This window comes from Coptis chinensis, chromosome 7 (genome assembly GCF_015680905.1).
Source record: "Coptis chinensis isolate HL-2020 chromosome 7, ASM1568090v1, whole genome shotgun sequence".
NCBI lineage: Eukaryota > Viridiplantae > Streptophyta > Magnoliopsida > Ranunculales > Ranunculaceae > Coptis > Coptis chinensis.
Genome location: NC_141462.1, coordinates 2739809 through 2882593, shown reverse-complemented (window position 1 = coordinate 2882593; position 142785 = coordinate 2739809). Strand labels below are relative to the sequence as shown.

The window sequence follows — 142785 nt, the reverse complement described above, 5'->3', positions numbered from 1 at the left end:
CAGCAGTTTTAGATGCATGTGAACAAATAAAAGCGAGGATGGAGCCAATTGCTTCAACAGGGAAGCACAACTCTTTTGCTGAGGTAAAAGCCTGGGATATGTTTGGTCTGTGAATTGCTTAGATGTGTTATCTGTTCAAAATAGTACCACTTATTATCATTATTATTATTATTATTATTATTATTATTATTATCGTTATCGGTATCGGTATCGTTGTCGTCATCGTTATTATTATTATTATTATTTTTCTGAGGTAAGCATGGAGTATAGTTAGGCCTGTGAATTGCTTACATGTGAGTTTTCTTTTTTTTATTTTTGGAAGATAAATATTTTTGCATCAACGGTTTTGTAATCTATTTTTGATGGCAATAAGAGCACTGTTTAAAATTCACAGACCCTGATGAGAGCTAATTTACAATTGACTCTAACTGCCCTTGATCTATTGTCATCAACTATTTTTCTTTAAACAGTTTCTACTTTAAACAATTTCTAAAATCCTGAAGATTAAGACTGAAACCAGTTCTGCTGGAAATTTTATCCATTGGAAAGTTGGAATCAGTATTATGCTTTCGCTGCTTTCTTCAGAGCATTTTTTTTTTTTGCTAACTGGGTGTCTGGGCCAGCTTACGCGCACCTCGACTAATCCCGGGGCCCTGGTTGGAAATTCGACCGGGTACTGCCTCGCCAGTGGCCTTGAGGGGAATCGAACTAGTGACCATTGGGGAGCAAACCCAGGGCCGGACCAGTTGTGCTACCCCTTCAGAGCATTTGAATTGTGCATGGTTATGATATGTTAAGAGGCTAACCCTAAGTCGGAGAGGGCATAATTATTCAACCCTTATATTGAGTCATCGGATATTGAAAGAAACATGCATTGTACCATTACCAACAACACATCTCCTATATATAAAGTATAAATATATCTCAAATTTCAAGAACTAATATTCTTCCTGGTTTTTCTTTAAGAAGCATTTCTGTAATGTAACTATCTCTGTTATTAAGCAAACTTTACTCAATTTGTATCAGTTGTGCCTTATATGCTACATGGAGCGAGTGGATCTTTCTGCTCATGGATTCTACATCACACCTGACATCGACTTTGATTGGAAAACTGGTAAAGGGAATCCTTTCAGTTACTTCACCTATGGTGCTGCATTTGCTGAAGTTGAAATTGACACATTGACTGGAGATTTCCACACAAGGATGGCAGACATTATATTGGATCTTGGTCATTCACTTAATCCAGCTATTGACATTGGACAGGTATTCTTTTACATATAATCATAAACAAGTCGGTGTTACAATAGGTAAAAAGTATAGAAAATCATCCAGAGCAAAAATATGGTCCAGGCCATAGGTGCTGTCTTTTGTACTTTCTAGTTCATGGAGTGGTCTCTATTATTCTTTTCACAAGTTCTTTCTTCTCAGATTGAAGGAGCCTTCATTCAAGGTCTGGGTTGGGTTGCTTTGGAAGAGCTAAAATGGGGTGATGCAGACCACAAATGGGTCCGTCCTGGTTTTCTCTACACCTGCGGACCTGGAAGTTACAAAATCCCTTCTGCAAATGATATCCCTCTAAATTTTAATGTCTCTCTTCTGAAGGTGAGAATGGTTTTAATTTTCGTCTTCACAAGAATCTTCTTCCTCAATAGTTAGTGCAAAAGCCACTAACTCCTCAAAACTTTTACTTTGTTTCCTTTGCTTCTTGCACGGATATAGTCAATATAGTGGTGTTGGATAATTTCTTTCTGCATTATGTTTTATTCATATTACTGGACTGCGGGGCATTAAAGAGGCGAAACTTAATTAGGACATGTATATGTTTTCAATTTTGGTGTAGTTTGAATATAATGCATTATGTTAACAGGAGAAAATATCTTAGCATAATAGCATATTTCTTCATTCTAATCAACTACATTGCAGGGCCATCCAAACGTGAAGGCAATACACTCATCTAAAGCTGTAGGAGAGCCTCCATTTTTTCTTGCTTCCTCCGTCTTTTTTGCTATTAAAGATGCAATTGGAGCTGCAAGAGCCGAGGCAGGGTACAATGAATGGTTTCCACTTGATAACCCAGCAACTCCCGAAAGGATTCGTATGGCTTGTATTGATGATTTCACCAAAGCTTTTGCTGGCTTGGATTATCGCGCCAAGCTAAGTGTCTAATGAACTGCGTGGAGATTGCTAGATTTTGTAAAGGAAGAAAAATGTATTGTGCCTAATTATATACCACAATGTTCAGTTTGTACAGTTAAACAAGAACTGCATTTCCAATTGTAAGTAAGCTCAATCAATAAAATAATGTCCGCCAAAATCCGTTGAGGAAGCACAACAATTTGCAGGTGAGTGGGTCTATATAGTATATACCCGTGGCACTTACTCTATTAGTTTTATTCTATCAAAATAAATTTCTAACGAAATACGTGAATACTCCGAATTTGTAATCAAGTGAGCGGAGCGAAAGGGAGTGTTATGCCGACAAAAACTAAGTTGGTTGGTTTATGTCTGTCTTCACCTATCTCTCTCTCCTTTTTTGTCTCTCCCTCTCAACCAAACCCTAACCCTATCTCTCTCTCCCCACCTATAAACTCATCTGTTCCTCTCTTTTCTCCACCATCCCGCTCACGCCCTCCACTGCTTAGCAGTTATCTAGTGTAAGTATATAACTATTGGCTGAGAGATGGCCAGACGGGTTGTACTTTCCAATGGTCTAAGATGCATGGACCAGATACATTGATGGGCCAAATAAGGGGTTTAAAATTAAATATTAATCCGGCCCATTTAACAGTTGGTGGGCCTCGATGCATGGACCGATTATAATTTGGTGGGCTGAATAAGGGCCTGAAAAATTAAATATGAGCCCGGCCCATTTAAAAGCGTGGGAAGAAGTTTGCTTCTTCTTCTTGTTTCACTGGTCTTGTTCTTCTAGGCAGCATCTCATATTTCATCTGGGCAGATAGAAAAATGGATAGCAAGAAGAAATCATCAGCTCCTCCAATATCTCTTGACCAATTTATCACTACCATGTCTCCTTTAATCGACATGGAAAAGGTCACTCTTACACTCTTACGTACACATTTATTTTTTTCTTTAAGAATTTAAGTTTGACGTAAAGTTTGTTTTTTTATTTTTTTTAAAAAAAAAATTAGGAGGCAGAAATATCAGCTTCAATTACTTCGAGCTCATCTCGAAACCTGGACACTGCTCAGAAAAGAGGTTCCACTATTCTCAATCTCAAATGCGTCGATGCTCAGGTTCTTCTTGTTCTTCATCTCTATCATTTTATGCTCAGTTTTTTGTTTAGTAATTGTTGTTGTATTCTTGGAAAATTAGACTGGGCTAATGGGAAAAACACTTTTGGAGTTTCAATCAACTAAAGGAGATGTTCTTCCTGCTCACAAGGTTCGTAACTCCTCATTGCTTCTTTTACATGACTGCTAAACTCACATATAGGTGGTAATAGCTATATTATTGATATGTAACTTTCTTTAGTTTATTCGAAACTTTTTGCCAACTTCAATTCAAAGTTTATATCCTGCATGCTCATCTTTGTTAAACGTTAATTTTGGAATGTTTTTTTTTATATTTATTTATTTATTGTACTTGATTTTAAAGTATCGGGGAATGGTTTGGAATTGCAGTTTGGGACTCATGATGTGGTTGTTCTGAAACCTAACAAGGCTGATGTGGGGTCCCCTTCCCTTGGACAAGGTGTAGTTTATCGCCTAAAGGTAGGCATTCACCCTTCTGAATCAAATGATTTGAGGTTAAAGAAACTCCGTCTTGGTTTGTAATTTACTTATCTGATCAAGCAGGATTCTTCAATTACCGTTGCTTTTGGAGATATCCCAGAAGACGGTTTGAACAGTACTCTACGTCTTGAAAAGGTCGCAAATGAGGTATATCTATTATCAGGCTATCAGCAGATTTAATTGTTTCTGCTAGTTCCTTGCATTCTTTGGTTTAATCTTTTCTACTAACTTACTTGAAGCATGCTTATAATAGACTATCACATGAAAGGACAATGCATGTAAACGGTATTAGGGATCAACTCTCACATTTCTGTTGGTTATGCAGATAACATTTCGTAGGATGAAGGACACATTGATACAACTGAGCAAAGGTGTGCATAAGGGGCCTGCAGCTGACTTAGTTCCCGTATTATTTGGAGAAAGACCACCCACAGTAGCAAAGAAGGAATCGTCCTTTACCCTCTTCAACTCTAACCTGGATCACTCTCAGGTTTTGAGGCCTTGACTTTCCATACTTGTACTATTCATGTTTGGTAGGCTTTATATATGTACAAGTTACCCCTTGAAGGAGAATATGAATATCTGAATATCAATACTACTCAGTTGTATGAATAGTGGTAATCTGGTAGCGTCCAACTGACATACAGAGTGTTGAATTTTGCAAAACTCAAATATCATAGACTTGGCATTATCTTCTCACCTATGGTTGTCTTTGTGGATTTTTATTTCATATTATTAGATGTGGCACTACTTATGTGTCGTTAAATGCATGCATGCTCCTGCTACGAGCTTTGTACGGTTGTCTTTCTTTTTTATATCTAATTTATTATATAAGGATTCAATCTCACTCATTTTAGTGGATTTCTTCATTTATACTTTATATTTGACACAATTCTTTCTGTCTCTCCTTCGTCTTCTTCTTATCAGAAAGATGCCATTTCAAAGGCCCTGTCTTCAAAGAATTTATTTTTGCTGCATGGGCCTCCAGGAACTGGAAAAACAACAACTGTGGTCGAAATTATCTTACAAGAAGTGAAACGTGGATCAAAGATCCTTGCCTGTGCTGCTTCTAATATTGCTGTTGACAATATTGTTGAGCGACTTGTTCCTCACAGGTACCATGTGTCGCATACTAGAACACCAATTGTAAGCAGTGTGCTTTAAAGTAATACTTTGTTCCTCCACTATTTTAAATGTTTTTATCATGCAAATAAAGGAACACAAAAAGAGATTCTGCTTGAGATAATTAATTTGGTTTTAACATTGGAGGTTCCAAACCCAGTTAAAAGCATTCTAGGTGTAGCAAAGTCTGTTGTAATGACATCTAATAGTCCTACAGAAAAAATAAAAATCATTTTAGCATTTAGGAATGCTAATGTCCTATGGTTATACAATACTCACCATAAGAAAAAGGAGAATGAACAATTTCAGTTCCAAGAAAAGTATCACTTGCATCCTAACATTTGCAACATTTCAGTTCATAGATTCTGTAGAAGCTGGAGCTTCTTAAAAAAATCAAATTTAACTTTGGTTGTACCTCACTAATTTACCAAACAATTAATTTCTAGTGAGTAATGACTCTACCGGATCAGTTACTATTTCTAGTAATGACTCTTAAGTGATTGTAAAATGTTAGAAACTAGAATTTCTTCATTAGTATTTTTCCCCTATATTTTTGTTTGATCAAGTCTTAAGCCTGAAATTAACTATTAACCTCCTCTGGTACTGTTCTTCTAGAGTAAAGCTGGTCCGGTTGGGGCATCCTGCACGTTTGCTGCCTCAAGTATTGGAAAGTGCTCTGGATGCTCAGGTATTAGTTGCCTTGTTATTGTCTCCTCCATGATAACAGTGGAAAACGTAGCGATATATATTTGTTGTGGCTTAAAATATGATGTACATGTACTTACTGTTTTTTGTTTGCTTAGTGCTTTTGTATTCTGTCCATGTTGTATTCGATATGAAGATGCACATGATCCATAAGGATACATTTTAAGATTTTGTATCCTCACCTATAATTTTTGGTAGTTTATTATTCTCGTGTGTAATGGAGGATTTTTCGTGGCTTACTAAGTTACTATATACATGTCAGTGTGGAGACTCCATTTATATGCTTTCCAAATAAGAATCTGTTTAACAAGTTTGATATGAATATATTTATGTTTTATATTACAATTTTTTGTACCTCTATATTTCTTTCTCTGTGTACCATTTGCTTTATGATTATTTAAATGCAGATGCTTTCGGAGATTCATAACTAAGCTTTTGCTTTGGAATATGTTTTCCAAGTTTCATTATTGATCCAGATAGTACTTTTATGCCTCATGTTCACATTAATTTCATAATCTGTTACTAATTATGTTATTTAAATGTTAGGTTCTGCGAGGGGATAACAGTGCTCTTGCAAATGATATTCGAAAGGAAATGAAGGTAATCACAGTGAAGAGTTGTGTATATATGTATATTCAAATTGATATGTAGAGGCAAATATTTTACTGAAGTGAACGATGGAATATTTTAAGCTGTCTTCTTCTGTTCAACAACTGGTGTAGATCTTAAGCTGGATTCCAACATGTTGACACGAAAGGGTTAGGGAAGACCAAATGATGATTCTTTGTTCTTTGACACAATCATCTTTCTATTTTGTCTTCTTACCACTCAAAAACATAGATTATAGAGGTATACTGTTAAATTATATATAGTCAACTGAATATCTCCTCCACACTCCCCGTTACATCAGGAATTATTATGCTTCATGGCTAATTCTCCAAATTATTTTCAACACCCTTTAGAACATTGAGCAACTCTCTCCCTTTTCTGTGTCACCAAACTGTCCCAACAAATGTATGGTGGCCTACTTAGATGATTTAGATATCTGATTAACTGAGATGATCAAATCAACTCGACAGTAGAGAAAGCTTCCATCTTGAGACTTCCGTGGCTGGACTAAGGTAGTGGAAGATTGAGGCAGCTTAGAACTAAAGCACCTCAATCTTTAAATGAGCCCAGGACGTTATTTTTTTCTCAGCATAATATGTTAAATATAGTTTGTTTTGCATACTCAGTTTAAATTTCTGGTAATATCATCTTAATGCTGTTCACTGCTTCAAATTCCGTTTCAACTCTTAATGGCTTTGCAATCAGGCCCTGAACGGGAAGCTATTGAAAACCAAAGACAGAAATACAACGAGGGACATCAGAAAGGAACTTAGAACTCTATCCAAGGAAGAAAGGAAGAGGCAGCAACTCGCAGTCACTGATGTAATAAAAAGTGCAGATGTGGTGTTGACAACTTTGACTGGAGCATCCTCTCACAAGCTTGAGAGTACTTCATTTGATTTGGTTATAATTGATGAAGCTGCCCAGGCACTTGAGATAGCATGTTGGATAGCTTTGCTAAAGGTAAGGTATGACCATTTCTGTTGATAAAAATAAGTAAAATGTTGTCATTTTGATTTGCCAACCAAAATCCTACTGAGGTGGAGACAATAGTTGTAGAGAATACACATCCTATGAGCTAGGAGTACTAGATCAGATCCTCATATTGAGGATATTTTATAATATATGAGATCTCATAGTATATAAAATATTTCATACAAATATCTCATAGTATATGGGATCTCTTAGTATAAGGAATATTTCATAGGAACGGTATAATAGATCTTATAGTATAAGGAATATTTCATTTATGGTAACACTGTAACAAGGTAACAATGTACCTATTAATATATGAAATCTAAAAGGTTGGGGATTCATCTCAACCATTCTTCTCTTTATCATTCTCTCTCAATATACTAAGAGATCCCATATACTATAAGATCTCATATATTATGAAATATCCTCAATATGAGGATCTGATCTAGTACTCCTAGCTCGTAGGATGTTTATTCTCTACAAAAGTCATACCCTACCTAGCTCCACCTAATTGTCCATTTGCTGTCAAGGATCAAGACTTCACATTTGTTTGACTACCTATGCTTGAATATACTTAAACAAATGGAATTTCACTACGTGCTATACTGCTGTCAACCTATGCTCTGAGCCATAGGATGAAACTGCAATCAGCCTATGCCCTAATCCATAGGGTGAAACTGTAACTCCAACATTCTTGATGCTTATTGGTTTAAAAGTAAAAGAAATATACAGTGATTTATGGTGGAGAGTTGCCTCTGTACAAGGAAGGTTTCTGCTGATCAGGATATTAATTTGGATGTAGATGAACGCATGGTATTGGTAGCAATTTCAAATTTCTTGTGCTTATGTGTGTGCACTTTGCACTCTTTCAGGGTTCAAGATGTATACTTGCAGGGGACCATCTCCAGCTTCCTCCAACCATTCAGAGTGATGAAGCTGCAAGGAAAGGCTTGGGTAGGACTCTCTTTGAACGTCTAGCGGGACTTTATGGAGATGAGGTCATGGCTATGCTCACTGTTCAATACCGCATGCATGAACTTATCATGGAATACTCATCTAAAGAGCTTTATGACAGTAAGGTGCTCACAGCATTTCAATGTTGTCAGTGAATTTCTTACTTGTAATGATGATAACTGAATTATTCATTAGGAAGAAATTGTCATAGTTTCCTTCACTTGTTTTTGTGGTGTGATATGGTGAAGCTCTATTCTCCTTACAGCTCAAAGCCCATTCCAGTGTTGCTGCACATATGCTTTACGATCTTGAAAATGTAAAGCAATCATCTTCAACAGAGCCAACCCTTCTTCTCATAGATATAGCTGGGTATGTATTTATATATGCGTGTCTGAAGAAGGTTTACTACCACACCTCTCCTTATGGATATGAGCTGAGAGCAGGTTTTTACTAAAGTAACGCACTCTTCATTGGGATTCATCCTCACAAAGTCACTCCATAGCGCATATTCATTTGGTCCCCATGAAGGAATGTTGTCTAAGAGGGTGTTGCTTGATCTTATCTAATTCATTTCAGGTGTGATATGGAAGAAAAGAAGGACGAAGAAGACAGTACAATGAATGAGGGTGAGGCTGATGTTGCTATAGCTCATGCAAGAAGACTCATTCAGAGTGGAGTCCAGTCATCTGATATTGGAATTATTACCCCTTACGCTGCTCAGGTTTGAAATATGCTCTTAACATGAATTGTATTCCAAATGCTTTTGATGTAGCTTAGGTGGGGATGGGTGGTCAGGTGGGTCTGGGGCAAGTGATGCCTCTCACATTTTCATCTTAGCAGAGGCATTAGAGGTGGTCTTGAGAAAGAAGTGTTATTTTCCCTATTAAAACCCGCTGGTTTAAATTTCACGAGACTGGAGGCTAAAGCCTCAAGTGTTTCATCTTTATTTTTCCTCTCTAAACTCAAAACTGCCCCTTTTCTTGGAGAAGCAATTCTTTATACTGTTCAGGTCATCCAAAAGTTACAACTACAACATGTTGATGTAGGTCGTCTTACTGAGGATTATTAGGAGCAAAGACGATAAACTGAAAGACATAGAGATATCAACAGTTGATGGTTTCCAAGGTCGGGAAAAAGAAGCAATTATAATTTCAATGGTCCGGTCAAACTCAAAGAAAGAGGTATTTTTGCAGTCCCTTTGTGCTAATACTTTTACTCTAGCTGTGTAGTTACTGTTTGGTATCAGAATTAACAAAAAGAACAAGGTTTCATATTTTTTTCTCTTTTTTTCACATGATTTTTCAGGTCGGCTTTCTACGTGATCAGAGGCGAATGAACGTGGCTGTGACAAGAGCAAGGAGGCAGTGTTGTCTTGTATGTGACACAGAGACTGTGAGTAGTGATGGTTTCTTGAAGCGATTGATTGAGCATTTTGAGGAAAATGGTGAGTATTTAAGTGCGTCAGAGTATGGGAATGAATGAATCAGAATGTAGCGATTCAACATATAGATCTTTGCAATTTAATCACTGGTGAAGAAAGTTCTATGCTGCTTCACCAACCAGTTGTTTGTCAGGATGGCTCTCTTTGCTCAATGTAGAAAAACTTTAGTTTTAGATGCTTCGCAATTGATGAGCACCTAGTATTACTGATTCTTTGAATCTCTGACTGAACTTTTAGAAAAATGATGGAGATATTTCCTATGATCTCATTTGATTATTTCCTGGAGAATTTTAGGTTGATGGATGGCTCTTATCTCACTTGTTTGTGCTAGTGTGTATTAATTAACCTAAAGATTAGAATGAATGTAGTTGGAATTGCAACATTTACGATCCCAACCTTTAGTTTGTTACTTCTCACTTTCATTGCTTTAATCTGTTGCAAATCTTACTAATTGTTTTGATGGTGTTTTATTGATGTAATGTTATTGATGGTCTTCAATTGATGTAATACTTAGGTTACCACTTCCTGTTTCTGGCACTTTGGTTTGCCATTGGCACAAAAGGATATTCAGGAAACAAGTTTACGCTGACACCTCATATAGAACAAAGAAACTGAAATGTAGAAGCTAAAACCTCTTGCAAGTGCTACAATTAGACTCTTCCTGCTAGCTCAGAAAAAGAAGAATGTCCTTCATGAGTCCAGCCACTGATACTGACTACTTCTGCGGACGTAGATGTCTATAAATAAGTACTCGCTAACTTACCCCGACTAAAGATAGTTTCTACGTAGTATTACTTTCTACTTGTCTACTCCATGTAGCTCCTACTCTTCAAAACAGGCGGATGCCATCAGAAGTTCCATATAGAAGCCGAGTACCCTATCTCATGTAGGTCAGCTACTGGCATTCCTATGGCCTCTATACTCTGATGGTGATCTATTAGTCCATGAGTTTCCATCAGTGCCTCCCAGTTAAAATTGTGGTCGTTCAAAGCCATTAGTCCATCGTTCTGTAATGGAAATTCGGGAAATGGAGAAGTTGCAGATGTGTCGTCACCTTCTGGCCCACTTTCTTCTTTTAGTATACCCAACTTCTGCAGAAATTCTGTAAGATCAAGCTGAGGTTTCACTTCGCAATCCCATGTTTGCTTTTGGGCTGAAGGCTTAGTCACTTCCTCATTTGCCAAACTTCTCGAGTTTGCCATGCTGTCCACCATTGTTAATTCAGATTTGGGATCATGAGTTGATGAAGAAGCCGAAGAAGACTGGTTGAGGGTGTCATTTTTCTTAAGCTCTTGGAGCCTTTGATGAATGACATGGACATTATGTTGGGCGTTCAAATTTAGGGACGAACACGAAGGAAACATGGAAATGAAGTGCCTAGAAGGAAACCATTTCAACTTGTGAGATTTGTTAAGAGGGTTGAAGTTAGAATGGAGATGAGGTAGGTTGAGATAAGCTTCAGGCCCATACAATCTCCTCGCAGCTTCGTCATAAGCCATTGCAGCTTCTTCAGCAGTGGAAAAAGAACCTAGCCAGAGTCTAGTTCTCTTCTTCGGCTCTCTAATCTCCGCAACCCATTTCCCCCAAGTTCTTTGTCTAACCCCTCGGTACTCGCACGATGCATTCTGCGGGCCGCCTTTGCCTCTTGTAGGACCTTTCTTCCAAGGCTTGTATGGAGGTTTTCTGCAGTTATCCATGTAGGGAGCTCAGAGAAGTGGTTGTTGGTAGGAGGCAAGTATACAAGCTACTGAAGTGTAAGTGAAAGGCGCGGAATTTGTAGTGAGAGGGAGTGCTGTTTGATTTAAATGTTGTCACGTTTGGAGATTGCTTCAAGCCCATGTGACCGTTGGTGGTAATTAAATAAGTAATATGCATATTTTGGGAGAGTTTTTAACACCAGAATCCTATGCCTTGTAAAACAGGTTTGCATATCTCACTTACATAAATAAAAAATAATTAAAAAAAAAAAAAAAAATCAACAAAAGAGAAAAGAAAATGTCTCCCACTCTTTATACTCTTTGCAAATAATTGATGCAGGCAGGTAGCGTTCCTTTGTATGAATGTTGTTCCCTACTTCCCTAAATCTAAATAATGTAAATATTTATGTTGATATATCGACCAGACTTTCTCTTAAACGGACCGTTGTCCATTGGAAGTTTATATAGTGTCTTTTAAGTTTATACTGTGTCGTCCGTTAAACAAGTTAATAAGCAGTAAACTAAAAGGTTTTGGGACGACACTGTATAAACTTATGAAAACACTATATAAATTTTTGATGAACATGTCCGTTTAAGAGAAAGCCTGATATATCGACCTATCAAAGAACATGCGTAGCTATGAGGTGAGGAGTCGTTCTATCTTCTATGTCCCCTGTTGGATTCTAAAACCCCTACTTCAGTACTGTTGAGTAAAGAAATTCGAGATCTCAAACATGCTTATGTAATTGATTTAGAAATTTTTGTGGTCATCTTTAAAAATTTACTAACCACGTCCCCTCCCAACAAAGCATGTTTCAGCACTTGGATTCAATGTGCTCACAAATCTCGTGTACATCTATCTTTTGGTGCAAAATGATCGTATATAAGCGAAACATCTAGTGGATTGGCTGGTGATGTTGGAATTATGAAAACATTTACCATTTTCTTGGGGTTCAATAATTCACTGCTCCTCAATTATTCAATTGTTTCAGTTAAAGAGTTTCTACAATTGCATATTAAAAACAATAATTTTCGGAGTTCAGAGATAAAGCCAGAGATATACCGCCATGAAATGTTTTGACTCGTGGTCTTTAAGATCCAAAATATCAATGATGAATTGCTTAGACTGCAACCCATCGCCGATATACATTAGTATTATTTCATCTGCTAATTTAAATTTAGTCTTGTTAGCCAGGCATAGTGGTGCTGCATGTCCTTCAGGCTTCAGATCAACCATTATCTAAGAACAGAAATATGAAGATGCAGACATTCTCCGAGAGATACAATGTAGCAATGTCACATGGCCCAAGACCACACAATCTACCATATTATAGAGTCTAAAATAAGTAAATAACCAACATGTTGGTATGTATCATCGACAATACGCGCGATAGGACGAATACGTTGTACTTGCTTTGACCATCCGAAGGAATTTAATTGTTGAACTTTGAGTTAAGTTCTCTATTTTCCTTGGATTCTCCCTGCGCATCACAAGATAGAGTAGGAATATGTGCGAGAGAATGGGATAAAGGTGATGTGCTCAAGAATCAGGTTGTGAATGGCAGAAGAACATGTGAATTATGTAAAAGTAAAAATGACTCGTGAAAATGCAAAATGTAGTGAGGTGCTCTTTAAAGCTATGAACAAGTCAGTGCATGTATAAGTCAATGGAGGAAGTTCACACTCTCACTCTCTCTTGTTCCCTGTTTGTTTATAGTGATAATGAAAATGATGTAGAAGGGTCTGATGATAATGGCATAATTTGTTCTTATCCAATTTTTTATTTTATTTTCCGATAATTTTATCCTATAAAATTTTTGTCTCATAAAAGAAAACTAAAATGACACGAATGTGTTTACGAAAGAAGAAGTTTATAAACTTACAGTGAAAAATCAAGGGAGGAAGGGAAAGCAACTAATATATAGAGCATTAGAGCAGGACCACGAATCTGGTAATGGGGTTCGTGTATGTTGTTTTCAGAATATCACAAACTCGGTTGTCCAAAATCTTGGACAAATTGATGTCTAACAAGATAAGATCAGTTATTGCCTAGAAATTCACTAGCAAACTAAAAAAATTCTGTTGGCATGGTTTACAATCCATTTGTAACTCTCTATGGATAGGTGAATTCATCTGTTTTTTTAAGTCATTACTGGCCTGTTCATACCCAAGCCTGGTAAAACAATCAACAACAAAGTTACTTTCCCTGTACGTCCAATGAAATTTAATAAACGTTGATGAGGCATTGATTGAGAATGTAAATAAACGTTTACTGTTTTTTATTTTCAACATTTTATCTGTAAATTATATGTCTTAATAAATAGTTGGTATACTTTTTTCGTTCTTCATGCTTTCTCCTTGGCAAAGTGACAATGAAACCAAACACATTGAGAATGATTGAGGAAATGTTGTCGACCCGCCAACAAAAATAATAAAACAAAATTCAATAATAAACAAATAATAGAAAACAAAAAAAACAAAATTAAGGCAACCATCAATAATGCCAACCCCCAAAGGGGACTTTCTCCATCGACTTATGGAGATCTATTGAAATGTTTAAGTCCACATAAAAAATGATTAAGGAAAAAGTAAGGATTAAATTCATATTTGTAATTTATGCGAAAAATAAAATTTAGAGCATGAAGGATTGGCTTTAATGAGGTAACTAGGGTTTTGGTAGATTTTATGTTTTGAGGAAGTGTTGGAGTATTTCTGAGAAGAATATCAAAATAATTGGGATGAATTATCTGGAGTGATAAAAAATGCTCTGGAACGTAAAAATCCAAAGAATGTTATGGATATTAATTGTATTTGTATGATATGATATAAAATTAGAAAAGAATTAAAATAGTTTAAGCTGAAGGTACTACTACAGCAATAAAAAAATGTAAAAAGGAAAGAGTACCATTTAAAACGGAGTTTACCATTTTTTTTACCAAAAATGGATATCCCTATAGGGACGCAAAATTTAAAATGAGACCGTTGGATCCAAATTTGATCTTTAAATTTTGGTCCTAAAATAAAAAAACAAATCCATATTTCATAAAATTCAAATAAAATCTTACAAAATTCCAATTTAAAAGTGATTTTAATTTTTGTTTTGATTTTTGAACCGTTGGATTTGAGATCCAACAAAGGGTGTTTTGGTTTTAATTTAAAACACGTATTTTGTTTTAATGTTTCATCCTTTATAGGGATATCTTATTTGATGATGGAATAAACATCTTGGATTTTTTAATACTACAGATCTTTAAAACGGCTAAGTGACGTGAAAAGACATGTTTTTACCTCCAAAGATATATGAGCCTAAATATTCTGATATAGTATTATTACTTCCGAAAAACTAATGTGTGCAGAGTGTACCCATGGGTAGGTATCTGGGCCACTCATATAGGCAGAGAATTTATGTGTATTGTAACAAAAAAGTACTATCAATGGCTCTCATTTCTTCGCACACATACATCGTGATGCACCTAGATACCTTCTTATTAGTTTAGGCGTTTTCAGGAAATTGTATACTAATTCGTTGACTAAACGTCAGTGAAACAGTTTGTCACGCCATTAGATGAACTTCGCTCTATGTGTCTTCTTCATGTTCGCAAAGGTGCTCGGTCCACACCTTAAAAGGTCATCCTAGCAAAAATTTACATTTACTAGACCCAAAGGTTCTTAAATGCAATAGCAGGGCCACATATAGCTCAGGATCAGCTTGATACAAGTTGAGGTCTAACCCCAAAAAAGAATAACTAGGGGAAAAAAAAAAAAATAAAACGCTCGATCAATTCATTCACGACGCATCAAGAATGGCTCCGAACAAAAGAATGTTTCGCCTGGCATATTCGATGATGTCTGCAATCTGCATCAAGTCTTAATTAAGCAATTATATGGACCTCAAGCATAACTTATATGCTTTTCAGTCAAGCGAATGAATAACATGGGGCTAAAAGATTCCATATCTCATATGCTAAAACCTTACAAAGGTCTGTTAACAAATTCGCATTTTAAAGAATATATATGGTTTTACACGTACAAAGTCTAATTCGCATGCATACAAAAATAACCCTGCAACTTATTAAATAGGTAGATGCATTATTTGGTTACTTAAGAGTTAAGACCACATAGTGTACAAATGTACAATGAAAACGAAACCATAACTTTTTCAATCAGTTGGAATACCGATATATTCTGATTGAAATTCTGAATTTACATTTTTGCAACCGTTATCTATCATTTTCTTTAAAAACCGAAATATTAGACGGAATTCCAAAATTCTGTTCAAAATCACATGGTTATTTAGTGTGTGGCCTCAACTTGTTCAATTATTAGATTTTTGTCCCAATTTTGTTGACTAAGTCAACTATAACCTCATGTTCTTATTCATTCTTGTTTCAGCAATTTTGGAGCAATAGAGGGAGCAATTCAATGGATATTTATAGATGGAGCAATAGATTTGTTGGGGGCAAGAACCAATGGTTAGTTCACAGTAGTCGCCAAAATGTTGACACGTGTTAATCCTTCATTTTATCATGCACCTTGACTTGTTTGTAAAGCGACCGGAAAATAGAAAATAGTTGTTTGGTCTACTGGTCTAAATATCCAAAAATAAAAAAACAATTATGGTTTACCAAATCATGTATCCCCCAATACAGAATACCAACCCATGACTCTTAGAGCTTCAATACGTATCCAGTTTAGTGGTGATGAATCAGAACGTTGGTGTTGTAACTTCTGACGTCATATTTGTTGTAAACATTGTGAACATACCATTTCTGTATGAATTCTGTTATAAACAAGTTGTTCAAAACTTGAAATGTTCTGTTGTGTATGGAAACACACTATAAAACACCCTAAAGCAGAAGATTAGGTTAGGAAAACAGATATAAAAAACGTAAGAACACAGTATCTTGTTATGACTTGAGACACTCTGAAACTTCGGATAGACGATTACTGTGTGCTGTAGACTAGTAGAAGTTAGAACACCCGCCTGTGAGACCATGGAGCAGTATAGCATGCCGCAAAAATCATTTTGCCAGAGATATATAAGTAACATTATTTTAGCTTAGTTAATGATCAAAACCAGCTTTTATGATGTTCCCACCAACCTACCAACTAATACTATATTGACATTGATACCGTCTCTGGATCAAGAATTACAGAGTTTGTTTTGTGAGTTCGTCTACCGTGAGGACATCCTCATAGGGACGAGATCCAAGACCATTGGATGTGTGATCCAACAGTCTGAAAATCAAAAATAAAAAGATCACACATCCAACGATCTCGGAACCCTCATCCCTATGAGGATATTCTCGTGGTAGCCCAGGCCTTTGTTAAATTCATCGACTAACTAAACAAGTAAATAGCATACAACAAGAAAGTGTAAATGGAACATTTGCTATACACTATAACTTTCTTACAAAGAGGAAACCTATGTTTGTCAATTGGGTTTGGATTTGACAAATCCTTCTCCATACCTACATCAGTAAACCCTTTTTACTTGCTTCTAGTTCGAAGAGAAACCAGCTTTGTCCTCACTTTCTCTTCTTTTCTACATATCCTGCATTATTCTTCTGTACAGATACATATCAACCTCTAGGAATTCAGTATGGGTTCTGCTTACTGGAACACGTACAGTTCGCTCGATTATCATTGAGTTTCTGCAAAATGGATAAAGGTCGTCAAATGGACGATTTAAATGGTCAAAACATTGACAGAATTTTGATTGAAATTGCTGAAAGTTGTCCTAAATCTTTGGCTTAGAAGCACGTAAACAGCTTCCAACACAAAATAAAGTAGATAAATGTGGTCTATGAGTGATGTTTCACTAATACCTTGACCTCTTTCTGGAGCTCTTTAATGTACTCCACGGCCAAATCTAGCATGTCTGCAGTGTTCGTTTGCTGCCAATGAGGATATATAGTCAACAAATATACTAGGGCAACGGAAAGAGAAAACTGTGATGAAAGAGTCCTACCTTGTCCATATTTGGAACAAGCTCTTGCAACTTTCTCATTCTTTCACTAATCCTGGTTCTTCTCACCTAAAAATATACCCAAGATAAATATGTTTAGCATTTTATAAACAGGAAAAAGTTGCGTACAAACCAAAACAAACCTTTCAATAATATTGTAAATTCTAAAAAATGTGCACCATATATGCTCATGAAAGGCTGCTGACACTGAATAGATGAACATGTCAGGATATAGATAAACTTACCCTCTCAGCAATGCTTCTTGGGTGAGTAGCACAACCCCGCTTAGCTCGAATCTTACAAGGAACAGAGTCTTGAAATTGAAGGATGGCTGCCATCTCCGCCGAAGTCTTGGGCAAACTAAAATGGTGGGTTAAATTACGAGTTTGGTTCCCAGCCTCCGGAAGCTGCTTAGAAACAACAACACTTATCAAATTAGAACACAAATACAACAGAGGGAACCTTTTTCTCTGTATGCAAATGCTATTTGAGTCTGTTATCTACCTGATCTTCTGATGACTTTAAACCAGAAAGCATGTTTGGGTTGACATCTCTAACTCTTTTGACATTAGGGAAATTCTCTAGCGTGGAGTCATCCCAAGAACCGACAGAGTAGTTGGGGGTGTAATGACTACTGACATTACCACTGGCCAAGCTTCCACATTCAGCGCTACTTGTTCCGATGCTTTCACTTCCAATTTCAGAGATATGAGACATTAACCCTGAAGAAGAAGGTGGACCAGATGAGAAGTTTATTTGATTCTTCAACCTGCTGGTTGATGGAGATGCTTCTCCATTACCATTATTTCCAACTCTGAAATTTCCTATCCCCCTCATCACGGCATAACCTGCTAGTTGAAAACATAAATGTTTTTTTAGTAAGGAGTTTTCTCCACTACTTACACAGTTATACTAGACATATTTTCATATACTTTTGTCCTTTTTCCTGTGTGAGTAGTTAACACGAGACTGAACCTAAAACCTCAATTTACTCACTGAGGCATAGGTTGAGTCAATAGAGTAGAGATATTATGAATATATTTGTCCTATTGCTAACAATTCAGCATTGAAATATAACTTGGTGTGGATGATATGTGAACCTGAATTTATCTCCAAAACACTGGTCCTAAGTTTGATCAATGGACGACACCATGTTGATTTGCGTATGTCAAACGTAGTCTGTGAAAGACTGATGACTGAAGAACTTTTGAGTTATACTAAATAACATTCAAAAGTTTTTTTCCCGAACAATATGTAAATAGTTTAAAAAAAACAACAAATACAAATAATTCCATTCATCAAAAAGGTAAATTTGCAGGTGCTGACTAGCAAAGTCGGTAAAACCTTTGGGTGATGATACCAGAGGTCTGGGGCTCGAACCCCGCCAGCATCAAAGAGTTACTGATCTCATTTAAAACAGGCTTACCAATAAAAAAAAGGTAAATTTATTGTCTAATTAGACAATTCCTTAGTTTCCGAAGTGTACAGTGATAATTGTACTGAAATATAACCATAAATCTAATCCACAATGCAGCTTAACAGACAACAATTTTTAACTACTAGCTTGCCTAGCTTAACTTATAACTCATCTAAGTGACCATTATATATTCAAATTGCTATCTACTATACAATATATAACAAATTTCAAACAGAGAAAAATAAAGGAGTTCAAACTCAGTACAGAAAAAGTTTTACCATTTTCGACGTTTATATTAGCAAAGAGCCCAGCTGGAGAACTACTATGCCTAACAAGATTAGAACTATTTCCACTCCCCATTTTCACTGGTGAAGCTTGCTGATCCAAACCCACAGAACTCGCAACCCTATAAACACTCTCCGCGACATTTGAACCATGATTTGACATTGGTTGTGGTGGGGTGTGATACATAATCTGTTCCGTTTCCTCCTCATCAATAACTCCCATATAATGATTACTACTTCTATTCGAAACTTCAGCTTTAATAATAGTAGACTTCTCTGTAGGGCTGGAATCGCAATTCATAAACCTTGCAAACATACTCTCCGCTTCGGGACTCGAAGATCGATGATGCGAAACTAAGAACTCGTCATCTTCCATAAAATTAGCTAGCATAGAACTCGGAGCAGATCTGTACCTTAATAAACCAGAGTTCAGCTGCTGCTGCTGCTGTCGAAGAAGATTACCATCCATCCTTTGGTAATAAAAAGCTTTATTTTCTTCTAAACAGATCGAATCAAATCTCAGCTAAAATAAAGTATGAGATTCTTCTACATCAAAACCCCTAAGTAATATAATTTAGAAACTATACAAATAACGGATGGAATAAAAAAAAAAAAAAAAATTGAAGTTGAAAAGAAGATTCAAGAAGGTTGGACTACAAATGAAAGAAAGAAAGAAAAAAGAAAGAGAAAAAGAGTACGTGTTGGTTTTTGATTCTCTTTTTTTGTGTGTGTGGTAATTGAAACTTTTTAGTTCACTAAAATCAAGAAAGAGTTTTCGAGAGAGAAGCTGAGAAGGAAAGCTGGTGTCCACTGTTGGTGTGGTGTTGATAGCAGTGAAAGAAAAGATAAAAAGTTGAGAAAGAGGAGTGTCCTGAGCGTAAAAGTTAGTCTTTTTGTGAGTCCAGCCAATGAGCAGTAGCAGAAAGCCAGTAATCTAATCTTCAAAATATTTATTGCCCCATTTCTACAAAATTCCCTATTTATCCTTTTATGTCAGAATAATTACTGAATGGTGTGATGTGGGGATGTCATTGGTGAAAGGACAAAATTGCCCAAAGTGTGAGGGTTGACATCATTGTGTATTGTACTTTGTTTCATTGCCTTTTACCTGTTTTAAGTAATAAGCAAAGGTTTTGTTTATTAATTTTTCTTTTTAATTTGAGATTCCAAGTTAAGCATGCTTGAATTGCGGAGTAAGCACAGACAACCCTTACCAAGAACATAAGAGGAATAGTGAGATCTGCACCAAAAATGTACAATTGTGCTGGTTTACCTCACTGGATAATAAACCAAAAAGATAAAAGTGACAAGTTTTCAATGCTTTGATGATACATCCCACATGATTTTTGCTTTTGTCACGAGGAGTATATTGGATTCTGATGTTGTTTTCCAACTATAATTTGTTCAAATGGTTATAAATTTCAACAAAATTCAGTGTTTTTTTTAAATGACATATTTCATTTTAGTTTGGAAATGAATTTCGTTCATGTCTTTTGCTTTAAACGTTTTTTTCATTCAAAAGATGGCATGTATTATCGATGAAAACTAGTTATTCAAACCAATAATACGAGCTAGAGAATTTCTGTGCCATTTTGTACAATGTTGTTGCACGGTTGTACCAATACAAGTGCATTGCTCTTCTATAACATCTATCCTATTTTACCAAATTTTTAAGACATTTTGTAGATTACATTGCACCAAACCAAGAAAACTTTCCAATGCATTTTCTGACCATCTATATTTCATATTACAGTTTCAAACTATGTATCATTACTTCAACACCAAAGTAGGCTTCTTTGTCCTTTGTACATTGGTGCGATGATACTTTTTCGCCATTCATTAAAGCACACAGAAGACGATACACGCTTTCAGATCCCACGCATGTTCATACATCTATCAACGTGCAGTCTAAGACTTAGACTCTAAGCTCGATCTAAAGCCCTCCATAACTTCGTTAGAACTGATTGTACATCGTTGATTGAATGGATTCTATTTAGAAGAATAGAAATATCTCTTTTTTCTTCTATATATGCATTTTTTTCTTATATTCCAACTCCCAAGTGTTCTGTTGCTGTAAATTTTTGGTCCCAATTTGCATAGAAGAAGAGATCATCGGTCTCAATTGAACAAGAAAGATATGGCAATCAGCAATTTGTGAAAACTTGATTATTCCCAGTTCCCACAATAAATAAATTGGAGAAGGAGAATGTGCCTATTCAAGAGTTTCGAGCAGCTGAACTCTACATCGTAAAAGTTACAGAGCCAGGAAGAGGATTTTTTCTGTTGTTTCTTTTGGTAATCCCAAATGTATAAGGTCTGGGCGTCTGGGCAAACTTTTCGTAATTTAGATGAGGGCGGACCTTTGTGAAGGACGTAAACTTGCCTTACTGTGAATTTGTAACTATGTAGGTGTACATCTGAGTATCTGACGAGATCTTGCGCACTAGCTAGTGCCTAGCCTCTATAACTAATTAAATCAATTACAAAATCCCTATATAGTAGACGAGCATGCGAACTCCCCCAAAAACCTTGCAATACAGGGAACACTTGCAAACTTGCAAATCTTTAGCTAGCAACACTAGGATGGGATATGAATTCCGCCTGCTGGAACTGGCCAATAATTTAGAGGTTAGGCTCATCCACGCCTGTCTCTCCAAGCGACCGTCTACTTCAGTTTGATACCTCATAGTCGTAGGCCTTCACCAATCTAACATCCATAAGCTAACCAGTAACCAAGCCACTAGACCATGAAAGTATGAAAGTATACAGAATGGACTTTCATTTCAACCAATTTTCGGAAGGTGTAAATGGGCCGAACTGCTGCAGCTGACACAACAGATCCTATTTTGATGATGGACACGGACAGACTGGACTTCAATTCTAAAGCCCATTGTTCCCAGCATCCACGTAAGGGAACAGCGGTAATCAAATGTTCAACTTGCACCACGAACATCTTAGAGCAAGTCCAATGGAGAGCTGCTAAATTGGGCTGTTAAAAGGTGCTACATAGGTTTTTTAGCTTGCCCAACTAAATTTGGCACCCCAAAATCAAAAAACCAATCCAATCGTGTTTTCTGTTTTGAAGTGTTAAATGATACGGACGGCATAATTTATGTCGTCCGTCTATTATTTTATAACTTAAGTTGAATCTTTTTTTTGGACGGACGACACAGTTTCTACCGTATGTCGAAATTTAATATACGGACAATAGAAACTATGTCGTTTGTCTCTCGAACTTATTATAGCAGCTGCTAGCGAAGGTCTTAACTTTAGTTGGATTTTTTACTCCTTCCAAATTTAATGCCCTTTTAACAGTTCCATTGGAATGGCATTTTTGTGGTCGGGGTGCTATATTTTCCTTTAACAACCCATATAGCCTCCTATTGAACTTGCTCTTATGAGCACCCTCGAATTAGCGAATTTGGCTCAACACTTTTACTTTCCTTAATGACATGGTAAATGTCTAGAGGTAGTACCAAAAAACTAAACGGCAATCACATTTATGAATGAAATGCAGTCGGAAAATCAAACAAAATTTAGTAGGGTTAATGTTAGAGATATACAGCTAAATTCCAAATCACAAAACCAACACACAATACAATAGGCTGAGGCGCGGATAATGTCGCTTTCTTTAAAGTTGTTTGGCCTCGAATCTTCTCTCAAAAAAAACTGCAGCAGAGAGTGCGCAACCTCCAGGATACAACATCCAATCAACTAATCTCCATTGAACCCCTGCACTAGATAACAATAGAGGAAGAGCACTACACACTCACAATAAACTGAACTGATTGCCCATGTGAAAAAATATGAAAACAATGAACTGCAATAGTGAAAAAATGCACTGCTAGTTTTTTTCCAGTGTGTGAGAAGAGAGAAATTCGTTTTTCTTTTGTAACAGTTGATCCTACAATAGTGGGTGCATTATAGGCTAATAACCCGTGGATATTGGACTCAACGTTACTTGATAAGAAAGACCAAGTCAAGAAATAACCAACAGGAAATAAAAGTCGTACCATAAGGAACCCAGCCCATATGATCAACTCACATATTAAAATACACCAACAATCCCCCACTTATTTTAATAAATACATAAAATCAAATTGGGCAAAACAGATCAGTTTATAAGCATTATGCATAAATAAAGGTGTCTTTCGACTTAAACCTTTGCGTAGTGTAAAGTAATCAAGGTATAAGAATACTAAGTGATTAAGCTTGAACTTAGATTCTTGCATATACAACAAACACAATACACACATGATACCATATAGGTGTAGTCTCGCAAACCAGCACATTACGGCCATGTGCTTTATCCTGTTTCATGAGTGCTCTAGAGAATTAGCCCACATTCTCATAGGAAGTGGACACACTTCCACGCTCACTAGGTGAGTCTATCAAGAGTGCTCCTGTAGCTCTACACTCCGCCCAACAAGGACCATAGATCTCATTAAGAGTTTTCCCAGAAAACTCAACCTTCAATATTGCTATAGGATGTCATACATCATATACTCATATGGGACTATAATAAACAGTGTGCATGACCAACAATCATCATGTGACTTGTTTTTCCCTTTAAACCTAGTTCTTGGGATCTCCAGTCCCTAGGTTGGGTTTCCATCACATATGACTCATCACTAAACATGCTTAAGTCCCATACTTTTCGAGGTATCCCATACCTTTTCTCTAGCCAAAGCTTTGGTTAAAGGATCTGCGAGGTTATCTCCAGACCTTACAAAATCTATGGTTACCGAACCATTAGAAATATAATCTCTCATAGTATTGTGCTTACGACGTATTTGTCGTGATTTCCCGTTATAGTACTTACTACGCACTCTACCGATGGTAGCAGTACTATCACAATGAATCAAAGTAGCCGGAACAGGTCTATGCCAAACAGGAACATCACATAGAAGGTTTCTCAACCAACTAGCTTCCTCACTAGCAGCTGCTAATGCAATGAGTTCAGACTCCATAGTGGATTGTGCTATGATGGTCTGTTTTTTGGATTTCCATGAAACAGCACCGCCACCAATACTAAATACATATCCACTAGTAGCTTTAGAGTCTTCCGATAAGGTATTCCAATCAGCATCACTATATCCTTCAAGTACAGCGGAAAACTTTTGATAATGTATACCTAAGTTGATAGTCCTTTTAAGATATCTCATAAGTCTACCAACTGCATACCAATGTTCATTGCTAGGACAGCTAGTGTATCTGCACAAAACCCCTACTGCATAGGCTATGTCCGGTCTAGTGCAGTCCGTGGCATATCTAAGGCTACCAATAATACTACCATATCCTTTTTGATTAACTGGGTCACCCGTGTTAACAAGTAATTTAATACTTGGATCAAAAGGTGTACATACAGGCTTACAATCAAAATAATCATACCTTTTCAGAACTTTTTCAATATAATGTGCTTGATCCAAATATATGCCAGAAGAAGATCTAGTGACTTTGATGCCTAATATGACATTAGCTTCACCTAGATTTTTCATATCAAAATTATGTGACAAAAAGGTTTTGGTCTCATTAACTACTTCTAAGTTAGAACCAAAAATCAGCAAATCATCCACATATAAGCATATCATGACACAAACTCCATCAAGGTATTTAAAATAAATATATTTGTCACTCTCGTTAATTCTAAACCCATTAGAAATAACAACTTGGTCAAACTTTTCATGCCACTGTTTTGGAGCTTATTTTAAGCCATACAGTGACTTGACAAGTTTGCACACTTTGTTGGAATTTCTTGGTTCTACAAAACCAGTGGGCTGGTCCATATAGATTTCTTCTTCTAAGGTACCATTTAAGAAGGTTGTTTTAACGTCCATTTGATGCACAACTAAATTATGGACAACAGCTACAGCAAAGAGCAATCTAATAGAAGTAATGCAAGTAACAGGAGAATATGTGTCAAAAAAGTCTATGTTCTCTTTTTGTCCAAAGCCATTAGCTACAAGTCTGGCTTTATACTTTTCCACAAATCCGTTGGGTTTCAGTTTCCTTTTTAAAACTCACTTATTGTGTATGGTTTTAAACCCTGGAGGTAGGTCAACTAACTCCCAAGTTCTATTACTTATAAGTGAGTCCATTTCATCTTGAATGGCCTCTCTCCAAAAATCAGATTCTGAGGAGTTAAGAGCTTCCTCTAAAGATGAAGGATCTCTTTCTAAAGTGAAGGTATAAAAATCGGGTCCTAAATCTTTAGCAACCCTTGCTCTTTTACTTCTTCTAGGTTCCAAGTCAGTTTCATTATCTCTAGAGTGTAAACGTGTCACTCCATTTTCAGGGGTCTTCAAGGTTTCACCGGTAGATAATAAACCCCCACTATTTGTAATGACAAAAGGAAAAACATGCTCATAAAAATCAACATCCATAGATTCAATGATAACATTATTTTTTATGTCAAGGAATCTATATGCCTTACTATTAATTGCATAACGAACCCAAAAAGGCACATTTTAGTGTCCTAGGACCAAGCTTATGTCTCTTTGGGTCAGGCAATCTAACAAAAGCCAAGCAACCCCAAACTCGAAAATAATTAAGGTTAGGTTGCCGATTTTTCCAAAGTTCAAACAGTGTAACTTTGGTTTTAACCGATGGAACTCGATTAAGAAGATAGCAAACAGTAAAAAGAGCTTCTCCCCATAAATTGTTTGGAGCTCCAAAACTTATCAATATTGCATTAATAAGCTCGGTATAAGTCCTATTTTTACGCTCCGCAACTCCATTCATTTCAGGGGAGTAAGGAGCTGTTCTTTCATGTATAATACCAATGGACTCTAGATAATTTTGAAATTTAGAATTACCATATTCAGTCCCCCTATCACTCCTTAGTCTCTTAATATTTCTGTTATGCTGATTTTGAACCTCATTCATGTAAACTTTAAAAGCATCGAAAACATCATTCTTATTCTTTAACAAGTAAACATATGTATACTTAGAACAATCATCTATGAAAGTGATAAAATATATTTTACCACCTCTAGTCAAAATGCCTCCATATTCACATAAGTCGGTATGAATAAGGTCTAAAAGTTTTGTGTTTCTTTCAACACTTTTATGAGGAGTCTTTGTAGTCTTGGCTTGGCTACAAGAGATGCACTGTCTAAACTCCTCATTGCTAAGACTAGGCAAAAGACCTAAGCTACTCATATTGTTAACATACTTGCGATTAACATGACAAAGTCTAGCATGCCAAATATTAATAGAAGTAGAAAGCATGTAAACGGAACTAGAAGTTTTATTAAAATCAGAAATATTGAGTTTAAACATTCCATCACATGCATACCCCTTCCCTACAAACACTCCAGACTTGGTAATCACATATTGATCACCACCTATAGTTTATTGAAAACCAGCCTTATTAAGCAAAAACCCATAAATTAAATTCTTTCTTATACTAGGAGTATGTAAAACATCTTTCAAAACCAGTTTCTTCCCAGAAGTGAACTCCAACTCTACATTACCAGTACTCAAAACCCCGATGGTGTGAAAATCCCCAAGAAGAACTTTCTAATTACTAGTTGGAATATAACTTGTAAAAAAGTTCTTCTCATTACAAACGTGCCTAGAAGCACCCGTATCTATCCACCACCCATCAGAAACCTTTATGGAATTAACCTCTGTAATCATAGCCACATATGGCTCTTCGGTTACATTCGCCTGGTTTTCAGGATGATTTTTCCGGCAGTTTCTAGCATAATGCCCATAGTCCTTGCAGGTATAACACTGCACTTCAGAGAGGTCTGTCTTCACATAAGATTTTTGGTATCTATGAGCATGGTTCTGGTTATGTGAGTCACTCCTATTCATATTTTGGCCCTTATAATTGTTATAAGGTACCTTCATGGTTTTCTTAGCCGGTTTGAGGGAGGGGTTACTCTTAGTTGCTACTACTGCAACCTTGGCAGAAGGTCCAGCAACCTCATCTTTTTGGTCTTCAATACGAGACTCCTCTTCAATACAAAGTCTCGTAATTAAATTCTCCATAGAGAATTCCTTGCACTTATGCTTTAGAGTGTTTCTGAAATCCTTCTAGGAGGGAGGCAACTTATCAATCATGACAGCAACTTGAAATTGCTCGTCGATTTTCATCCCTTCTGAAAGAACTTCATGAACTATCTTTTGTAGTTCATGGCACTGTGCAATAATGGGCTTAATATCTTCCATGTGAAATTTAAGATACCTACTTACAGCGTATTTTTTTGATCCAGCCTCTTCCGTATCATATTTCTTTTTTTGCGGTCGTCGTTCGGACCTCCAAAGCAAAAAGAGGTAACTTCGGAATAAAAGTCGTAGAGATCGTCGGTTAAGCCATTCAAAATATAATTCTAGCACAAATCATCAGCCTGCTCCCATTTCCCAATAGCATGAGACCTTGCAGGTTCATGTAACTCAGTATCAGTAGGCTTTGGGTTATCCAGAACATCTGCAACTTTCATAAGTTTGAGATAAAAGTGCATCTTTGCCTTCCATCGCTTGAAGTTTTGTCCTTCAAACTTAAACGGCCTATTGTGATTATTGTCATTTGGAATTTGAATCATCACATCCATGGTTTCAGCAAGACACGATAACAACCTTAAAATTTTTAGAGATATACAGCTAAATTCCAAATCACAAAACCAACACACAATACAATAGGCTGAGGCGCGGACAATGTCGCTTTCTTTAAGGTTGTTTCGTGCCTCCGAATCTTCTCTCAAAACAAACTGCAGCAGAGAGTGCACAACCTCCAGGATACAACAGCCAATCAACTAATCTCCATTGAACCTCTGCACTAGATAACAATAGAAGAAGAGCACTACACACTCACAATAAACTGAATTGATTGCCCAAGTGAAAAAATATGAAAACAATGAACCGCAGTAGTGAAAAAATACACTGCCAGTTTTTTTCCAGTGTGTGAGAAGAGAGAAATTCGTTTTTTTTTTGTAACAGTTGATCCTACAATAGTGGGTGCATTATAGGCTAATAACCCGTGGATATTGTACTCAACGTTACTTGATAAGAAAGACCAAGTCAAAAAATAACCAACAGGAAATAAAAGCCGTACCATAAGTAACCCAACCCATATGATCAACTCACATATTAAAATACACCAACAGTTAACATCACAAACTCCAAACCCCCGTTTAATAAAATTTTCCTTACATTTAGCGTACAGCCATAGAGCCTTGGATCGTTTATGGAACTCAAAATATGCCAACAGATGGCTGAGAATAATTACTAGAAGAAAATCATTTTCGGCATTTGAATTTAAGTACTTGAGCATTGTTCAACTTGAATTCAGACGTGAATTTAAAGGGAGAAACATCTGATTTCAGCATTGCCAAATGAGACAGAAATAATCTATCACATCTGATATAAATAGGGAAAATAGGTGTGTCGTGTGTGTTTTTTTGTGTGTAAATTACTTGTCAATAAAGGAGATCGACACCCAGCTATTGATGATGAAGACTACCATAAGTAAAAGACAATGACTGGTAATATATGACCATGGCGCCGAGCTCACATGGTTCATTCAAGCAGCAATAGCACGAGGACTAAGGCCTGACGTAGCTCTTTACAGTTATTTCGTTCACATTCATCGTCATCAAATCCACATTCCATTGTGTTAGTATATATTAGATAAATAAAATGCAGTTTACCAAAAAAAATGATTCACATTCCCCTTACTATCACAAAACTAAAAAGCAGTATATTAAAGGATAATTAACCTGGTAGTTAGTATATTAAACTCACGACAGTTTCGATGTTCTCGAACGTACGACGTGGACCATCAAAACGCATGAAGATATATGGTAGTTAAGGTTGCATTTATTGGTTCAATTGAAGTTTCAAACCATGGCGATCTGTACATTGCTAGCAGGGCCGGCTCTGAGATTGTAGGGCCAAAGCGAATTCTTAAAAAGGGACTAAATAACCTATTGTTTATGCTACAAAACTATTTTAAATGCCTAATAACCATCCAAAATTATTTAGTGTAGTTGATTGCTATTCTAATTTCTCTACAAGTACCCTAACACTGAATGAGGGACTTATTATTGGGCTTTGACTCGGGGCCCTAGGCGGCCGCCTAGTTGGCCTTGCCCCAGAGCCGGCCCTGATTGCTAGACCATGGACTGGGCTGGAGCCGGGTACAGTACTACCTTATACAGGGAAGTTGAGCACTTGAGCACAAGCAAGAACCATTAAGCAGCAAAACATCACAGGCAATTGCCTGAGCTAACAATGTTGCTCGACCCGAACTAATGCACGAGTACTGAGTTGAAGACTCTTGAACGAGTTTTCAAAAGATTAAAGACAGGCTCTGTAGATCGGGCCAAGAGGACCACAGTTTAAGCCGACAACGTACAAGTGCACAACCCAATATCAAATAGGCCGTTGGGCACTTGGGCTACATCAAATGAGGCAATTAGAGTTGACTGCAGAACTGCAGAGTGCAGGCCCTACCAAACCAAATCAATAGACAGTCGCCTTAAGTGGTCCACTTAACCTAAAATTATCAATAACCAAATGTGACTAGATTCCTAACAAGAGCAAAATTAACCTGCTGCTTCAGACCGTATCATTTAGTACTATAAACTTATAAAGAACTGATTCCATTGCAAGTAATGTCTGATAAACTGATACGCTTATCTCTATTCAAAGCTAGATTCCAATCTCGACTTAGTTGATCTTATCTTTCTTATCTAGAAAGGAAAAAACAATCCAAATAAATATTCCACTTTCATCAACCACCCTAATTCTTTATAATTACACATTTACACCATCATCTACTCAATACAAATCCACCACAAACCCAAGCATGCATGCATACATGTGAAAAGATAAGATAACAAAATATTAAAAATAACAACGGAAGTTATAATAACAATTGATAATATAAAGAAAACTTTAGTTCAATGTTACATCATCAAAGGACAAGAGTCTTATACCCAAACCCCTCTTCTTACTTTTCCATCCCCCCTAACAGAAGCTTCAGCGATACATAAGCTTCTAAATGGAGATGTCAAGAGTCAATGCATAAGGTAAAAAAAAATAGAATAGAATTACATCTTAAATCTCTCCCTCACCCCTCTTCTCTGTTACGCGCAAAGTTACTGAACAAATTAATCAAAAGATGCGCAAGGAAGGACACGCAACCTAAAGCTCTGTTTCATGTTTATGAAACGAATAGCCCTTTGAGGAACCGAAAAAAGATATTGAGGTAAAAACAAAACAACAAAAACTAAAAAATCGAAATATTGGGGAAGATCACCTAACTAGGCTCTTTGAAATTTACCCAGAGAGGTTCTCTTCACTCCTTTGCTGACTTCTGTAACAATAAATGGTGAAAATGAATTTCCTGTCCCGTTTCTTAACCCTCCCTTCTAAGTTACTTCTTACTTCCCACCAACCCAAAAAAATAAAATAAAGTATTATTTCCGTTCCCGTTCTTCTCTACTGGTAAAAGTTCAGTAGGTGCTCAAGTTACTAAGCCACAAGTTGATCGAGCTGCATCTGTTCAAGCCAAGCTCCCAAAACTGCATGATCTAAGGACTCAATCTGGGCTTTGGAATTAGAGTTCTCACCTGGGGGAGTAACAGCTGAGGTTGGTACAACTGGTTTTTCCTTGATCTCAGGAGGAGATTCTTTAACCAGTGACTGTACCCATGACAAATCAGGCTCATCTCCTCCATTGTTCCCAGTTTCAAACGAAGTTGTTTTCCGCTGAGGACCTAGTTCATCGCCATGAACAGCCCAATCAAGTTTCCCATTTGGTGATCCCCACTTTGACCAAGAGTTTACAGGTGATCCAACAAGCCCAGACATATTGGATCCAAGATCACGCGAACTGAGGCTGTGCTGTTGAAGTTTCTCACGTTGAGAAAACACAGCCCTAGAGCTCATTGGTGAGATGGGTTCCATGCTTCTTGGTGACATTCTTCCTGGAGAGTGCAGACCACCAAAAGAGGCCTGTAAGAGAGGGTGATCAACATTTTTGGGGGAGAATACATTTGTGTTTATCGGAGAGAGCATGCTCTGTTGCTGCTGGAATTGATTTAGGACAGCTGATTTGTGTGATGGCGAAAACATACTAGATGACATAGCCTGATCAGAATACCGGGGAGATGAGGACATCTCTGCACTGAAGAGGTCTTCCAAATTTGATGGTGCAAGAGATTTTGTTCGAATGGGGCGGTTGGCAGATGTAGGAATTAGCCGTGGTTGAGAGAAACATGATAATTCATTGAGGAGCTGCTGATGTTGATGTTGCTGTTGTGCTTCAAATTCCGCCAACAAGCTGAAATCATCAGCTTGAATATCTCTTGCGTTAAGGGATGATCTGAGACGACTAGACTGGAGATTGCTTCCAGGAAGATGCAAGGTAGGAACATTTGGTTGTGGCCACGCCATGGATGAGTGTGAAATGCCACTGGCTGACGGAGACATCGGTGGCGTGAAAGGATTAGGTGACATGACAGAAGCCGAGGACGGGGAGGCTGGCAGTAGACTCAAGGCAGCAGCCATTTCCATAGCAGCAGATGCAGCTGAACGGGGAGAAGGAACAGCGGAGCCTGTGGACACATAGAGAGGACGAAGCTCTTCAGTTGTGTGCGCAAAGAAACACACTCTTCGCATGCAGCCCGTACCATCCTTGCAGAGGCGTGTCCTATACTGTGCAGGGTGAAGCCAACACTCAAAAACTCCATGAGCATATTCACATAAATCACCCCTCCTGCACGCTCCCTTCCGGAACTCTGGGCAAGGAACACAACTGTAGTGAAACTTCCTTGGGTCTCTTCTTCTAGCATTTTCACCCGGGTGAACAAAAGGACACTCCGTCCAGTCATGAGAATATGCCCTTGAACAAGGTCGAACCTTGAAGGAGAACATGCGAAATTCATCAGTTGCATAAATGCTGTTCTTAATGTCAGGGAGTGATGGATCAATAGGGTATTCTTTCTTCTCCGACATCAAAGAAGCTGGGAGATCATTGTACTTTGTCATTGGTGATGAAGTCGAATCTGAAGCAGAAGATGGAGATCCATTCTCCGGTGATGATGAGAGCGGTGGAGAGTTTGAATTCGATGAAGCTGTTACAATCCTTAGATTGTGTTCCCCAGAAGAACCAAATGATCCATTATTGGTGAGGAGTTCTTCAAGTGCAGCTTTCATATCAGGAAGCTTTGGAGAAACAACTATAACATCAGCTGCGCAACGACCATTTGAATCCACACAATTGGGATCAGCACCGGAAACTAAAAGTAGCTTTACAACATCAACAGCATGAAGAGATCCACCTGATGCCGCACAGTGGAGAGCGGTGCTCTTATCAGGGCCACATGAAAGATTAACATCAGCTTCAGATAAGCCAATAATGATTTTCAAGACATCAACACTACCATAAGTAGCAGCAACCATCAAAGGAGTTCTATGCTCGAGAACCATCTGTTTCGACCCCTTTTGACGGCCATACCATAACCCAATTTCATCAATAGCAGAAATATCACGCTCAACTGATCGCTTAAAAGCATCTACATCGTTATTTGCTGCCAACTCAAGCAAGCTGGAAAAAGAATCCTCGGTTTCAACAGTAAGGTGATTCATGTTCTTGGTGACAGGTTTAACTTCTTCAGAACAAGATGATGATGGTGACGACGACGTTGTGGTTTCTGATTTCTCTGGACCAACACACATACTTTAATTAGCCGGAAATCCACCTGAAGTACCACATGGTCCACACTCTATCAAAAACATATTATTTCAAAACAACCGAATTCTCCAACACCATCAATAAGCAAACATAAAATTGACACTATAACCAACAAAACTCGATAGTATATTCATAGTCCTAAAAGCTTCTTCTTTCCACTATGACACCAAATCCTTAATCTGGATGAAAAATGAGGGATCTTGACGAAAATGTACGGAAACGATGTTTCAAGGGGTACTAAATAAACACAGGCTTCAATAACTCAAGAAGCTTATCAATCTTTAACTGTTTTTCAGATCATTCAACCAAAAAACATGCAAGCAGATACTCAGAAACGTGAAAAGAATACAACTTCATTATTGTAAACAACAAATTAGTCTAACAAAATAGTCGGATCTTTCAAACTATGATACAAGTGAAGTGAAGCAGATCAGCTAAACAAACAGTGAAACCAAAGTAGAGTTGAATATATATATATAGAAGGAACTTACCAATATTTAGGAGCAAATAAACTGAGACGAATCCATTGAGCTAAACCCGATCTATACAGAAAGAATATTCATTCCTTGGAAAAAGATGAACAAGTGATTAAATTCTTCTCAATGGCTTCCTCGAAATTTACAAATTCACAGATAGAAGAAGTAGATTCATTTGCCATTTTCAACTTCATTGAAAGTTTAAAAATTCAACAACATACAATAACAACAACCTCGTTGAAAAACTCGCCGATCCAATAAAGATAGAAGAGAGAGGAAACAAAAAAAAGAGAGAGAGACTGAAAACGCTCTTGAAATTAAAATGAAATGCAAAAACGCTTCAAATGCAGATAAATTTTCTAATTATTATATTTATTTATTATTATTAGTCTTCTACTCTTTCTTTTTATCCACTCGCGAGATGAAGTGGGGGGAATAAATTCCATGGAAATTCACTCCAAATTCACTCTTACATGAAAGTTAAATTCACATTAACTAAACAATGAGTTGTTCTAACATACAACCTTTTTTGGACTCCAAACCGTCCGGCCTTTGCTTATCCTACAAATGGCAAAATACTATGCCGACATTTATGACTTTTGCTAAATCTCTAGGCTTGTATTTTTGTTAAAACTAAATCTTTTGGTGGAAAAGCAAAAAAAGTTTGTTAGTGCCATTGTAGCTACATAACAAGTCATTGATTATCAATACAATAAGTCGATTACCAATTACTATTTTTTTCAAACCTTTTGTAGATTTATGTAATTGTTTAGGTTTCGACAAAGAACCTACCGTTTGTATTTTAAATGAGATTAGAAATTTTGAATCTACACTGACCTTCTAACTATTATTGTGTATTTGTCTATTATTCCAAAAATATATATATATTATGATAAAAATAAACCACTCTGCTTATTTTTATGATAGGTGGATGCATTGTATCCAACAGCATGAGTAGTTATAATTTTCTGAAGAAATTTCAAACAAGTTAGGAAACCGGTCTAACCAATGGAAAAGGTGAAGAAATTTCGAAGTTAGGTGAGTTTGACTGTTTGAGTGTCCATTTGGTGAGAAGTTACGAACAGTATGGAAACCGGTTAAACCGGTAGATTTTGCGGATTTGTCTAGATAAAGTATGTCGGAATGGAATGCTGAGTCACGTCCGCGAATAACACATTTTACAAGCGGACTTGAAATAATTGTTGAATTTGGTTTATAGTGGAGTTAAATCCCATAGAAAGAGCGTGGAGCACCAACGACAAAGGAAAGAGGTATTAAAAAAATATAAAAGTATTACAAAAAATTAAAAAAGCCCACAAAAACATGGAGATAAATAATAAAAAAATGGGGAACAAATCAAGCCGCCCACTCTTGACTAAAGTAGGAATAATTGGAAAGATATAATGGTTGGTTTCTTTATGTGGGTCCTTTTTTCATGTAAGATGGTTTGGATGGGCTTCTTTTTCTTGTTATACACATCACAAGGAAATTGGACGGCTCCAATGTGAATGCGAAGTAGACGTCAGGGTCCAAATGAAAGTATGAAAGTAACCTAGTCACCTTATAATAGTGTGTTGGAAATGAACAGGTTCTATTGGGTCTTGTGGTAGTAATGTAAGGTCTCAATTTCAACCTTGTGTCCGTGGATGTGTAATGTGCTACGTTGTTTGATATTGTCAAGCATATCGATAGCATCATAGAATCTTATTATCGAAAAAAAAGATAGCATCATAGAATCTTAGCAATCATCAAACATGAAGATTACACATCCAAAAATACAAATATGAGAATCTTCGGGTTTTGTTTCAAAGTGAAAACATCCTTCAAATCAAATGTAATGATGGAGTCAAATATTTTAAAGATAGAGTATGATTCTTGTGTGCAATGGTTTGGAACATAGTACTCAACTTCAACCAGCACCAAACGAGGAACACATTCAAATTCTACTCCATTTCAACTCGTACCAAACGAGATCAAAAAAAAAAAAATTGTGCACCATTTGGTTATTTTCATTTGGAGGAGTTCAATTGGCGTGGAATGCATTTCTTATTCCTTAATATTGAGAGTAATATATGGATAGAGAGTAGAATCCACCAGTTTATACACCACTTTTAGACTTAACTTGCACACTCACTTGAAAATGTATATGCATATGTAAGTTTTTTTTAGTGAAGTATATGCATATATTAGATGAAAATGTTTAAACTGAGGTTTTGTTCCTGTGCCATGAGTAAATTGTTCTCATGTGAATACAGAGTTGAAACAGTGCTCTTTGCTTACACCCAATTCGGTATTTGGAAGCGCCGTTCGAGATGCTCTTGAAGACTTGAACTACATGTGTGTGTTCCTGCCCAGGAATAAACGAAATACATATGAAAGCGAATTTGTGGACATACACATTTTTCCAGTCCACATGACACCAATTTCTGATTGGTCCACGTCATCAAAACTAATCTTACTCAGCTATATCACCTTTGTTTTTTCCTTTATTCTATTTTCCTTAACAAAAAAAAGGAAAAAATAAAATAAAAAGGTAATGAGTATAACAAAAACAAGAGGAAGTTGTACTACTATTCATCTTCTCCATCCTTGTTTGTTGTACTTTTATACATCATCTTCTAACCCAAAGTTATCTCAGGGAGCAGTTTACATAAGAATATTTCAACTTTACAAGTTTGGATTTATTTGAAATAGGATGCTACCAAAGACTATTTTCTCCCTAAATTATGTTTGAGAACTAATTTAAAAATAGAGTTTTTAAGGAAGAACAACTGCAATAAAGGTGGTTCTTTCATAGTGACATTAAGAACAATTTACCAAATCACAACCCATTTCCAAATCGAATAATTTAAGACCTCAATTTCATGGCAAATCAGCAAATCCTAGCATAAAAACTACTATGGACATTTGGGGTTTCAAGTTTCAACCAACATCTCATAATTGTTATTCTCATCATAGTTCATAATTTCGGAATTTTTGGAATTTCGATAAATTCAAAAATTGAAATTTATTAAATTTCGACCACTATTACATTCGGATGATTTTGGGATTTCGGATATTTCGACTTTATATTTGGAATTCTAATTTTTTGAAAAATCAAAATTTCGAGCGGAATTCTAAAGTTTCATTCGGAATTACGAACTATGATTCTCATCAAGCGTCTCCCCAATTTGACATACGTCTTCGCAGGACCATAGAACATAGTTAACGGAGAAGAAGAGCCGGATATTCTTGTTTTATAAGTTTAGTTTACTGTTTTTTTCTTGGTTAATTCTAAGAAATGGAAAGAAAAAGAAAAACAAAGCTGATGTGTCTAAATGGATGATGTGGACCAATCAGAAATTGGTGTCCTGTGGACAGGAAAAATGTGTATATCCACAAATTTGCTCTCAATACATATCTTGTTAAACTGTCAAAAAGTGTCATTCACTTGTTATATACATTAATAAATAGACTCCAAGATCCTCAATTAAGATACATAAACATTTATTTTCTCACAAATAATACCAGAGACACATTACATGCTACTAAACTATGCTCAGCTAGACACATGCAAATATGCAATTGGCCTCCAACAGGCCGGCTCTAAAGGGTAGGCAGCATAAGCAGCCGCCTAAGAGCCTCACAAAATAGCCCACTAAAAAAACCCTACCTTGGTATGACCAATGCAACACTAGGTCCAATTCAGTGTAAAATGTCTCTACCCGGAGTCAAACTTGGGTTGAAATAAACAAAGTGTAAAATTCTAACCAGTAGATCACTCATATTTTGATATTGAAAGAACCTTAAAATTAGTTATTACTTATAAACAATATGCATATGATTTTTCACTAGATATTTTGAGTTTTACAAAAGCCAGACTTAAAAACCTCGCCTAGGGTCCCACAATCTCAGAGCGTGCCCTGGCCTCCAAATGACCGTCATAGTACGATATGAGATTCTTCATGAACATTTCCATACGACTTTCATAGATCACGTTACCCTTCAGGGTGCAACAAATTTATCCCATTTTCACTCGTATATTTCAAATGATCCCGGCCCAGACTATCTGCAAAGGAATCCCTGGTTGCCTAGCTCATAAGTGGATAGCTAAGAAATGATATGCTAACACCTCTATGCCAAATGACCAATGAATGCTCCTGCTGCAAAAACACACTGTAAGAAGGCAAACAAAAAAAATTAGGACTCCGCTTTAAGAAGTAATACTGAGTACTAAAAGATTTATTTGGGCAATGAATGATAAAAATCTTATCATGCAGAAAACCTTGCATCAAGGAACAGGTACTGAAATTCTTTGATCATAAGCACTGACGATGTAGGAGACACCGTCCATTTTAGTGACTACTGCAATGCCATATGAGAAACGACAAGTCGACAACAACTATTGTAGAAAACAAGGCCATCTCAAAGCATCATACCGGTCTACCATGGGCTCAACAGTCAGAGACAAAAGACAAGACAGTTGCTACGGCTCTACATAATTCTCTTTTTCGAGAAGATGGCTGATAAACTCTAAATATGTGAACGTGACAACAGAACAAGCGCGTAGAACAAAGAAATTGACAAACCAAAACCACAGTTCTCTCATATGCATGAACAACCAAAAACACACAAAAGTCATATGGTTTGTTTATCATAGCTCACTATTACCAACAAGTAAAACAAATTTCTCACATAGTGCCGACCCAGTAGTTGTGATAACGCATAAAAGACAATCAGATTCTCATAAATACAAACAAACAGTAATAAGAATAGCACAATATTACACTTCAAGACAAGATATTTCAAGCATCATCATGCAAATATTGCAGAACTGACCATATTTGTACCGGAAGAAACAATTCAACAAGAAAGAACAATTCAACCCATGGAATTTATTACTTAATGAAATTATTAGTTTCTAATTTGAATAATTATGTAATCCATGAATCAAACACGGATTCAATGAAACTCTTCTTTTTCCTAGAGGGGAGTTGCTGGTGAAATATCTTGGACTGCCTTTGATCACTACAAGATTAAGGTCAGTAGATTGTTGCCTGCTGATATCGAAGGTGACTGGAAGGATTCAAAGCTGGAAGGGAAAACTACTATCTTATGCAGGTAGATTACAACTGATAAAAGCAGTGTTGAACAACCTCAGTGTGTATTGGATTGCTGCCTTTATACTTCCACAAAAAACAGTTGAAGACATCAATAGAATCCTTCGAAACTTCTTATGGACTGGACCGGACGTATGTTATCCATATGAAGTGGGAGGGCTAGGGATCAGAAGTTTAGAAAAGGCGAACCAAACAGCCACCATGAAGCAGATATGGAGACTCTGTACAAAGGCAGACAACTTATGGGTGCTTTGGGTACAGAAAAATCTAATCAAGGGAAGAGGGTTCTAGCAATTGAAAATACCGAACGACTGCTCATGGAGCTGGAGAAATGTATGTGCTGAAACTAAGAAAGGAAGCATCGGGTATTTTACTTCATCAGATTGGCAATGGCAGAGAAACAAGTTTTTGGAATGAACCATGGCATCCTTTGGGAATTTTGCGAGAAAAGTTTCCAGCAACCTTGTTGTATAACTCGAGATGCAATATGAAAGTGAATGTCTCAAACTTCATTACAGATGGAAGATGGGAGTTTCCAGCGAATGTAAAGACCCACTTGGGTGAAATAATCGAGATGATAGAAGAAGAAGTGGAGATAATGGGCAATAATGATAATATTGTCTGGACTGCTTCAGTTACGGGAAGATACAGCATGAGAGACACTTATGAGAGTTTAAGAGGCATCAGGCAATCAGTACAGTGGCATCATATGGTATGGTTCTCGAACAAAATCCCAAGGCATTCGTTTATCAGTTGGATGGCGGTGAGTGGAGGCTTGAAGACACTGGAAAAATTAAAAGAACAGAGGGTAGTGGATACTGACTCGTGTGTTTTCTGCTGGAGAGAAATCGAGAATGAGGAACAATTATTTCATTCGTGTCCTTTATCACAAGACACGTGGAGCATGTTATTGCAACATATGGGTTACAACAGGACACAAGCTGCTAATTGGCAAGGGGAGATGACATGGGTAGAATCAGTTACAAGGGGAAAAGGAATTCAGTAAGATGTGGCACGACTTGTGTGGAATGGTTTCAACTACTGGGTGTGGAAAGCACGCAATGATAGAATCTTTGAAAACAAACAAGCTTCTGCACATCAGTTAGTGAGAGCAGTGATTGCGGAGACAAGAATCAAACTAATGGCTATGCAAATACAGATGGAGCAAGGACCTGACACACAAAGATTCATAGATATCTGGAATGTTGAGGTAAAGTTAAAGCAACGACAGCAAAAGAGATGCATATGGCAGAAGGCCGGAATCGGAGTACACAATCTGAACACAGACGGAACACTTCAAGGGATGTTAGGGGGTTGGGCAGCAGTCATACGAACTGATGAAGGAGAAATACTTGCGGCAAGTCAGGGGAAAGCCAGCAAACATTTTATAGAGTTAATAGAATTGCAAGCAGTGGAGCATGGAATGAATATGGCATTATGGCATAGAGTCAGGAGGATCAAAGCACAAACTGATTCAATGAATGTAATATCTTTCTTAACTAAGCGGTGTCAACATTCTTGGCAAGCTGAGAAGATGATCAGAAGCATCAAACGCATGAGGGAACTATTTGAACAGTTTAGCATTATCCATGTTTTTAGGGAGTCAAATAAGTTAGCTGATGCTTTAGCCACCCATATTCCCACAGCTAGCTATGTAGAGTTAGACCCAAGCCAATTTTCAGAAGATGTAAACAAAATTATATATGATGATGCCAGAGGGAAGCAATATGTGAGAGAGTGAGAATGTAACAAGCTTTATTTATTTTATTTCTAATAAAAGGGGTAGGGGACCTATATAAAAACCTCGCTTACCGACCAAAAAAAGAAAAAGAAAAAGAAATGAAGAAAATTTTACCTTGTGAGAGCCCTATTAAACACATTGGTAAGAAGTACAACAGTTTCAACACCCTCCCCCCCTTAACACGCACAAAGAAGGGTATAAACCAAGGCCCAGTGTAATTGCTGGACACTAGCAAAAAAGTAAAATAAACACGTCTGCTACGCATACACGAGCGCTTCAGATGCCTTAAATGCCGTGTTTTCATATACTACTGCTGGTCTGCTGCTACCACAACTACTAGCCAAATAGAACTTTCAAAGTATAAAAGATTCTATATTTTTTTGCACAATAACATGCGGTGAAACAATAATTTATTCCATGTTGAAACAGTAAATAATCAGTTCAACTATGAAAACATATAGCTGTAGGCTGTAGCTATAGAAATTTAAGCTTGCAGAGGTAATATGGGAAATACTGATAACAAGTTGGAATCATAAGGAGTAAGGACAGACGTATATTATTGGCAAAATGTTATATCATTGAGAATAATCAATATGAACATCGCTTGAAAGATCTTTAAAAAGCTCTCCAACAGCATCACTGAAGTTCAAATCTTTTTGGTGGATAAAATTATAAAAATCAGATACTTTGGACAACTACGCTTAGTAAAATACCAATTAATTTTTATTTTATTTTATTTTAGAAACTCTAGTGTATAGAAAACTTGAAAAAAGAATCTCCCCTTTTTAAGTAAAAAACTCACCATTCCTAAGAGCCTTATCAGTATTAGTTGTTGAGAATCTGAGAGCTTTGTGATATAATGGTCAATGCCCACTCCTGCTTCCGTATGTAGCATACTACCACATACTTCAAAACTGTTAAAAATCATTATGACTGAAGACCAAGCATCTCAGGAGCCTTTGTAGACCCGGCACCAAATGGGATAAAGCGAGAGCATGTTATCATGGATTTAGCACAGATCCAGCCGATTACTTTTACACCAACTGTTCTACAGGACTTGGTTTTATCTGCTTATTGTTCCTTCCCGCCACATTCATCCTAGAACTCCAATAGTCAGGTAAGTCTTCCCATACTTTGCAGAGATTCTCATTCACTAAACTCTGGTAACTATCCACATCCGGCACAGGGCATCTCTTACGCATCTCCTCAAAGAGTTTCTTAACCTCAGATGCTTTGCCATTTCCACATAACTTTTCAACAAACACTGAAAAGCTTTCTCGATGGATCACAATACCCTTCTCAATCATTTCACGGAAAACACCTATTGCCATCTGAATATCATCATCCTGACAATACCCTCTAACCATGGTACTGTACATGGTAGTATCTGGTAAATGGCCTTTCTGATGCATATTGACAACAAGGTCTTCAACATCTCGCATCCTTCCTCTAACACTACAGAGTTTACAGATCACTGTGCTATAAGATATAAAATTCGGAGAAGAACCTCTTTGGGGCATCTCCTTTAGATAACGAATTGCACGATCATGCTCACCCAAATCACAGAGTGCTCTAAACAAAGAATTGAAACAGGAAACATGAGGATTCATACCTCTTGACTTCATTTCATCCAGAAGGACTATTCCTTTGGTCGGTTTTCCCAGCTTACAGTAGTCATGAATTACCACGGAATATGCCTTCACATCAGGTTTCAACCCAAGGCTAATCATTTCCTTTAGATGGTTGGCAGCATCATCAGACCTCCCCACAATGCAAAGTCCCTTCAATAGATTTGTGTGTGTTGCGACATTATCTTTCAAACCATTCAGCCTCATCTTACTCATCATCCTTTTTGCTTCTTCAACCTTTCCATTCGTACACAAACCATAAATAAATGCATTGTAAGTATAAACATTCGGCTTACAGCTCCTCCGCACCATTTCTTCCATGCATTTCTCCGCCTCCTCTAACTGATTCTGTTTACAATATCCATCAATCAATGTAGTAAACGTAACTGTATCAGGCAAACATTCTTTACCCACTATCATTTCATCAACAATCTCCCTAGCATACTTCATCTCGCCTTTTCTACATAACCCGGCAACAAAAGTATTATAAGTAAACACATTCGGTTTACAACACATTCCATTAAACATCCTTTTCGCATCTTCAATCATACCCAACTTACAATAACCTCTAATCATAGTAGTATAAGTTGAAACATCAGGTCTAATCACACCCTCTTTTACAATCTCATCAAATATACTTCTAGCAAAACTTATATCATTCATTCTAACAAGAACACCTAAAATCGAATTATACGAAAACAGACAACGATATGATTCAATACTTTTCGCGCGATTTAACCAATAAATTGCTGCTCTAATACTACCACGATCACCATGAGCTTTAATAATTTTACCAATCATAAAATCTCCTAAATTATTCGAACTTTCAAGAATGTTTTCAGCTGTAGTAAATAGACAATGAGAAAGTAAAACATCAATTATAGCATTGTAACATTGAAAGGTATGGAAATAATTGTTAGGGTTCGGACAAGGATTTGACGCCCATTTGAAGAAATTGAGTGCATTTTGAGGATTAGTTTGAGTTTTAATGACTTCAATTACTAAATTAGGGTTCAAATTTAGGGAAAATTGATTCAATTGAGAGTAATTAGGGTTTGGGTGAATTAGGGTTTGGAGAACTGAATTAATTGAAGTTATTAGTGGAAGAATTGAATTAGGGTTTGTGTTCTGTGTTATGCTTCGACCTGCCATTGCCATTGCCATTGCCATTGTTGGTTCAGATTTGTGTTTCTAGGCTGGACCTCATTTCCCACTTCATCAGTGGCATTTCCGCAAAATTGTTATGGGCCTACAATCGGTTAAGGCCCATAAAATGTGTCCATTGCTTCAGCATGCTACGTTTAATGGGCCTTATCTTCGAGGCCCAAAGAATCTAGTTGTTAAAGTGAACAAGTATGCGAACCTGCTACACAGTGGTTTGTTTTAAGTCTCTAACATCTCCCATGGTATGATTTTATGAATTATAGTTCTAATCTAAAAAACAATATAAAATCATTATGAGGGGTTAAATATAATTTCAGTGTAAATATGAAACTAATTCTAATTTCAATAAAATAAAATGGTGTTTTATAAATTATTTTTAAAAAAAAGAGTTGATTAGAATAATTAAGGGAGGTGGTTCTAAAATCTTAAAATAGAGATATGAAAAATATAGTGTAGAGATTAGGATCGGTAATGAGTCTAGTCAGCCCTCCAAATCTGATATGAATCTATTTATTAGTACATAGGTGCGAAATAGCCAGCATATACTTCTTTACAATCGAAAATTTTGGTCGAAAATTTAGGGAAATAAATGAACATATGCAATACAACAGGATACCGACTTCTCCTATTGGTTAGTGAAAAATGAAATCTAAAAATTTAGATTTATCATCAAATGAATACGTACCTAATTAAACCTAAACTTTATAACGGCTTATCCTCAAATAAAAAATATTTATCATCAAATGAATACCTAAACTAAGCTGTACATGGCTTATCCTCAAATTTAAATATATAGGTGAATTTGATATTATTTTCTTCTTGGGTTGTAGTTTCCTTCATCTCTTGCTTCTTCTAAAAAATGGGAGAAAATCCTAGAAAAGTTGTTCCTACTCCTACTCCGAGAACTAGCTATCTAAGTACGTGGGTTAAAGGTGAAAATAGTAACGCCGCAGATGGAGAAAATGAGCACGCTAAGTCTGTTTCAGATGCTACTAATGATGTTAAGTCTGTTTTAAGTGCTACTATTGATGCTTTTAATGGTGTTGAGGAGGGAGTTCAGACGTATTTGCGTTCTTTCCCAGCTGGTTATAGGTTTGCTCCAACGGACGACGAGCTTCTTGAATCGTATTTACTTCGGAAAATTCACAATAGACCATTACCTATCAACAATATTAAACATGTCCATATTTATAAGTACAATCCTGAAGACCTAACAGGTGTAGTGTTTGTTTAGCTTACCCGGACATATATTTATTCTATGTGCACATATGTTTATGAGTTCCTCTATACCATGATATACTCATAGGGACGAGATCCGAGACCATTGGATGTGTGATAACTGTCTGAAAATAAAAAACAAACTCATATTCTCTCTCTTCCTTTTTGTTTTTGATATTCTCGTGATATTCTCAGGATATTCTCGTGGTAGCCCAGGACTATATTTTTGTGAAAGTTTTTGAAGTATAGTACTTTTTTCATCGTTGTTATTCAATTTCGGTCTAATTCTAACAAACCTATCTACAGTGACAAAACATTAAACTTCAGATTATGTACATCTTTTGTGATAGTTTGTATTGTAAAGCCCAGTATTTTTTTTTCCTTTTTGTTTTTGATATTCTCTTCCAGGACTATATTTTTGTGAAAGTTTTTGAAGTATAGTACTTTTTTCATCGTTGTTATTCAATTTCGGTCTAATTCTAACAAACCTATCTATAGAGACAAAACATTAAATTGTATTGTAAAGCCCAGTATTTTTTTTTCCTTTTTGTTTTTGATATTCTCGTGATATTCTCAAGATATTCTCGTGGTAGCCCAGGACTATATTTTTGTGAAAGTTTTTGAAGTATAGTACTTTTTTCATCGTTGTTATTCAATTTCGGTCTAATTCTAACAAACCTATCTACAGTGACAAAACATTAAACTTCAGATTATGTACATCTTTTGTGATAGTTTGTATTGTAAAGCCCAGTATTTTTTTTTCCTTTTTGTTTTTGATATTCTCTTCCAGGACTATATTTTTGTGAAAGTTTTTGAAGTATAGTACTTTTTTCATCGTTGTTATTCAATTTCGGTCTAATTCTAACAAACCTATCTATAGAGACAAAACATTAAATTGTATTGTAAAGCCCAGTATTTTTTTTTCCTTTTTGTTTTTGATATTCTCGTGATATTCTCAGGATATTCTCGTGGTAGCCCAGGACTATATTTTTGTGAAAGTTTTTGAAGTACAGTACTTTTTTCATCGTTGTTATTCAATTTCGGTCTAATTCTAACAAACCTATCTACAGTGACAAAACATTAAACTTAAGATTATGTACATCTTTTGTGATAGTTTGTATTGTAAAGCCCAGTATTTTTTTTTCCTTATATTGTCACTGTTTACTCTCATGCATGTACTTAATTTACAGGGATGTTCGAGCCAGAAAATAATGATGGTGAGAGAGAATGGTACTTCTTCACACCAAGGGATCGAAAATATCGAAATGGCACACGTCCAAATCGTGCAGCTGGTAATGGCTATTGGAAAGCCACGGGAGCTGATAAGAAAATCATACACAAGAAGACTGATGTAAAAATTGGTTGCCGGAAGGCTTTGGTCTTCTATGTTGGAAAAGCTCCCAAAGGAACAAAAACAAATTGGATCATGCATGAATACAGAATAGAGGACACGGTCCCTCGAGCAAGACTGAATATGCATGACATGAGGGTACGTAAATGTTTTGTTCAATTTTTTTATTTTTCACTTTGAATGTATAGTTTGTGTAAAAAAATTGAATGGCGTTTTTGTAATATGTGATATTTGAGGTGTATTTTTGTTTTGAGTTTATGTTGAACTTTATATTTCATGCTATATATATATAATGCCCTTTTTCTTTCTTTTTTGAGATATCGGAATAGTCTAATTTATTTATATCATGCATTTTTCACGTCGAAATATAAAAATCGAATTGTATTATGTATATGCAATACTTGAGGTGTATCTTTAATTTTAAGTACAGTAAATTGAATGCAATTTTTTTTTTGATGTAGATTATATAGCATGTGTATTATGATTTTGTTGTTAATTATTGTTTGTTGACTTTGTATTTTTTTGGATACTTTCTATGTGAATGGTACACTAGTGGATTCAATCTATCCTGATTCCATCATGTTCATTGGTTTAATGAATTATTATAGTATTTTATTTCGGTATAATTATATTACATTGGCTATCTCTCACTCTTACGTCTCTTGTGGCTTGGCAGTTGGATAACTGGGTTTTGTGTAGGATCTATGAGAAAACCGATAAAGGTACTAAGGAAAATGGGAAGGCTGCTGCTGCTGGTGAAGAAGACGCAGAGTTAAGCGATGATGATAACTTGGAAAATGACTATGATGGAGATGGAGGAGCAGAGGCAGATGCAGATGCAATCTTGAGTGAAGACGCTGCGATCGCAAATGGACAAAATCAGTTCCATGCGAATCCGAGTGAGATTGAGAATGCTTTACAGGATCCTCTTCCTAATTGGAACACTATGTGGCCAACAGATAGCAAACAAGCACTTGCATTAGAAGTTCAAAATTGCAATCAAACCGGACAGTTAAATCAGCCCAATGCTGAGATTAACCACAATTGCAAGTCTGAAGCTGTGAATGATATCAAAGATGACTACATCGAATTGAAGGATGAAGATCTTTTCATGAACATTGACGATATCATGTCACTAGACTTTCCTCCGTTGCCACCCTCATGAACTAGTCGGCGTTTTTAGTTTAGTTTCGAGCTATGTATATAGTTCGGAGCGAGGAAATCCAAGTTGGTGAACTAGGTTTAGTTAAGTCAAGTAGGAGACGGATGGAAGTTATCTAGGTTGATTTGGGAATAAAGGTAGGTAGTTTGAACTTGTAACGCGTAGGAGGAATGGGAGCCGAGTAAACAGAGGAATTATCATGTGTCTTTGAATTGTTTTAAGTATCTCTTTGGTTCATGTTTTATTATTAATGTATACAGTCACCATATAATATGCATGAATGATTGATAAAAAACAATATATTAAAATAAATGTTGGGATCTCCAACAGAGAAAATGCCACAATAACGTTCGACTTCTACTTCAGGATTTGGAAGAAACTTTGCAGCTGCTCCGGAAAGCTTTGTTGTAGTGTTTTTTATGTAGGACTAACATACACTCTACATTGTGATGGAACTTGGGATTTATTAAGTTCCAGACAACTTTAAAATTAGTACTCAACCTAAACCTCACTATCAAAGGCAATCCTTCTCCTGACTCAAGCATGTCTTGCATGCTTCTCCCTGCTCCATACATTGCCTTGTTCTTTGTACCCACGTAGAGAGTGAATATTGACGATCCATGGCTCTCAGCATAGAGTTTTGGGTCCTGTATTGTTAGTAAAAAGTCAACAATTGATCAAAAGTAACATGAGAACTTACCAAGGTTTTCTACTCGGTGCTAAGAGTTTTGAAATTCTTGTCCACAACACTATTGTTTATAGCAAACACGAGAGATGCAGATACAATAGCAGGTGTTGGATGCACTGCTTAATTGACTTTCCATACACACAATTATCATAGATATCCGAGATAATGCTGCATTCGAATGCTTAATCACCCTGTAAGGCTGAGTACATTTGGGGGCGAATTGAAAAACTTGGAAATTAGAGTAACTATATAATACTTGGAACTGTTAGAAAATATGATGTACTGTGTTAGAACGTTCCATGATGCATAACAAAGATATGGAGGGCTTATTAAAACAAACCACAAGACTAACATAATTGCTTTAACAGTTAAAAACATAAAAAGGTAACGAAGTTTGATATTTACTTGTGTAGTTGCAAAAACCACAGGACCAAAGGACATTTGGATGGTTGAAGGACGAATGTGAAGTCCAAAGAGCTTGGACTTGTTGTCAACGTATAGATTCAAGGAACAGTTGCAGGTGAGGATCTTAGTTGTAACACCTGACTGGTCCACTCCTTCTGCGAGTGCAAATTGCGGAATTCTGGCTACCTGTAGCATCATATATCGTACATATTTAATATATTTAAGATGGACAATTGATAGACAGCAGAAATTGGAAACATAATTGTCAAATAAGAATATGTAATATATTCAAGACGTTAAATATATTTCGAAAGTGGGCTGCTATAGTGCTATTTGAATTTGTCCATTGCTCCCCAAGCCAAGAACATAGCAGTCGCGTTAGTGTAAAGAGACAAGAAAGGTTTCAGGCCGGATTCAAAAAGAAACTTTTTGGCATTTGCAAACTGTAGTACAGAAAGCTTTCAAGCTAATAAGAAGCTATCCCATCCAACACACCAACAAAGTAAAATTCCTAAAATAAAAAACCTATGAAGATAAGAAAAACGAAAGAAGGCCTAGTAAGGATGTTACTATCATCCTAATTATCTAAGAAAATGAGAATAAACAAATAAACAATATATGGTAGACCGTACACGTACAGGTACATGATGGTGCAACAGTAGTCAACTCGATCCAGTCATTACCTGATTTATTACCACCTTCTAGATTCGTATGTTCAATTTGAATTTCGTGTCAATCATGTAATAATATCAGCAAGTTGAATGGGAGTCTTTGATTCAACTTCATCACTTGAAGAACTTACAAAGTTATGATAAGACAATGTACAAAATCTAAAGAAGAATATACAAAGAGAGCACTGCATATACCTTAGTCATTATTATTGGTGGAGGAGGATTTGTTGCTAAGAAGAAAACAAGCAATGCAACACCAAGGCTCACCATAAATCTCCAACTTAATTGAAGAAAAAACCAACAACAAGTGGAAGAAGTATCAAAGGAGAAGAATCTCCAACACCCTTTACTTCTTCCTTTCCATTCAATGCCATAATCATCATCGTCGTCAACTTCTTGTTCAACATGATCATTAGCAACATCCTTATGTTCCTCACTACCACACATTCTAAGAAGAGCTCCATTCTCAGTAGTAGCACCAGTTTCGTGACTTTGAAGGTCATAAGAAATCTTTTTTTCATGAAGGAAAGTGTTGTTAGAGCCATGAGAAGAGTAACGAGAGAGTATGAAGCGAGCGACATCATGGTTTGGATTGGAGGGACGGGTGGTGATGAAGTTTTCGGTTCGATATGGAGATAGGACTGTCGAGTCACTGTTTCGACATTCATTGCTATTAGCATGAGAAATAGTGGATGGGCTTTGAACATAGTAGAGTACTGGACAATGGTAGGAATTGAAGAGTGCCTCTTCATCTTCAACATTCTCAATTTTCTGGTTAGCCATGCTACACACACTCTGTCAGTGTATTTGTGTAATAGAAGGATAACTTTTTAACATCTGAAGAATCTCTGCCTTTGTTGGCTTTTAAAAGGAAGGAAAAGTAGATCTGGCCATAGTACTCGTTCGAAAATGAGTAAACTCAAAAAAAAACAAAACCATCAATAAAAATGAATTTCATAGACAATATTTGCTGAAAGATGATTTAACCATTAGCATGCAGTAGCTACATAGAATCAAATTTTAATAAAATAATTTAACCTTTTTATGCATGCTTAGACGCTTAGTGAACAATTGAACATGCAACATTTACGGGGTCCTTTCTCCAAAAATGTTTCCTTTACACCTCTTACATCTAATTAGTTTTCTTATTATTCTCTTTTCACGACTTAGACATGATGGCAAAGCTAGCACGCTTTGCTCCTCTTTTAACCCCCATTTGTAATTTAAATAACTAACTAAAACATCTCTTATGATCACAAGGGATTTCCCCTGTCTACACCCCAACCCCTAACACACACAACAACAACAACAAAAGCTAAACATAAAATCAAAACAATTTATCATGTTATTAGTGAAACTACATACTCTTTCGTTCAATGTGGAAATTAGCTAGCTAGGAGTAAAAAAGACTTGAAGATATTAACCATTTCTTTGTCTCTCATTAATGTTTATTATCTGCATATATAAACTACAAATAGAAATTTGTAAACTGGTCTCAACTCTCAAGTGGCCTTTGCTTTCCTTTTAAGAGTTAATGGACTCAAAGTAGAGGAGGTCATGGAGAGTCATGATTGAGTGTGGGGTGGTAGAATAGGTATCATGAGTAATGGGAGCAAATTTTGCTTCTACAAGCTATATAATTAATAGCACACTCATTGTTAAGTACCTTTATTTGGTGCAGAAAGAATATCAGATGATCTTGCTTCAGAAGAACGGAAAATGAAAGAGAAGAAAAAGTGTAATTCAGAAGAAAAAACAATGTTATTATTCTAATCATTTGCCCTGTAAAACTTCGAGGAAAAACACTTTTAGAACAGCAATTCGGACACTTTTTTCATATTAGGAATGGAGATGGTGCACGAATCGCAAGCTCAAAATCTTAACAAAGAAAACACTACAGAATTTCAGCACTGCCAAATGGCGCAGAGACTAGTCAAAGAAAACACCATCCAACAATCGCAGATGTGTTTGTGTTTGCTGTGGTAAGATTCTTTCACTTAAAAGACAGTTACATGTATACCTTATTGTCAGTGATGCCCAATACAAACTTTAACAATCACAAGTTCACCAACAACATCTGATGGGAGGACTGATTGACATGGGTTTATTTGTTCTGATCCTTGGATAGAGCAATGAACAACACAATTAAACCAAGATGCTATGTGAGCTCTCTCTTGTGCTTAACTAATCTGACTAACATATTAATTGATCAGGCTTTTGAACTGAACCCAGTGGCGGAGCTAAGGGTGTGCAAGGGTGGGCTGCACACCTGAAACTTCCCCCAAAAAACAATTGTAGTTTGGTTGTTGGGAATTTTGTTTTCCTAATCATAGTACAAAATATCAGGATATGGATATTTATCGATACTCAATTTCTAGATATGTATCGTGGATATATCCCTCTCTTTGGGGATATTTGACATTGTTTCACATGCAAATATCGTGGATATATCTAGAATATCGACAAATATCATAGATATTGTGGATATTTCTTGATATATCATGATACATTATTTATATTTATTTGAAATATAATGGTAAATATTAAATAAAATTATTATATATACAAAATATCGTAAAATATCTCCAAATATTGCAAAATATCCCCAAATATCACAAATATAGCAAACATCGTCAAAATATCACTGATATTTGCAGTCGTATATATCTCTGAACATATCGTGATATTTATATATCTTTCTCTGAAATCTGGATAGATATCCCCAAATATCGTGATATATCGGGATATTTTGTACTATGTTCCTAATAGCATCTTTAATGGTGAGAGCTAGACCTCTTGAATACCAAACACCTTGCAAATTTGGTAAAAACCATCTTTAAATGGTGAGACCTCTTGCCAAACAAAAAAAACACTAAACCAAACACCAAATCGGCTCCAATTTAGTGTTTGCTTTGGTGATGTATCTAATGTACGACGGGTGTTTCGAACACAGTGCGGCTTTTCGAACACTGCGTGGGCAAAAATACATTTTCATTTCGGGACAAAAACAAGTCTCTATTGTGGGCTTTTCTGTCGTGGTGTTCTGAAAACAGCGGCTGTGTTGGGTTTTATTTGGCACGGTTTTGGAAATGTTGCGACGTACATTTGATGCTCACTCTTTGATGTTTCCACTGAAGTTGTTTGGTGTTTATTTGGTTTGGTGTTGGTTTAGTAAAAAAAAAATTAGTGTTTTTCGGGTCTCACTTGACTAATTTGGGCTAGGCTTTTACTAAATTGGGAGCACCCAATAAAAATTTCTAATTAGAAATCAAAGAAATCTCTTAATTATTTTCTTTTCTTTTTTTGCAAAACCCTTACTCAAAAACTTGCTATCAAAAGCGGTTTGTGTAATTACTCATTGAAAAGCTCTAATCCCTAAATTAATAAATTTTAACTAACAATTAATACATTTCATCTCCAATTCATAAATCTTTAAATTGGAGACGAATAGTTGAATGATTGTTTAATAACATACATTGAGAAGGAGATATTTAAAAGTATTGATTCTAAAGCGATCATGCAACGTTTTTAGAAAATGGATACTAGTTGTGAACACTTGTAATTTTTTCCTTGATTTCGTGAAATAAAATCCTACTAAACCTTCTACAATCCCAACTGCAAATGCTCAACCCCTTCACATCTCATTCCCCTTTCTTCAGTTTGTTATGGTTATTATAATGGTGCATTGAGCAGTAAGACCTTTTGGTATTCTTCATTGAGTTCAACATAAGTACCTTAAGATTCGTCATTCAGGCTTCTCGCATAACCAGTTTACCTTTGAGAAAAAGTCGTTGAGCAAGATCCCATTTAGAGACATCAGATAGAGGTTCATGCCAAGTTAAAGCCAATTTATCTGCCAATATATGCAAGCCAAGTACTTCTGTTTCCATTCCATTTTTTCCTCGTTTCGTCCAATAAAGCATTGCTTGTAACAAATGATCACATTCCTCAAAAATTACTTCTTGTCTTATGTTCTAACAATAATTCTAAGGAGACAAGGTTTTGATCCGGAATGATCCCATTCTAGTGACCTACTGAGGTGGAAGGCAATTTTTCCTCCTCTCTCTCTCTCACTCATGTGCTCTTTAATTTAGAAAAAGATAAAAAAAAATAATAATAATAATAATAACTTCTCTTTTGTCTCTCTCTCTAAGTATTTATTGAAAACACCCATCCCCATTTGAAACCCCCACACTTTCATCAATAAAAACATCATACATTAATTTAATGTCAACATGACTAATATAAAAACACCTCAATTTTTAATTCATTTGCTGTGTTGGGTTTTCTATAGATTAATTTAGATGTTTTTTTTTTATTTAAAATTGAGAACTTTGAGGTTTTAGGAGATACCCTCAATACCCATTTTAGTTTAAATGGTCTAAAGTTTGCTTGATTTTGGATTAAGATTCGGTGATATATTAAAGATTTCTTGCAACCTAATTGTTTTACAAACTTGTTAAAATTCTAGTTAAGGTGGACAAAGTCTTATGGTTTGTTTATTTCTAATGAGTAATAACCACTGCCGGTAGGTGTTAATGGTGTTATTAACTTTTTATAATGATGATGGTTGCATGGAAAAAAAAAAAAAAAAAAAAAAAAAAAAAAAAAAAAAAAAAAACTAACTAACTATGGTGAAGAAAAAACTTATTTATTTTGAATTTGTTTTTCTTTTTATTTTGTGATTTAAATGACATGTGGTAGAGGAGCAAAAATTTTGCCTTCCATGTCAGCAGGTCAATAGAATGGGCTCAAAACCTTGTCTCCCTAGAATTGGTACTCGCTATGGGCACAACCCATTTTGTGTTGGGCAGACCCCAAAAAATTTTCATATTTTAAGTCCTGGAGTATATCAAATACTTAAAAATCTCATAGTCCTTTTCACCTTGAGCATTTCACTATATTAAGCTTTTCCCCATTCCATTTCATTCACTCTCTCTCTCTCTCTCAATTCCATTCATTCTCTTCTCGCGAAATATCTCGAGATATATGAACTTTCGAAACCAACTCCAGTGAACAAAAAACCAAATTCGGTACTCCCTTTCTTGTGTTAAGATTATGTTAGTGCATTTATTAGGTTATTTTATTTGTTTAATTAATGAGTTTGAGTTCTTTACACTATTTTCTTTGTTGTTCATATGAAATTAGTTGTAACTCTTTAGAAATGCTCCTCTAATATGAGATTTTGGATCTTTGTTGTTCACGAAATTTTCCCGAAATACTTAAAAATCTCGTAGTCCTTTTCACCTTGAGCATTTGACTATATTAAGTTTTTCACCATTCCTCTCTATCTCTCTCTTCTCGTGAAATATCTTGAGATATCTAAACTTTCAAAACCAACTCCAGCGAACAAAAAACCAAATTCGGTACTCCCTTTATTGTGTTAAGATTTTGTTAGTGCATTTATTAGGTTATTTTATTTGTTCAATTCTTGATTTTGAGTTCTTTACACTATTTTCTTTGTTGTTCATATGAAATTAGTTGTAACTCTTTAGAAATGCAATCTAGTGTATTTTGTTCATATTTTGAAAAGTTCGTTTGATTTTGGATTAAGATTTGGTGATATATTAAAGATTTCTTGCAACCTAATTATTTTACAAACTTGTTAAAATTCTAGTTAAGGTGGACAAAGTCTTGAGGTTTGTTTATTTCTAATGAGTAATAACTACTGTTGGTAGGTGTTATTAACTTTTTATGATGATGATGGATGGCATGAAAAAAAAAAAAAAAAAAAAAAAAAAAAAAAAAAAAAAAATATATATATATATATATATATATATATATATATATATATATATATATATTTAGGGACAAAATCGATATTTTTGAACCGTTGATAAAAATTCATAGGTTGAGAACAATATTTCTCATGATTATGAATTTTCAAATGAGCTGAATTTTTTGTGGAGATGATCTCTATGGTGTGGAGATCATATCTACAAGGAATCAAAGCTTAATTCAGATTTTTAAGGGGTATTGTATAAAACGTTGTATAAAAAGTGTTGTAAAGAGAACAATATTATATATATTGTGAAGAAAAAACTTATTTATCTTGTATTTGTTTTTCTTTTTATTTTGTGATTTAAATGACATGTGGTAGAGGAGCAAAAAATTTGCCTTCCATGTCAACAAGTCAGTAGAATGGGCTAAAAATCTTGTCTCCCTAGAATTAGGTACTCCCTATGGGCACAACCCATTTTGTGTTGGGCGGACCCAAAAAAAAAATTTACAAATTTGATATTGACAAAAAAATGAACGTGGAGATAGGGTCTTGGACAACTTGCTTTGACCCAATTCTCTTCCACGAGGTCGTGTCCCAATAAATAATACTTCCTCCTTGTTCTGTGTTAAATTTGAGATTGTCAATCAATGTGCACCTTAAACAATAGAGATAAAGGGAATCAGTATAGAAAACTAAAGCGTACCTCGCATTGCAGTACGTGATATAAAGAATTTGAGTATTATCTTTGGTTTGAGACAGAAAAAAATAAAAATAAATAAATAAATAAAAATTAACAGAAACCAAACATCTCATCCTAGATATGAATAAAAAGTAAAACTTCAGTCATAAATATAAAAATTGAGGGGAATACAAAGGAAGAGAACTTTGGTGTAATGTTAACCAAAATTTACTTTGAGGATAATTGTCCTTCTTATATTATTATCAAAAAAGTACTTAATAAATCTAAGTTAGTGAATGGTAGGGCGCAAAAGGGAGTGAAAGTTTACACATTAGTGGTGATACCGAAAAAATTAACAGAGCAAGCACAAAGAACGAATTCTAATACAATTGTAGATCACAATGCTAGAAGAGGAGGTTATACCCGAAATTCTTTGCCTGATGCAAGAATTAGCCGAGAGTTTCGTGTCGTGACAGACAACAAACTCAATCAAAATACTCATATGGAAAAAAGCCAAGCGAAAGTCCTAAACTCAACCTCTCACGAAGGTTGGAGACGAAAGAGACTAGTACGAAGGGTGGTAACTGGTTAGAACCGGTTTATCGGTTTTTGCTGAATTGGGTGGGGGTGTACGGATCAAGTGTAGTGCCCAACATAAGTACAGACCCCCAAATTGGGCCGGGGTATACCCAACACAAAATGGGTCCGTCAATATCAGGACTCCTAGAATTATTGATATTCTAATCAAATATGTTTTGCCTCGATCAAGTAATAAGTGATTCACTCAATCAAACTCAAAAGCACCTACCAATTAATAAGTGACTGACACTTCATTAGCTAGTTCCCCAACCGGGATTAGATTATTTCCCGCCAACTCATGCAATCCAACCTGCGCCTGTTTCAACCGTTACGAAAACTCATGAAATCTTTCTTTTGTGAGGGAAGAAATCAGTTTGACTGATTGTGTTTCAGAGTCAATTGTGGTGGAGTTGACGATGATGCCCTTCATGTAGTGGATTTATTTTAGTTAGAATAAGGATGTTTTGGTAATTGACGCTTAAATATTAGTCTTTGAATGACATTTATTTGCTGATCTGGAGACTGGAATGACATTTATACTTGAAATGGTGTTGGAGACTGGAGAACGCGTATTAAACGTTCAAAACAAAACAAAACCAAAAAACACAATAGTAGTCCTTGCTTGTACAGACTATAATTTGGATGATTGAAACTTGAAAGGTTGGCGAAGGATAAAAATTCTTAATTATATTGGATTTAAGATTTTGGCAGAAACTCGTCTTAAATCCTTTGATCTCAAAGTTGTTCTTATGAGAGCTCGAAAAGAGAAATGTTTGAGAAATAAGCTGAAGGACCTACACCCGTTGAGGAGAGATCAAAATACAAGGACAAGCACTATTATATAATCTCGGAATAACATATACTGGAAAATCAAATGACAAGCCTTCAAAGTTTGGAACCGCATAAACAAAGAGAACAAGTCTTTAAGGATATCCTAGTAGTTAAGATATTACATGACGGAAATCAATCACATGCACTCTGACATAAAAACTGATTGTACTTCTCGCATAGTAGATGAAGATATTAATCCTTACTGAAATTTAACTGCAAAACTAGCAAGGTTTGGTAATGAATCAGCTCAAGACCTTGAGGGAGCCAAGCATATACTGTGATAGGGAAGGTAAAAACCTTATGAAGCTTCTGATGTGCCAGAAAGAGGCTTCCGAGCCAAGAAGAAATACATTGGAGTGAAAATTTCTTTCCTGCAACAAATTATGCAAATGCGTGAGATTACAATATTATAATCTTCATAATTATCTGGCAAGAAAGCATTCAGTTTACTTCAATTACTGTCATTTTCTTGCATTGTGTGCGTGCAATCACCTGACAATGTGATGGTTTAGGAACAGAAGGAACACATATGAATGGAATGGAATTATTACCTTCCACCACTCACAAGCGATTCTGCAGCTTTTTCAAGAAAAGATTGAACTCTTTGGCTTCCTTTTGGAGCTAGACCAACAAATTCCAAGGCCTTGACCTACAGAACAAAATAAAGGCATTTGTAAAGAAATGTAATATCTGTCTTTCAACACCACTATCGACAAAGAGTCCTTGAACTTTGGTATACAACATTATGGCTACAGTGTAGAAGTTGTTACCATGTTTGTAGTTATGAAACGCCCCACAGTTGTTAAGCGGAAACTACTGAATGATAAACGACTTGTATCCAACGGTAAATACCAAGGGAGGGGTGATTCCTCAGCAAGGTCCTTCTCCCATATAACCTATTCCAGCAAAGAAAACCAATTTCTTAGGTAAACTCTTGAGCTCATTTCAAATCCAGATTATATAATGACCGAGAAACTCTGAAATAACAAAGGATGTTTACATCAAAACCCGCAAGCTTCAAAGCTTCAAGGCATTGTTTTGTCAACCTTATGTCAGGGAGGCCATCACCAAGCTCAATTTCTGCCTTTGTGCAAGATATAAATTGTGTTAGACTCACAAGCAAGGAAGACTAGGAGAAAATTGCAGGTGCAACTATGCTTCTCAAATAGAAACCTTTATTCTCTGGTGCTCTTGGTTGTTGGGGTCGAAAGAATCAGTCATGCACCACTCGTATGCAGCAAAGCACTGTCCAGGCTTTAACACCCTGTAAATCTCTTTGTAGCATCCAAGCTGTCAGAAGACAACATTGTATGTCGAGTTCAAAACCAAAAAATGAGATTAAAGAAACAATAAGGATCACATAAAAATGATGACAAAATAAAATCTTCAGAAGCACATACTGCATCTGGTGCATGGCAGGTTGCTTCTATTGCATACACTGCATCAAAAGTGTTCTCTTCAAATGGCATTTTCATGAAATCAGCCTGTACCATTACAAAGCAAAAATTATAAGGGCATTATTCATTGAACTACACATTTTTAACTACAGAAATCGATAGACGAAGGAAATAAGTATTGTTAAAGAGGGAAAAAGTAATCAAACAAGAAAACAAAGAGGAAGAAACAAAGAAAACATGGAGAAACAAAGAAGGTTTATCAAAATATTAAGGTAGACGTGTTTAGCATGGATAAAAAACTAGCCTTTACAAATTTGCACGTTTTGTCGACTCCCGCAACGCGGTTCAGCTCCTATCAAGCAAACAGTCATAGAAAGTGATATTAAAAACAAAGATTGTTCAACTTGAAGCTAGTCAAAAGAAACTTGATAAAAATTTATATTCCAAAACTGCACACTGAAAACCATGTGAGGTGAGAATTACCACACAAGTCCGTTAGTATAGCAGTGTACTCACTACTCAGTATGTTTGACAGAGACGGTACATACCTTGCCTCTAGATATCTGGTATTCATTGTTGTTTAACCCTGTGACGGATGTTGAGCTGCATATAAGTCACCAAATAATAACTCAGTCTTCTCTACATGTTGATTGTTATACCAGAGCATATGTACCAAAATGTTCTAAATCAGAAAAAAAATAAAAATGAATAAATAAATAAATACTAATTGTAATAATTCAAAATTCACTAAAAACTACTAAATAAGATTTGAATCCAGGTTACTATTGTATCACATACTGCAGACATGCCTTTTTCGACTGGTGCAGATTTATTTAAATTAAAAAAATAAGTTCAAATAGTGGACAAGTAGTCAAGTTGAGAGAAGATAGAGTCATCAACAGATAAAACAAGTTATTTCCCTGTTTCCAAGCCAGTCAATCTGATATTAACTCTCAATACATGTTACCCCACATATACACAAGGTGCCCAGATAATACAACCCTAAACTCCTCAAAAGCCCTCGTCCATATGCCATTTGAAATGAAGTAGGAAAAATATGTCATGGTCACGAGTCTTAAGCCTATGAGCCTATCAAAGCCAAGGCTAATTATGTCTACCACTCTGCCAGAAAAATATGTCCTGCTGATAAACATGATTTACCGACTACCAGATTACATCCATAGTCATTATAAGCTACATAGTAGCACTCATTCTAATGATTCATCAATTAAAACTATCAGATTTAGCTTAATGCATGGTTCACTGCCTTTACAAAGATAATAGAAAACAACTGTGTCCTGTGGGAGGAAACAAAACGTAATTCATAGGAACAAAATGGTTCTAGAATTTTTTGGTATAGAAATATGCAACTCTTCATGGTATATGTTTACCTAAATCTCGCGATTTCTCTGAGTGGCCCACCAATTCCACATCCCACGTCCAACACCTATTTGGAAGATGTAAACATGTTTAACAAGAGAAAACTATTGTGTTACTGCAATCTGCATAAGGGAGCAAACCTTCTGTCCAGGTTTCAAGCATAGTTGTAAAGCAAGATAGTGCTCATGTCGCTTGATACTTTCCCGAAGCGACTCACCATTCCATCTGGATATATCATTTATACGCATCATCGATTCATAAGAAGCAGAAGAAGAAGAAGACATCATAAGATACATATATAGTAAGAAAGGTTCAGTATAAACCTGTTTGCAAAATGGAAAGACTCTCCCCAGCCAAATTCATAGAAGCTGGTTGAAAGGTCATAGTATTTGTTAACCTGAAAATCGATGGTAAGATATTCCATAGTGAATGATAAAATAAATAAAAATAGTTAGGATGAATGTATTGGTCGTGAGAAGAAAAAAAATACAATGAGATAATATAACTATTATTAGTTAACTCAGAGTTTTATCTAAAGACGACAATATTTCTCGCTACTGTATACAAACACATTCACCGACCTTCATTCTTCAATAAAGATAATGATTTTCAAAAATTTAATAGTTATTCTCATCCTCCCAAGGTTCCAGACAGAGCTTTTCCAGTCTTAACATCTCCATACTCTTGATGTTATTGTTTTATTCATCTAATCCATTTCATGATAAACAAGGATTCTTTTGATGGCATAGATCATATGATTTATGCCAATTTCACTATTGAAACATATGCTTCAAAGTTTCCTAAAAATGTAAAATCCAATACAATGAGCATAAACACCCTATGGAGAAACTTCTTTCCAATTACTTTGGTATAGTCACTACGTATTACATGGAGAATAATTCATCAAATACTAAAAGAATATTCTAGTAGATGAGATGTCATATTGTCACTTGGGACAAGTGCTAAATGAGTTTCAGAACAACATTAATAGGCCAACAAATCATAACTGTGTTGACTCAGGTTCAGTGACACATTAGGAAACGCACGAATTCAACAGGCACCAAAACAAATTCTTTGAAGCATCAAATAAGTAACAATACAAGGAATATTGACTTTCAGTTACACTAACATGCAAATTTTTGTCAATTTTTGTTATTTACAAACTCTGTGTTTCTAGTATATATACCCTCAAAACCTTATATCATATGTACCAACTACATTGGTGATACATAAAGGAATGTACATATTTAAAACCAATTTCCATCCTAGAACCACTGAAGTCCCTCTAAGACTAGCAAAGTCGGTAAAACCTTTGGGTGATGATACCAGAGGTCTGGGACTCGAAGTCTCGAACCCCGCTAGCATCAAAGAGTTACTGATCTCATTTAAAACAAGCTTACCCAAAAAAAAAAAAAGTCCCTCTAAGACCTAAGCAACATGATTAAAAAAATGTTTCTTCACCAAATTAGTAAACATACAACTAGTTATACTTTGAAAAGGCACTAATGAATACATAAAGGAAAAGTTGTGTCGATTGTTGAGACTTGAAAGACTCATTGCAGGAGGAAAAAAATCAGCAACCACGAGACTGAAAGAAAATAGGAGGCAGATTTCATACAATCCTAAAAAAGTAAAAGCAGGCTTACTTTCATAATAAGCATGAACTTAAATAAAAACATTGGTTATAAAAACAGTCGAACAGACCAAAAAGAATTTATTCTTACCATGTCAGTGTAGTTAGCTTTTCTGTCCTCTTCTTCCCCACCGTAAGAAACATGATACTTCTCGTACCTAGATGAATGCACCCAAAATTGCATAATACACAATTAGGATATTAAATGAATCTCAAATGAGCTCATGCAGCCATACAAAACTATTGATCAGAGCAAAAATTCATGCCAACAAACAACCCCACTACATTCTTAGCATAGTTTAAAATCTTGTTTTATTTTTATTTTTTTTAAATCCAGCAAGATGTCCTCCCATTTCAACCACTTGGAACACAACACTTATTAAAGGTTCAAATCAATTTCCATGATGTCCTCTTTATTCGTCAGTGGTGGAAAGGTATATTCCAATTTGTGAATAAAAGTTTTGGTAAACACCATCTCAATCTTCCCAATGGATTTAACCAAAATGTACCACAATTTCTACTCATCCAAACAGAACAATAACTTAAAATTAAACTGTTATAAGTAGTGACAGAAAACGAATCAATTGCGGATTCAATGGGACAGTGGCATTGATGCCAAAATTCTAATGTCTACTTCTTATACAGATTAGATCTAATTTTCTAACAAATAAAGAATCATTTTTTAATTAACATGAACAGTACTTCAAAGCGAAAAAGCATGCATTGCTGAAATAAAAACATAAAAAACAATAAAAATGAAGAAGATGTATACGTGTCGACAGCTGAAAGAACTTCTTTCTTATTAATCTGTCCACCAACACCAGTTGCCAGATCAAAAGCTCCACCTTTCGACATTTTTCCAAACAATCAAAGATCTGTAAAACATTCATACCCTTCATTAGTTCATTCGTAAATAACATGCATGCATTGTAGAACTGAGAAACAAGGAAACAAGTAGAGATATATTACATGGAGAATAATGAAGATTAGGAAATTGTAAGAAGCAAGAGGTTTAAGGAAAGGGATATAAAAGTGTGAAACGGAAACTAAAAAGAAACAGAGACAGAGCAGACCAAGTGTACTCACTGATCCAACCACGTGTATGAGAATCTTTCTGTGTTCCGAAAATGTCGCACACGCACACCACACTTCTTCGAAGTACAAGTTCAAAACGTGCTATGACGCAAGCTATATATATATTGGCCTGGGTACGAGCATAGTACAAAATATCAGGATATGGATATTTATCGATACTCAATTTCTAGATATGTATCGTGGATATATCCCTCTCTTTGGGGATATTTGACATTGTTTCATGCAAATATCGTGGATATATCTAGAATATCGACAAATATCATAGATATTGTGGATATTTTCGATATATCATGATACATTATTTATATTTATTTGAAATATAATGGTAAATATTAAATAAAATTATTATATATACAAAATATCGTAAAAAATATCGCAAAAATATCGCAAAATATCCTCAAATATCACAAATATAGCAAACATCGTCAAAATATCACCGATATTCGCAATGATATATATCTACGAACATATCATTGATATTTATATATCTTTTCTCGAATCTGGATAGATATCCCCAAATATCGTGATATATCGGGATATTTTTCTTATATTACGAGAATATTTTCATAGGAATAAAGGGGTCGAGACTAGATGTGATACAACGGTTTGAAAATCATATATAATATATATATATATATATATATATATATATATATATAAATTTGTTTTTGATTTTCAGACTGTTGGATCACATAACTAATCGAATCTCGTCTTATGAAGATATCTTCGGGTAGACAAACTCTATATATATATAGTGCACCTAAAAATATTCTGCTTGAGGATGCGTGTTATATATGAGGGAGTATGATTTTGTTTTTACTTGTTGGTGTAGATGAATTGGAGTTGTGCGGGAGAATATTGGAGGAATGATACAATGGACATCACTATCACCCGTTCACTTGGACGACCCTACTGAGTAGGAGTGACATTCAGGAGGGCTCCACATGAGGTAAAGTCCATTGGATATTTGGATATGCATCAGCTGGACTGGAGTTTGCAGACCAATACAAAATGGTTTGCTGTGTATAAAGTAAGTATTACAATAATACAATGTACACCCAATGAGGAGTTCCCCAATGAGAACTCGAGTATGACCGCTGTCTCATTAAGAATTAATTATTGGCACTTTCGTTTTCCACTACTACGTCTACCACTACGACTGTAGCTGGCGTTGCCAACGTCATCAATGATCAACTCAAGTCTTTCATCTCTTGATCCCTTTACCACTCTCAATTTCCTAATTTTTTCCAAATGTGCACCTTTCCAATAGGGATGTAAAGTTTATTTCTATTATGTAACCTTGTTTTTATGTTTGGTTCCTATTTTTTGGGCCACATCTGTAGACCGTATGCTACTAAGTGGTTGGCCCAACCAGTGGAGGAGCCAGAGGGAGCTAGGATACACCAACTTTTTATAAAACAAAATATAGTTGGCTCTTCTTATATTTCGAAACCTAAACTGCATGTATTGGTTGGTAATTTTGTAAATAAGTGAGAAACATAATTGAAATGACGAAAAAGCCACGAAAAAAATGATAAAACTAATAAAATTAACAAAATATTATCTCCTCTCCACCCACCTAACTCCTATTTTCCTTCAAAGCCACCTAAGTTCGACGAAATTTGAATTGTTCTTATGAGAAGAAGATCAACAGATCAAGATCAATTAACCAAGTTCATCAATGAACTAATTTTTTTTTATTTGTTATTTTTTAACTTTTTTTTTATTAAATTAACTTAATTTTCATAAATAGATTAGATGGAGTTTCCCTTAACTTTTGCCACAAATAATTTTCTGGTGAAGTTTGCCACCTTGTAAATTCCAATACATGGGGTGGAATTTCGAATGAAATTTTGATTTTTGTGATGGTCGAAATTCCAACAATTTTGAAATCCCAAACTATGGTCCATCACAGCTTATCACATAATTATATCTGGACCTCAGCCAGGTCGCTCATATTAAGACCTCAGCCAAATCGCTTATATCGAGACCTCAGTAAGGTCTCACAACGCTCAAAGAATGAAAGACAGACGTTACAACAATTCTGTATTAGCAGTCATGCACTCATTTATCCTCCATTTAAACTTATTCAAGTCTCACATTAAAAGGGATTGACCAAAGGTCATGTGCTATAAATTACAATAGAAGGACCAAAAGAGAGGAGAGAGAGTTCGATGCTCACACTCTCTCCACCACCAATTAATTACTCAATTTCAATATGAACTACGTCTAACTTGATGTCAGTTCACCAGAGAACTGAATATGTAGACAGTTCGATCATTTGAACTCAGTCATAACATTACCAATCTCATCTACCCCTATCCTCATAGGTTGATCAGGTTAAACACAAAATTAACTTTTAAAGTATTGTTATGGTAAATTTGTCATATTTATGTTTGTATGTTCCTCCATCATAAGCCATTTGCCATTGTCGAGCTGCCTACGTATCGAGTTCTTTAGTGAACTTGAATCAAGTCAGATGTAGTTTAAGCTTTTTATTAGTTGATTGGATGGGAGATGAAGATAGATGATCGAGAAGATGGAGAATTGGCCTCATTTGAGAATAGATAAGACACCTATTTTTATAGGCGTAAATCTCCTTTTTGCGTTGTCTTGATGATTGCTTTTACTCATTCTGTTACGAAGTAATGATCCCTCATTAATGACGATGTTGACTAGTTTGTAGCGGTTACATTTCCCATATCTCTTGGACGAACTGACCTTAGGTCGTATGCACGACCTGCTTGTAGTTTGGACCCATATTCGGCGTAGTTCTCTGCAACAGTCTGATTAAGAAAAAAGTCAAAAAACATTGAAATGCATTTTGGCTATCCCCATTGAACGTGTACTAGTTCTCTTGCAAGTCACGTTTCAAAGTTCCTTCAATAATTATTGCGAGTGATAAATCTAGTGGTCTGACTGCACTTTGTTGTAGTTAATATGGGATTCATCAACCAAAACAAGCCAATGAAATATAAATGAATCAGAAATACATATTTCCAGCCTTGCTCTTGAAAAATTCTAAATCAATCAGTTTCTGTTGGAAGCGTCGAAGAAGGCTCTAAATACCACTCGTTCTCTCCACGTGTGAGAAAGAATGCTTCTGCATAAGTGCATAGACAATTGTAGGGAGAAAAATCGAGAAAAAAAACAAAAAAAAGAGTCGAGAGACTAGACAATTAGATGCATTTATAAATGAAAATTCAATCAATTAACAAAACAAACAAACAATACAATGAACTAAACTATGCAATCAATTCTAGTTGAGTGAAAGTTTTTGGGGCTAGGGGGTGGGGGCCTAGAATGTTACTTTACCAAATGTTTAGAACTCTCATAAGGCTAATTGAGCAATTTAGTCTTCTACAAACCCAATACTAAAAAGTCCAATACTCCGAAAGCCCAACCCAATTAACACCTTCCCTTAAAAGAAGATAAACTATACCGCCAACGAAGTGAAGTAGTGAACACTGAAACAATGTCAGCTAGCCTTCATCCTTTTTCTTTCACTTCAAATCTTCCCTCCAAAAAATTTACCCCACCAATCCTCTTCCTAAATCCATCTCTCTCTTTCAACTCTTTCAACTTCTCTGCATCAAACTTGAAAGTCTGCAAAACCCGCTTTAATTTCATTTGCAATTCATTGTCTCCTGCAGACGATGAATTCGTGAGTGAAGAAGAAGATGAAGATGATGATGAACGTACAGATGACGAGGAACTCGAGTCACTTGATACAGAACAACTTGAAGAAGAAGCAAGAAAAGTTGCTAGAGAGTATTCTATCTCTTTGTCACGTGAATTGGCTATAGGTACAATTTCTTTAACCATCTTTTATTTTCTGCTTCAATATATTAAGAATCGTAGTAAAAAGAGTTTACTACTCTTGTATGTGTATTTGTTTGCAGAAGATACAGATGATGGAAAAGAAACTAGACGAAAGCAAAGGAAGCGAACTAGTTCGAGTATTAGTTCTGTAAGCATTTATTTCAATTTTCACTAGTATGTGACACCTAGGATCATTTGTTAACTAACTTCCCGTGTTCGTGTTCATATACGCAGGTTCCTGACCGTCTTCTACCTAAGGTTACTATTGTTGGAAGGCCGAATGTTGGTAAATCGGCATTGTTTAATCGTCTTGTTGGGGTATATCCTACCGTCTTTCATTTTCAGATTTTTTTTTTTTTTTTTTTTTTATAATTGTAGACAAGTTAGGGTAATTTGGATTCGGGTAGTTGAATATTCTTCTATTGATTTTTTTGTAGGGGAACAATGCTATAGTGGTGGATGAACCTGGTGTCACAAGGGATCGCTTATATGGAAGATCTTTTTGGGGAAATCATGAATTCATGGTTGTAGATACTGGAGGGGTTCTGACTGTTTCAAAATCACAAGCTAATATCATGGAAGATTTGGCTATAACAACAACCATCGGTATGGAAGGAATTTCACTTGCCTCCAGGGAGGCAGCTGTTGCTAGGATGCCTTCCATGATTGAGAGACAGGCGACTGCTGCTGTAGAAGAAGCTTCTGCAATTATATTCCTTGTGGATGGCCAGGTATTGTGAGATAATGTTTAGAGTTTATGTGTGTCTCAATTCTCGGTTTTAGAACACGTCCCATGCATTTGAAGACATCATAAAGACAGAAAGTCTTTTAGTTATCTTATGAACTTCCAAACACGTGATCATATGTTTGCATTATTGCACTGATTCGTATATCTATCTTGTATGGTTTTCACTTACGCAATGCATAGACACCTATATATTACTTCCATAAGTAGAAATTCTACATCCTACATTTGGTTAAGAAGCTCTTGCTGATATAATACTTTAGAGCTGCTTATACATTAGAGAATTTAGGTGTTTCTTCAATGAATGATAAGCACTAGAAGTATTTTATTCATGTATTTAAATAGCGCTGATTATTCTTTGAAAATTTTATAGGTTTGGATAGCTGACACCTCCAACTTTCAACTGGTTTTACATGTCATTGATCTTTGTGTTTACCCAAATCTTCATAATTTCCAGTGAAACACAGTGTCCTTCTTCTTTTCCACTTTTTCGTTGCCTAGTGTCATTTTCTTTTTTCGTCACGATGGACATGGGAATACCATTTTTTAGTACGAATATGAGATAAGAGAATACTGAACAGGCAGGTCTAACCGCAGCAGATGTGGAAATAGCAGACTGGCTGCGTAAGAATTTTTCAGATAAGGATATCATACTTGCTGTGAACAAGTGTGAGTCTCCACGCAAGGGAATCATACAAGCTTCAGAGTTTTGGTCCTTAGGGTGAGCTATATCTTCTTTTGTCTGGTTGGCTACTTTGATATAATTCTAACCATATAAATTGCAGTACACCAAAAAGTCATGATGTTTATAGTGTTCTTTTAGTGTATATGTAGTAGTCTACGGGTGCTTCCTGTATCAATCTGAACATGCTTTAGGATTAGTAATTAGTTCAATAATTTTTTTGTTGTTGTTGGTAAGGTGATGTCTTTATGAGCTTAATTCCCTTGGAATAACTCGAATACTTGTCTTTCTCTTTCTCTCATTCATTTGATTTAAATATATATTTGTCATTCGTTAGCTAACCTTGATCTACTCTTCATTGCATCTATGTATTTATTCTTTTTCGTGGATTTTATCTTCCATCTATTTTGTTTTCTCAGTATATAAAACGCCAGTATATAGAGGTTCTTTACTTTCTGCCATCCCAAATACTTTCTTTATTTTTGGATCTGTTAATCATGTTACATGTACTTTTTGGTTAATCAATTAGGTTTTCTCCACTTCCAATTTCTGCTTTGTCCGGCACTGGAACTGGGGAGCTTCTTGATCTTGTCTGTTCCCATCTAAAAACAGTTGAGGTACTGTTCTACCACGTAATTAGTAATTTTCAATTGTTGATAAGGAATTCATCATATACATTTTCATTAATTCTGTCACCACCCACCCCACCTATAACTAGAGGGCACACATAACCTTTTTATGAAGTAAACTACATGTCCCCCCTCCTCGAGCCCAGTCTCCCAAGGCTTGACCAGTAGACCACTTCTTGGTTTTGCTCATAAATCTTTTTGATATGCCCATATATGTTAATTGCAGGACATGGGGGATCAAACTGAACAGGAAAATTATATTCCTGCAATTGCTATAGTTGGCCGGCCAAATGTTGGTAAAAGTAGCATTTTGAATGCATTAGTTGGAGAGGACAGGACAATTGTTAGCCCTATCAGTGGTACTACTCGAGATGCAATTGATACAGAATTTACTGGGCCAGATGGTCAGGTATGCTTCTTATATATAAGATACTGTTCACCCAAATGTTAATTGTTTAGAATTTTGCCTTCCTTTCTGCATCCTCTGTTTTCATGAATTTATGTGCTTACATGTACTGTATAAGGTGGGAACCTTATTTTTTTTGTGTAAAAGCATCTCATTTCCCCTCCCCCTAATTTCCTGAAGTTAAAGCATCTGTTATCAAAGCGAGATCCTTGGTAACCTTCCGAGCATAGTTGAAATCCTTTACTTATTTATTATTATTTTTTTCTTAAAAAGTTAAAGCATCTGCAGGAGCAAACTCATTGACAACGATAGACTATAGTTGAAACATTTTTTTCTTTCGTGCTTCAACTTTTCTGGTGGATGTTCATAGTAATCTGTTTTGCAGAAGTTCAAGCTTATTGACACAGCTGGGATTAGAAGAAGGGCAGTGGTAGTTTCCTCTGGTAGCACGACAGAGGCATTATCAGTGAACCGGGCACTTCGGGCTATTCGTCGTGCGGATGTCGTTGCTCTTGTTATTGAGGCTCTGGCTTGTATAACAGAGCAGGTACTTGTCCCTGAACTTTGACTTTTCTGATTGCATGCGGATCTGATAATGTCAATTGTTGGAATGGGTATTATAAATTTCTCCACAGGAGGGCATGCAGAGTGCAGAGATTGACCATATCCTAGTGCATTGGCATGTCATTGATGAATTGGTCTATAAATACATGTCGTTCTATGTTAAAGAAAACTTGTGTTAGATGAAATGTTGTAATCCATGAATTCCGGGATAGGATGCTGTCACTTGGAAACAGTATGTACATCAATGAGCCTGGAAGAAATGATATCCTAGGAAAAACAACCGTGATTTGCACCATTCTTGGTGAGGGATCAAATGTTCGTAAATGATATGCAAGCTTGTTGATGGGGTGCTAGAATCCTGTATCTTTAAAAGCATAGATATAACATTATTGAGTACACAAAGATGGGTTTTGGCATAATCTGCAGTTATGCATGCTGAGTATCAGATCTACTCTGTCAAAATTGTGTGTGGGTCCGTCTTCTAGACTTGCTTAGGCTCTAGGTTACTTGGCTCATCCCTTATGCCTCGAGTTATAGGTGCCTGCCTGAATATATTAATTATAAGAGTATAAGACCACTAATCTGTGCCATTGCTTCTACTTGCACGAATTAACTGGTTGTTGGTCTCATTACTAACATTTCTGTATTCTCTAGGATTACAAGATTGCAGAAAGAATCGAGAGAGAAGGGAAAGGTTGTGTGATCGTTGTTAACAAATGGGATACCATACCAAATAAAAATTTGCAGACAGCGAGCTATTATGAAGAGGATGTCAGGGAGAAGCTTCGGAGTCTTAATTGGGCGCCAATAGTTTATTCCACTGCAATGGTTGGCCACAGTGTTGAAAAGTATGTGCTTTCTTAGCTGTGTATGTTTCTTGTTGAGCTTTAATTTCAAGTTCTTTTTGTCATTGACTGTGATTAAGATCACTACGAACCATGTCATGAAAAGATATATGCTGTTTGTCCATTTGCTTATTATATGTTTTGTTGTCTTTCCTGGTGTTCGTTTTGAGAGTGTTATTCAACCATCATTCTCTCTTGTTTTCATTCAATGTACTTTAGCTTACATATCCTTATTTTACTTACCAGGGTCATTGTTGCTGCTAGTATTGTGGAGAAAGAAAGGTCGAGAAGGCTAAGTACGGCTATTTTGAATCAGGTAGTACGGGAAGCATTAGCTTTCAAATCACCTCCAAGGACCAGAGGTGGAAAAAGAGGACGTCTTTATTATTGCACACAGGTATGTACAATTGCAGCACTGAAATATTCTGAATCATTTTTTTATAGTGATGTGTCATTTCATGTTCCTGCTATGTTCTCTGTTTAAAATCAAGGTTGAGAAACAGCTGTTATAAACCTTGATTAGCTGAGCTATAAGTAATTTACTGGCTAATTTTTGACGTTGTATAAGCAGCATGTCTTTTGGAAGTTTGGAAATAAGCTTAAGAGGGCTTTTCTATCTTATTGTGCAGGCTGCGATACGTCCACCAACGTTTGTTTTCTTTGTTAATGATCCAAAACTTTTCTCTGATACATACCGCCGTTACATGGAAAAGCAGCTACGTACAGATGTTGGGTTTGCTGGTACACCAATCCGACTTTTATGGCGTAGCAGAAGAAAAACAGAAAAGGAAGAAGGTCAGTGATCTATAACTTATTTGATAGAAAGCTTTTGTATCAAATTTCAGTGCCAGAATTACCAATACTCTTTTGTATTAGGACAGGTAAAATGGTTAGGTAGTTTTTGTTGATTGTATTTCTAGTGTGACTGTGAGGCCTGCAAAGTGCATGCAGTTTCTTGAGCTGAACTGTTTGTATGGGTTTCATTTATAAATAGAGCTGCCACAGTCAATTTTGACCTTGTGGCATGTAGCTGTACCTGATTTGTCTAGGTGGATAGATCTAAAGCCAGCACGTTTTTATAACGTAAACTTGCATACTGCACCTAGCTATTGCAAGTCTGGTTTGTGGGAATGGATGTACTGGTAGTAAGAGACTAAGAACCTTACTTTTTTCAGGAAGGGCTAAAGTGATAAAGACAACCACTCCAAAGCGGTCAGAAAGAAAAGCAGCGGTAGCATCCATTGTGGCATGACCTTCTTATCATCCTTTAATTGAAGATATTATTTTACTCATGGCAAGAGATCTGTTGGTCAGACAAGTTTCGTAACTTGGTCAACTACACATACTGATTGAAATTCAATCAAGAAGGAAATGATTGAATTATTAACTAACACGAGTTACACGGATCACTGTCTGGTCTGGTCAAGATATAGGAATACAATAGAAAAAGGTTTTGCTGAGCAGTGATATAATTGAATTCCAAATTTTCTGCTGTTTAGCTGTTTGTTATACGAAGAAAGGGAAGATTGGAATAAATCACAACATATATTGATCCAGCTGATAGAATTCAGGTAGTCATGTATGTATTTTTAGTTAAGCTTGTATGCATTTTGATTGGACCTAAAATGGATCAAAATGTGATTCTGGATCCTATCAGTTCAAACGCTCATAGGATACACTGATACATATTCCAGGAATTGTCTAAATGCTGTCTGAAACACTTAGATAGCATTGCCAGAACTGAGCCACAGACCGGCGCTAAAGGTGTGAAGTCTATGAATCAACATTCAGTCGGTGTATGAAAATCAAGCATATTACTATATAGACATGGTGGAAGCGCTAGTCAGAAGTTCTCAACTCCGGTCGACTTAAAACTGACAAAAGATGAGTCCACTGAACTCCGTGTTTTTCTCTTTCCAGGTTTCTAGTTCGGACTTCAAGATCAAGAAACTTTGGGTATATATCCGGTGTTTAAAACTTAGAAGTGTTGAAGTACGTAGGATCATAGGATTGGGCTTTGTTCAATCGAAGCGAAACAGATTTACACTCTTCACCTCTGGGCTGTGGTCCAAAGATCCAGTTCATAAGTGTATTCCTTTATGCAAACGTAATTTTGCATTATATTTTGATTTTTTGACAATGTATTTTCAGAGCAAAAGGTATTTACATAGCTTTTATATATTTCCCAAATGGGCAGAAGTATTTTAGCATAATCTTTTACTCTTAAAAAAGAGATAAAATGGTACATAGCTTTTATATATTTCCCAAATGGGCAGAAGTATTTTAGCATAATCTTTTACTCTTAAAAAAGAGATAAAATGGTAAGAAACTGAGAAGGAGATTAAATAAATAAATAAATCGGCAGAGATTTCATCCATCAAACTAACAATGCCATAGGCGATTTTGTGGCGGAGTTATTCTTAGTTGTCAGGGCATGGGATAGAATCTCTACCCGAATATATAATATGTTTATTTTTTCAATAATTAAAGATGATTTTCTAATATGTTGTTACAGTTAATGCATTTTTAAATTTATTCCATCTATATTTTCCTATGCAAATATGGTTCTCTACTCTTTAGGTACAATAATTATTTCGATATATCCATTTATGTTAATAACAATTATTTCTTAACTATTTATGCTAATGACAAATATACAATTATATATACATAGAAAAAAAATAACAATAATTTATCTCTTCCAAATTTGTGTAGACCGTGAGCAAAACTAGAAATATCATTATGCCATTTGATTGTGTTAAGAGCCAGCAGATATTCTCTTACATAATAATTTAAAACGGCACATAGAGATATTTCTCCTTTACTATTTTTCTTATTTTTCCCTTTTTTTCATTAATACCCAATATTTAAAACGGCACATAGAGAAATTTACTTGTATTGAATACATCACCTAATTATTTTTATGAGACGACACTTATTCTTCGGAGAAGAAGAAGTTAAAGGGTTGAGAACTACGGCACTTATTATTATCTTTAATAATAATGTAATGTTTCCATGTGCTACTTTGTGTTTTTGACCCTTTATCACAACCGTTGCATTTCACAAATTAAACTGAATAGTTATGAATTATTTTATGTCTTTATTCCACTTTTAATTGGCATTTTCACACATTAATATATGTGCTTTAAAAGTCTACTCAAATATTGGATTCGCATGTTGGGGCCTCAATGTCATCTAAGGCTGACCAAATGTATCTTTGGATAAATGGGCGAACCAATCTGATGGTGGTGGACACTACATACCCGAGACAGTTTGACAATTTTGCAATTTCTGGCACGATGCAAAGGGTAATGGATTTGTTTGGAGATCTCAGGAATGACGCTCGGTTCAATGGTGCGTTGTATACATACATAGATGAGCGAGGCAACACCCAGGTTTTGACTCAAATTTTGCGTTCTTGGGTGAAGACGTACGTGTGATGTGTGACATTTTGCGTACTTTGTTCATATGTAGACCATACTCCATAGAACAGAGGTTTTCTGTTTTGAGAGATCAAAAGTGAACTTGAGAATCAAGTCACCAGACCGAGAAAAAATCTAAGAAGTCAGCCCGTTTGATGAGTTAAAAAAAAAATGTTTCAAAACGATTCCGAGCGTACATCTATTCCCAAACAAACACAAATCCCTGTGAAATCTCGGCCACCCTTTGTCTTCCCATACTGAAAGATTAATTCCGCATTCCCATAAATATATGGTAAATTATGGACATATTTATTACTTATATATGAATTATTAGAATATGAAAATTTGTGCCTCTTAGAAAGATTGTACAATAGGGAATCAATAACCACAAAATATGTTATCATGATCCATTAAAAACATAACTGGTTGTAAGAAGCGTAGTTTATTATTATGGTAAAACCCATTGTCATATAGAGGTTTTTCATATGAAATTATATCAAAATCTCAACTAACATTTCACAATGGTTATATATCATGTCATAACAAACTTCAATGCGAAATCTTTATTAAAAGTCACTCTCATATGGAAACATTTATTATCTTTGCGAGACTATCAAGCTTTGATGTTACTCCTTCATTAACGAGATTGAGAACCCTAAGCCTAATCGAAATCAATAAAATTAAAATACCCAAAGGGGGAAACTTTGAAATTGATGCAATGTTGCTGATTCATACATAAATAAGATAAATGCGAAATGGAAACAACATCTATGTCAAGTTTAACTTTATAATCCACAATAATCCAACAATGGTGACTTATGAATTAAGAAAGAAATAATTTATAGCTATTGACAATAATCCAATATTAATTAATAAGTTCTACACATTAGCCGTGCCATTGATCAGCATCAGCAGTCATCTAGGCGTACAACAAATTCAAATCAAGCTCTCATACTCCAATTGAATAATGGTTGAACAATGGAAAAATGATGATTAAAGTTGTTTGGCTCCCTGAAATTAAGACCGGCCATAAAATATTATATAAAATATATGGTAATATTATATATAATTTATTTATTATTGTATAAAATATTATATAAAATTATAAACTAATAATATAAAATTATAATAACAAAATAATAATAATAAATGACAAATATATATATTTATAATCGTTTTTATAGTGGTAAAATGAATTATTCAAAACAAATAAAATTTTAATTAATATTAATTTTTGGATCGGATAATTATCTGATATCCGATTCGGATAAAAAAAAATAATATCCATTGGATTCGGATTCAGAAATCGATATAAATTTTCGGATTCGGATACATGATATTTGAATCCGAACCTATCCGTTTGCACCTTTACATCAAACTAACAATGCCAGGCGATTTTGTGGCAGAGTTATTCTTAGTTGTCAGGGCATATGATAGAATCTCTACCCGAATATATAATATGTTTATTTTTTCAATAATTAAAGATGATTTTCTAATATGTTGTTACAGTTAATGCATTTTTAAATTTATTCCATCTATATTTTCCTATGCAAATATGGTTCTCTACTCTTTAGGTACAATAATTATTTCGATATATCCATTTATGTTAATAACAATTATTTCTTAACCATTTATGCTAATGACAAATATACAATTATATATACATAGAAAAAAAATAACAATAATTTATCTCTTCCAAATTTGTGTAGACCGTGAGCAAAACTAGAAATATCATTATGCCATTTGATTGTGTTAAGAGCCAGCAGATATTCTCTTACATAATTACATTAAACTTTTTTGGTTTGTATTTGTATAACAGTTATGGAAAAAAACACGAGTCAAAGAATGTGTGGAAGTGTCAAACTCGGGGTTTAAAATTGGCGCCATGGGAATATACACGTGGCATTCATTTCAAGGATTCGGAAAGATTTAGGCTGTCGACGTACAAGCAATCAAGGGGTCCCACAAACAAACCTCACTATCAGACGTACTGCACACGTGACCCGGACCAGTTGACTTCAGGTTGTTTCCAACATGCACGTGTTGTTTCATCAGAAGAGCTAAATAAGAACATTTGTTTCCGGGCCCAGCTCATCCTTTCCTCTCCTTGTATAAATAACTGTTGTTCTGTTTTCAGTTGTTCTGCTTACTTTTGCAAGAAACACAAAGGTAAGAACACTTGCTCAACTGTGTAGTTTCTAGGTCAACTAAAGAAAAATCCCATCTGATTTTCTCGATGTTTTGATGCATGTAGGACTGATTTGTTTCTTGCTATCTGTATATATGTTAGAACATATAGCTAGCTTTGTACTCGTTTCTGTTAACATAAATGTATGGTTATGTTTTAGCTTCAGTACCAACTTGATCTAAATCTTGTGTTTCCACAATGCATGTTGTTTTGATTCATTAGAAATGGAAAGCAGATGAGTTTAAACTTGGTTTATCCATGCATTGGACTTTGTAGATGAACTTTTATGGTTTTTTTGAGTTAAATTTCATGAAACTTGTTTTATGATATGGTTTTGGGGATTATATTGATGTGCTGTTTATCTTACATTGCTTTTGAACTAATTGACTATGCTGATCAGTATGCTGATGTTGTCTTAGTATTTATTTATCTATTTATTTGAACACGAAATTTACGGAGACTAAACTGACAGTACGTAGATCAACAACATTTCTTGAACTACATTTAATTTATACTTGATTTGATCGCTTTATATGGTATTTGAATGTTTGTAGTATTACGTGTAGCCGTTATTTGTATGGGAATTCAACTGTAGTAATTTTAGATTCGACTCGGTAGTTATTTAGATTCGGAATATTTTTGTATGGATTTGATCTTCAGAGTATATAGAGATTATCCACAAAGAATCAGCCTATTCTGAAATTTATTACCCTACCCAAGGGATGGTGGATATGAAAGACCTACATGTCTTTGATTTGCAAAGGATCTGATGCGACTAGATTTCAGAACAGACGGTTCTTTTGTGGATAACATATTAAGATATAAATGGTAGGAGATATTTTGTTAAAAATAATTATGTCAGCGCTCTTTGCAATTTCTAGGTGCGTCAAATGATCATATGTGACTAACCAATTCAAGTCAAATTTACATGACTAGCTTTCTAGACCCTAAACCTGTTAGTTAATGAGGTTTCTTAGTTCCATTTGTTTTTGAGTTTCAAAGGAGGAGAAGAAGAAAAATGAAAAAATAAACTACATACCCCCTCCCCTAGCCTCATATGTGAATGTGCCTTAGTCGTTACTCAAGTTTAAGTAAGCCCCATATGTTAATACTTAATAGATATCTGCATTGCGTATAAAGATTAGTGTTCCATCAGATTTGGTAACCATAGTTTGCCAGGTATGCCAAGTATGCTCTAATAATGGGCTTAACAACAGATGTGAGCCATATGACGTCTCGGCGGACACAATAAATAGCAACAATTACACACCCTTCTTTAAATATGGTACACCTTACAAATTATTCCAGTTGGAGCAGATCAACACTACAACTAAGGAGGGGCTATAATATGCATACCCACGTAGAGATGATCTTAGGTGAACTAAATCAAAGCTTAGTAATTTTTTCTGTTTGGTAAAATTGAAGCTTAGTATTAACTAACCATTATGTTAACAGTTTACTAAGCTCACCCCCATCCCCCTTCCTCCATCATCAGTATTCCTCATAAGAAGAAAATGATACGGCGTAAAATATACAGTAGCAGTACATATCCATACCTATGTAGTAAATTTAGGAAATAAAGAGTCATACATGTTATGGCTGATGTTATGCTAGAATTGTCGTTATATTGCAAATGGATATATGCCTACTCATTTTAGTTACGTTGATGTTAATAAGGCTTGATGTGGCTGCATTTTCTTATTGTAGTTAATGGGATGTTTACTTTTCTCACCTATGCCGAAACATTTCTCATACTTGTGGTATATATTTTTATTTGCAGTACGTAATAGATTAACTAAGGCGGGAGGGTGATGAACAATGGAGAAGCAGTCTGGAAAGAAGGTAAATATATTATAACAAATCCTAAACTAAGAGTGATTTTTCAAAAACATCTAGACTACTACTGGCGGACATTATTAGAGATTTGCTTTTGTACTGTCGACGTTGAAGTTAACTTGACCTAGTAGTACCTTTATTCTATGTTTAAATGAAACCTGAATACCTGATCAGTTAAGATATGCATTTACACTGGTTGCATGAGTTGAGTTGCATTGTGTTTTGTTGTGTGCTCTGCATTGTGTTTTGTTGTGGTCTTACTGTTATTTTGATAATTTTCACCGAATTACATTTTTAAATTATTTTATTTTCAAAATACTTTAGTTTATGTGTTTTAGTAATTCACCTTATTGTAATCAAGTCAAGCCTGACAAAAAAGGCTTTCAAGTTATGCCATTCCCAGATTCAATATTATCCCGAATGATGAAAATCTGTAGCTACCAAATAAGTTAAAAGTTTCCTACAACCCTAGCTTGACAAGCTATCAGTTGTATTGCCAACTTTTTGGCCCGCTTTGAGTTCAAGTCATTAGGAAATGAACTTGTCCCCAGGTTCCAAGTATACGAATACATACAAGAGAGCATCTCTCTCTCTCTCTCTCTCTCTCCCCCCAACACACACAGACACACACATGGAAAAGCTTTTATGAAGTTTCAACAAAATTAAAGGTCTAGGATATTGGTTGGTGTGGCTGGAAATGTTATTTGTATGAGGTGAAATTTTGCGACGATTATTTCTATAATGAGGTGATTTTCCTTTTGTTCTTTAGAAAGATAATCCTCTGACTCATTTGCATGAAGCCATACATGCACTTGTCATAGATTTGCTTAACCCGTGGATCAATGATACACACTCTCATTCTTGATTCCCGTCCGTAATTACCAGGTTCTTCTCAGTACACGAGATGGGATAAGTCGCTTGCCAGATGAAATTATTATCATGATCTTGTCGTTGATAACACTAAGAGAAGCAGCAAGGACTAGCATTCTTTCACACAGATGGAGGTATCTATGGAAAGGTTCCATGAGTTTTAGGTCCAGTCTCCATCTTGACGCTGACAACGTTATGGAAACCGATTATTCTGACCAAAGGTTTAGAAAGTGCTCTCGTATAACTATTGCAGAAAAAAAGTTATTAAGAAACGAAAGACTCAAATTTGTTAGTCGCGTTGACCAGATATTAGGGCTTTCCCATTGTTCTACAGTGAACTCATTTAGGATTCGTTTCTACTTGAATTTCGATTTTACTAGGGAGATAGATAGATGGCTTCAAACTGCCATTGTTAAGAGAGCTGCAAAGGTTGATGTTGACTTGTCTGAATTTTCTTATTTGAGATATTTGTATCCAACTTTGGATGAACTTTATCGTGTTCCTGAATGGGTTTTTGTTCAAGAAACGGTTCCTTTTCTTAAGTACCTGTCTTTATGTTATTGCATCTGTGATACTCCACGGAATTTAAGTGGATTCAAGTCTCTAAAAGAACTCGACTGGTAGCTGTTTGGATATTTGATGAAAATATTGGACACATCTTGTCCAGTTGTTCATGTCTGGAACGTCTGAGCTTGATAAACTGCTGGAAACTGGATGAGTTGAAAATAGCTGGAGAACCGCTTGCTTTAAAGCACTTAGTTATTGCTGAGTGTTTCTCTTTAGGAATTGTAGAAATTGATGCCGTCAATCTCACCACATTTGAATACTATGGCATCCCGGTAGGATTTTCCTTTCAGAATGTACCCCAGCTGGTAAATGTAGTAATCTTCACTATCTGCAAGAATATAGTAGCTGGTCTCACTTATGCTCTAGGCACACTATCAACAGATATTCCTCAAATGAAGTCCTTGTTACTGCATTGCCATATTGAGGTATGTGGAAGAATATTTTACTGTGGTTCTGTACATTGTTTATAGTACTTGGCTTCCATTTCCAGTAAAGAACTTACTTTTCTGCGCCGCCTAATTTTCAGAGAAATATGATACCAAAACGGTTGCGTACATTTGGTAATCTGAAGCAGTTGGTGTTGATCACGTCCCGCATAAAAGGAAGTCTTTTTGGATTCTTTACTTTTCTAGAGAGCGCTCCATACTTGCATACGTTTGAGATTCATGTGAGTTCTTATTAAAGAAATTACAGTCAATTTCCTGAACATTATATCTAGTCATTCTAATAATTAAGTTGCAAATGAACAAAATTCGACATGGATATATGACGCAATGAATTTTTCTGAAATTATAGATGTAAGAAGTACTGGGAATTTTCATAGTGTGGACTCTTATGTCAACTCCATTCTGGAATAGATTTTCCTTGCATATAGCTACTTCCTATGTATTGAGCAAGAGACAGAATCGTAGTTGCATCGCACTTGTGAAATTATCATGTGCGGCATGAATTTCAAAGTTCATTTTCGATTATATTTATAGTCTTGGAAACCTCTTGCCAAAGTTTCAAATGAAAAACGTCAGATTAATTAGGGTAAGTACCTACAATCTACACATAAGAACAAGAGATCTTCCTCATTACTCTGCATCTCATTTGTTATTTACTTTTGAGTTTTTATATGCATTTAAAGGTCATCGACACCAAAAGTCGTCCTGATAGAGTTTAGTCGAGTATTAATTATATTATTCATGGAATCATTGCGTCAGTAAGTGGATGACAGTTCAGAACTATTGGTGAAGAACATGTTTGGCTTATGCTTTTTTAAGAAAGGTAATAAATGTAGTTCGTAGTATCCAGTTGAATAAGTGGATAAGGGATTTATGATTTATCGGGAGGGATAGCTGAAAACGTGGCTGGAGGAAAGAGAAACGCACACCAAGAGGGATAGGACAAGGGAAAATCTGGCGAGGGAGAATGAAAAACAATCCATCCTCTCCCCACTAACCTGAAATTCGTTCAGTGGAGGATTTCTTGCAATACGCCATGAAATATTTGCGGAGATCAATTATCCATGTGTGTCATCCTTTGAGGTGGAAGAGCAAGTTACTTACTTCTCTGGATGTCTTACACTCAGGGTGTTGAGAGCGGGTGCCAATTTCATCAAGCATCCTGAGAAATAGCCTAGTGTGTCTCTTATGGCTTCAACCAAGTACTGAAGTATGTGATCATGTAATTCCCTGATGAGTAGTCCAAAAGGTCCCAGTTCAGTTTCTATGCAGAACGGCTCACCTTCTGCTATCTATAATGAAGTTTCTAACATGTTTGCATAGCTTTTATGCTATTGTTAGTGATAATATCTCGGTCACGAAAGTTAACTGAGATGAACTTTTGCATTTCTGGATGCATTTTAGTCCTCCTTTTTGACATTGTTTGATGAATCTCCTTTTTCTTTGCTGCAGTTAACATTTGAGATGCCTGGCAACAAAGTCATAAAAGTCAGAAAGCCTAGTGGATGCAGGCCCCATCTTTGCCTCAAGGAGCTTGTTTTCAGTGGCTTGGCGGGGAGTGAAGTTGAACTCGAATTTGCAAAGCAGTTGGTTATTATTGCCGAGGCTATCGAGACTGTGAAGATTTATTATGTCGAGAGAACTTATAAATATGATACTGGTGTCCAAGCGCGAGAGAGCCTCAGTTTCAATCAAGGTTTAATTGATGCTGCTACGAACAATGCGGCTAGAAGAAGGGCAGCAGAGTCTGTAGGTAAGCACATTGAAAAAGTTTTGCCCGTAGGTGCCAAATTAGTAATAACGAAGTAATTGCTATCGTTCTTTTAGCAGGGTGGAGTAGTCCTTGCTGTTTTGAAAAACTGTATTTGAATGCTTAATAAATTTGTATTGTTAAACTATTGACATGGAATTGGGTCACATGTGACGTTCATTCTTTCATAATAATGGGATCTTAAGCTAGAGCTTAATTTAGTGGATGTGTTAATTTTTAATTGATGCAGCTCTTACTTACGAAGGAGATTTAGATAGAAAACATCCCTGGGATGTAATATTATTTTGAAATGGACAGGCTCTACAAATTCTTAATCTGGACACATACCAAGTGTATGCCATGGTGACAACGGAACTGATTGTTTTCGATTCTTCCCACTGTATGTGTGCTTCTCTTTCTTCTTTCCCACTCTCTGTGTGAAACTAGGTTTTAGATAGATCCTGGGTTAATCTACTAAGTTTTTCTTCTGAAATTGATAAGCTAATGAAAATTTATCTTCGTAATACTGATTATTTCATTCTTTTTCATGTAAATCTGGTGTAGTTTGTTTCTATGCATTGTTTTTCTTCTAGGGATAAATATTTTTTCTTTATACATAAAAGAGGTACACATTGACTATTATGTATATTTAGTATAATTTTACACCTAACAAATATTAGGGGTGTGCATGGGTACCCAATTATCTGAACCCGAACCGGAACCATTTATAGCGGGTTTGGGTCCTAAAATGTTATACCCATTTAAAGTGGGTCTTTAAGAACCGACCCGATAAAGAACCGAACCCGTTAGAACCGAATAGTAAAAAACCGATGGGTATCCGAACCGAAACTGGAACCGATTAGTTTGATTTTGATATATAGAATTTAGTATTATATTACACTAAATAAAAACAAACCCAAACATTATTATTATATATAGTATTATATATAGTATATTTGTTAGGTGTAAAATTATACTAAATATATATAACATTTAGCATAATAGTGAATGTGTTATTAAATGCATCTTTTATAATATTACATTAAATATGTGTATTATAAATATTAATAATAATATTTACGTGTCTACGTCTATACGTATACTCGTATACTATAAATTAACTTATGCACTGTCTATATTAACTAATACATGAACGTGTACGTGCTTGATATATTACATTATTAGCACCGTGTTTTTTTAGTAACTCATAAATACAAATTATAGCATTAAGTACCCCGTAAACACTCTTTTTAAATTTTAGTAACCCTAAAGAAAGGACAAAATAAATTGGCCCGAATTTTTATTTTTATTTTATTATTATTTTTATTTTTAAATACTTGTTTTACCCCTTCGTAATATTATAGATACTAGATATAACCCGTGCATCTGGCACAGTTTGTTGTTAGGTGCAATACTTATCATGTTGTTTGTGGGATTAATCTTGGTACACCTTATTATTTTCTTTTGTGTATGTGGTTATTTGTAGAGATGTTATTTTGAATTGGAACTACATGTTTAGATGTGGAATTTATAAACCGAGAAATTGTCGACAACACATTTATTATTGTCACTAATATTTTTAATTTCAAAGAGCACTTAATCGATGCTCTCCATGCATTATGAATTGTTATAAGACTCGAGTTTGCCAAAACCACAAAAGCATTGTGGTTTTGTTGAGAAATTTTCTTCAGTATTTTTTCCATTCACAACAAACAATTTTAGGTGAGCTTTGTAAAAGTAGTTGCTTAGATACTATTGAGATAGCTTGTTGACCTAAGATGCCCAGGGTGCATATTGGCTTATAAACCGATAATTTGTCTTCACTTGAAGTAAGATCTTTATTCGCAGCCTTATCAGTTGCTTTGGAAAGATTATCCATTATGCAAATAAATCATTAATTATATGACGATTAGATAAAACCCAAACAAATTATCACTAAGGATGTAATAAGGAATGTGAATGAATTGATTGGTATAACTACGGCACTTATTATTATCTTTAATAATAATGTAATGTTTCCATGTGCTACTTTGTGTTTTTGACCCTCTATCACAATCGTTGCATTTCACAAATTAAACTGAATAGTTATGAATTATTTTATGCCTTTATTCCACTTTTAATTGGCATTTTAACACATTAATATATGTGCTTTAAAAGTCTACTCAAAGATTGGATTCGCATGTTGGGGCCTCAATGTCATCTAAGGCTGACCAAATGTATCTTTGGATAAATGGGCGAACCAATTTGATGGTGGTGGGCACTACATACCCGAGACAGTTTGACAATTTTGCAATTTCTGGCACGATGCAAAGTGTAATGGATTTGTTTGGAGATCTCAGGAATGACGCTCGGTTCAATGGTGCGTTGTATACATACATAGATGAACGAGGCACCACCCAGGTTTTGATTCAAATTTTACGTTCTTTGTCTTCCCATACTAAAAGATTAATTCCGCATTCCCATAAATATATGGTAAATTATGGACATATTTATTACTTATATATGAATTATTAGAATATGAAAATTTGTGCCTCTTAGAAAGATTGTACAATAGGGAATCAATAACCACAAAATATGTTATCATGATCCATTAAAAACATAACTGGTTGTAAGAAGCGTAGTTTATTATTATGGTAAAACCCATTGTCATATAGAGGTTTTTCATATGAAATTATATCAAAATCTCAACTAACATTTCACAATGGTTATATATCATGTCATAACAAACTTCAATGCGAAATCTTTATTAAAAGTCACTCTCATATGGAAACATTTATTATCTTTGCGAGACTATCAAGCTTTGATGTTACTCCTTCATTGACGAGATTGAGAACCCTGAGCCTAATCGAAATCAATAAAATTAAAATACTTAAAGGGGAAAACTTTGAAATTGATGCAATGTTGCTGATTCATATATAAATAAGATAAATGCGAAATGGAAACAACATCTATGTCAAGTTTAACTTTATAATCCACAATAATCCAACAATGGTGACTTATGAATTAAGAAAGAAATAATTTATAGCTATTGACAATAATCAAATATTAATTAATAAGTTCTACACATTAGCCGTGCCATTGATCAGCATCAGCAGTCATCTAGGCGTACAACAAATTCAAATCAAGCTCTCATACTCCAATTAAATAATGGTTGAACAATGGAAAAATGATGATTAAAGTTGTTTGGCTCCCTGAAATTAAGATCGGCCTTAAAAAATATGGTGTTTGCTTTATCTACTGAACTGGATCTAATTGATTTCAACTTTCAACAATAATCTTCTCACAAAATGCTGAAACAGGGAATTGAACAATGGTAGTTTCCAACGTTGTCTAGAAATTGCTATAAAAGCAGGAAAACAAAAATTAAAATAAAAAGAAAAATTTGAATCACCAGAATGTCGACTTCTTCTAATGATTTACAATCACCAAATGCCGTTTGCTTCCCCAGAGAACCTAAAACCACGAAATCAATGAGAATAAATATCTTAAAATAACTATACAATAACAATTTCTTTTGTATTTGTAGGAATAGAGTTGATGAGAGTAGAGACAAACCTGCTTGCCGAATTTTCTATAGATTAACTGAGATTAGAGAATAATCTTGGTGAGAGAGACTTTTCTTTTATTCATACATTTTCTTTTTATTATCACCTGTCATAAATGAGGCCTGGGCTGGGCTGGGAAGGAGAAGAATGCTTATTCACTTATTTCTCATTTCTTCAGTTACTAATTAGTGAATTTATGGAAATTTTATTACATGAGAATGTGGTCTTTCAAAAGTGCTCCACCATTTTAGTGGGTGCCAAATGGTTTTGGAACGCCCAATGGTTTTTATATTTATTAATGTTTGAGTAAATGCGAGTGATTATAAGGGAAATTTAAACACAATTGTTCTCGCTTATTTTTGGAAATTCTAGGAAGCTGCCAAATTCTTACATCAATTTTCCTTATGTTAAGGGCAGTTATTAGAATTTCAAGTTAGTTTACACAGGTAGTATTAAAAAAAAAAACTCTATGAATAGCCCCATTAAATGTGTATTAAATTTGATTTAAAGCTCAAAAGAGGCAAATAGGAAAGATGAACAGTTGCCGTTTTTTCCCCTCTCATTAAAAAGATCTACACAAATCCCCACGCACATCTAACTCAGATCTTCACACAATCCCGACCACCCATTGTCTATCCATTTTGTGTTGTTATAATAGATAAAACACATATTTTTGTATTTTTATTTTAAATACCAATTTCACTCCTTTTGTGTTATATTTATAAAGCAAATTTGGTGATTGTTCATACCAAAATAGATGAATATACTTCATATATTATATTGAAGTATGAACAATAATCAGACTCCAATATGTGTTATTACTAATCATATATTATGTTGAGGTGTGAACCCCAAATAGGTATGATTGTTCATACGAACATTGATTGTTCATTTGTTCATAGTTCATATGTTGAGGTACAATTTTGAAGTATGAACAATATTGATGTATACTACAATAGATGTTCTTACTGATAGATCATATATGATGTTGAGGTATGAATAATGATTACCCAAATTGTTCATACCGATTACCCAAATTCATACTATATATACCGGGACGTTTTGATTGGGTCGGCCGTTTATTATTTTGCATTAGGAGTATACTTGACATTTCATCCATTCAAACCGTTTTTTATTTCGGAATATACTGTGAGTGATTAAAAAAAAACTTGTGGTGTTGAGAGTTACTTTTTCGGCCATTTATACTTTTGTTTCGTAAATCTTTTCTTATGTCATTGTGTGTGTATATTGTTAACTTGGGTTTCTACATACCCAACGCACATAAGAAAACACAAATACCATACATGCATTACTTCATAAAAAAAATAATAAAGAAAAGAAAAAGCTTACTGCGTTCATGAACACAGACATACCTTAATCCGATCATACATCACTCATACTTGCTCCAGGAAGTAGAGCACATAAATATGAGCAACATGCACCTCAAGGCTTTCGGCAATCCAATATAGGGCAGGACAAAAACAAAAGAAAGGGGTTACATCCTGGGTCACCCTAAATGAGTGCGACTGTGCGAACTTATTTGACCCGACTACGCGCGTACGCCCTCCTCATTACGTCATCAGCAAGAAGAGTCACGTGCTTACGTGTCACATCCCGCCAGTGTTTCCACACTATGATGGACCTCTATATAAAGCCCAAACTAGTCTCGGTCATTTATTTTTCCATTTATTAACGAGTGAAGAAGTAAAAAGAGGTGAAGACTGGAAACGAGAGAAGAAGAGAAAGAGAAAGAATGGCGAATGGAATGTTGGAAAAAAAAACAGAGATAATCATTAAACCTCGAACGGATAAAAGAGAGTATAGAAGGATTGTTCTTCCTAATGCTCTTCAAGTTCTTCTCATTAGTGATCCTGAAACCGATAAGGTAATATTTATTTTTATTTGATTTTATCAATTAGGGATTATATTCGATTGAAATACTTCTCAATTTGTTTGATTGATTGATTGATTTAATTTAACACCAGGCTGCTGCTTCGATGAATGTTAGTGTTGGATATTATAGTGATCCTGAAGGTTTAGAAGGTCTTGCTCATTTTCTAGGTAAGTTTTGAATACTTTGTTTGATACTCTTTATGATTGTGAACGAAACTTTAGTTTTAAGTTTAATTATTCAGTGAAATATATAGAAAAAAGAAAAGAGGGGAACTTTTGCATATAATTTGCTAATGCCCTGGCGACCTGTACATACTGTTTTCGATCTTCCTCTGCTGTTCTTTTATTTTTAGATTTTCTTTTGTTGACTTGTTTTCCGGTTTGTTATCCACCACATGTCTATGCTTGATAAAAAGTTCTTTCGACACAGCTTAAGGGTTTTTGCCCATGCATGACAATTTACCCTGGTTATTGGTTAGAGTGGACTTCTTTCTTTATTGATATTTGGAGAACTTTATTCTGACCTTTGCGTATTTCAAACTGTTTTTCAGAGCATATGCTGTTTTATGCTAGTGAAAAATATCCTTTGGAAGACAGTTATTCCAAGTACATTACAGAGGTGTTCACCATGTTCTTTTAATTATTATTGTTAATACTGTCATTATGGTTGTTACTATTATTTATTATCTTTAACTGTAAGTACAATTATAATTATCAGTGTTATTATTATTATTATTAAAATAATATTATTATTTATATTTATTGTCTTATGGTGTCGGTATTATCGTTGACGCATTATTTGTGAGTGTATTTTTTGGTATTATCGTATTATTGACTTATTATTTGTGAGTGTTGCTCAGCATGGAGGCTCTACAAATGCTTTTACCTCTTCCGAGCAGACAAACTATTATTTTGACATCAATCCAAATAGTTTTGAGGAAGCTCTGGATAGGTTTGTTGATGTTTATATCTGGTTAAATTTTGTGGGCATTTGTTCATTAGACAAGTTTTAAAATTACTTAAATCTTTGATGCTTGCATGTGGTTTGAGATGCAGATTTTCACAATTCTTCATCAAACCCTTAATGTCTTCTGATGCCACCACGAGGGAAATAAAAGCCGTCGACTCTGGTGAGTGGCTGTTTCGGAGCTCGTTTCCTGCAGTGTTTCACTTGTACAGTTGTACTCCTGCTAAAATTAATTTCGAGACAGTACTAACATTTTCTTCTTCACACTTATCCAGAGAACCAAAAAAATTTGCTGTCTGATGGTTGGCGGATGTCACAGGTATTAACTCAGTCGCTCTACATATGCAGTTTGTGTGATATAGTATAGTCTGTCATCATATTGCAAGTGAGCGTTTTATTTCTAAATGCCTAGGGTTGATATAGTATTTAAATCTATTAATTGGGCAAGCAATAGAGTTTGTGTAGAATTTTTTCTATTTTCTTTTGGTAGAGGTACTGTTTGAACTCTCTCTCTCTCTCTCTCCTCCTCCTCCTCCTCTTTACCTCAATTTAATGCAGTGCTGTTTTGAATAGGTAAAAGTACTCCCTTCTAACTGTATTTTGCATTTGATTGTTCATTGTTACAGCTCCAGAAACATCTATCTGCAGAGGCCCACCCCCTTATCATAAATTCAGTACAGGTAGCCATTTGAAACCCTTTTTTTTTTTTGATCTTCAGAGTATATAGATATTATCCACAAAGAATCAGCCTATTCTGAAATTTATTACCCTACCCAAGGGATGGTGGATATGAAAGACCTACATGTCTTTGATTTGCAAAGGATCTGATGCGACTAGATTTCAGAACAGACGGTTCTTTTGTGGATAACATATTAAGATATAAATGGTAGGAGATATTTTGTTAAAAATAATTATGTCAGCGCTCTTTGCAATTTCTAGGTGCGTCAAATGATCATATGTGACTAACCAATTCAAGTCAAATTTACATGACTAGCTTTCTAGACCCTAAACCTGTTAGTTAATGAGGTTTCTTAGTTCCATTTGTTTTTGCATTTCAAAGGAGGAGAAGAAGAAAAATGAAAAAATAAACTACATACCCCCTCCCCTAGCCTCATATGTGAATGTGCCTTAGTCATTACTCAAGTTTAAGTAAGCCCCATATGTTAATACTTAATAGATATCTGCATTGCGTATAAAGATTAGTGTTCCATCAGATTTGGTAACCATAGTTTGCCAGGTATGCCAAGTATGCTCTAATAATGGGCTTAACAACAGATGTGAGCCATATGACGTCTCGGCGGACACAATAAATAGCAACAATTACACACCCTTCTTTAAATATGGTACACCTTACAAATTATTCCTGTTGGAGCAGATCAACACTACAACTAAGGAGGGGCTATAATATGCATACCCATTAGAGATGATCTTAGGCTTAACTAAATCAAAGCTTAGTAATTTTTTCTGTTTGGTAAAATTGAAGCTTAGTATTAACTAACCATTATGTTAACAGTTTACTAAGCTCACCCCATCCCCTTCCTCCATCATCAGTATTCCTCATAAGAAGAAAATGATCATGGTAAAAATATACAGTAGCAGTACATATCCATACCTATGTAGTAAATTTAGGAAATAAAGAGTCATACATGTTATGGCTGATGTTATGCTAGAATTGTCGTTATATTGCAAATGGATATATGCCTACTCATTTTAGTTACGTTGATGTTAATAAGGCTTGATGTGGCTGCATTTTCTTATTGTAGTTAATGGGATGTTTACTTTTCTCACCTATGCCGAAACATTTCTCATACTTGTGGTATATATTTTTATTTGCAGTACGTAATAGATTAACTAAGGCGGGAGGGTGATGAACAATGGAGAAGCAATCTGGAAAGAAGGTAAATATATTATAACAAATCCTAAACTAAGAGTGATTTTTCAAAAACATCTAGACTACTACTGGCGGACATTATTAGAGATTTGCTTTTTTTGTACTGTCGGCGTTGAAGTTAACTTGACCTAGTAGTACCTTTATTCTATGTTTAAATGAAACCTGAATACCTGATCAGTTAAGATATGCATTTACACTGGTTGCATGAGTTGAGTTGCATTTGTTTTTTTGTTGTGTGCTCTGCATTGTGTTTTGTTGTGGTCTTCTTGTTATTTTGATAATTTTCACGAATTACATTTTTAAATTATTTTATTTTCAAAATACTTTAGTTTATGTGTTTTAGTAATTCACCTTATTGTAATCAAGTCAAGCCTGACAAAAAAGGCTGTCAAGTTATGCCATTCCCAGATTCAATATTATCCCGAATGATGAAAATCTGTAGCTACCAAATAAGTTAAAAGTTTCCTACAACCCTAGCTTGACAAGCTATCAGTTGTATTGCCAACTTTTTGGCCCGCTTTGAGTTCAAGTCATTAGGAAATGAACTTGTCCCCAGGTTCCAAGTATACGAATACATACAAGAGAGCATCTCTCTCTCTCTCTCTCTCCCCCCAACACACACAGACACACACATGCAAAAGCTTTTATGAAGTTTCAACAAAATTAAAGGTCTAGGATATTGGTTGGTGTGGCTGGAAATGTTATTTGTATGAGGTGAAATTTTGCGACGATTATTTCTATAATGAGGTGATTTTCCTTTTGTTCTTTAGAAAGATAATCCTCTGACTCATTTGCATGAAGCCATACATGCACTTGTCATAGATTTGCTTAACCCGTGGATCAATGATACACACTCTCATTCTTGATTCCCGTCCGTAATTACCAGGTTCTTCGATTACCGAGATGGGATAAGTCGCTTGCCAGATGAAATTATTATCATGATCTTGTCGTTGATAACACTAAGAGAAGCAGCAAGGACTAGCATTCTTTTCACACAGATGGAGGTATCTATGGAAAGGTTCCATGAGTTTTTAGGTCCAGTCTCCATCTTGGCCGACAACGACAACGTTATGGAAACCGATTATTCTGACCAAAGGTTTAGAAAGTGCTCTCGTTATAACTATTGCAGAAAAAAAAGTTATTAAGAAACGAAAGACTCAAATTTGTTAGTCGCGTTGACCAGATATTAGGGCTTTCCCATTGTTCTACAGTGAACTCATTTAGGATTCGTTTCTACTTGAATTTCGATTTTACTAGGGAGATAGATAGATGGCTTCAAACTGCCATTGTTAAGAGAGCTGCAAAGGTTGATGTTGACTTGTCTGAATTTTCTTATTTGAGATATTTGTATCCAACTTTGGATGAACTTTATCGTGTTCCTGAATGGGTTTTTGTTCAAGAAACGGTTCCTTTTCTTAAGTACCTGTCTTTATGTTATTGCATCTGTGATACTCCACGGAATTTAAGTGGATTCAAGTCTCTAAAAGAACTTCGACTGGTAGCTGTTTGGATATTTGATGAAAATATTGGACACATCTTGTCCAGTTGTTCATGTCTGGAACGTCTGAGCTTGATAAACTGCTGGAAACTGGATGAGTTGAAAATAGCTGGAGAACCGCTTGCTTTAAAGCACTTAGTTATTGCTGAGTGTTTCTCTTTAGGAATTGTAGAAATTGATGCCGTCAATCTCACCACATTTGAATACTATGGCATCCCGGTAGGATTTTCCTTTCAGAATGTACCCCAGCTGGTAAATGTAGTAATCTTCACTATCTGCAAGAATATAGTAGCTGGTCTCACTTATGCTCTAGGCACACTATCAACAGATATTCCTCAAATGAAGTCCTTGTTACTGCATTGCCATATTGAGGTATGTGGAAGAATATTTTACTGTGGTTCTGTACATTGTTTATAGTACTTGGCTTCCATTTCCAGTAAAGAACTTACTTTTCTGCGCCGCCTAATTTTCAGAGAAATATGATACCAAAACGGTTGCGTACATTTGGTAATCTGAAGCAGTTGGTGTTGATCCGCCCCGCATAAAAGGAAGTCTTTTTGGATTCTTTACTTTTCTAGAGAGCGCTCCATACTTGCATACGTTTGAGATTCATGTGAGTTCTTATTAAAGAAATTACAGTCAATTTCCTGAACATTATATCTAGTCATTCTAATAATTAAGTTGCAAATGAACAAAATTCGACATGGATATATGACGCAATGAATTTTTCTGAAATTATAGATGTAAGAAGTACTGGGAATTTTCATAGTGTGGACTCTTATGTCAACTCCATTCTGGAATAGATTTTCCTTGCATATAGCTACTTCCTATGTATTGAGCAAGAGACAGAATCGTAGTTGCATCGCACTTGTGAAATTATCATGTGCGGCATGAATTTCAAAGTTCATTTTCGATTATATTTATAGTCTTGGAAACCTCTTGCCAAAGTTTCAAATGAAAAACGCCGATTAATTAGGGTAAGTACCTACAATCTACACATAAGAACAAGAGATCTTCCTCATTACTCTGCATCTCATTTGTTATTTATTTTTTGAGTTTTTATATGCATTTAAAGGCCATCGACACCAAAAGTCGTCCTGATAGAGTTTAGTCGAGTATTAATTATATTATTCATGGAATCATTGCGTCAGTAAGTGGATGACAGTTCAGAACTATTGGTGAAGAACATGTTTGGCTTATGCTTTTTTAAGAAAGGTAATAAATGTAGTTCGTAGTATCCAGTTGAATAAGTGGATAAGGGATTTATGATTTATCGGGAGGGATAGCTGAAAACGTGGCTGGAGGAAAGAGAAACGCACACCAAGAGGGATAGGACAAGGGAAAATCTGGCGAGGGAGAATGAAAAACAATCCATCCTCTCCCCACTAACCTGAAATTCGTTCAGTGGAGGATTTCTTGCAATACGCCATGAAATATTTGCGGACATCAATTATCCATGTGTGTCATCCTTTGAGGTGGAAGATCAAGTTACTTACTTCTCTGGATGTCTTACACTCAGGGTGTTGAGAGCGGGTGCCAATTTCATCAAGCATCCTGAGAAATAGCCTAGTGTGTCTCTTATGGCTTCAACCAAGTACTGAAGTATGTGATCATGTAATTCCCTGATGAGTAGTCCAAAAAGGTCCCAGTTCAGTTTCTATGCAGAACGGCTCACCTTCTGCTATCTATACGAGTTTCTAACATGTTTGCATAGCTTTTATGCTATTGTTAGTGATAATATCTCGGTCACGAAAGTTAACTGAGATGAACTTTTGCATTTCTGGATGCATTTTAGTCCTCCTTTTTGACATTGTTTGATGAATCTCCTTTTTCTTTGCTGCAGTTAACATTTGAGATGCCTGGCAACAAAGTCATAAAAGTCAGAAAGCCTAGTGGATGCAGGCCCCATCTTTGCCTCAAGGAGCTTGTTTTCAGTGGCTTGGCAGGGAGTGAAGTTGAACTCGAATTTGCAAAGCAGTTGGTTATTATTGCCGAGGCTATCGAGACTGTGAAGATTTATTATGTTGAGAGAACTTATAAATATGATACTGGTGTCCAAGCGCGAGAGAGCCTCAGTTTCAATCAAGGTTTAATTGATGCTGCTACGAACAATGCGGCTAGAAGAAGGGCAGCAGAGTCTGTAGGTAAGCACATTGAAAAAGTTTTGCCCGTAGGTGCCAAATTAGTAATAACGAAGTAATTGCTATCGTTCTTTTAGCAGGGTGGAGTAGTCCTTGCTGTTTTGAAAAACTGTATTTGAATGCTTAATAAATTTGTATTGTTAAACTATTGACATGGAATTGGGTCACATGTGACGTTCATTCTTTCATAATAATGGGATCTTAAGCTAGAGCTTAATTTAGTAGATGTGTTAATTTTTAATTGATGCAGTTCTTACTTACGAAGGAGATTTAGATTTGAAAACATCCCTGGGATGTAATATTATTTTGAAATGGACAGGCTCTACAAATAATTCTTAATCTGGACACATACCAAGTGTATGCCATGGTGACAACGGAACAACTGATTGTTTTCGATTCTTCCCACTGTATGTGTGCTTCTCTTTCTTCTTTCCCGTGAAACTAGGTTTTAGATAGATCTTGGGTTAATCTACCAAAATTTTCTTCTGAAATTGATATGCTAATGGGAATACTGATTATTTCATTCTTTTTCATGTAAATCTGGTGTAGTTTGTTTCTATGCATTGTTTTTCTTCTAGGGATAAATACTTTTTCTTTATACATAAAAGACGTACACATTATCCTTCAAAGACTTATAATTCAAGTCTAAGCACTTAAAATCGGTTTTTGGAATTAATCGGTCGAGGAGCGATATGCGGTTAATCAGTGATTTAATCGGTTATATCTGATGTATATATTTAGCACTTTTAAAATATATAATAATATAATCATACAAAATATTTCTAAATAGTTATCCGAGATGCAACAAAAAATATCAAATTCTCATAATCATATCTAATCAATTCAATTTGAGAGTACTATAGAGATGCCAAACACACCAATTATGTTAAATATTTAAAAGAATAAAGAGAAAGAGAAAAGAGATAATATATATTAGAGAGATATTACAATAATTAGTATATTTAACCTTCGTTAAGAGAAAAAAAATAAGTAAACTCTTAGTTTTGTGTGTTTATTAGGTTATATTATTATTAATACGGTTTAAAAATTCAATTTATTAATTTTACGTATATTTTTGGATAGGGACCGATATTTTCAATAATTTTTTTTTCTCAATTTAATAAGAAATCGGTCATCTCGACAGATTAATCGGTCAATTCAGTGATTAAATCAGTTAAGCGAGAAAAATTTAAAAATCAGTAAAAACTAATCGGTCCGTAGTCAGTAATCTACGAATAGGCAGTTACTAATAGCTGTTACTTCTGTAGTATGTGTTTGTTGGTTTGCACTCAAGTACGTGACGGCTACCTGGGCAGTCCGTTATGCTTAAGTGGTTTTGCGTGCTAGTCTATATAATAAAATATTCTAGAGAACCAATTTTGGACCAAAGTATCTCTTGAGGACGCCATGTTTTTTTTAGTAACTCACTAGCACAAATTATAGTGGTCTTTATGCATAAATGATTCTAAACGAAATCCCGGCGGCACATGTATCTTTTTTCCAACTCAAACCAGCAAAGACTCTGATAACTTTTACATTACAGATTACGTGTCCTCAGCCACGCTTGAAGAAATGAATTTTTGCTCTGCTTCTTACTGTTTTTGTTTTTCTTTATGTTGTTAGTCTATTTTTTTTCTCGTGTTCAATCTATAGTGGTCGTCATCGTCATCGTGGAACTTTGATTCAGTCTACAAGTTCAGCCGTCATCGTCATCGTGGAACTTTGATTTAGTCTACAAATTCAGCGTTGCAAAGTATTTGTGTAAATGACTATATGGGAGTTAAATGTCACTTTCAACATTTGGTTTATAACTATTTAAATGTCATTTTCTTATTCTCCATCTCCAAAAAAACGTTTGCATTCTTCTCCGTGGGATTGGGCTTGGGTAGGGGTGGGAATTTGGCCCTAACGACCCTAACCCGGCCCTGACCGACCCGACCCTAAGCCCTATAAAGCTTTTACAACTAAAGCCCTCAGAGTTTAGTATAGGCGAGGGCCACCCGTAACTAATGCCTTCTAAGGGAGGGTCGGGGCTAAGGTTCAAACATAGGCCGACCCTAACTAAGCCCACAGTTATAATTTCACTATAAAATACACAACTAAAACTATCAAACTCTTTATTACATATTTTCAATTAAAATAACATTTGTCCTTTGTAATTTATCACTTACCGTATGGGTATTTTAATAACTTGTCTTATATCATAAAAACTTATAAACCTAATTGTTTCTATCTCATAACTCACGCACACTTCACAACTCCCTCGCCTAACCTAGTCGCCAAGAACAATAATAATGAGCGCACTTAAGCACTAATGAAAAATAGGTTGGACGTCGGTAAAACTCATTCCATACTCTTATTATTTGTCTTTGTGTTCTTCAATGTTAAATGTAATTTTGGTGAGATTTGAGTCTGAAATAACGGATTTATGTCGGTGAAAGCTCATTCCAAAATGTGTCTTGTGCATTTTAAGCGTAATTTTGAAATATAAATATGAGTCTACATATCTTCAGTTTATTAGATTGTGGATATGCATTTTAAATTGTTGTCTTATCAAGAATTATTCTTAGATTGGTTGTTATTCAAATTTCAAAGTGATGGGACTTTGAGTTTGCAAATCTTTGAAATTTTTTGTAATATAAATGAGTTTTAAAAGCGACGAAAAAATGCTGATAAAAAAAGAAAAATATATAGGCCCGGCCCGACCCGGCCCTAAATTGTTAAAGAGGGCTTAGGGTAGGGCCAGGGTTTGAAATTTAGATTTATGACCCGTCCCGACCCGGCCCTATAAAGACTTTAGAGCCGGGCTGGCCCGACCCTAATAACTGAAAGGCTTTAAATGTTTAGGGCCGGGCTAGCCCAACCCGACCCATTGCCCACCCCTAGGCTTGGCTTATAACGCTCACCACACCTCAAACCTTGAAACACACACCTTACAGCCTGAAACACATGACTGTTTTTCTCTTCTACAATTCCACACTTCCACCTCTCGCCCTTCTTACAAAGACACAAACTATCGGTCACCATCACTTTTTATTCTTCTTTTTCTCTTCGTTCAATTTAGTTTTCTCTGATAAAAAAAATATGATTAACAGGTTATTGGTTATTATTTCCCGTCACCCTTTATTGGTTTGTTGCTGCAGCAAATTTCCTTGCTGATTAAAGTCATTCGATATACACACATTCTCAAGCTACAATAGCGTTTTATTTATATACTGCTTCTGTGCAGATTTAATGACTCTACAATTTTGCCCAGTATGTAGTTCCTCAAATTGTGGATTTGTTTGAACTTATTTAGTTCTGTGAATCTGTTTTGTGAATCACATGTATGGTGTTTGATGAATTTGTATGAGCTTCATCACATGCATACGGGTTTTCGTTATCCTAGATGTGTTCTCTACAATTTTTTTTTATAGATTGGCATGGCTAAGTTGAAGGTCTTGAAGGAGAAGGATTTTAAGGGATATGGTCTTCCCCTGGTAATTATCTCCAAGCCATTTTGGTTTTTGCAAATAGGTATATTACTTACTTCTAGATTCTAAGGTGACCCCTACAACTATTATGTCTATAATGTAGATAAAACCTATGATTGGCAATGATCCAGATACAGAGAGAGCGGAGGCATTCTTGCTATCACCATAGAAATGTTGTCTAAGTTACGGCCAAGACAATTGGTGCCTTCCTTTCAGAAAGTAGATCTTAATGAGAGTGATTTCGTGAGGAACTGAGGATTGTTGGCAAGAGAGTGAAGGTGGTGTACTGGCCTGTACCAAGGAGATGGTATGCTGGCCTGGATGCATAAAATCATTTGATAACAAGAAGAAGCTACACAGGGTTTGTTATGACGATGGTGAGGAGGAGTTTTGGGATCTTGGGAGAGAGTGTTTTGTGCTTGAGGTTATGAGTCATGAGGGTTTCCATCTGTCTTCCAGGTTAGGGCTCAACCTTAAGAAGAAAAAATGAGTTCAGATAGAGGGGTGGTTAGTGAAGAGATGGAGAAAACTGGACCACTTAATTGTGGGTGATGTCAAAGCGAAGAACAATGCATTGATAAACGAAAACCAAGTTTCAAGGGCTGCAAAAAAGGGAGGGTTCCAGACTTCCAGCTGCATGGGGGTATAAACATTGATGTAGATGTACGTCCAAAAAACATTGGGGATCAGATCATGTGATGTTGTCATTCCTGTAGATGAATCTAAGAGTGTTAATTTCGGGGATGGTCTTGGTGGTTCTGATCCAGTGAAAGATTACGCAGAATTGAATAATAAAGTGGTTTTAAAGATTTCCAAGAGAGCCTCAAAGCTGAGAGCTGGAAAAAGTTCCAAGGATGAGAAGGCAGGTAACTTGTCTACCAACCGAGAATTGGATGTGCTTCTTGAACGTGTTGAGGAAATTGCAAACGGTGGTTGTGGCGAAAAACCTGGCGTTGTCATTGGCAGTTGTAATGAGACTAAATGCATTTCAAGTGAAGTAAGCAAACAGAGCAAAGATGAACTGCAAGACAACATTTTTACAGGTGTCACTAAGCAAGACAATTATGAAGCTCCTAAGGAGGGAAATCAGATCTTGTTTTAAAGTTAAGATGCTAGAATCGAAGTTGTGGAGAAGAATGGTGGTGAGAAAAACACATCTGCACGAAGTGGAGAATCACTATCTACAAGTGGAGGACTCGGATTTGGCAGACCGATTGGTGGGCTTACAAATGTTGCTACTAGAGGATTTGGGTTTGGCAGATCGATTGGTGGGTCTGCGGTCTGCCAATGTTGCTACCGGACGCTTTGGTAGCCGTGGTTCTACTGTTGGTGGATTCTCTGAAGTTGCTCCAGGTGTTGTTGCATTTAAAATAGACCATACAAGCTCCAGGTGTTGTTGGATCTGAGTTAGATGTGCATGGGGATTTCCATAGACCTTTTTAATGAGAATTTTTTAATACAAATTCAATGCAGGCGTTTGTTATACATTGGATGCTTAATGTAATCAAAATTTCAATTAATAAAAATTTAAATGCATACATTGCTTATACATTGGATCCCTAATGGAATTAATTTATTAATTAGTAAATAATGATTTGAATGGTTTGAATTGGAATTTTTACATAATGATTTTTTAATATATTGTGGGGCATTTTTAAAGGATGCAAAAATACATCTAACAAAAATGCTTGTGTAAACATTTATCTGTGATATGGGGCTTTCGGCTTTGGGCTTTCGATATGACTATTAATAGACCCACGAACTTCGCCCAATTAAATAAATCGCTATATTTTAGAACGAGGATCATATTCCTTTTTCTCTCTGGAACTTAAAAATTAAAATGATATCTAGCTTCTCTCTCTCTCTCAAATGCAGCTCTCCCCCATTTGTTCTCACTCTCTCAGGTACTCTCTTCTACTATTGAATCAAGTTTTGTTTCTTCACTCACTAACGTCTGCGAACCATATGCCTACCAAAACTTGTATTTATTTTTTCTTTCTCAATCAAATTAAAGAAGATAGGCTACGTAGAAATTAGTTGGATTGCAAGTTGCCATTGCTTTACTCTGTCTACTCTTTTTTAGGTATGATGTAAACTATTTCTAAATACATAGAACTACAGTTCTCAACTACTTTTTGAGTAATTAATGTGTATCTTTTTCACAATTGAGTTTCAAAAGATTGGTACTAATTTGAGTTGCATTTTCGGACGTGGCCTTCTTTGGCAACCTTTAAGCTTAAGGGAAACACTTGCAGAATTTTCATTGTAGGCAATCAAATCATTTGGATAACTTATTATTATTACTAGATAAGCTAAGCTAAGATTGATGGGAAGTGGAGGGAGGGAGAAGAGAGAGGGAGAGATGGGTTTGTGGGTGGGGAGAGAGACATAGTTAGGGTTTGGTTGAGAGGGAGAGAGAAGGAATGAGGGAGAGAGAGAGAGAGGGATAGGTAAGGATAGACAGATAGAAACTTACCAAACTACCTTTTGTCCCACGTACCCCCACTCCTCCCAAAAACGTTCGCTCCGCCCACTTGATTATTATCTTCATATATACAACTTTCAAATGTGAATTGCAATACCTTTTGTGTGCTAACTAATTCCATCTTGAGCAGTTTGTAATGCAAATTTTAAGATCTAAATTGTCAGTTTGGGTATTGCTATAGTGGGTTGCTCCTACCCACTGGAGCGGGTTAGCTGGAGCTATGCGAACCCAAAATACAAGATTATTACTGGCCCATCAAAGGACAAAGGGAACTGGTATGCAACATTTTGGGTCACAAGATCATTTACTAATAAAATATTGTTGGTTTCTCTTGAAAAGATTATATAAGGTACAAACCAGTGTAGATTAGTTTTGTAGCTTCAAAATTTATGCACAATATACTTCTATCCATGATATCTAGCTGTTTTAGCCATATTGAAGTATAAGTTTTATTGAATCTTTCCTAATTAGTACTTTGTAATATTAATCAGTATTATTATTTGTCCGTAGGCATATATTATTAACAGTTTTCTAGCTTTACCCCCACTAGAACTTAGACTAATTAGCTTTAACCCTTCCCTCTAAGACCACGGCAGATCCAAGTCAACCCAAGTTGACTGTGTTTTTTGCCGTCAGCACCAATAAAAAGACCTCAGTGCCCTTACGCGGATGAAATGACTAAAATACCCCGTGACCTTCTCCATGACCAAATTCAATTTTAACCCAATTAATTGACATGTGTCATCATACTAGATATATATCATGAATTTCGAAAGTTTGGACAAATTTGTTGGGCCTCTTTTTGTAAAGAAATAAAAAGCCCACTAAAGTGGGTTCATCAAGATCAAAGAATGTGATGAACAAGAAACCCTCGTCAGTAGAAGAAGACAAGGGGAAAAAAATGATCTACCGAAAGTGGAGTCTGTTGACTATGCATGTTATAAATCTCGAACCTTTATGTTATTTGTAGTTACTTTAGCTCCATTGAAGTGTGAAAAACTAGATTTTTCTGAGATTGCTTGGGAAATTTTTTATTTGGGAGACTGAAATCTTTGAGAGTTTGGTAGTCTGAGATTGAAATCCTAGTCCCAAGCAGAAAAGGTAAAGAGAAGATAACAAATAAGAAGGCAACTAAAAAAGTTAGCAGAGAGAAGAAAAAAAGTCATCTTGATTTGAAGTTGTTAGATGAAGATGATGAAGAATTCTGGAATACATTGTCTTTTACTCATGGTGCACCTCCACAATATGCTATAGATGATGACTTATCCCAATCTTATGGTGTACAAATTAGGGTACCATCAGAAAGAACAACCCCACCACCACATAAAGAAAGTGCAGCTTTACCACCTCAGTTCAATTCACCACTATCACCACCTCAGCCAATGTTGCAGCAACACCACCACCACCTCAGTCTAATGCACCACCACCACAACCTCAGCCCAATGCACCAAAACCACCTGAGATATTTCCAGCAGTGGCACCACTTCAGACAAATGCAACACCACCAACTTTGAGGATAGATGAGATTGAGGATGATGAAGGGTACATAAGCACACATTCTTCTGATGAAGAGAAAGAATGGAATGGTCCATGGCCTAATGATTTGGTTGATTTTATTAATATATTTCTGGGACTGATGATGTTTATAATGGAGTAGTCCAAGGTGAAGGGGAGACACAAGTGATAAGACCAATTAAGTGGAACCTTCATATGGAGTGGGCAACTATTACAGAATTGAGAAGAGACATTAGAGATTATTGTATTAGGAATAGGTTTGTAGCAAGGATGTCTGACAATGAGAGTTATAGAATTAGGGCATATTGTAAGGTGTGGACAAGAAAGGTAATAAATGCCCATGGGTAGCTTACTTCAGGTTGTTGCCAGATGGGGCTACAATGGGGTTGAACACATTTGTGGATGAGCATATATGTGAGGCTGACCCTGAATTCAAGAATAGGATGGCTGATGCAAGATGGGTTGCTTCCAAGATTGAAGATCAAATGAAGGTAAATAACAAGCAATACAATTTTATATGTTTGTGTGTGTTTGTTGTGTATTTTGTATTATTTGAGTATATATTTTGAACTTTGCTAATAATTTTGCAAGGTTCTTATGAAGACTATGTCTCCTGCTTTTGTAATGAAAGAAATCATGAGGATTTACCATGTGAGCATTAGTTACTACACAGCTTGGGTTGCAAGAGACAAATGTTTGCAAGCTATATATGGTGATTATGGGGCTAGCTAGTTACAATCTTGTCCCAATTTTGTGCGATGAGGTATGTTTAAGAACCTTAATTATATGTAATTTTAATTTACAGTTTAATTTATGGTTTATATATGTCATGATGGTGTAAATATGTATTGCATTTGCCAGATATTACTAAGTAATGGCTTAAACAACATTGCCAAGTACTCTAAAGATGAACAAAGCTTGGAGTTTGAAGGTGTGTGTATTGCATTTAAGGCGTCTTTGGATGGTTGGTTGGTAGGGTGTAGGCCAATAATTGGTTTGGATGGATGTTTTTTGAAAGGCAAATATGGTGGCCAGGTGTTAAGTATGATTGGGCTAGATGGAAATAATGGCCTTTTCCCAATAGCTATATACATATGTAGGTCAGAGGGTAAAGAAACATGGAATAAGTTTTTGGGTTTAATGGCTAAATATCTTGAACATCATTGCAGACCCCTTACATTTATGTCTGATAGGCAAAAGGGTTTAATTCAAGCTGTGAAAGAAACATTCCCTAGAGCAGCACATAGATTTTGTTTTAGGCATATGTACAAGAATTTTAAGAAGTTCTTTACTGGTGCCTATATGGAGCTACTGGCATGGAGTGCTGCCAAGGCATATAAAAAGTTCGAGTTTGAGCGAATAATGAAACTTATTGAGGTGCATGACTCTGCTGCAGTAACATGGTTGAACAGAGATGGTTATGAATCATGGTCAAGGGCACACTATGACCATGAAACTAAATGTGATCAAGTTACTAATAATTTCTCAGAATCATTCAACAATTGGATATTGTACTTGAGGGATCTGCCTATTGCAAGTCTAGTTGACAAGTATCATTTGATGGTGATGAGTTTAAGATATAAAAGAAAAGAAGCTGCCTTACAACAGATGAAGATTGAAGGTTTGGTGCCAATTGTAGAAAAGTATATCAAAAAAATGATTGAATTCCTTCCCAGTTACATGGTGGATGGTTCAGATGCTAACCTATTTGTTGTGAGGAATGAGCATGGGACAAGATGGACTGTGAATTTAGTAGACCATGCATGTGATTGTCAAAAGTGGCAGTTGATTTGGAATTGTGTGTGTCCATGCTATACCTGTGTGTTGTATCCTAGAAGAATGTCTTGGATGAGAGTATTGTAGCTCTTACTATCATGCCAGAACTTACTTGTTGGCATACAGTGGTAACATCAAGCCAATGAGAGACATGCAAGAGTGGGAAAAACCAACTGTGAGTTAACGTTTGCTTTTATATATGTTTTGTTAAACTTCTTTGCATAGTTACAACAACTGATTAAGTATATGATTTGTGTGTGTTTGTAGGACCCAGAGAAAAAAGTCCTTCCTCCTCCATTTGAGAGAGGCATTGGAAGGCCTAGGAAGCAAAGGATTAGGGATGAGGGCGAGAAAGAAGATAGAGGGAGGATCAATAGTAAGAGGAGGAGGATGACTTGCACAAGATGTCAAAAAACAGGACATAACTCTAGGACATGCAAAGGACTCCCTGCAGCAGATAATGGAAGAAAGAAGAAGGCAAAAGGTACTCTCCCTATAGTTAAACATATTTAAATCATCACTAGGTCTGTGTTATTTAAATATACATGCTTACTAAGCCACCAAAGACATCTTCACAAAACTAGGTCAAGGCAAAAACACAACAACTACTGAATCGGTTGATTCAGGTTCACAAAATTCAGCACCACCAAACACATCTTCACAAAACTCAGCTTTCCAGAATAATATATATGGCAGGAGACCTACAGCTAATATAGTTGATGAGGGTTCAACCAGCAGTGGCAATGCACCTACAAATACTAGGTTAAGTAGTGTTTTTTCTTGTATTTATTAATGTACACCAAGTGTTTTTTTTTACAAATACGAGCTTAAGTAGTGTATGTATCTTGTATTGTCTTAGGTCCAAAAATTTGTATGCAAAGGAGACATCAAGCAGCAAAGCCAAAGCAAAAGGAACTACAAATATTAGGTTAAGCTGTCTTTTTTCTTGTACAGATTTATAAATGTTAAAAATTTTGTGATTCCAATTGAACTGTATTGTCTTAGGTCCAAAAATCTCAATACAAAGGAAGCATCAAGTAGCAAAGACAAAGCAAAGGGACCAACAAGCCAAGGAAAAAAGCCATCAAATTAGCCTGAGACACTTGTATATTACCCACCAAATGATGCATATCTGAAAGGCACAAAAGCAACAGAGCCTCCAGAACGCCTCTTTTTTCAGGGACCTGAGCAGAGACATAGTATGTCAGACTTGATTGCTAAGCAAAAGACCAAATCAATTGCAGAAGTATTGGCATCAGCAAGAGTTACTTTTGGAACACCAGGTGCAACACCAAGTCATATTAAAACACCAACCCCATTTCCATGGCCTGTAACTACAAAGCAAAGCTTGCCTCCTCTAGCCCCTAGAATGAATGCAGATAGTAGAAGCAAATCCAAGGTTGTCAGGCCACCTCAAGCTAATAAGTAGTAGTGTTTTTCTCTTCGGTACTGTTTTCTCATTTGGACCATCTCATATGGGTATATTTTGTTGTAATTGGAGATCTCTTTTGGATACTCGATTTTGCATGAGATCATTCTCTATAGGAATTTAATTGAACTTATAATCAATGGTGTAGTGGTGGTTTTCTTCAAGTGTCTGTAAACACTCAAATGTTTTGTTTGTTAATGTGAGAGCATTTTGGTTTAAAGAAGAGAAACTGGTTCAGAAAAACAACACTGGAAAAAAAAATTACAAAACCAAAATATTTCATCACTGATTAAGAGTAGATTACAGTGAAAGAAGTTAACAGAACTTACAACTCCATCAACCTACAAGGAGACAGCTAACAAATATTACTTAATAAACCAAAATTACAATTACATCCAGTAAGCAAATTCTAAATCAAACAAAGAACAAACTGAAGAACAATAATCAATAGAAGCATACACCATTTTTCTTTGTTAATCTTCTTTATCTCTAACTTCAATTTGCCATTTTTCATCTTCAAAGCTTCAACTTGCGCCTCCAAAACACAAACTTTGTCTTCCAAAAGTTCGTCCTTAGTCTTATTAACCCAATCAAAATAATGACATGCTGAGGTTGGTGAGCGGTCGTAATGCATACACCCAAACAACCTTCTACCTCTGGTATTTATGGTTTTCGATCTTCTAATTACTTTATATTAATATCCAAGATTGAAAGTGGGCTTACTTCTTTAGAAGATAATATCCGAGTACCGACGACCACGATGACTGCTACGGGGGCAAAAATTATAACCGGCATATTCAACAGACTCCACTTTCAGTAGATCATTTCCCCCTTTTGACGAGGGTTTTTTGTTCATCACCTTCTTTGATCTTGATGAACCCACTTTAGTGGGCTTTTTATTTCTTTACAAAAAGGAAGCCCCAACAAATTTGTCCAAACTTTCGAAATTCATGATATATATCTAGTATGATGACACATGTCAATTAATTGGGTTAAAATTGAATTTGGTCATGGAGAAGGTCACGGGGTATTTTAGTCATTTCATCTGCATAAGGGCACTGAGGTCTTTTCATTGGTGTTGACGGCAAAGAACACAGTCAACTTGGGTTGACTTGGATCTGTCGTGGTCTTGGGGGTAATCTTATAGATGAAACTTTTGGGGGGGGGGGGGGGGGTAAAGCTAGAAAACTGTATTATTAATTGTTTGTAGGCATATATATACCCAGTACCTTGTGTTTGTATTTGTTTTCGCTTATTGTTTATTCAAACATAGTGAGATAGGTAGCTGAAATATAATAGTGTTATGAATTGTGGCAATTTATTGTTTAAAGAAAGACCAGTTATGATGGTAAGTCAGCAACTCTATCAATCCAAGTACATGTTTTCTTCCTGGGAATTATGCAATGTGTGTTGGGAACTTGGGATAGTTCATAGTTGAAAGGCGCTAGGATTCTCTATGTCTTGATTACGACATTCTTGAAAGCTTCATTGCATCATTAGGCGTGATCTTAGGGGACATTGTTATCATAGAGTCGGTGGTTCTTGCTTTCTTTTGTTGCAATTTTTTTTTTAAGATAGTAGCAATATGTGTTTTATTGGTTCTTATGATCTTATATCATTCTTACTTTTCAGTTATTTCAATTTTGTTTTGTGCAGCACCACATTACAAGGCAAATGATCAAATATCAACTAATTGCACCTGTTTGAGGCAAAAATAACCTATCTATATTTGGGTATCTTCCTTTTAAATTACTATATATTAGTAAATATTCTTATCTTTTCATTTATTTGCCTTTTCATGGAATTGAAAAGGGGGAAAGACCCACAACATGTGTAACTTCCAAGACTTACACGAAACTACTTTCTATTTCGCTCTCTGTTTTTCTAGATTTTGTTTTTGCTTGGTGAAAATGACATTTATATCTTGGACTAAACTATCTTACTTTGCTTATGTATGTGTTGTTGATAAGAGTCCAAAACTGTAGTTTAAACTCTTTAATAGTATTTCAATTTAGCCAATTATATTATTAATAATATAGGTTTATCATTAATTACATGCTTTTGAGTATTTTATGTTTTAGAGTTGAATAAATGTAAATTCGTTACTAATTAGGCGCTAAAAGGAGCTAAAGTGATTGCTATGAAAGTTCTATGAAGAAAGCCCAAGTTTCATGGAGAAAAAGCCTTTAAAAAGCCCAAGTCAAAGGCCATATATTTGGACTCAAATCTCAGATTTGGGCCCATTTTATATCAAAATGACCAGCTCAGAAACTCTTTCCAATGGTCTAGACCTTGACTCGATCAGAGTAGTATAAGTTAGTGAAAACTTGTACTACAATAATACGACCAGAATTAGAAGTCTTGGATTTAACCAATTGGGTTATGGACTTCATTTATGGGTCCATAACCTAGCCTAAAAGCCCATGCACGATTTGGTATCATGAGATAAGAGAAGAAAAACCCTAAACTATCTCTCTCCCTTCCATTAGTTAGAATAATTTAGGTTTAGTTTGTAGTCTCCATTTTAGAACCTTTCAATAAAAGCTTTAGTTAATTCAATTCAATTCAAGTTATTTTAATCAAGTTTAGTTTAATTTAATTATGTCTTATTATTATTGTTTATTGTTAATGAACCCAATGAAACTAGGCTAAAAACTCTATTAGAAGAGTTTTATGAAGTCTATGTGAGGGTTATGATTGTTCTTATTTAGTTTTCTTATTGTCTTATGTGCTTCAAGTTCAAGTTCTATAGTTGTCTAGAGATAGAGATTATAGAAGTTGAATTAGAGAAAAGAAACTCTACAAAGAGATTTGTGGAGGAGAATTTCTCTTATGCTAATCATATCTTAGTATAGAGATTGCTAGGATTGGTTAGAGATCAATAATAAATTGTGACTTTTGTTGTTTTACCTTGTGTAGATTAATAAATGTTAAGATTAAAACATGAGAAACTAGTTAGAATAATCATAGCTTCACATAGATGGATTAATCATTCCTCTATGTTCTTCCTATTCATTAAATTCACCTTTTAATTGCTTAGTTTAAATTAGTTTAATTTATAATTAGTTTATTGCATTGTTAGGTTAATTAATTTAGAATTAGTTTTAGTTTAAATAAATCACAACACTACTCTCATTGTTCTCACCATTGTTTCCTTGTGTTTGATTAGTTGAATTCGTTTAAGTCTAGAGAGTTAAGAGTGGAACGATTCCATACTCTTTATATTGCATAAATCTATATGTGAGAATAGGAAATAAATAATTGATACCGTAAGAATAAAGTTAGAGTAATCTAGTCGAGTTTTTACGGATTATCAATTGTCTCTTCCCATTGCAATGTACTTTGTTCTATTGTCATTTGAACATATAGAAAGTCTCCCTATATCAGAATTCAAATACAAGTTTAAGTTAGTTAGACATTTTGTCAAATTGTTACTCAGTTTTTTATTAGTCCATAACGTGTTTTTTTTTCCAGTTGTGCTGTTTAGTTCAGATTGAGATTGTTTGTTTGTATTTTTTTATGCCACAAACCCTAAAGATTCTTTGCTAGCATGAAAGAAATGTAACTTACATTGCCATGACTGGTGCTCTTTTCATTAGACTATCTAAATGCAAAGTTAGACGAATGCGTCGCAATGCAAATATTATACCTCCATTAATCTAATTGAGAAGGTGAGTGAATTTGGATACTCGCTTCATTATAGTACGTGGAAGAAATGTATTTGCATTGATGCACTTAATAAAAGTTGGTTCTTAACTAATATGAAGACTCATGTTGTCATTGACATGGTTTACATGGTATTTGAGATACACATGGAATGACTATATGAATCTAGCTATGGATTGGTAATGTTCTATACAGGAAGAAAGCGCAATATTGGAATGTTAGGTTGAAACATTTTGGGACTGTTTTTGTTTATCTCAATAGTTATTACAAAGTAATGGTTGAATTCCAAGGTTTGGTTAAGTAAGCTCTTGGAGATTGCATTGTAGATTTGAAATTGGTGAGATTCATTCCTGTTGTAGCTATTTTTTTTTACTCCTACCTAACAGGCTTTGGTGGAAACAAGTTTTTGTAGCTGTAAAATTTATGTAGAGACAAGTCCCTACTGTGAATGTGATACGGAGAATAAACTTTAATTTTGTTCTTATATTTATTTTTTCCCATGAAATGTATTATGATATCATATGAGATTAGGTATGATAACATTTGCATGTATTAAGCTAATTTTAGTGTGTTCTTCTTTAACAGGTATAATCAATTGGTTGCATTACAGGAAACAGTAGTTGTACAATATGGAGGTCAGATTTCTTAACTCCTACTATGTGCCCAAGACAGATTGTTTTTTTGGTAGTTCTTCATGAAACGTAGTTAGATAGCATTGGCACATTATCTGCACCAAGGACGTTTATACTGGATGAAGTAGTTGCAAACATGGTCTTATTGCTACGTTTGGAGGATGCTTAGTGACAGTTGAGGTCTATGGATAAGTTTGGAGGACGCTAAGTAACAGCTGAGGTCTATGTCGTTGCTTATTAGTCTCTTTCACATAATGAATACTTCAGGCTTACTGTCCAATCTCTGAGCACTGCTTATTTTAATAGTTCTCATTATTGAAGTTGTGACGGTGTTTTCTCCCTATTACAGGAATGTGTTATGGCCGCTATCTAGATTGGAGACTTTTAATTGTTGTTGCCTGATTATCTGCCTCGCACACATTTTACTTTAATTATCGACTTTGTGATATAGACACTTTTTGAGTGAGTGTGAGGAGCTGCTCTTCTTCAAGGAGAAAGTATGTGGTGGGACTCCAGACCTCCTTTCATGAAGAATTTAGAGAACCACTATACTACCTATTTCAGATTTGTCAACTAGAGTCTCTTGTACTAGGAAAGATACACATTTGTTGTTGTTATCTTTCCTTAGCTACTTTTCTCCAACTATATTTCCTTTTCATGTAACTCTTATTCTTTTATTCTTAATCAATTACCTTTTAGCAAAAAACAAAGTGAGGAAGATATTAATAATTTTGCAAACCACGACTTCTCATGGGGAATGCATTCTTTGTCATCCCATACCCCAAGGCCCAAGTATATATGTTATTATTGTTTTTCATTATTTGTTTGTGTTTTTCTTTTTTCATTACTTTTCTTGTCAGATCTTGATTCTAAACAAGGTAATGGGGATCTATACAACAAGATAACTTCAATTTGGGAAATACATTAGTGCATTGTTAATAAAATTCTTTATGAATCCAAAAATAAAATAAAAAAATAGTGCATTGTTGATAGGAGATAGTATGTGTAGCTCCAATTCAAAATAAAATACCTACAAATTCCCACATATGCCACGCGTATAAAAATATTAGGGTGTACCGTGATTAATACTTACAAATTCCCACATAATAAACACCTCATAACCAACCGTGGCGTAGTAATACCTAATCTATTATAATAAAACAAAATTGATAGACAAAAGGTGGTGGGGATCTTCTTGAGATCTGAGTTAGATGTGTTTGGGGATTTGTGTAGCCCTTATTAATGAGAGGATTTTTTTAATACAAATTCAATACATGCATTGGTTTAATCAAATTTTCAATTAATAAAAAATTAATGGGCTAAAACGTAAGCATTGGAAATTAAATAATCTATTAATACATTGTGTTCAATGCAAACATGCATTGGCTACATTAAAAAAGTTTGTATGTAAATGCAGTGCTAATCCGACACTCTATTAAAAGTTGTTAAGTTATAAAAATAGTTGGGCTCCAGAAGTGGGCTTAAATAAATGCAGTGCTAATCCGACACCCTGTTTTACGTTACTCTCTCTCCCCCCACCTCATCAGTTCGTATTTCTAAAGAGTAAAGAATGTGACTTTCAAGCAATTAATCCCCATAAAAGCATGCATATACGTTCACTCTACGTCCTTAAACCAAATCGTTTCTCTTCCTAATGAAATGGTTACATTAATGCAATCTGATAATGGAACTTTATAGTCCAAATTTGAAATTTCCAAACGTCGTCACATACAATTAAACTTTGCAGGTCGGAGGTCTCCTTCTCGACGCATCGCAGGTATGTCTATTTTGTTTTGCCTTTCTCCTTCATCAAAGTACAATATTTATTGAAGAAATAATGTTTTTAAGCTTATGTAATTGATAAAATATTCAAATGTATCATTAGAGTTTCCGTTGGATTAAATCACACCTTCAGTTTCTAATTTGAGGTCAATCTGTTCTACCACCATAGACAGAATGACAACTTCAGTTTGCTTCTTTCCCTATATTTATGTGTTTTAATTTTGTTGGGTACATGCATACTGGTTCTTCAGCGAATTACATTATATATACATATGCATTCTTTTAAGAAATACCAGTTATAAATTTCTAACTTGAGTTTCAGTGTTGTGTACATTATTTTCAAATTAGTGTTTGAACGAGCGTTCTTTTTACATTTTGCCTTCTCTTTTCAGGGCCTTTCGGTTGATAACTCGACATCACCAATCACAAATTGTTGCTCTCCCTCCCTTCTCCGTCTCTACATTTGAGGAGGGCAGTGTAATGAGCCATACATACAAACACAGAACCTTGGTTGATAAACTCTTACATCTGTTGGGATATTTGGCTTTTACAAAGCCAATGAACATGTATTAATTATACATGATGATGTTTAATTAAATACACGAATCTTATTATTATGCATATGGGTGAACTAATATCATATGATGAAACCATAAGTTCCATAGGTAATAAAATTAGAACAATCAAGCATATGAAGAGTCATGTGCGGGAGATTTGATTGTATCTATTTACCTAGAATGTTCACAGTTAGGGGTGAAGTCGGACACTTCACTTATAAGACTGTAATATACATAACTGCTATATGATAGGATGATGATATCTCAATCATTTGAGTATGACTCTAAGTTTGTATATTGGTGTAGTCACATGACTAACATTGAGGGGATCAAAGTAAGAACACACTATAAATTCGCTGTTAAGGTTAGTGTGCAAATCTCATTCTACCAATTAATCCCTAGACTTGAGAAATTGTGAAAATTCATTGTATCTCAAATTTATTATTTTGAGACGTTAAAAAGTAATGTCTATTCATAGACTTGACTTAACGTTTTGGGTAATAAATGTAGGACGTCTTGAATCATGAATTCTAATAAAGGATCCACCACTCTACGGAGTTACGTATTAGGAAATTGTGACATAGCTAATTGAGCTCAAACCCGGCCGGTATAAGAAATAGTTTCTTAATGCTCAATTGATATTAAATATCAAATTGGGTCAATTAGACATGGGTGTGACAGTGAAGAACAAATTCCCAATGGTCTAATTGTGAATCCTAAGTGGATCCCACTATACACACACTTACGTATTTTCAAAGTTTCTTTATATAAGTGAATGACTTTTTGGAGAAAAGGACCATTAGTATCTTTCCAGGAAAAGTACAACTAAAAGTAGGAGTAAAGCAAAAGTGTTTTGTGTTGTGTTGTATGGTGAATAATACTAGAAGGCTGAAGACTAAGTGATTTGGATTCAACTTTGGAAAGTTTCTATTTATTGTCAATCTCCAATTCCGGCGGCTTTGAAGGTATTTTTATTTTTATTTCTTTTTTGATCAATAATAGATTATCATGTTAAAGATGTAGGATTAAATTAATCCCAACAACATCGTGAGTTTATCAACTACCCCAACTTTGTTTTGTAGTGTAGGTTTCACTTAACAGGTTAGTGCTTCCCTCTTAACCAAAAAAACTGAAGGAAAAGTTGGTATCTAACTTACTAGAAATTGGAACTTTTTTTGTTTGTCTGATATTATTTATCTTTATTGATGTTTGCATCATTTGATTGCATTCCTGTAGAAATCATCTCCTCTTAGGGATCTTTGTTCAAGGAATCAAATGAATAAGTAACAATGCGTATGCTAATACGTGGTAACAAACTTTTTCTTTTCCTTATATGTTTTATGTTCAGAATCATCCTAATTGTTTGAGAAATAAAATCCAATAGTTGTGTTAAAACATCTAGGATTATATATTTCGCATTACGAGCGTGATTGATTATTAAATGGTATGGCATATGCTATTTGTGTTTTTATCCTATGTTTCTCTTTTGATAATAATTCCACAATGAAAAATATGTTGCATTGGCAATATCCAATGGTTCTTTGTAGCAAATGGACTGCTTCAATTATTTTCCTAAGCTAAGACGCCCATTATTTTAGAACATGCATTGATGCATGAATTAAGCATCTAGAGAATATAAGTTCTCACAAAATAGAATAAAAATAAATAATGTTATGGCTATCATTATACAGAACATTGTTGTCAACTATGTTTTAGTTTTTTAGTTTCTTTTTAGTGCATTGGTTGGCTTTGCTCAAGGTGTAGTGGCGCAAAGAAAGTTTTAACCATGTAATTGTATGTTCCAATATTATACTACAATATTGGATTTTTTTTTCCAATCAAGAATTATTTTTTGGTGCACTTATTATGGTGTAATTGTTTTGTATGAAAAATATATTTGCATTCACTCATCTTTCCCTTTTATTACTGTTGTTGTCAAGAATACAAATGAAATCTGCGCTTCTTAGTTTTGTCTTGAATTGGATATCCCATTCATTGGTTCAAATAAAAAGAACAACAAAAAAAAACAAGAAAATAAGCAAAAAACAAAAGAAATTTGCCACCATTGTTAGCTGCTTCATTTGCACAGTGTAGATGATATATGTAATTGAAGTTGCATGCTAGAGGCATTGCTCACATGATGATTATTGAGTTTGATATGGAAGTTGTAGTAGGTAACTCTGTATAATCTAACGGCAAGCTAAGTAGCTATTCAAGTTTTGTTTTGGTTTTAAAATGGTTTGGGATTTTTTTTTTTATTTTTAGAACTTATATTCCCAGTGCCCCTTAAATCTCATTTCCTTGATAAAGGTAGGAATCGAACCTATTGATATTTATTCAAGTTTTGTTACAATTTCAATCTATTATTTTTTGTTTAAGCGTTGAAGGCATTAAAGGTGTTTTTTTCAACAAAGTGCATGAACTATACATGGAGGAGGAGAAATTTTGGATACCCAATCCACTAGGCCTCCCACAATCAACTGATGAATTAGAGGTTAGCCTTTACTTACTTAATATAGATTAATCTGAGGTGTGCCCAAAAATAGTATATATGATCAAACAAGCTTCCTGGTGATGTCATCTTTTACGTCATAAGTTTACCATTTGATGATAAGTGCTACATCCATATAAGTATATGCCAAAAAAAGACACCATATATACGTCTCTCCTCCCCCTCCTTTTGTTATGTGGTTTTTGTTTACCAGCGCATAGGTCGTCTAAGTTCACATGACCGACTATTTGTGGCCCCTATGGTCAGCTCACATGAATATGTTATTATTTTTTTTTGCACTCAAGTAAGGATATGAATATCTTATTAAAATGTTTTTGTAATAGGTGGAATGGTGGGAAGGATATTTGAACATCTTTACCAGTTTTCTTTAATAGTTTTCGCTTCACTTCATTTTTTTTTGTTTTTTTTTACATTAATTGATAACTTTGATGGTTAACTTGTTCCAAAAATTAATATCAGTTGATAACTTTACACCTTCCATGCGAAATGCATGTGGGCGAGGTGACTTTATTTCTAGAAATATCCTTGCACGTACCTTCATTGAAAGAACTAAATTTTTTGTTGTGATATGGGTATGGTTTTTCTGACATACTCTTAAGCCTTTTGAGTTGCTCAATTCTTCATTTTACAAGCATACAACACTCCACCCCACCCATATATATAATAAAAATAATACTAATAATATATTTAAAGAATAAAAATAAAATAAAAGCGAGTCTAATGATTAGTTTTTTCATCAAAATGTATGCAATTTGAAGGGATGGATTCTTATCACGTGTTTTTATTTTATTTTCATCTTTTTCGATCAAAATATACGAGATTCGGTATGTTCGTATTCATTTGATTCATGTTTCTAAGTGGAATTTCAACAGTAGTGTTTCTGAAATTGAAATATGTCATTAGTTCCCTTGGAGAAATTGTGTTTGTAGCGTGATTATAGTTCAATTTGTTTTTTGATATTGATTTAGTGTCTTTCGTATTTGGAGAATCCTGGCCAGGTATTGGAGTATATCCTTATGACAACAGTGTCTGTTGCAACTTGCAATTGGAGCTGAACTATGGAGGAAATCTACTGTATTTGTGTGTCAGGATTAAGTAAAATCTTAGTTCTTTACATGTTGCTTGAAACTTATATAGGGTCGTCTTCAACTTTGGCAATCCATTGGAAGGCTTACCAACTATTTAGAAGTGGCTACGGATCAACCTTTATGATGAAGTGGCCATGTATCAATTGTATTTGTTTGTAATACAATGATAGGATGTCAATCTTTCGTTGCGTGACACAAACTAGTGGCAATGTAGCAATCAATTACATTTAATGTGTTGTAATCAACATTCGGAGTCTCTATTAGATTGGCTTTTCCAACTGTATAATATAGCCAATTATTGTGTTCATCCCTGAAGAATTTTGTTACTTCAAAAAATATTCATATTAACAACATTTAAGCAAGGGTGGTTGAATATATAGTATAAAAGCAGCACACTAAAGAAGCTCCAATATTAGTGTATGACATTGGTGAGAAACAAATGAATTTCATTGTATTCAATACTATTTGTTTTTCTACCACAAATGCAAAACAAAACTCAAAGATCTTTCTCTCGGTTGGTATTTTGTCTCTACTCAGTGTGCATTTTTTGTTTGGTCATTTGTTGAGAAGTGAGTTGTGAATTGTGAATTGGGGTTCATTTGATTTAGTTTGTTTCATTGAATTCTAAATCCAAGATACATCACCACTTTCAAAGGTAACCTTTGTCCTCTTACTTTCAAAGAAATTTTTGATTTCCTTAAGGTTTCTAAAAACTAATGGAATTGGAATATGCAATTCAAGTTAATGTTATGCCTGAATTATTATTTTATTTCTATGTGTGTAGGAAAGCCATTTAATGCTTAAGATGTTGCAATACTTTCAGGCTTTCTGCAAATATGATGTGTTTATGTGTGTGATGAATGCCCAAGTAAAGGATGCTGCCCAAGTAAAGGATGTTTATGTGTGTTTATGTGTGTGATTCAGAAATTCTGTCAGAATGCCATCTGCTCCCAAGTCCAAAGCATGAATGGGAAAGCGACCTCCCAACCTCTAATATGAACAAATTAAGCTGTATCCCATTTTAATTTCCACACAAACAAGAGTACAAACATTTACTCCAAACGCTTAAGTTGTTGGCACGCCACGCACAGGTGAGCTACATTTCTGCCCTGCTTAATAATCTCATTTTATCTTTCCTTTCTCGACTCTTGAGTGCCTTATTGATCAAATCAGTGGGTGAAACAGGAATTTAAGGTGCGGATAGGAATCATAGGAGTAAAGAATTTTAATCAGATTATTTATGTAAGAGAAAACAAAACCTATGAAACAACTGAGATTGCATTTTCTTAACAAGCACTTTAAATTACATCAGAACTCCAATGTACATTTACCTTATACTGAACTCAAATGTACATTTACCTTATACAAGTATTACAATTGGTTCTAATTCTGTAATAATACAGCTAGAGAAAACCAAAATGCTCATTAACTAAGAAGCCACAACCTCAAAGGCAAGACGAGATGTTTGCTTCAACAGGGATTGACGGAGAGTGACAACCCTCTTTTTGGGCCTAACACAACATCCCCTGATCAGCAGATAGTCTTCCTTCACCACACCATAATGAGGAAGCCCACCAATGGGAGTAATATCTTTCTCAGTCCTGATACAACAAAAACAAGATTCAGGGGTTAGCAAGAAAAGGAAAAGAAAGAGACTACAAACCATCGTCATGACTCTGCTCTAGCTGTAATGTCGACAACTTTTATACCATCAAGACCAGAAACTTTCTCTAAAATCGATAACCTGCAATCATCTAAACGTTCCCCACCAGGATGGTTCAAAATATCCAAACTATCAGTCTATAATCTGATCTATCCAAATATTGTGGACATATATCACAAAGCGATGGTTTGCTATATATACCATAAGTATGCTGCTCAGAGATTCACTGACTACTTCAACAACTCATCTACTCCTATCAGATATGGGTTATTATTATCTAATTAAAACAGCAAAATAGATATGCACATTTACTATTCCAAGATAGATAAATTAGAAACATATTTCTGTTTCAGTAGTTTGGGGGCTAACTTTGAAGTAAAACCGTGAAGAAGTGAAAAGAACAATCCTAAGAATCAGTCAATATTTCCATATGAACATTTCTAACACTCACCAAAAAAATATAAACACAAACATATCAAACCAGAACAGTGGTAAATTAAGCGAAATTTCAAATTTTCTCACCTGAATATTTAAAACAGCAATGATCATCTGCGATAAGCTTCAACTTAACCGATTCTCTGTCAAACACAAACCAAAGAAACTCTCTTTTGAAAATGAATAAGAAGCTCATAAACTCAACTAAAGAATTTACAGACACTCATTTCAAAATTTCTCACCTTAATACCAAAAACAAAAACAATCCAATACAAAAGGCTCCACAATAATCTGACTTATATACCCTATTTCAAAGACAAAGAAACAAACAAGTAGCTTAGAAACTCAAAAAAAGAAGCTCTAAACTATTAAAATAATAGACACCATCATCAAATTTCCAACTCCAAATCAAATAACAGTAAACTTTTTCTCACCTTAATAACTAAAAACAACACCAGCCCAAGTTCCAAAAACTTCACTGCAATCTCCTTGTCTGCCAAAAACTAATGAAATAAAAAAAAAACACCCATCTCAACATTCCATCTTTAAAATGAAATGAAATAAAATTCAAACTTTCTCACCTTTAATCTTAAAAAACTTCACTTTAATTTTGGAGAGAACCCACTCGTGAATTTTGGAGAGAAAGTGTTTCAGAGAAAATTTCGCTCGATCTAATTTTGGAGAAGAAGGTTCAACCGATTTTTTTTTTTTATTTCGTTTTTATGTTTCGAAATTTTTTATTTCCCGAAATTTCATTTATTTCGAATTTGGCTATCAAAGACTACCTCATATCCGTTGGATTGGAAAGAGATCAGTGGTGTGGATGCACTGTGCCTAGAATATGGCTACACTGAATGTGCCTCTATCCCACCCCATATATATATAAAAGTTATGTTTACCATACTTTTTATACCATAGTTTATCCATACCCCACAACCTTACCTACAACATGAATTATAACCTAGTTTTTTGTGGATGTGTTCAACTAACCATGAAGATCACCTCTATAAACTTTCACCTCATTTGATAATGTTTAACTATGTAAAAAAATAATTGTAAAATCGAAAAATCTGAACCGTTAAAAAAAAAATCAAAGTTTACAACAATTTTTAACTACGTTAGAGATTTCCAAATGAGATGAATTTTTGTGGAGATGTTATCTATGGTTAGTAAATCATATCCACAAATTATTAGCACTTAATTCATCTTGTAAAAGGGTGTGGTATAAACTATGGTATAAAAAGTATGGTAAACAGAACCTACTCGATCATATCCACAAATTTTTATGTTTTTTTAAAAAAGGGTTGCGGTATTGACACCCTACTTTATGGAATTGGCACCCCTTTGACCAATTCAAGGTATTGGCACCCCTCCATTAATCACATAAAAAAAACACCTAGGGCAAGAAGTTGTCGCGAGATCGTACAATCTATGGCATTGGGTTGCCGCAAGATCCCATGTCCCACGGAAGGTTGTTGTCGTGGGTTCTTTTTTGTTTTAATTTCTTTTTAATAGCCACTGTAAAAAAAGTTAGTTGCCATGAGATGGTTGTATTCACTAAATAGAGTCTTTGCTTGTGCTAATTATCAAAACTCTTTTTCATTAATTTGATCACAAAATTTTCTTATAACACATGAAAATATTTGCCGCGAGATAGCAAAATTATGTTTCGATTGTACATTTTTTTTCCCATGGTTTTGGTGTTGTTATATAAAGAAACTTTAAAGAAGAAAATGAGATATCAATATGTCGTGTGTTATACACAAAAATTTAAGTGAAAAAAAACAAAAAACACAAAAAAATCCTACGCGACAACTCCCTGTCATGGGATATGGGATCTCACGGCAACCCGATGCCTTGGATTGTGCAATCTCTCGGCAACTGCCTGTCGTGGGATATGAGATCTCGCGGCAACCCAATTACGTAGAACTATCAGGCATGTGGGGTGTAAAAGGAAATATAAAGAATAACTATTATTGTTCTAGTTTTTGCCCAGGGGCGACTATCAAGGACTTGTGCAACCGTTTCTAAAAAGCTTTTAACCTAGTTGGGAAAACCATATGTCGCACTGCAGCTAGTAAGTGTTGATCCCGCAGCTACTTCCATTTCCGATTTCATCAAATGGCTCTTTTCCGCATCTCCAGTGAAAGAAAGTTGGTGAGTACTAGTACTATTACTGCACTCTCTTCCATCCCTTCTCTTCTTTCACTCTTTCGTTCGAAAACTACTACTACCTCCGTGAAATGGAATCGTTCGGCTTTCCTACGGTACGTAAGTGATCGGTGCCAGTCTGACACCGTTGGGCTTGAAGAGATCTTCGGGTCATTTTATGTTTTGATTAAGTTTATCCATTCGCCTTCTAGGCCTGTTTCCATTAACCACTTTGATCAACTTTTGGGAACCGTATATAGGATGAGAAACTTTCCTACTGCTTTCTCCTTGTGGAGGGCAATGCAATTCTTCGGAATCCAACCTAGCCCTGTTACAGTAAACATCTTGACAAATTGTGCTTGTTCTATTGATCCAGGCGTGGATCTAGGGTTTGCTGTTTTTGGAATGTCATTAAAACGTGGGATTGGTTTAAAAGTTGCTACTTTGAGCACCCTTCTTACAGCGGTCTTTCAGAAGGGGGATCCAGGACAATGGAATGTTCATGTCAGAAAAGCAGCAGAAATGATAGATTCCATTTGTACAAATGGGGGGCGGGCCAAGGAAGCACTTCATCTGGTTGAAGAAATATCTCGAAGGATTAAAAACCCAACTCTCCTCACCTACACTTCCTTGTTTCATTCCTTGTGCATTTCAGGACAGTGGAAGGAAATTTTTGCCGAGTCTTTAGATCTTAAGATATTGCCAGATCCCCCTAACATCTGTGATGCTTTAATTGATGGTCTTTGCAGCCGAGGGATGATACCCGACGCCCATGGAGTATTTGATATGATTATTGAAAGAGGCTTTTGTCCTGCTCAAGCCACATTCCATCTGTTGATGCGTGAATTCTGTTTACAAGGTCTAGTGAACGAGGCAAAAGCCATTTTTGATCTCATGGTTGCTAGATATCACAAACCTACCACTCTTGCATATCGCATCTTGATTGAAGGCTACTGCCTGGCTGGGAGATTGGACGAGGCTGTCATACTTTTCCTGAACATACGCTCCAAGGGATTGATACCGGACACTCCTACCTATACTACACTTCTACATGATGTTTGCAACGTTGGTTTGTGTTCGACCTCACACATGTTTTGGAAAGACGTAATTCACAATGGGCTCCCGAGTTTGATATCGTACCGTGATTTAGTTCTTGACGTATCCAGTACTCACTGTTTGGATGAACAAGCGAAAGAATTATTGCTTTTCATGCAAACTAATGGATTGGCGGTTGATTCTGAAACATTATATGCTGTAATGATCGCCTTGAGGAAAGCTGGTAAACTAGGTTCCGTAAGGGTTCTCTTTTACTCTCTCCTAGATGATATGCCCCTTGACAATAGGTTCTATAATATAGTTATTGGTGACTTTTGTAAATATGGGAAGTTAGACCAAGCTCAGTCTTTGCTTAACAACATGAAAGAGAAGGGTGTCAGTCCAAACCACTTCACATTCATAGCCCTGATTGAAGGATGCCTAACCTGCCAGACCATTATCAATGAGACGATGGAAATTTTGTTAAAGATGAGTACTGAGGATTGCTTGTTGGAATATGTTGAAACTGAGTATATGTTGAAAGCCATTTTTCGTGATGTGGTTGTCTTAGGACGTTCGACAAAAGAATTTCACTAGAAGATTAGTATCCTTGATGATTTTTGTGGGGAAGGAAAGGAAATAGCATGTGTTTAGAGCATCGTTACATTCTCAAGCATGTGTAGTACGTCTTTAACTCATTAGTTAATGTATTTGTGAATGTTTTGTTTACTTATAATGAATTTGGCCAGTGCTTCTCTGTTTAAGTATTAACTAGATCCCGTACCCGGTTCACTGATAAAAATTATTGTAAATAAAAAAAAAAAAAAAAAAAATCATAATCACTTATTAGTAATTTATAAAGTGTGTACTAAATAGTTCATGTATTAATATTCAGTGCTATTCTAATGCTGACACTAAGATATTTGGTTTGATACTTATTAGGCCTAATAAGTGGTTTAATTTAGTTTGAGTTTAGCTACAAAGGTTATTGGATTCTGTTACTTATATATATTGAACGTAGCAACTAGCAACACAGGGAGAGTGAATAAGCGAAATATAAAAGAGTTTATAACTATTTACTACCACAAACTTTCATTTTTTTTTTTCATTTAGTACTACAAATATCTGATTTTTTTTTCTTACCTATTAGTACCACGTACTCTCAATTTGTTTTAATTTAGTGCCTCCGTTGACTTGCCATCTTAATATGTTTGATTTCTATAAGGGCAAGTTCAAATTCTGACAATGCATCAAAATTCATGACAAATCCATCAAAATAAATAATCAAGAATTCAATAAAATTCATAAAAAGTCCAAGACATTCAATAGCTAAAATTCAAACTGAATTCCAAAAGATTCCAACATAATCCATACACAAAAACCAAAAGATTCCAACATAATCCATACACAAAAACAACTGTTATGGAAGACGCTTAATCACGTGAGCTCGCCATTAAGGAGATCAAACTGATTGAGACGGCAAGTGAGCTGAGGTACCAAATTGAAAGTACGCGGTAGTAATAGGCGAGAAAAAAAACGTTCGGTTACCATTTAGGAAAAATAAATGAAAGTTCGTGGTACTAAATAGTTATAAACTCAATAGACTATTAAGACATCGAAATCTGACATGTTTGTCAATCTTTATATATACTAGCAAAAGGACACGTGTATTGCACGATAATTGAAGAATTGGTATTCATTTATATCTATCTATAAGGTGGATATTAAGAGAAAAAAGGGAAATTGGAATTTTGCAAAAGAACATGTAGTTCCTTAATTAAGGCAGGAGTATAGAAGGCCTGCAAATGATTTCTTACAGATAATTGTTGTGGTATGAGAAATTCATTAGGTAGCCTAAGTGCACACTCGGTGAGCCACTGAGTGTGGGTTGCATACGCTTCGCTTGAGTATTCTTTAGTACAATTTATAGTTCAGTGAATAATATTTTAAAGAATCCCACTTCGTTTGAAGATCAATCTTAATTAACGTACACTATATATTTGTTTCCTTCTAGAAAGATTTAAACATATTTTAGTCTTTTAAGGGTAGGGGTGTAAAAACGGCCCTCAAACCCTCGACCCGACCCATAGGCGGAAAAAGCCCTCAAATTTAAGCTCTGATTAGTGTTGGCTTTTCTAGTTCCATATTCTCTTTCACCTTTAACCAAGCAAGAGCCCGTCACGAGACTGTGTGATACTTTGTTCGTGAAGAGTTGCCGTTCGTTAAAGTAGATAAACCAGCTTTCCATAGGTGGATTACCAAGTCTTTTGGTTCCCAGTTTAAACCTCCAAGTAGGATCACAATGAGAAGTGATGTCATGATGATTTTTGAAGAGGACAAAACTGCTTTGAAAGCTCTCTTAGACACTGTCTCGGAAAAATATCTTTTACTTCAGATTTGTGGACTTCAAATAAGAAACTAGGGTATATATGTATTACTGCTCATTTTATCACTAAAGATTGGAAGTTACATAAAAGGGTCATAAGCTTCCCTTGGCTTCCTTCACCCCACACTGGTAAGTCTATTAGTGATGCAATGTATTGTAACCTTCTGAGTTGGAATCTTTGTGGCAAGATAGGTTATTTCACTCTGGATAATGCTTCTAACAATGATGTTGTTGTGTCTCGATTGAAAAATTCATTGTTTGGGACTGATTTGTTATCTAAACAATTGTCACATTTGCTGTAATGCACACGTTATGAATATTATAGTGAAAGTTGGACTGAAACTAGGGGTGACTTCGGATCGGATCGGATCGGATTAACCTCCTTCGGAATTTTTCCAAATTTTTTTCGGAACCTAATATGCTAGCCAAATCCGATCCAATTTTTTTTCGGATTCAAAATATATTTCCAATTTCGGAACTTTCGAAATTTGAAATAACTTCGAAATTTCGGAATACTTGGTAAATTTTCAAAGATCTCTTTACTTTCAATTATTTTTGGAATATCATCGCCAATGTTCATTATAGGGAGAGAAAACCATGTCCACAACACCAATGTACCAACAACAATACACACTTGTTTCTTCGAGAAAATCCATTTTCATTCAAACAAGTGATCCAAGAAAAAAACGAGAAAAAGAACCTGCAGCCACCAATAGCAAGCATTGCATTCTGTTGAGGTCTGGGTATTTGTAATGTTTCAATCTTTTTTCGTGTGTGGAAATTGAAGCGTGAAGTGTCTGCATAAATAATGGATTATGGTCTTGGACTCTAAGTAGCTTTACATAATATTCTATCTATTGGAATTTGGCTTTTGGATTGGTCTGGAAGTCATTGTATGACTCAATGACATTTTTTTTCATATCATTGTTGTTATGGCAGACGGTGTAATGACAGTAGAGTGGTCCAATTCAAGTGGGGAAGTAGCGGCTAGGACGCTAGGTTATGTTTTTGTTTTGTTTTTGGAAGTAAAAAACTAGAAAATGAATGAACGGTCAAGATCTAATCAAGTGGATAGTGAGAGAAGTATATATTTTCGGAATAAATTGGCAATAATATCGGAAATTTCAGAATTTTCGGATCGGATTGGATTTTAGAATTATATCCAAATCTGATCCAATTTTTTTTCGGAATTTTCAGAAATCGGAAATCGGAAATCGGAAAATCGGAAAATCGGCCCATGAAAACTACACCCAGAGCCAGACCAATTTCGGGTTGGATTTCGGAAAAATCGGAAATTCGGTAAAAAGAGACACCCCTAACTAAAACATGTTGATTTATCTCTTGATAACAATAGAGAGAGTGTAAATTAAAGCATGTGAAAAATTCTCTAGCAAAATTGTAAAAACTTTTTGAGAATTGTAAGACTTTGAACATGGAGGAGAAGAGGTTGCCTGTTGACATGCCAACTCGATGGAATTCGGCATTCATAATGTTGCGTGATGCAATTCCATACCAGAAAATTCTTGGTCTTTTTTTCTATGATAGTGATTTTCCACAGGCTCCTTCTTTGGAAGATTGGAATAATGCCATATATTGTCATTAGAGAATTTTTTTCAAATATTCTTTGACTCAACTAAGCTGTTTTCATGGACTAGTTATGTTACTTCTTCTGCCTTTTGCTATCAATTGAGTAGAATTTCATTGCTATTAAAGAAGTATGCCAATGAACTTGGTTTTATACCTATGTATGAAGACATGAAGGACAAGTTTGATAAATACTGGAAGCGTGTCCCTTTGCTTCTTGGTTTAGCTTCATGTATGGATTCAAGGTATAAGTTTACTATTTTAGAATTGTTGTTGGACCTAAATTATGAATTTGAACCTTTATCTGATCATGAATCTGAAACCGATATCATGTCCGGACCACGTCAATTTCTTGTGTCAGTAGGGGGTATATCAAATGAATTTGAAAACAAGGGGTATCTAAAAAAAAAATGCAAAATAGGGCTATCTCAAATTATCCCAAAAAAAAATTGTATGCACTTTTTTATCAATACCAAATGAAGATAAATGTGAATGTTCCGAGTCTGAATATGGCAGTATCTAACACTTGTGTAGTGGAAGATATGGTTGCCATGTTGCTATCACAACGTAGAGAAGCTTTTAGACTCACTAGCAAATCTGAATTGCAGCAGTATCTAGATCTGCCCATTGTTAATGTTTGTAGTGAAAAGACATTTGATCTTTTGGGATGGTGGAAGAATGAAGAAAGTACGATCTTGGCATGTCCAGTCTTCACTGCTTGGACGAACAAGCGAAAGACTTATTGCTTTTCAAGCAAACTAATGGATTGCCTGCTGATACTGAAACGTTATATGCTGTAATGGTCGCCTTGAGGAAAGCTGGTAATCTAGGTTCCGCAAGGCGTCTCTTTTACTCTCTCATCCTAGATGGTATGTCCCTTGACAAGAGGTTCTATAACATAGCCATTGAAGACTTTTCTAAAACTGGGATGTTAGACGAAGCTCAGTCTTTGCTCAACAGCATGAAAGAGAATGGTGTCAGTCCAAACCGCTTCACACTCAAAGCCCTAATTGAAGGATGCCTAACCTGTCAGATGACCATTATCAATGAGACAATGGAAATTTTGTTAAGGCTGAGTACTGGGGATTGCTTGTTGGATATTGAATGTGAGTATATGTTGAAAGACATTTTTCGTGATGTGGTTGTCTTAGGACGTTCGACAAAAGAATTTTGCTAGAAGATTACTATCCTTGATGGTTTTCATGGGAAGGCAAGGAAATAGCATGTGTTTAGAGCATCGTTACATTCTCAAGCATGTGTAGTATGTCTTTAACTCATTAGTTAATGTATTTGTGAATGTTTTGTTTACTTATAATGAATTTGGCCAGTGCTTCTCTGTTTAAGTATTAACTAGATCCCGTACCCGGTTCACTGATAAAAATTATTGTAAGTAAAAAATAAAAATAAAAAAATCATAATCACTTATTAGTAATTTATAAAGTGTGTACTAAATAGTTCCTGTATTAATATTTAGTGCTATTCTAATGCTGACACTAAGATATTTGGTTTGATACTTATTAGGCCTAATAAGTGGTTTAATTTAGTTTGAGTTTAGCTAGAAAGGTTATTGGATTCTGTTACTTATATATATTGAACGTAGCAAGTAGCAACACAGTCAGAGTGAATAAGCGAAATGGACTAGAGCTTATAACTATTTACTACCACAAACTATCATTTAGTACTACAAATATCAGATTTTTTTTTTCTTGCCTATTAGTACCATGTACGTACTCTCAATTTGTTTTAATTTAGTGCCTCCGTTGACTTGCCATCTCAATATGTTTGATTTCTATAATGGCAAGTTCAAATTCTGACAATGCATCAAAATTCATGACAAATCCATCAAAATAAATAATCAAGAATTCAATAAAATTCATAAACAGGGTACTCCAAGACATTCAGTAGCCAAAATTCGAACTGAATTCCAAAAGATTCCAACATAATCCATACACAAAAACCAAAAGATTCCAACATAATCCATACACAAAAACAACTGTTATGGAAGACGCTTAATCACGTGAGCTCGCCGTTAAGGAGATCAAACAGATTGAGACGGCAAGTGAGCTGAAGTACCAAATTGAAAGTATGCGGTAGTAATAGGCGAGAAAAAAACGTTCAGGTACCATTTAGGAAAAATAAATGAAAGTTTGTGGTACTAAATAGTTATAAACTCAATAGACTATTAAGACATCAAAATCTGACATGTTTGTCAATCTTTATATATACTAGCAAAAGGGCACTTGCGTTGTACGATAATTGAAGAATTGGTATTCATTTATATCTATCTATAAGGTGGATATTAAGAGAAAAAAGGGAAATTGGAATTTTGCAAAAGAACATGTAGTTCCTTAATTAAGGCAGGAGTATAGAAGGCCTGCAAATGATTTCTTACGGATAATTATTGCGGTATGAGAAATTCATTAGGTAGCCTAAGTGCACACTCGGTGAGCCACTTAGCGTGGGTTGCATACGCTTCGCTTGAGTATTCTTTAGTACAATTTATAGTTCAGTGAATAATATTTCAAAGAATCCCACTCAGTTTGAAGATCAATCTTAATTAACGTACACTATATATTTGTTTCCTTCTAGAAAGATTTAAACATATTTTAGTCTTTTAAGGGTACAGGTGTAAAAACGGCCCTCAAACCCTCGATCAGACCCATATGCCGAAAAAGCCCTCAAATTTAAGCCCTGATTGTTGTTGGCCCTCAAATTTAAACCATCATTGGTGTTGGCCCTTCTAGTTCCATATTCTCTTTCACCTTTAACCAAGTAAGAGCCCGTCACGAGACTGTGCGATACTTTGTTCGTGAAGAGTTGCCATTCGTTAAAGTAGATAAACCAACTTTCCATAGGTGGATTACCAAGTCTTTTGGTCCCCAGTTTAAACCTCCAAGTAGCATCTGATAAGCACCCAAAAGTGTATTATGAAACCCCGTTGAGACATATAAATTTGGTTAACTATGTGTTTAATAATCATGAAATAAATATGTTTTCATACTTTTGCAGGTATTCGCAGTAAACATGGAAATATGGTTTAAACCTGCAATAAAGCACGAGGAACGACATGTATATGAATTCTTCCAAATCCGCACAGAAGCATCAAACTTCCGAAGCTCCTACCTCTTGAACCAGGACTCGAATCGACAAGTGAGCTGCTTTCGGACAATCAGTGATGATGAACTCTACGATAGGCGGAAGTTGTAAAATTGCCCAAAGACCGGACCGCCATTGGACTGCACATAGGACCCACTATACGGGACCGCAAGATTGGATGAGTCATCAATCATGGAGCATGTCAAGACAAAATGACAAATTATTGGTGCAAAGTTGACACCTTGCATGTAATTAATTAGATTAGGTGTTAATAGTGAAAAAAAGGCAAAGGTGTCACTTTGTTTTAATGTAGTGGATAAAAATGAAGTAAATGTGGTTTGATGTTTCACATGGGGGAAATGAAATGAGATGTCTCTCAAATGAAGAAAAAAATAAAACAAAGGGGGACACTCCATTTACTCCCCTTGACTTCTTTTCCTTACCTTGTATTATTTTAGTTCCTTAGTCATTTTATTATTTAGTTTTTAGTTTTAGTAAGAAAGCTTGTAATAGTTTTAATGGAGGAAACTTTGGTTTTCTTCTAGAGAACAAATAAAAAGCAAATGAGTTTAGTTAGTTTTTCTTCTTCCTCTTCCTCTCTCTCTTTTTGTTTTTCAAGTTTGTAATACTTTATTCAAAGGATCATGAGCTAACTTCCCTTTTGGGGAGTTAATCCAACTCATGTGAGAGAAAATAATTGTTGTTGGCTTGGTAGGTTGTTAGGAAGAACAACTAGACCTACATCCTATCCCAAAATGATAGTTGGTGTAGTGTCTAGTTAGGAATCAAATAATGAGCTTAGAGATAAGTCATTACTTGATTCCAATTGCTAACATGTATGAGTTTAGAAATGAGCCATACATGTTAGGGATCAAGTTTTCTTCCATTAGGGCTTGTCTATGAGTCTAGGAAGAATCAAATTCACCTTTTCAAATCAACAACTAAATGTTATTTTCACATGAGGAGGATTAGCTCTCCACCTTTTCTTTGTTAAATTGTATTTTTGTCTTAATTTCATATTTCGAATCTTAATGTTTTTATTTAATGTTTGTGTAGGAAATAAACCTAGTATTTATATAAACTTACTCACTAGTTCCTTAAGAGTAACAACCAAGTTGTAGATGTCCTAACCTTTAGGTTGGTTCGATCCTTACTTCAACTTTACGAACGCGAAGATCGTGAGTAAGGAACTTTGAATTCGCTTTTGCACCAAATTAGAGAGTCAAATCTCTAACGTAGTAAAAAAAAAAGCTAATATCAGCATCACAATGAGAAGTGATGTCATGATGATTTTTGAAGAGGACAAAACTGCTTTGAAAGCTCTCTTAGACAATGTCCCCGAAAAAATATCTTTCACTTCAGATTTGTGGACCTCAAATCAGAAACTAGGGTATATATGTATTACTGCTCATTTCATCACTAAAGATTGGAAGTTATATAAAAGGGTCATAAGCTTCCCTTGGCTTCCTTCACCCCACACTGGTAAGTCTATTAGTGATGCAATGTATTGTAACCTTCTGAGTTGGAATCTTTGTGGCAAGATAGGTTATTTCACTCTAGATAATGCTTCTAACAATGGCATTGTTGTGTCTTGATTGAAAAATTCACTATTTGGGACTAATTTGTTATCTAAACAATTGTGTCACATTCGTTGTAATGCACATGTTATGAATCTTATAGTGAAAGTTGGACTGAAACATGTTGATTTATCTCTTGATAACATTAGAGAGAGTGTAAATTAAAGCATGTGAAAAATTCTCCAGCAAAATTGCAATAGTTTTTTGAGAATTGTAAGACTTTGAACATGGAGGAGAAGAGGTTGCCTGTTGACATGCCAACTCGATGGAATTTGACATTCATAATGTTGCGTGATGCAATTCCATACCAGAAAGTTCTTGATCTTTTTTTCTATGATAGTGATTTTCCACAGGCTCCTTCTTTGGAAGATTGGAATAATGCCATATATTGTCATTAGAGAATTTTTTCAAACATTCTTTGACTCAACTAAGCTATTTTCATGGACTAGTTATGTTACTTCTTCTGCCTTTTGCTATCAATTGAGTAGAATTTCATTGCTATTAAAGAAGTATGCCAATGAACCTAGTTTTATACCTATGTATGAAGACATGAAGGACAAGTATGATAAATACTGGAAGCGTGTCCCTTTGCTTCTTGGTTTAGCTTCATGTATGGATCCAAGGTATAAGTTTACAATTTTAGAATTGTTGTTGGACCTAAACTATGAATTTGAACCTTTATCTGATCATAAATCTGAAACCGATATCATGTTCGGACCACGTCAATTTCCTGTGTCAGTAGGGGGGTATATCAAATGAATTTGAAAACAAGGGGTATCTCAAAAAAACTGCAAAACAGGGGGGTATCTCAAATTATACCAAAAAAAAAATTGTATGCACTTTTTTATCAATACCAAATGAAGATAAATGTGAATGTTGCGAGTCTGAATGTGGCAGTATCTAACATTTGTGTAGTGGAAGATATGGTTTCCACGTTGCTATCACAACGTAGAGAAGCTTCTAGACTCACTAGCAAATCTAAAAAAAAAGCCAAAGATATCTAGATCTGCCCATTGTTAATGTTTGTAGTGAAAAGACATTTGATCTTTTGGGATGGTGGAAGAATGAAGAAGGTACTTATCCCATTATGTCTGCCTTGGCACATGACCTACTAATGGTGCCTGTTACTATTGTTCCATCTGAAGCGGCTTTTAGTGGAAGCGAACGGGTGGTAACCAAATATAGGAGTTGTTTGTTGCCAGAGACAGTGGAAGCTTTGATTTGTTTGAAGGATGGGTTTGAAACTGAGGAAGGACTTCAGGATGAAAATTTAGTGGAAGAGAAGAGACGATGAGCGACGTGGGGATGTAGCATGTGGACTTTGGTCGTGAGGATTTTGGCGTTAGTACTTTCTATTGTTGCGTTGTACATGGGTTATTTATGTATTTATTTTTATGTGATACTACTGGAATCTTGACTTTTAATTATTTGTTTTGTAGATTTTGTAAGGGGGTTTCTGCATCTGAATTTTGTTTTGCACCAAATGAAATGATCTCATGGTCTGCAAAAGCCATTTAGTACTTTCTAAATATAGCAAGTTTAGAAGTCTCTGGCACATTCACTTTAGAAGTGTTCTTCTTGATACTAAATTTTTGTGGAAAGTAATGTTGCTATATATATTTGCCTGGCAAGTGGGAATTTTTATCATGCAGGCCCTAAGTGATTATAAATTTCTATTTTTATTTTTTACTTATAAATAATTTTTATCAATGAACTGGTACGAGATCTAGTTAATACTTAAGCAGGGAAGCCAGTGGCCAAATTCATTATAAGTAACAAAACATTCACAAATACATCAACTAATGAGTTAAAGATGTACTACAGGTGCTTGAGAATGTAAAGATGCTCTAAACACATGCTATTTCCTTGCCTTCCCCACGAAAATCATCAAAGACAGCTAGTAATCTTCTGGCGAAATTCTTTTGATGAACGTCCTAAGACAACTACATCACGAAAAATGTCTTTCAACATATACTTACATTCAGTATCCAACAAGCAATCCTCAGTACTCATCCTTAACAAAATTTCCATCGTCTCATTAATAATAGTCTGACAAGTTAGGCATCCTTCAATCAGGGCTTTGAGTGTCAAGCGGTTTGGACTGACACCATTCTCTTTCATACTGTTGAGCAAAGACCGAGCTTCGTCTAACATTCCAGTTTTAGAAAAGTCTTCAATGGCTATGTTATAGAACCTCTTGTCAAGGGGCATACCATCTAGGATGAGAGAGTAAAAGAGACGCCTTGCGGAACCTAGTTTACCAGCTTTCCTCAAAGCGACCATTACAGCATAGAACGTTTCAGTATCAGCCGGCAATCCATTAGTTTGCATTAAAAGCAATAAGTCTTTCGCTTGTTCATCTAAGTAGTGAAGATTGTATATGCCAAGAAGTGATTCACGGTACGTTATCAAAGGCGGGAGCCCATTGTCGAGTATGTCTTCGGAAAACATTTTTGAGGTCGAACGCCCGCCAACTTTGCGAGTCTCACGTAGAAGTGTAGTATAGGTAGGAGAGTCGGGTATCAATCCCTTGGAGCGTATGTTCAGGAAAAGTATGACAGCCTCATCCAATCTCCCAGCCAGGCAGTAGCCGTCAATCAAGATGCGATATGCAAGAGCGGTAGGTTTGTGATATCTAGCAACCATGAGATCAAAAATGGCTTTTGCCTCGTTCACTAGACCTTGTAAACAGAATCCACGCATCAACAGATGGAATGTGGCTTCAGTAGGACAAAAGCCTCTTTCAATAATCATATCAAATACTCCATGGGCGTCGGGTATCATCCCTCGGCTGCAAAGACCATCAATTAAAGCATCACAGAGGTTAGGGGGATCTGGCAATATCTTAAGATCTAAAGACTCAGCAAAAATTTCCTTCCACAGTCCTGAAATGCACAAGGAATGAAACAAGGACGTGTAGGTGAGGAGAGTTGGGTTTTTAATCCTTCGAGATATTTCTTCAACCAGATGAAGTGCTTCCTTGGCCCGTCCCCCATTTGTACAAATGGAATCGATCACTTCTGCTGCTTTTCTGACATGAACATTCCATTGTCCTGGATCCCCCTTCTGAAAGACCTCCGTAAGAAGGGTGCTCAAAGTAGCAACTTTTAAACCAATCCCACGTTTTAATGACATTCCAAAAACAGCAAACCCTAGATCCACGCCTGGATCAATAGAACAAGCACAATTTGTCAAGATGTTTACTGTAACAGGGCTAGGTTGGATTCCGAAGAATTGCATTGCCCTCCACAAGTAGAAAGCAGTAGGAAAGTTTCTCATCCTATATACGGTTCCCAAAAGTTGATCAAAGTGGTTAATGGAAACAGGCCTAGAAGGCGAATGGATAAACTTAATCAAAACATAAAATGACCCGAAGATCTCTTCAAGCCGAACGGTGTCTGATTGGCACCGATCTCTTACGTGCCCTAGGAAAGCCGAACGATTCCATTTCACGGAAGTAGTAGTAGTTTTCAAACGAGAGAGTGAAAGAAGAGAAGGGATGGAAGAGAGTGCAGTAATAGTACTAGAACTCACCAACTTTCTTTCACTGGAGATGCGGAAAAGAACCATTTGATGAAATCGGAAATGGAAGTAACTGCGTGATCAACACTTACTAGCTGCGGCGCGGCATATGTTCTTCCCAACTAGGTTAAAAGCTTTTCTGAATCGGTTGCACAAGTCCTTGATAGTCAAAAGCTCAAAACAATCATCGAAACCCATTTTTTTCCAATGTGCATATCACCCAGTGGGCCCAATGTGCACAAATCTCTGCCAGCTATTTTTTTCAATCTGAAGGAAAAAAAACAAGAAATATTTCGATTCAAAACAACTCTTGAGTACATAGTTTTGTGATAATCACTCTCAAACCCATTTTCATCGTAGAAACAACTCTGGACCCAGTTTTTTTATTTTAATAACCCTCAAATACAAATTACAAATTATATTTGCCCAGTCCATTATAATTTTATTAAATACCACTTTTACCCTTTCATGTGTTAATATATAAATGAATTGAAAGATGTTTTCAAAATTAGAAATCAACAACGCGCTCTGGTTTTAGGAAGATTTCAATCGATTACTTCTTCTTCCTCAACTTAAAATCGAAAGTGATTTCCTCGAAATTTGAAAGGTTTCAATCCATAGCGTATTTTTCTTCCCATCTAAAAAGGTTTATTCAAACTTTGTATTGATAAAAATGCTATTATGTGTATATAGCAATTTGAAATCTTATATTGATTTTGTTTTGAAATCATCTATTGACAGAGTTGTATGGTGATGCTGCTTTATCCTATAATGAACTTTTGTGGTATACGAAAGAGTTGAAGCGAAGAGATCCTGGGAATTGCATTGATCTTCAGGTGAATGAAGAGAGTGGGAAGTTTGAAAGGGTGTTTATTACTTTTGAATCGAGTATTAATGGTTTTAAATACTGTCGAGCAATAGTGTATTTAGATGGAACCTTCTTGAGATCAGAGTATAAAGGGTCTTGTTGGCTGCTACTACCAAAAATGGAGATCAAGGTGTTCCCTTATTTTTACTTGCTTGTTTTATTGTTGAACATGTATTGTTCATATTTGCCTAAAGGTATGAACAATGAGTGTTCATACTCTAATAGGCATGAACATTCATTGTTCATGTCTGTTGTGGTTATGAACACTCATTGTTCATATCTGTTTTGGGTATGAACACTCATTGTTCATATCTGTTTTGGGTATGAACACTCATTGTTCATATCTGTTTAAAGGTATGAACAATTAGTGTTCATACTCCAATAAGTATGAACATTCATTGCTCATATCTATTTTGGGTATGAACACTCATTGTTCATATCTGTTTAAAGGTATGAACAATGTGTTTATATCTGTTTAAAGGTATGAACAATGAGTAATCATACTCCAATAGGTATGAACAATCATTGTTCATATCGCTTTTAGGTATGAACATCGTATTGTTCATAACTTTCTGATTATCTCATATTTGGTTATTTTACGTGGTTTTGTAGGATTATTCCCTCTTGTTGTTGGTGTTTAATAAGAATGGAATTGAACTAAGATTGATGAACAGTAGTAATATGATGTCGTGTGAATAGTAAATATATGGTGGAAAAACAGTAAATAATACTCTCTAAATCATGGAAGATAAAGGGGAGTAATCGTGTTCATCAAACTCTAATTCGTACCCTACTTGGATGCGAATCTAGGTTGCAATATGCTTCACTAACAAGAGTCAAAACAGTAAATATGAGATGAAAACAGTAAATTTATAGAATGAATAAAGCAATTAGAAGAGGTTTAATCCACCATGCAATTCGATTTACTATTGGTTAATATCGAATCGCTTTCATTGATCCCTAGTGAAGACCAGGTCCTCTCAGATTGAGATTTTACTAGTAAGAGAGTGTAGCTCCACGACAAATCTCTTTGGTAGTGGCTCTATACTCTAGTTCTCCATTATGAGGTCTATCTCTAGTTACTCATAACGAAGAACTTGACGTTCTTTTATGCAAAACAATAAAACTAATAGCTACTCATCCCTATATGGCTTCATAAACCTCCTCTAATGGAGGTTTTAGCCTTGTTTTATTGGATTAATTAAAGTAAGACAATAATAAGAAGACATTAAGAATAAAGAACTTGTATTGAATTGAGAGTTAGAGGCTACAATTATAAACTACTTCTAACTAAGAAAAGTAAACCTAATTAAAACTAAAACTAAACTACTTAGAGAATTATAACTAAAGGGTTAGAAGGGGAGCTTAAGTTTTAACTTAGCCATCTTTATATAGGAGAGGGTTAGGTTTATATTTTCGTGCATGGGCCAAAAAGGGGGACTTTGGGCCTCTAAAGTGAGCCCAAAGTCAAAAGAGGTCACAACTGTTGGATTTTACTTTTGTGCCCTGTTTGTCAACTTTTGCAGCTCTGATTGGGGCTAGACTGGGTCCATTGGAAAGTTTATTCCGAGCCGGTCAATTTGACATAAAGTAGGCCCAATTCCAAGGTGTGAGTCCAAAGATACACCTATTTGAAGTTATATTGACTTTTTTGTTCGTTTTATACCCGGATTGACTTTGCCTTCCCATCTTTGACTGGGCTTGAAAAAAGCTTTTCTCCACGATTCTTGGGCTTTAAAGGTAGAACTTCCTCAACAATCATATTGACTCGTTTCCCATGCAAAAGTGATGCTTTTAGTCACCTAATCAGCTTCAAGTCCTGAAATACATAAAAACATGTAAACAGTACTAACTCTTATTTATTATAAACATAATTGGCCTAAATATAATACTATTAAGGGGTTTAAACTACACTTTTGGGTGTTTATCACATCACCCCCAAACAGTATTTTGTTTGTCCTCAAGCAAAGATGAGAATTAAAAATAGATAAGTGGCAAAAAATGTGGTCCTAGCTAATCTCGTTTCACAGAGGGGATTGTATTGACCATATGCAATAAGGCCTTAAACCACTAGGAATTCCCTAGTGGACGAGTTATAGCCTCATGAGTGTTTTCCAGAGAAAGTACTCACAAACTTTATTTATACTACAACGAATAAGAGATAAAAAAAAAAATCCTAATTAATCTCAGATATCTATACATCTCTATAACAACATAATAAGAACAATGCTTTTGAAACCTAAGCTAATAAAGGCATAATAATCAAAGAATCTAAAGGTAAACATGCATGTAATGAACTATGTTATGAAATGCAATGGCAGGTCCTTTTCTAAAATTTTTGGAATAGCGTCCTTAAGTAGGTCCTCATAATTTGTCAAGACAAAAATACTCTAATTTTTCCACTCAAGTTTCACTCACTCCATTGTGTAGTGAGCACATGTTTCCTCACAATCACAATGACGTCCAAAGGAGCCAAGGTTGATCAATCACATCTACCACTTACTATCACACCAAATTAATCCTAATTGAGCTAGAGGTCTTTATTAGGTGATACGGGGCTGAGGTGATGGTTTAAGAAATGGAATGGATATTCAAATAAACAAGTATGAGATAATAGGGTCTTTAATTATATGTGACTAGAGAAAACCTTGTTTTTACTTTGCTTCTACACTTAGTTTCTATCCTTAGTCTTTTTGTTTTGGCCTTTTGACTCTTATTCTATTTTTGGAGTTTTTGTTTTAATTCTATTTTTGTTTTTCTTTTCTTTTCTTTGGATGGAAGCTTTCTTCTTTTTCTTTTCTGAAGCACTAACTAATTTTTGGTTTTCCATAGGTCTTTCTCTTTATTTTCTTTACGCATCCTATTTCTCAAACTCATTCAAGATGGGTAGGCTTATTTATTATTATTTTTATTGGTTTTAAAGATGGGTAAAGGATTTATGGTTGTGAAAAGGCTAATGAGAAAAGCTCAGTGGGGCGACTAGCAGATAATTACTTATAGGTACGAATTTTTAGCTATATCGATCCAAAGAGGGCCTAAATTCTCATTTAGGATATGGTATGGTGATCAAGCAAGTGGATGTGTGATTTCTCTACTCATATTATATGTCTCCTTTGTGTCACCACTCAGATACTCACTCATATGAGACTTTTAGGTTAGAATCTCACAGAATATGTAAAATTAAGTAGTCTAACCTAGGTTTCAAAAAAAAACTGCCATGTACACTCATACATGCTCATGCAAGATGTTAATGAAAAGATGCAATGACTATTACCTACATATTAACCTAAGTTTCTAAGAACTATGCTTAATTATATTGCTACTTGAGATTTGTAGACTAATATCATCATGGAAAAGGAAATAATGCCATTATCTTAAGTGCATAGTATAAACTATTTTTATGCTTTTTCTATTTTTCTACTATAAATATGACAACTAATACTAAATATATAACCTAATATGTACGTGTTTAGACATTTACAATATGTTTCTATACCACCCCCAAACAGAATCATGCTTTGTCCCCAATGTATGGAATTAAAATAAAGGATAGAGAGTACCATAGAAACGTGCTTGTAAATGGGAGAACCTGTAAAAGAAAATTAAACGATACAAATATAAAGAAATAAAATGCAGACGCAACTCTTATATGAGTTCCATCCATTATGGAGATAACATGAATTAAAAATCGCTTGGGACATAAGCGGACATAACAGAAATATAAAAATTACCATATATATCTGTTCCTAATTATGCATTTTCCTTCGTTTGCTCCTCACTTGTGAAATGAGGCTCCTTTAAGCCTTGCATATCTATGACTACTTTCTAAGCCTTCATCCTGTTTTCATCTACCCTAGCCAACCTATTTAGTGCAATTTGGTCGGACGGGGTGTATGGGGCTACTAGGTGAGGTTGGATGCGCCAGCCAGGCCAAACCATAGCACGTAAAGAATGGACTATAGCATTGGTCGTGCGCATTGTATCAATCTTAACCCAATCAGTGAAACGTGTACAAAATTCGGAGAAAAAGAATAGCATAATACGTGTGACTGTGACTGGCATAAGAAGGTACTTATGCCTTGCAGTCTGTGCTCTTGCGAGACCAACCACTATGGTTTTGGATATATCATAAAACCAACGCCCTTCGGCTAAAGCAAAGAAGGCGTTGCATGTGGTGGAATCCGCAAAAGTGAAGTGCCAATCTTCTAAGCTAGAACATTAAGCTTAAGGAAAAGCATTGTAAGGCCCGTATTGAGGGCCATGCTTCCTAAGGACACGTTACGTTGGCCTAGGTGTTATACTTTGAATATACAAGCACCATAGGTCTCGTGGAAATTTACCCAATTATAATGATTGTCATTATAATCTATATAGTTAAGCTCGGTATGTGGGACAACGGTTTGAATTTCTAAGGCACATGCAATTAAGTACTTAGTCAGTAAACAAGGTTTGTCATCTAATGTCACTATGAGTCCATCTTCTCCAGGGGAGCATGTGTAGAATTCAACATGCTCATAAAAATATGTAGTAAGCGCAGGAGAATAAATTTGATCAGGTTTTACCAGTAGGGTTTCCCAATGGTGCTCCATAATCATATCATCAAAGTATGCACCCTACTTATCATTGAGAAATAGGTCCTCAAAAGACTGTTCCGGTATAATTTTTGGAATAGACATAGCAAACAAGTAATGAATTAAAGTACTGGAAGTTAGAAAATTGGAACCTGGACATCCGAGCATGGAAGCTTTCGGTGAGGGCATGCACTCACTGTGAATATATACCTTTGGAGGGCGCGGTGCACGAATAAGAATGCTGATATCAAGGGTTATACGAAGGAGGTGCGCGCTATAAGATGCAGCGATGTGTTTAGGGTTTTAAGTTATGAAACTACATGCTTAGAGATTGATTTTATAGTGTTTGGTTGCTAAGTCTAAAGCCGGATTGTTGCTAAAATAAAAGATGTGCAAAAACATATTTTTAGAATAGTTACTTACACATGAATTCTATTTTAGTTTTTGAAATTTCTATATATGATCAGCTTCAAAAATTCCCTGAAATTTTGAAATTTCACGAAATTTAAGGTTCCTAATTACATTATGGATCCCAATTGATGTTAACAAGCTCATGGGTTGTATATAAGGGGCTTTTCTATTAGATTAGCTTATAAAATTTCACGAAACTTTGAAATTCCTCGAAATATCAGGTACCTAATTACATTGTGGATCCCATGTTTATATATGAAGCCCAAGGAGTTTATATTTTGGCGCAAAACTGATATAAATGTGATTTAAGGCATGCAATTTCATACGTTAACATATATTAAAATATACCACCCTCAAACAATTTGAGGGGGAGTTCATGACATTGATCGATGATCGATTAAATCACCTAAACATGTTGAATATCAACAGAAAAGCTATATGGTAAATTGAAAATATGCGATTAATCATGCTTTAATTTTAACAATACGTGCATAGATGAATAATCACATAAACAAAATATATTAACTACTTAACTACAGAAGGCAATAAACAAATAATTAAACTATGTTAATGAAATTAAAACAAGTACGGAAATTAAATAGTTATTACAAAACAAAAATAAATTCTAATCAATTTCATCACGACAAATCAAAAATAAAGAAGCTATCCGTGGGAAGAAGATGGTCCAGAACCATCAGAAGGACGACGGCGACAAAGCTCACGTCGAGAGTCAGAAGAAGAAGGTGAACCTCCTGGCTGGGGCAAACGGCTCAAGACCTCGGCCTGAAAAGCTGTATGCACCTCTTCCATGTTTTCTATAGTGTTAAGCATGTCAGCATGGTTGTCAACTATGGTTCTAATGTTATGCTCTATGTTGCATTGATCACATTGAATGGAACCCTGATGCTTCTGTATAGTCTCACAGAGCGTAGAAAGGGTTCGTTGATGATCGTAAAGCGTACGCATCCCGCTATGGAGTAGTGAAAAATGTGCAAAATAAGAATAAGCATGGTCCATATCGTTCTCAGCAAAACAAACTGGATATTCATCTTCATCCTCATCCTAATCTATCCCATCAGCTCTCTCTTCAGGCAATGTCTAATTCCTTTGGACACACTCACTATACGCCTTGGCATTTGAGTGAAACTTAATATGAGTCATAGGTGACTCAAGCACGCAACCCTAAGATAACATAATCTTAGTTACTAAAGCAGGTAGGGGGTGCAGTGGTCAGGCCTACAACCATAAGCTCATCACGCAGAAAATCAATGAGGCAAAAACCATACCTCCTATTCTGCAAAATCCAAAGAACGTGCAAGAAAGATGAGATGATGTCACTCGGCTTTGAAGTGATACAGACGTTCTTGCCTAGCCACTGCGTCACAGCCAGCTGGTTAATCCTAAGTGGCTGCTGCCTGGCACAGTGAGAACGATCATTGTATCGACCTTCAAGCAGCGTCTTTAGCATCAGCTGATGCACTCCATCAAACTGGGATCGCTATAAGGTCAGGGTGACCTATTTTGCTGGTATCCCAGTGATGGTAGCAAGCAACTCATGAGTCACATCCCGGTGAACTCCTTCCAAATCCACAAATATTCTCCCTAAAGGAAGTATCCTCTTATTCCTATAAAACTTTAACACCAAATCCTTATGGTAGTACTCCTCAGTAGAGTACCACATTCTATCCCACCCTCTAGCACGCATCTCCGTACCGTAGAATGGCTAGAATATCTCCTCCTTAAATACGAATTCCAGTAAGATTTTTACTGGTCGGGCCATTTTATGGATAAAATTTGAACACGGATAGGGGTTTAAGTAGTTGATGTTGGTGGGAAGGTGTTGTAAAAATTTAGAGAAGTTTTATTTCGATGGAGGCGCGGTGCGCGTTTGGATTTAGTTGTTAGTAGGCGCGTTGTGCAGGTGGATTGATTTAGGTCAGATCTAATTTTGTTTGGGAAGATGAAGTGAATGGTCCGGTGTGCGAGGTTAAATGGGATGGTCGGTAGGGTGTAAATATCGTGGGTTGGATGGAAACATGAATTTTGGTCCAAGCCCAAATCTTTTCTAAAATACCGATCCTGTCCTGCTTCCTTGTAAACTTAAAACTAAAATTCCTGATTCGTTTGCGGTTCGATTTTTGTGAATGAGCTATATGAAAATGATTATCATGAAGAATGCTATCTAATAATCTAATAAAAACTCAAATATAACCGTGGGTGACATATGAAATGGTGGAAGAACGCCCCGGAATACGTAAATGGCATCAGTTATAAGGGCGTAGGGCAATCAAGAAAATTAGATTGCGTCACACGAATCTATACGACTTAAAGTAGCATATAAAAATAAATATTTATACTATGCATTTAGGATAATAGTATTATTTCCCTTTCTGTGATGATAAGTCTAGAAATCTCAAGTAGCAATTGAATTAAGTGTAGTTCTTAGAAACTTAGGTTAATATGTATGTAATAGTCATTGCATCTTTTCATTAACATCTTGCATGAGCATGTATGAGTGTACTTAGCAGTACTTTTCTGAAACCTAGGTTAGACTACTTAATTCTACATATCCTATGAGAATCTAGCCTAAAAGCCTCATATGAGAGAATATCTAAGTGATGACACAAAGGAGATGTACAATCAGAGTAGAGCAACCACACATCTACTTTCTTGATCACCATACCATATCCTATGCCAGAATTTAGGCCATCTTTGGATCGATATAGCTAAAAATTCGTACCTATAAGTAATTATTCGCTAGTCACCCCACTAAGCCTTTTCATTAACCTTTTCGCAACCACAAATCTTTTACCCATCTTTAAAACCAATAAAAATAAAAATAAGCCTACCCATCTTGAATGAGTCTGAGAAATAGGATGAGTAAAGAAGAAAGAGAAAGACATGTGGACAAACAAAAATTAGTTAGTTGCTTCAAAAGAAAAATAAGAAAAAAAAAATTCATCTAAAGAAAAGAAAAGAAAAATAAAAATAGAAATAAAATAAAAACTCAAAAAAAAAAAAGAATCAAAAGAGTCAAAAGCCAAAACGAAAAAGCTAAGGATGGAAACTAAGTGTAGAATCAAAGTAAGAACAAGGTTTTCTCTAGTTACATATTTTAAAGACCATGTTATCTCAGACTTGTTTATTTGAATATCCATTCTGTTTCTTCTTAAACCATCATCTCAGCCCCTTATCACCTAATAAAGACCTCTAGCGTAATTAGGATTAATTTGGTGTGATAGTAAGTGGTAGATGTGATTGATCGACCTCGGCTCCCTTGGACGTCATTGAGATTGTGAGGAAATGTGAGCCCACTGCACACTGGAGTGAGAGAAACTTGAGTAGAAAAATTAGAGTGTTTGTGTCTTGACACATTCCTTTTGAGGACCTACTTAGGGACGCTATCTAAAAGTTTCATAAATGGACCTACCATTGTATTTCATAACATAGTTCATTGCATGCAGGTGTATCTTTAGATGATTTGACTATTATGCATACATTAGCTTATTTTTCGAAAGAATTGTTCTTATTATATTGTTATTGAGATGTATAGATATCTAAGATTAATTAGGAAATATTACTTTTATCACTTAGTCGTTGTAGTATAAATGAAGTTTGTGAGTACCTTCTCTGGAAAAATCTCATGAGGCTATAACTCTTCCACTACGGAATTCCTAGTGGTTTAAGGCCTTATTGCGTATGGTTAATGCAATCGCACTCCGCGAAACGAGAATAGTTAGGACCACATTTTTGGCCATTTATCTGTTTTTATTTCTCATCTTTGCTTGAGCACAAGCAAAATGGTTTTTTGGGGTGGTGTGATAAGCACCTAAAAGTGTAGTTTAAACCTCTTAATAGTATTCTACTTAGGCTAATTATGTTTATAATAAATGAGAGTTAGTATTGTTTAATTACGTGTTTCTGTGTATTTCAGGTCTTGAAGTTGATTAATTAGGTGACTAAAGACACCATTTTTGCATGGAAAACGAGTCAAGATAATTGTTGAGCAAGTTCTATGGTTAAAACCTAAGAATCAAGAAGAAAAAACATTTTCAAGCCCAATCAATGCTGGGACGTCAAAGTCAATTCTCGTAGAAAAAAGACAAAAAGCCATAAGAACTTCAAAAGGGCGTACCTATGGACTCGGGCCTCGAAATTGGGCCTACTTTATGTCAAAACAACCAGCTCGAACCTTGCCCCAATAAGAACTGTAAAAATGGATGAAAAGGGTACTAAAGTAATTTCTAATAGTTGTGGGCTCTTTAGACTTAACCTAATGGACTTTAGGCTCACATTAGAGGCCCAAAGTCCCATTTTTTTACCCATACACGAAAATGTAACCCTAATCCTCTCATATATAAAGAGGTTAAGGCTAAACACGTACTAAAAGAGCTTCATCCCCTTAACCCTTTAGTAGTTTAGTTCTAATTAGGTTTTCTTTCTGTCTTTCTTTAGTTATGAATTAGTTTGTAGTGTAGCCACCATTAAACCTTATCAATAAAAGCTTTAGTTATTTAATTAAATTCTTGTCTTTTTATATTATGTCTTCTATTATTAATTTAGTTAAATTCAATCCGATGACACAAGGCTAAACCTCCATTAAAGGGGTTTATGAAGCCACGTGAGGATGATTAGTCATTAGTTTTATTATTGTTTTGCATAAGAGTTTCAAGTTCTTCGTTGTGAGTTTCTAGAGATATAACTCATAACGGAGAACTAGAGATTCGATACCCCATCAAAGAGATTTGTGGGGGTGCTAATCTCTCATGCTAGTTAAACAGTGACTATAGAGATATAGGTTGTTTACTAGGGATCAAGAAAAGCGATTCGATGACTAAACTAATAGCCAATCGAATCGCGTGGTGGATTAACCTCTCTCTAATCTCTTCTCATATCATCAAATCACTATTTTTGACTCTTAAATCTATTGTTTTGGTGTCATAGTACTCTCATTAGTAAAATAGTTTAGTTAATATAAATTTGCATTCAAGTAACGTACAAACTAGAGTGGATCGAACACGACTACTCCTCTATATCTCATGATTTATAGAGTATTCTATTTACTATTTAACCATCTTCTATTTACTGTCCTTCAATCTTATTCCAACACAATTCTTATGACCCCCCATCCTAACTAAATGCTCTCTTATCTCGTCTACACTACTAGCTAGGATGTCTACTGACCGTGTCAGTCCTGAAAGTGTATGGCTGGTTTGTGCTGCGCTAGTCCTTTGGTGGCCAAACATAATCTGCATCCCCCCTCTGCATATGTATCAATGCAGCCCTCATATTCTGATCCTCTAGAGCCTCATAGGGTGCTATGTTTCCAAAATCATACTCAGTAGGGTATGGTGCAAACAGGTGCAGGATATGTCGGTTGTCCCTGCACATCTACATACTCAGAGCTCCACTCCCCCTCAGTTTTCATAGCTAAAATGCTCTTAGGATCATAGCTCTCAAGTCTCATCCGAGCAGCTGATCTAAATCCTAAGCCTTCCATAATCTTTGTGGCTATAATCGGGAGTGCTATCTTCGTATGCTCTCCTTTCTTCCTCTTCATACTCCAAGCCTTCTGAGAATAAACCTACACATATAGATCCTTATATCCTTAGTCATAAACATCCAAAGTAAATGTAGGCCTGGTTGGTATAATGTGTTCTCGGACACCGTGCCTACAATGTTGTGACAAAGCCCTATGTATGCTAGCTGCTGGTTCCTTTGCAGTGACGGGGTCTTTGTTTGACTTAGTCTGTTAACCTCTGCATGTGGGCCAAGTCGTCCATGGTATTCCCTCAATCCTCCAAGTATATGTGTCTCATCCCCCTCGTATGTCGGAATCTGAGTATACTCCTGGAGCATCTCCCTTGTCAACCTCAGCTCTCCTGTATCGAACCTTAGGACAAGCTCACTCGTCTCTGGGATGAAGCAATCTATAACGTTAAAGAACTATCATACAAGACCCTCATCATACAAGTCGCTCTCGTCGTACAAAAATACATCCCAACTCAAAGTTAAGATGGCATTTCTAAAATGGGTTGAGAAACCCTCCCTTCCAAACAAATCGTTAAAAGACATCTCTGGGTGTATCTCTCATAGTTATGCCATGGTGATTGAGCTACACAAACGAACGATGGAATCACAATCTGTAAAAATTGTGTACTGCTGGATCAATGCGCCTGGATGCAAAGCTCAGTACAATCCAATGCTTCCCAGACACACAGGTCTATCACAAAATTTTGATTTTTGGTGGGATCAATTTTCTGATGGTTTCTTATGAAAATGGTAATGGTGGGATGATTGTGGGTGTGGTTTA

At 35.5% G+C, this 142785-nt stretch overlaps 13 protein-coding genes and 2 long non-coding RNA genes across 29 annotated transcripts in view; 8 read left to right on the top strand and 7 right to left on the bottom strand.

The window, feature by feature from the left end:
• Nucleotides 1–2335, top strand: part of LOC147485212 (xanthine dehydrogenase 1-like) — a 10233-nt gene extending 7898 nt beyond the window's left edge. For both annotated transcript variants that reach the window (XM_086572317.1, XM_086572316.1), the window contains exons 11-14: nucleotides 1–83; nucleotides 1027–1263; nucleotides 1429–1602; nucleotides 1924–2335. The exon at nucleotides 1–83 is cut by the window's left edge and continues 52 nt beyond it. In XM_086572317.1, the coding sequence (XP_086428443.1) occupies nucleotides 1–83; nucleotides 1027–1263; nucleotides 1429–1602; nucleotides 1924–2166 (737 nt within the window). In that variant the 3' untranslated portion in view covers nucleotides 2167–2335. The remainder of the gene's footprint in view (nucleotides 84–1026; nucleotides 1264–1428; nucleotides 1603–1923) is intronic.
• Nucleotides 2336–2885: 550 nt separating this feature from the next.
• On the top strand, nucleotides 2886–9940 carry LOC147485211 (DNA-binding protein). Its single transcript, XM_086571890.1, has 15 exons — nucleotides 2886–3051; nucleotides 3150–3254; nucleotides 3334–3402; nucleotides 3642–3731; nucleotides 3816–3899; nucleotides 4078–4242; nucleotides 4680–4867; nucleotides 5490–5562; nucleotides 6126–6179; nucleotides 6894–7151; nucleotides 8036–8242; nucleotides 8383–8486; nucleotides 8694–8838; nucleotides 9164–9298; nucleotides 9423–9940. The coding sequence occupies exons 1-15, from the start codon at nucleotides 2965–2967 to the stop codon at nucleotides 9597–9599; spliced, it is 1941 nt and encodes a 646-aa protein (XP_086428016.1). The 5' UTR covers nucleotides 2886–2964; the 3' UTR covers nucleotides 9600–9940.
• A 344-nt stretch (nucleotides 9941–10284) lies between these two features.
• Nucleotides 10285–11380, bottom strand: LOC147485210 (dehydration-responsive element-binding protein 2F-like). The gene has a single exon (XM_086571891.1). The coding sequence runs from the start codon at nucleotides 11253–11255 to the stop codon at nucleotides 10407–10409; it is 849 nt and encodes a 282-aa protein (XP_086428017.1). The 5' UTR covers nucleotides 11256–11380; the 3' UTR covers nucleotides 10285–10406.
• A 5216-nt stretch (nucleotides 11381–16596) lies between these two features.
• On the bottom strand, nucleotides 16597–19884 carry LOC147485208 (transcription factor bHLH130-like). Of its 4 annotated transcripts, none has more exons than XM_086571295.1 (7): nucleotides 18919–19835; nucleotides 18024–18074; nucleotides 17728–17945; nucleotides 17469–17630; nucleotides 17227–17292; nucleotides 17084–17152; nucleotides 16597–16909 (listed from the first exon to the last, which is right to left on the bottom strand). In XM_086571295.1, exons 1-7 carry the CDS (start codon nucleotides 19391–19393, stop codon nucleotides 16853–16855), a joined length of 1098 nt encoding a protein of 365 aa, XP_086427421.1. In that variant the 5' UTR covers nucleotides 19394–19835; the 3' UTR covers nucleotides 16597–16852. The 4 variants fall into 4 exon arrangements, with proteins under 4 accessions (XP_086427421.1, XP_086427422.1, XP_086427420.1 ...); XM_086571296.1 differs by having other exon boundaries at nucleotides 18024–18071; XM_086571294.1 differs by having other exon boundaries at nucleotides 17728–18071; nucleotides 18919–19884.
• LOC147485209 (uncharacterized) lies at nucleotides 18407–18876 on the top strand. The gene is made up of 2 exons (XR_015201301.1): nucleotides 18407–18529; nucleotides 18663–18876. It is a non-coding gene; the product is annotated as an uncharacterized LOC147485209 (long non-coding RNA).
• Nucleotides 19885–29797: 9913 nt separating the features above from the next.
• On the bottom strand, nucleotides 29798–33651 carry OXS2 (CCCH-type zinc finger protein with ARM repeat domain-containing protein). Of its 2 annotated transcripts, none has more exons than XM_086575264.1 (2): nucleotides 33124–33651; nucleotides 29798–32639 (listed from the first exon to the last, which is right to left on the bottom strand). In XM_086575264.1, the coding sequence occupies exon 2, from the start codon at nucleotides 32614–32616 to the stop codon at nucleotides 30409–30411; it is 2208 nt and encodes a 735-aa protein (XP_086431390.1). In that variant the 5' UTR covers nucleotides 32617–32639; nucleotides 33124–33651; the 3' UTR covers nucleotides 29798–30408. The 2 variants fall into 2 exon arrangements, with proteins under 2 accessions (XP_086431390.1, XP_086431391.1); XM_086575265.1 differs by having other exon boundaries at nucleotides 29798–32600; nucleotides 33124–33516.
• Nucleotides 33652–36874: 3223 nt separating this feature from the next.
• On the bottom strand, nucleotides 36875–42772 carry LOC147485205 (uncharacterized). 2 transcript variants are annotated; one of them, XM_086571783.1, is made up of 2 exons: nucleotides 40751–42772; nucleotides 36875–37263 (listed from the first exon to the last, which is right to left on the bottom strand). In XM_086571783.1, the coding sequence occupies exon 1, from the start codon at nucleotides 42744–42746 to the stop codon at nucleotides 40983–40985; it is 1764 nt and encodes a 587-aa protein (XP_086427909.1). In that variant the 5' UTR covers nucleotides 42747–42772; the 3' UTR covers nucleotides 36875–37263; nucleotides 40751–40982. The 2 variants fall into 2 exon arrangements, with proteins under 2 accessions (XP_086427909.1, XP_086427910.1); XM_086571784.1 differs by having other exon boundaries at nucleotides 36875–37250.
• On the top strand, nucleotides 38539–39213 carry LOC147485206 (uncharacterized). Its single transcript, XM_086571270.1, has one exon. The coding sequence runs from the start codon at nucleotides 38539–38541 to the stop codon at nucleotides 39211–39213; it is 675 nt and encodes a 224-aa protein (XP_086427396.1).
• Nucleotides 42773–46752: 3980 nt separating the features above from the next.
• On the bottom strand, nucleotides 46753–49140 carry LOC147485204 (delta-latroinsectotoxin-Lt1a protein). Its single transcript, XM_086571785.1, has 3 exons — nucleotides 48431–49140; nucleotides 47565–47750; nucleotides 46753–47118 (listed from the first exon to the last, which is right to left on the bottom strand). The coding sequence occupies exons 1-3, from the start codon at nucleotides 49016–49018 to the stop codon at nucleotides 46834–46836; spliced, it is 1059 nt and encodes a 352-aa protein (XP_086427911.1). The 5' UTR covers nucleotides 49019–49140; the 3' UTR covers nucleotides 46753–46833.
• Nucleotides 49141–56035: 6895 nt separating this feature from the next.
• On the bottom strand, nucleotides 56036–61668 carry SMT1 (sterol methyltransferase 1). Of its 3 annotated transcripts, none has more exons than XM_086570288.1 (15): nucleotides 61426–61611; nucleotides 61229–61331; nucleotides 60548–60614; nucleotides 59147–59220; nucleotides 58964–59048; nucleotides 58835–58890; nucleotides 57992–58046; nucleotides 57748–57795; nucleotides 57447–57530; nucleotides 57220–57336; nucleotides 57047–57130; nucleotides 56817–56942; nucleotides 56598–56695; nucleotides 56344–56417; nucleotides 56036–56259 (listed from the first exon to the last, which is right to left on the bottom strand). In XM_086570288.1, the coding sequence occupies exons 2-14, from the start codon at nucleotides 61309–61311 to the stop codon at nucleotides 56345–56347; spliced, it is 1050 nt and encodes a 349-aa protein (XP_086426414.1). In that variant the 5' UTR covers nucleotides 61312–61331; nucleotides 61426–61611; the 3' UTR covers nucleotides 56036–56259; nucleotide 56344. The 3 variants fall into 3 exon arrangements, with proteins under 3 accessions (XP_086426414.1, XP_086426413.1, XP_086426412.1); XM_086570287.1 differs by having other exon boundaries at nucleotides 56036–56267; nucleotides 61426–61579; XM_086570286.1 differs by having other exon boundaries at nucleotides 56036–56417; nucleotides 61543–61668.
• Nucleotides 61669–64992: 3324 nt separating this feature from the next.
• On the top strand, nucleotides 64993–70941 carry LOC147485202 (uncharacterized). The gene is made up of 12 exons (XM_086573358.1): nucleotides 64993–65357; nucleotides 65454–65521; nucleotides 65608–65691; nucleotides 65811–66104; nucleotides 66700–66839; nucleotides 67330–67417; nucleotides 67656–67838; nucleotides 68221–68382; nucleotides 69054–69247; nucleotides 69491–69641; nucleotides 69874–70039; nucleotides 70420–70941. The coding sequence occupies exons 1-12, from the start codon at nucleotides 65027–65029 to the stop codon at nucleotides 70494–70496; spliced, it is 1938 nt and encodes a 645-aa protein (XP_086429484.1). The 5' UTR covers nucleotides 64993–65026; the 3' UTR covers nucleotides 70497–70941.
• A 3644-nt stretch (nucleotides 70942–74585) lies between these two features.
• LOC147485201 (uncharacterized) lies at nucleotides 74586–80549 on the top strand. Of its 2 annotated transcripts, XM_086573339.1 has the most exons (5): nucleotides 74586–74835; nucleotides 76635–76696; nucleotides 77576–78552; nucleotides 78654–78794; nucleotides 80026–80549. In XM_086573339.1, the coding sequence occupies exons 3-5, from the start codon at nucleotides 78520–78522 to the stop codon at nucleotides 80380–80382; spliced, it is 531 nt and encodes a 176-aa protein (XP_086429465.1). In that variant the 5' UTR covers nucleotides 74586–74835; nucleotides 76635–76696; nucleotides 77576–78519; the 3' UTR covers nucleotides 80383–80549. The 2 variants fall into 2 exon arrangements, with proteins under 2 accessions (XP_086429465.1, XP_086429466.1); XM_086573340.1 differs by lacking the exons at nucleotides 77576–78552; nucleotides 78654–78794 and having other exon boundaries at nucleotides 74721–74835.
• A 4996-nt stretch (nucleotides 80550–85545) lies between these two features.
• LOC147485200 (insulin-degrading enzyme-like 2) lies at nucleotides 85546–97280 on the top strand. 5 transcript variants are annotated; one of them, XR_015201273.1, is made up of 12 exons: nucleotides 85546–85753; nucleotides 85854–85929; nucleotides 86313–86380; nucleotides 86622–86713; nucleotides 86818–86891; nucleotides 87004–87047; nucleotides 87355–87408; nucleotides 88565–88626; nucleotides 91961–92261; nucleotides 92578–92665; nucleotides 95675–95737; nucleotides 95863–97280. XR_015201273.1 is itself a non-coding variant. In XM_086571221.1 (9 exons), exons 1-8 carry the CDS (start codon nucleotides 85622–85624, stop codon nucleotides 88577–88579), a joined length of 555 nt encoding a protein of 184 aa, XP_086427347.1. In that variant the 5' UTR covers nucleotides 85546–85621; the 3' UTR covers nucleotides 88580–88626; nucleotides 91961–92484. The 5 variants fall into 5 exon arrangements, 1 of the variants encoding a protein (XP_086427347.1); XR_015201271.1 differs by having other exon boundaries at nucleotides 95835–97280; XR_015201272.1 differs by having other exon boundaries at nucleotides 95675–95774.
• A 1776-nt stretch (nucleotides 97281–99056) lies between these two features.
• Nucleotides 99057–103165, top strand: LOC147485199 (uncharacterized). Of its 2 annotated transcripts, XM_086572199.1 has the most exons (7): nucleotides 99057–100222; nucleotides 100323–100494; nucleotides 100593–101682; nucleotides 101775–101991; nucleotides 102092–102269; nucleotides 102367–102435; nucleotides 102513–103165. In XM_086572199.1, the coding sequence occupies exons 3-7, from the start codon at nucleotides 101650–101652 to the stop codon at nucleotides 102598–102600; spliced, it is 585 nt and encodes a 194-aa protein (XP_086428325.1). In that variant the 5' UTR covers nucleotides 99057–100222; nucleotides 100323–100494; nucleotides 100593–101649; the 3' UTR covers nucleotides 102601–103165. The 2 variants fall into 2 exon arrangements, with proteins under 2 accessions (XP_086428325.1, XP_086428324.1); XM_086572198.1 differs by lacking the exons at nucleotides 101775–101991; nucleotides 102092–102269; nucleotides 102367–102435; nucleotides 102513–103165 and having other exon boundaries at nucleotides 100084–100222; nucleotides 100593–101653.
• An 11285-nt stretch (nucleotides 103166–114450) lies between these two features.
• LOC147485198 (uncharacterized) lies at nucleotides 114451–115838 on the bottom strand. Its single transcript, XR_015203155.1, has 4 exons — nucleotides 115706–115838; nucleotides 115514–115576; nucleotides 115359–115414; nucleotides 114451–114774 (listed from the first exon to the last, which is right to left on the bottom strand). It is a non-coding gene; the product is annotated as an uncharacterized LOC147485198 (long non-coding RNA).
• Between the last annotated feature and the right edge of the window lie 26947 nt (nucleotides 115839–142785).

Coding starts and splice junctions, on each gene's coding strand:
- LOC147485211 (XM_086571890.1), top strand. CDS start 2,965: ATGGATAGCAAGAAGAAATCATCAGCTCCTCCAATATCTCTTGACCAA. Junction 3,052..3,149: donor CTTTAATCGACATGGAAAAG/GTCACTCTTACA, acceptor AAAAAAAATTAG/GAGGCAGAAATATCAGCTTC. Junction 6,180..6,893: donor ATATTCGAAAGGAAATGAAG/GTAATCACAGTG, acceptor CTTTGCAATCAG/GCCCTGAACGGGAAGCTATT.
- LOC147485210 (XM_086571891.1), bottom strand. CDS start 11,255: ATGGATAACTGCAGAAAACCTCCATACAAGCCTTGGAAGAAAGGTCCT.
- LOC147485208 (XM_086571293.1), bottom strand. CDS start 19,393: ATGGATGGTAATCTTCTTCGACAGCAGCAGCAGCAGCTGAACTCTGGT. Junction 17,153..17,226: donor TTGTTCCAAATATGGACAAG/GTAGGACTCTTT, acceptor CCTCATTGGCAG/CAAACGAACACTGCAGACAT. Junction 16,910..17,083: donor AGCTCCAGAAAGAGGTCAAG/GTATTAGTGAAA, acceptor TCCATTTTGCAG/AAACTCAATGATAATCGAGC.
- OXS2 (XM_086575264.1), bottom strand. CDS start 32,616: ATGTGTGTTGGTCCAGAGAAATCAGAAACCACAACGTCGTCGTCACCA.
- LOC147485206 (XM_086571270.1), top strand. CDS start 38,539: ATGTATGTGCTGAAACTAAGAAAGGAAGCATCGGGTATTTTACTTCAT.
- LOC147485205 (XM_086571783.1), bottom strand. CDS start 42,746: ATGGCAATGGCAATGGCAATGGCAGGTCGAAGCATAACACAGAACACA.
- LOC147485204 (XM_086571785.1), bottom strand. CDS start 49,018: ATGGCTAACCAGAAAATTGAGAATGTTGAAGATGAAGAGGCACTCTTC. Junction 47,751..48,430: donor CACCAATAATAATGACTAAG/GTATATGCAGTG, acceptor ATGATGCTACAG/GTAGCCAGAATTCCGCAATT. Junction 47,119..47,564: donor TGGTTTTTGCAACTACACAA/GTAAATATCAAA, acceptor CTAACAATACAG/GACCCAAAACTCTATGCTGA.
- SMT1 (XM_086570286.1), bottom strand. CDS start 61,311: ATGTCGAAAGGTGGAGCTTTTGATCTGGCAACTGGTGTTGGTGGACAG. Junction 58,047..58,834: donor AGAGAAATCGCGAGATTTAG/GTAAACATATAC, acceptor ACTTATATGCAG/CTCAACATCCGTCACAGGGT. Junction 56,696..56,816: donor GTTTCATAACTACAAACATG/GTAACAACTTCT, acceptor TTTGTTCTGTAG/GTCAAGGCCTTGGAATTTGT.
- LOC147485202 (XM_086573358.1), top strand. CDS start 65,027: ATGTCAGCTAGCCTTCATCCTTTTTCTTTCACTTCAAATCTTCCCTCC. Junction 65,522..65,607: donor CTAGTTCGAGTATTAGTTCT/GTAAGCATTTAT, acceptor TCATATACGCAG/GTTCCTGACCGTCTTCTACC. Junction 66,105..66,699: donor TATTCCTTGTGGATGGCCAG/GTATTGTGAGAT, acceptor AATACTGAACAG/GCAGGTCTAACCGCAGCAGA.
- LOC147485201 (XM_086573339.1), top strand. CDS start 78,520: ATGAAGTCCTTGTTACTGCATTGCCATATTGAG. Junction 78,553..78,653: donor TACTGCATTGCCATATTGAG/GTATGTGGAAGA, acceptor CCTAATTTTCAG/AGAAATATGATACCAAAACG. Junction 78,795..80,025: donor TGCATACGTTTGAGATTCAT/GTGAGTTCTTAT, acceptor TCTTTGCTGCAG/TTAACATTTGAGATGCCTGG.
- LOC147485200 (XM_086571221.1), top strand. CDS start 85,622: ATGGCGAATGGAATGTTGGAAAAAAAAACAGAGATAATCATTAAACCT. Junction 85,754..85,853: donor GTGATCCTGAAACCGATAAG/GTAATATTTATT, acceptor ATTTAACACCAG/GCTGCTGCTTCGATGAATGT. Junction 86,714..86,817: donor TTTGAGGAAGCTCTGGATAG/GTTTGTTGATGT, acceptor TTTGAGATGCAG/ATTTTCACAATTCTTCATCA.
- LOC147485199 (XM_086572198.1), top strand. CDS start 100,441: ATGGTGATTATGGGGCTAGCTAGTTACAATCTTGTCCCAATTTTGTGC. Junction 100,495..100,592: donor TCCCAATTTTGTGCGATGAG/GTATGTTTAAGA, acceptor TGCATTTGCCAG/ATATTACTAAGTAATGGCTT.